The sequence below is a fragment of the Citrus sinensis genome, chromosome 3 (genome assembly GCF_022201045.2).
Source record: "Citrus sinensis cultivar Valencia sweet orange chromosome 3, DVS_A1.0, whole genome shotgun sequence".
NCBI lineage: Eukaryota > Viridiplantae > Streptophyta > Magnoliopsida > Sapindales > Rutaceae > Citrus > Citrus sinensis.
The window spans coordinates 6206375-6344269 of NC_068558.1; the positions used below are offsets into that span (position 1 = coordinate 6206375).

Below are 137895 nucleotides of genomic sequence, written 5' to 3' on the forward strand. Positions count from 1 at the left end.
AATGATCGAGTTTACTGTATCCAAGGTGTTATTGTATCTGAAGTGTAAGGAATATCATCCATAATAATCATCAGGAGTAAATTTTTAATATTTTTCACCAACGTGACTTAATATTTTTGTTGAATGCTGAAACTTTTCACATGTTAACATGCTATACAACATAATAAATAAAATTGTTGAAATTAATTTAATACACTCAATTAAAATTGAATTGAATATTCTCATCTATCAATATTTGATGATTTTTAAAATTATTATAATTTAGTGTTGAATTAAATTTTTACTGAGTACTAAATTTATGATCAAAATTATTTTTTTAATTTTTTTACATTTATATTATTATATCAACCATTAATCCAATAATCGATAAAAATGTAACTCAATGTTATATTTTTATTCTTTAAAAGAATCATAAATGTAAAAAATTTACAAAAATCAATCGATTAAATAATAAGCAATTCTCTTGACATTACTTCAGAACAATCACTTCCATATCATGTTGATCAAATAACAATGTTATAGTCTTTTTTTTTCCTCTCCCTCGCTCTCTCGAAATAAGCATGTTGGAGATAATAAAACCAAATATAATAAAATTAGAGATTGTTATTTTACATGATAATGTAACAGATATGATTATATAACAGTCGATTGAATAAAAATTCAACAGATATAAAAGTATAAGATAATAAAATTATGTTATTTTTACGACTGCTACATAATCACATATGTTACATGATTATATAATATAACAAAAGCCATAAAATTATTGTATGTTCTGTGTTCGCAAAGACCCCTCAGAACAGGTGAAAAAGTCGAATTTAGACAAAATATTCCAACAAAATTCTCTTAAGGGGTCGCCCATGTTACGACGTTAACGCTGACGGACAGTTGAAGAGGGTTCCGTTAAGTGACTGTTAACAGAAAGGCACGTGGTCCATCTCGTCTAATCCCCAAATAAAAATTAAATTTAAAACAAAATGGAAATAACAGCCAATACAAACAATAATCAAGTGAGAGGAAGAGGGGAAAAAAAAATAAAGCGTGTTAATTTTTCTTTCAGTGATTGAATGATTGATCAATCTTTTATAAGATTGGAATAATCGATTTTTATTTTTTTTTGAAAAGGGAATAATCGAATTTGAATGCATGTGTAGGCTCAAAAGTCGACAATGAAAGGCGTCTTCTCGGCGCCCGGAGATTTTGTCCACTTCAAGTCTCAGGTCCCTCTTTACAAGATCCCTGTAAGTTTCTCTTCATTTATATCTTTTCGGAACTTTTTTACCATCTTTTATTTATTTACCTTCATTTTTTTTTAACTGGGTATGTTTTTGTTTGAACTCTAGTTAATCAAGTAGTCGTCTTTATTTGTTCATTGTAACGTGTTAGGGGTTCTTATGGATTTTGCAAAATATTGATGTGAATATGTTTTCATATTTCTATGTTTGATTGTGGTTTTTGACTTGTTAGCTGGCCACTGTACTGGGCATGCGTTTGTTGGAGCTTTAATGCCTTATTGTAAGTTGATTAGTACTGAGGATTTGTTTCTGTTGACTGTTATGTTTAAATGTTTTCAATGCTTAGACCTCAATTTTCATAAATTTTGATGTGGTTCTGGTTGTTTGTTGTTTGATTATGGGTTTTACTTGTTAGTTTGCTATTGTTTATTGCTGATGATTTTGTTCAATTATGATATCTTCTTCTTGACCATGGTGGTTTATGAGTTTTTATCTGTATCTCTTTCCTTGTTTGATGCATTGGGTTACTATATTTGGATAATACTGCCAGTTTTGGTGGTAGTACATTTAATTTGTTTATGTTGTTTAGCCTTGACTTCAGAAAAGTCACTGAGTAGTGAGTATACAACTAGTTGCTTGTTGTTTTATGTGCTTGATTATTGAATCATAATCTTGATCACGCGAGTTTTGACTGTCGTGTTAAATACGTCTCCTCAGCTTCAATGAACTGTTTCATCACAAACTGCAGGCATTTGTTCTTAGATGTTAGTTGAGGGGTTGATGAGGGTACATTTGGGCTTTTCAAGTCAGCTTGTCTTTGTATTGAGAAAAAAAAAAATCAGCTTGTCATTCTGATTTTCTGATTTTAGTCTTGAAATGTCTGCGTTCTGCTTAAGGATGACATCTTTAGATTTTGATTCACTTTAATTTATTGACTTAGTGAGTTTACCATGTGAACGTGATGTGGAAGACTTAATTTCTTTTGGCATTTGATTTACTCATTGGCTCCATTTCTCAATGCTTTTAGAATGCATAATGTTGTGATGATGTCATGTCATGCAGCATAGCTTTTGGGCAGAGGCAGACTATTGCCTCTAGTGATCAAATTTGAATTCAAATGTTCTTTAAAATTCTGATTTCTTTTAATGTTAATGGATTTGTGATCAAGCTTGAATTTTATGATAAGTTTGTATCTCAATTGATTTATAGATTTTTGCTTGGTTGATGTCATTCCTGAAGTAGAAAGAAGCAGCTTGATATTTAAAACTTTACTGGGAGATTATGTCATATTTTAGCACTGCCCTCAAATTACTTGCTCCTTATAGTGGTACTTTTATCAAATAATGATGTGTCTTATATAGCAACTTCAATTCTTATTTCCCTCTCACTCTCAGATTGGCACAAAGCAGTGGCGATATTATGATTTTGGCCCAAAAGTAGTTCCTCCACTTATTTGTCTTCCTGGAACGGCAGGGACAGCAGAAGTCTACTACAAGCAGATCATGGCTTTGTCCATGAAGGTACTTAATTGGTTCTTATTCTGCTTGCTTTAACACATTTCAGATTGTCCATATCCTCTTTTTGTATTTATTTTCTAGGGAAATGCACATTATTTTTCTAAGGTCTAGGTTGCCTTAATTGCAGATGAATTTGTAACAAAACTATGAATACAGCTTAAAATTGTACTCTGTTACCATAGAAAACTTGTGGTTAGATGCACAACGGTATCTGATAGGTGCCATTTTGGGCAAATTTTCATTCTTGCATTTTTCATTTTTATTTTATTTCGGTAGCAATAAACAATTTGGATTAATATCATTTCTTTTACCTTTTTAGGTTTATAGCTTTTTTCTCTTTTGCAATTTTTCAGGGTTACCGGGTGATTTCTGTTGATATTCCACGTGTATGGAATCATCATGAGTGGATTCAAGCATTTGAAAAATTCCTTGATGCCATTGATGTTCATCATGTGAGAATTTAATTCACAGCATATGCTTCTACTGCATCTTTCTCTTTTTGTATCATTTTTCTTGTTTGCTGCAATAAATATCACATGATGCATGAAATGCCTACTTCGTAGCTTGAGAAAAGAGTTATCTAGATAAGTCAAATATGAAAGTACTCAAAGATTGCAAGTGAGGATTCTAAATGCATATCATGTTGTAATTTCTGCTAAAATAACTGGCATACAGAGGATCGAAAAATATGTAAAACCCCAAACCCAAAAATTGAAGTGAGATTCATCTGTAATTTCTGTTTTCTACTGCAGCAAATGAATGCACTGACTGATGGTATAGGAATTATAGCCTATATTCTGCTTGACATGATAATCTCAGTTTTGTTTTCTAAGTGTACAAGTATTTGCACGAATAGCACAATCTGCTTAATCTTTACTCTGTTTTCACATGCAACTGTACTAGAAGCCTAGGCTAATAAATCATATTAGTTGTTAATTTCATGAGGAAATTACTATATTAGGTCCATGAATGAAATATATATTGGTTTCACAATAACTTATTGCGAGCGTAAGGTTTCTCATTTTGTAAGTGTTTGCAATTACTAATCAATAATTAGATGCACCTTTAGTTATATTTACAACTTGATTCTATGTTTGGTGACTGATAAATCCATCTCCTACAGATACACCTTTACGGCACATCACTTGGAGGCTTCCTAGCACAACTTTTTGCTCAGCATCGCCCAAGACGAGTTAGATCATTAGTCTTATCAAATACATTTTTGGATACGCATAGTTTCGCAGCTGCAATGCCATGGGCTCCCATGTATGTTGTCATATTTCTTCATATTGACTGGGATTTGGAGTAATTGAATTCCTATAATTGTGGTTGTATAGATAAAAACATGTATTTGTATAATTTTCGTTCCCAAATGTTCCACCCCCCCCCCCCCCCCCCCCCCCTCCCCCCATTTTGGCGAGAATCTTGAATGTGGAAATTTTGATAAATTGTTTCTTTTCTAATAATTTTGTCAAATCACTGTTAGTAGACAATTCAAAACTCTTGCAAAAGTTGTATTTAGTAAAGGTTTGAAAGGATATACGTAAGTTTGATATGGAATTTCCTGTTTAGTTAATTAGCATTTGTCCTTATTATCTTCAGTGCAGTGGCATATTTGTTACAATTAGAGGGTTTCTTATCATTTGTATCTCTTAGGCATTCTTTTTCCTGATATGCCAAACTTGCCTAATGGTGGTATTGCCTCATGCAGTGTTAGTTGGACACCTTCTTTTTTGCTTAAACGATACGTCTTAACAGGAATTCATGATGGCCCTCATGAACCATTTATTGCAGATTCTGTGGACTTTGTTGTTTGCCAGGTAACTCTGTATTGCCAAAGTTACAAAAAGAACATCCAGAACCTTTCGTACATTGCAATTTCCTGTAAACAACATAGCAAGTTATAATAAGGTTGTTCTTTCTCAAGTAAAATCTTCAGTTTTCATCATTAAAGATGGGAAATAGGAGCATATCGGTTGCTTCTGTTTACAGATTTTTGCTGTGCCGTGGGCATTAAGGTTTTGGACTTGCATAATGGTTCTCTATGAAATACTGAGTAGCATTGTAGTAGAAAGTGCATATCATAGTTACAAAAGGTCTATGAACTTATATTTTGGGTCATTGTTAATTTGAAACTGGCATATATTCATATGGTTTATGAATACTTTTATTTTCTTGGAAATTGGAATCATCTTACTTTCTTTCACTTTTTCTTTTACTTGTTCTCTGGCCTAGTTTTGGTGTTACATATCCAAGGAAAGTTGTTCCTGTTATGTCCACATGCCAAATCATTTCTAGCTTGCCTCCTTCTCCTGTCACTTTCAGTGAAAAAGCTATATGATCTAGAAAAGAACTGCTGAACTCTTTTGACATTATCCAGGTAGAAACACTATCAAGAGAAGACTTGGCATCCAGGTTGACTTTGACAGCTGATGCTGCTTCGGTTGGAAATCTTCTGCTTTCAGATTCGCATATCACTATAATGGATGTATGTTATCTGAGACTTGTTTGTATTTGTGTGCATGAGACTTTTCAATAATTTCTTTAATTAACTTGCAGCAGGCATACCTTGAAATGAAGATTGCATAGTTTAGTTAAGTGGGTGAAACTTGAATTCTCTTTTGAAGAATTCTTATATCCATGAAACAATCTTGCTAAAAGTTTTGAGTTTTGCATGTGAAAGTTCATGCATATATTTTAAGAGGAAGGACTCTAGTGCATATGATGTGGGATTGTTTGGACATGACTACATGAACTTTAAAATTTTCTGTGGTTTAAGTTTTTTGGAGTTTTTAATGATCTGTTATTGCAACATTGGTACTGCTTAACTGGAACCATCTTCTGGAGCTGATGGTGGAAGAAAAGTTTAAGATTCTGCTGATAGCTTTGTGAATTTTTTTGCCATGGTTGCTTAAGACAAATGACTATTGTGCAACTTCTCAACAACTGAAAGATCAGCTGAGTGAGAGGTATTCTGGAGCAAGGCAAGCTTACATGAAAACTGGGGGCGAGTTCCCATTTCTTTCACGCCCAGATGAAGTCAATTTGCATCTTCAGGTTTATATAATTCTGTTTGTTTAGATTATCTTGATGCACAAGTTAGCTGTTCTAGATGCATTTGCTTATTTAAAAACCTGTGTTTTGACCAATATCCATATTGTGCAGCTGCACCTTAGACGGGTTGGGGTTGAAGCTCGGCCAGACTTGGTCAGAGGCATCTCAAGGGATGGTAGTGGTGGTGATCCTAGTGAAAGCAATGACAGAAAAGAAGATTCTGACAATCCTCCTCAAGATGATGGAGGAAACTTTGAAAGTCCATCTACAGAAAGTCAGTTACCAGCTCCAGAAAGCTCAGAGCCTCACAGTTTAAATGAGTTGCCTCTCAGCACTGCAAAATGTTGCTTTGCTGGTCAAGGAGATGCGGTAATCTTGCTGCCATTTCCATTGTTGAGAGAACAAATCACGGTCTCTGAAATCCTTTTGCAACTCACTCTAGTAACCTTGGTTCCTCTTTTGGTGGGATGGTTGTACATTACTTCAAAACATTGTTGGAAATCTAAACAATTGATGTAAGACACATTTGCAAATCGTTCTTACTGTAAGTTATACCAGCAATCTGCAAAACTGAGTCAATCTGGGTTTGTCACTGCTTTTTGGAGGAATTGGTGTTTTCATTGACCTTGTTGTACATTAATGTTTCATAGTTTTTTAAAAGTTATCGCAAGTTCTGTACATCCTGAATTTTTTAAAAGCATATCGGTTAGGAAATTTGTGGTGACTAAACCATGTAGCATATGTTTATAAAGTTATTGAACTCCTGTTGTTGAAAGCAGCTCGTTTGTGGAATCTTCTGGCGAATTAGGTTCGTAAAATTGCTGACCTTCAAATGAAGAACCTTAACAGGTTTGCGAATGCACATGATGTAAACTGCATCAGGATTGATGCTAATTATGAGAGCTACAAGAAGTCAAGCAGAGTTCTCAGAATTATCCGCGGAAAGGACGAGTGAAACCCTAACTTTAAAGTTGGAGATTAGTAAGTTTTTTTTAAAAAAAAAAATTATTATTATTATTATTTTCTTTTTTGGAGAAAAATTGCAAAATACCCCTTTCATTAATTTTTGCAAGACTACAACTTTTTTGGAGAGATAAAGTAACAATAAGTTTAATTTACTAGTAGAATTACAAGAAAAATCCACTCTCCATTGTAGCACTAGTAAAATCATAAATCTCATAAAAACTTATTGTAGTTCATTGAAACAAAGTTCAAACATTCATTTTGTTACTGGGTGAAGCCATATTTATTGTAGAATTATGATTCTTTTTTAGGATCATAGAAGCAGAATTGTTAAGCCGATAGACAATCCATTGGTTTGGCGAAGGGTGTGTAATGTGAGGCTTTAATTGTGGACTTTTGTTCGAGGAATTGGCTGCATAATTTTTAAATAACTTTATTTTATTAGTCACCTAAGTCCGAATATTGAAGTGGTAGAGGACTTTAAAAAAATGACCTGAACTTTATCAATGCCTCTAGTCTGTACCTTTTAAAATGAATTTTTTACAAAAAAGACAAAAAGAAGAGGAAAAGATAAGAATTGAATTTTGGTTGATAAAAATGTAATAAACTTCATCGAATATTTCACATTTAAGTTTGTAAATGGAACATATGGCAAGTTGTTATCATATTTAATGGAATCAATGATGAATGGTAAGGGTCTTTATAAGTTATATTTAATGTAATTTATAATGGGCGAATCACTACTCTCAAAGTTAAGTAGGACTATAAGGGTAGTGGTTCGAGTCTTCATAAACTCAACCTCCTATAATTAAACAAAAAAATTTGTAGACTTAATCTGTAAGTTTTTATTCCTTACGAAATGTGAGTGGAGTAAAGATATTTCTTGTTTGTGATGGTCATATGTATTGTAAATATCAGTGTAATGTGAATGTGAATGGAACAGAGACATCCCTCGCTTGTGAAGATACATCTCTCGTTTGTGAGGGTACATCCCTCGTCTATGAGGGTCATATGTCTAGGCATGTACTTCATAAAATTAATGTAATAATGTAAGTCTCACTAATATATCTGACTATAAATATCAGTGTAATGTCTGCTCTAATAACAGTTATAAATATCTATATAATAAAATAATTTAATGTGTAATCAGTATTAAAAAAATAATAATAATTTACAATCTACTAAAAATAAGCCAGACAAGATCCCCACGTACTAGATACTCATTTTTGCATGTTCCTAGTGGGATATAATTAGGCAAACCCAAATGATAGTATCAGCCACTCTGTCTGAAAAAACACCAGCACATATTTGTACATCAATCCACGTGAATGTATATTTTCTTTAATTGTCCGATTCCATCGTGCAGCTCAAGTTATGATTTCGAGTAACACACTTGAATATGGTCGACTTTTAACCATATAAAACCTTGCAAGTTGAAACAGCTATTAAATGTCGCAAAGCCTAAAGGAACACGACAAATGGTTCTGTAAAGTGCGATTCCAATTCTCAAAAACCAAAATGAAACCCATTTGCAGTTTTGAAAAAGATGCATTCAGTTTCAGCACTCTTCCAATGGATACTAAAAGAAAAATATGCAATATTTCCAACATTATTTCCGACGGCCACTTCAAATTTTAACGGGTAACCAAGTTTACTTGCTGCAATTCGAGTTTGGAAGGATGGTCGTCTCTCAGAAATCTTCTAATATAGTTAAGTAATAGGGGAAAAAGGAAAAAATTCCTTTCTTGGTAATAGTAGTACCTAGGTACCTCCGAAGAGCTGTTCACGAGAAGGTGCAATGAAAGATCAAAATTCTCACAGTTTAATAAACATGAGCATATGCTGAACAACCACCTAACCGCAGACATCTTTAAATCTTAACTAAACAGACCGACATCATTAGTGGGAAATTACACCAATCTCAAGCCATGAGACAACTATTCACACAAACTGCAATGATCAGACTCATTTCATTCCACAAATCATGATGCTATCCAAAACAGTAAGAAACAATAAACAAGCCTATGTCCATTAGTGGGAAATTACACCAATATCAAGCCATGAGACAACGATTCACACAAAATGCAATGATCAGACTCATTTCTTTCTACAAGTCATGATGCTATCCAAAACAGTAAGAAACAATAAACAAGCCTATGTCCATTAGTGGGAAATTACACCAGTCTCAAGCCATGAGACAACTATTCACACAAAATGCAATGATCAGACTCATTTCATTCCACAAATCATGATGCTATCCAAAACAGTAAGAAACAATAAACAAGCCTATGTCCATGCCCATGACAAGTTTGACCAGTTGCATCTTCAGATGAAGGGACATTGAGCCCGACATTGGCAGAAATCTAATTTTAGAAGCAAAAATGAGTTCAAAATCTAAATTACATTACTACTTAAGACTTAACCTTATATATAAAAAGAATTGAAATCAGACCACCTTATACACACTCAGACACAAAAGCCTCCACCAGTCCATAGCTAAGCAAATCTTGGCCTGAACAAACGATGCTATGTTTGAACTAGCTTGCTTTAATAAAGGATTCCTCATTTAATACTCACATATGGCTCACTTTTTCAGTGAGTGATTCCAGCTCAAGACTGTAGGAACAGACAATGAATTAGAAGATGACCTGCAGAATGTTTCACCCATATCATATGTTTTACAAGATCAATGGAAGCTGGTTCAAGGTACTTTTAGGACCACTTCATGAAGCATAGTGTTGAAGGATAGAGATGTTTTGTGCAGATCCAGAATAGTATTACTATACTGCTTGCGCCTCCATATCACTGGGGATCTCACCAAACAAAACAACTAAGCAGTGCAAACAATCCTTCAAAGTTTGAAGCTCACTTGTTACCAATAGCATAAAGAGGAGAATATTTAATTATCTTACGAAAAAAAGAGTAGGCCTTCATTTTATTGCCTTGAACACATTTAGTGCAAAAGAGAAAATACCGTAGGTAAATTCTAATTACATTTTACACAACTACATTATTTCACCTGTCATAAATTGACCAGAATTTATAAGCATGGAAGCTTCAAAATCTGAAAACCAAAGGAACCTTTATCCATCTATTACTTACAAAGAAAGAAAACAAAAAATCTCACCCCCCTCACGTCACATTATTATTATACAGAAATAATGAATTTCCAGGAGCATTCACAATCGAAACCAATCTAAAATAGCCCTCAAAATCCAAAGATTATGAGCCTATTACAAACGTGGACAGTAATACAATCTGGAACAAAAGCTTAGCATTAATAAACCAATTCATTTCAAGAAACATCTACACATTATATATTACACATAACATCAAAGTTCAGAATGTAAAAAAATACCTAACAAAAGGTCAGCATTACTTTCAACAATTCAAGAAATACCATCAAAATCCATCACATTAAAACAGAAAGGTACACAAAACTCAACATTAATTGCAGAAAACATTAAAAATAAACAGACACCCATTAATCATATCTTAAAGTTGAAGATCCAATCACTGGTCACTTGGCCACCATCCTGGCAATAAAATCCTCGTACTTGATCTTGCCGTCGGACCCGACATCCACTTCCCGGATCCACTCATCAAACTCGGAAGGCTCCAGCTTCTCCCCAATAGAAGTGAGAATGTGTCGTAGATCGGAGACGGAGACGAAGCCGGTGTTATCTTTATCCAGCACTTTGAAGGCGTCACGCAACTGGCGATCGAAGGGCTCAGGTTTCATGTGCTTGGCCATCAGGTCAAGGAACCGCGGGAAGTCAAAGGGTGCCGTTAGTTTTTCCTCGGAGATTATGGATTTGAGCTGGGCCTGGGTCGGGTTTCCCCCAAGTGACCTCATTAGGATCCCTAGCTCAGACGGCGCGATCTTTCCGTCACCGTCTGTGTCGAACAATGTGAAGGCTTCCTTCATTGACGAGACCTGGTCGTCGCTCAGATCCTTTCCCATTTCCTTTCTCTTTTTTCCTTTTTATTTATTTATTTATTTATTTATTCGGATTTTCACTTCTCTCTGTCTCTCTCTCTCTCTCTCTCTCTCTGCGTGTGAGTTCCGAGGGAATGAGAGAAATGAAATTGATTTTTGATTTTTGATATTTCAAGTGGTGAATGGCTAGAATTTGGGGGCGTTTCATTGGGATAGGAACGCCGTCGTTTCAAGTTAGAGAGGAGAGGAGAGGAAAGCGGCGTCGTTTCAGTTTTTATGATTTGAACTTTGAAATGGTCTCTTCTCGTCAATTGTGTCTTGTCCAATCAATTGTTCTGTCTGGGTGGGATGTGATATCGACGCATAAACCATAAAGCATTGGGAGTTTCACCGGTTGCAGTGGACGTTCACGTAAATGATCCACTTGGGACCCACAGTGGATTCTACTTGCAAATTTTAACATTACTGCTAGTGTAGTACTATTAAATGGATCCAATATGTTGGATCAAGTTCAATCAGTGTTGGGCTCAAAGTTTCGATTGCCAGGACCAGGCCCAAAAATGATTGGACCAAGTGCGCCACAACTAAAATTAGTTGTTGCTTGTGATCTCAGAGACTGTTAATGGTGAATGTTAAGCTCAAAACTTTTTATACATAGGGATACGGATCGATTTCCGAAGCCAGCCAGTACAGCAAGTTTATACTTGCAGGGTTACAGAAGAGAAGAGTGGCTGCGAGTTCATGCTATTGAAAATGCAAACGATTATTGCCGAGGCTACGAGTGTCAATGATTTTGATCTCCGTACGTGTTTGTTTATGCCTGTAGTTGAGTACAAATCTTTAGAGTCCAGCTAAAAAGAGTGCATTTTATCAATGAATGAAGACAGTGTGCACGGGACATCTGCAACATGCAAATGGTACACATAGCTTCACTAATAATAATCTTTTACTCTTTTTAACAATAACAACCTCTACCCCTAGTGTTGCCTCTACCAATTGATCTTACAACAAATTTCTTACAATTTTTCGCAAATTTAGACTTGGATGGAAACAAGACCATCACAAATCTAGATTGGGATGGAAATAAACTACTTGCACACGAAGAGATAGAAAAAAAAACTAAGACAAGGAAAAAGGATATTATTTTTCTTGAGAAGATGAAGACGAACAGTGAATGGGGATGGAGGGGTTGGGTTTTGGGGGGTGTTTTGTGGGGAGGGTTCTTTTTCGGTCTCAAAGTTGATCTTAGTAATGATAAATAATAATTAGGTTCCCAAAAGCCTTTTTATTATTATTATTATTATTATTTTTTGTTTTGGGGGGGGTGGGGGGTGGGAGACAAAGCTATCGTGGTGTATGATTCTGCCATATGTATGACTATTTACTAAGAAGCTGGAATTACCCTATGCTTTTAATGGAACATTATTGAAAGGAACAAAGACTAAACAAGCCTTTCCCCACAAATCCAGGAGAGAGGGGGAAAAAGAAAGGGAAAGATTAAATTGAAAGATGATCATAAAGCCAAGGCAGTGCATTTTATTAATTAATATAAAGCTGAAAATATTTTTTTTTATAACAACACTTACCGCATATGTTCAAACTTCGACTTGTATTTCATAGACATCTGCAATGTCTGAAATACCGTATAATGTTTTTCCTTGTTTTGTGACTTTTTGAAATAAATAAATAAATAAATAATGGTTAAAATCTATATAAATTACTTTTTATTTATGGCTTGTTTTGTAAAGTTGTAATATCTTTTTTTTAAAAAAACTGCCGCCCCATTTGAAATTTCAATTGCGTTCTTTAATTACCTCAAACAATCTTTTTCTTACGGTACATAGAATAGTACCTTCTTTTTCCATCTCAGTCACTCTTAACGAGAATGGAGGGGAGGCTTTTGTCTTTTGACGAAAAAAGTTTCAAGTGGCTTTATTTCTTTATCTTTGACTTTAATTATGCTTCAATCTTTTCTCTCCACAAACCCCTTTTCTCATTTAAATTACGTGGATCAGATATTGCTAAGTAGCTGGTATCATTTTAGAGTCATTGCAAAAGATAGCTCCCCCTGTTCAAAATGCAAAGGTGGCAGACTACTTTCTTGTGGACCATGATGGAGGATCTATATTGTCTGAACTTTTTTTTCTAAATTCACATCAGCTAGGTTTGTCTTAGAGCTGGTAAAACGGGTCATCGGGTCATGTTCGTATCGTGTCAGTTTCGTGTCATATTAAATTTAGATCGATCTAAATCTGACTCATTTAATAATCGTGCCAAAATATTGAAATCCAAACCCGACACAAAAAAATAATCGGGTTACCCAATAACCCGTTTAATATTTATATATTGAACAAAAGTTACATCAAATATTTACATAATATCATACATACGTACATACATACATACATACATAATTTCTCGATATTATAAAATATACATATCTACTAATATATTACACATTTACACTATTGAGGTTTTAATATTATATATATATATATATATATATATATATATAATATTATATATCAATATTATAAAATATACATATCTATCAATTTTTACACATTTACACTATTGAAGCTCTAAATATATTTAAAATTTTATAAATAAAACATTGTGTTTATATTCACCCTTTAAAAAAAAATCATCTCTAATATTTGAGTTTTAATGATAAGAATATGTAAATTATTTTAAAACAGAAAATATAATCGGGTCATTGATCGGGTAAATGGGTCAAGAATTTTCACCCTAACCCGACACGAAAAAAAATCGTGTTGACTCGGACCCGATCCATTTAATAATCATGTTAAATTTAACGACCCATACCCATTTATTTATGTCGTGTTCGCATCAAATAATCGGATCGCGTCAAATTTTACAAGCTCTAGTTTGCCCACTAAACTACTTTTGTTTAATGCTGCGGGACCAGTGGGTGTTGCCTTTGCTCTCAGTTGTTTTAGAGCAATTTACGAACTCCAACTACTTGGACTTTTGGGGAGCAGAAGTACATTTTGCCTTTAATCTCTCACAGGACCCGAAAGGTCAGCTCTGTATGTTCATATTAAATTTATGTCTACGAGTATTAAGGATAGCACCACCGCTTGATGAATAAGGGTTAAAGGAACTGAAGCCTCTAAATTTTTTATCCTTCAAAATATGGTAAAAAAGAAAAAGAGCCCTTTGATGGATAACTAAAGAACCCCAACTGAGATTAAACTAATCTCACGAGTCATTTCAATGTTTTATGAAGCATCTAATAAAGATTATGATGGTTTTAATTTATAAATTAAGGAATCCTAGGTTAAGGGAATAGTAACAGTTTTGTCCTAATCAAGTTGGTTGTATCTGCTCTGGGTCCAACTCGAATAATCATTTGTGAAAAGCTAACACATGGAGGATTTGGCTTGTTGTATGTAACAACCAAGAAGAATATGTGAGCAGAGCATCGTTCATATAATGAAATAAAATTTTAGAGCCATTCTTAACTTCTCTGTTCTGTATATTTGTATTGATGTGCGTACAAATATATTCTTTTCTTTTCTTTTTTTATTGGGATTGTGTAGAAATTATATTCTGAAGACATTGTAAATAAGCTCGGATTTCAGCTATTGAGAAAGATAAGTCAAAACCCCATGTGGGGTGCCATGATTTGTGTGCCAATCAGCCAATTTAGGTTTCCTACCTATTGACTTCAAGAACTCGGGGGGAGAAAAGAATGTCAGTGACATATATTATTAATCCAGGATATTTAAATCTTCTTCTTGTTAATCTGCTAAACTAAAATAAACGTCAATGTTGGCAATCCAAATGAGTTATTGTTTTATATAAATTAATGTTTCAAAATTTGAAATATGGAATGTATCTTAGCATTACATTGCATCACCAATCTGTAAGTCACCATTGTAATTAGTTACATGTTATTTTTCATGATCAATCAAAGCAATAGGTCAAAATCAAGTAGGACCCTAGCATCACTAACGATCATATTGTTCTTTCCCCTGATCTACGGTCAAGATTGTTTGCAGTGGTTGTAGTGATGTAGTCATCAAAGGCAAGTGTCCCTTATTCTGAAACCTTATCTCCCTGCTAACATTAAACTCCAAATGTGAACGTGCTAGTCTCCAAAAGTCGTTATTGTGCTGACTTCCAACTTTGAGATACAGTAATATTACGTCTCTCTCACTCAGCTCTCATTGTCTCTCTGGCCACTCTGTCAATTCCATAAACACATTCTAAATCTACAGCAATAATTCAATGCTCAGAAACTCGCAGAACAAAGAAGTACAGATATGGCTTCCTCATTATAATACTCTTGAAACACAGCTTCACCAGAAAGCTAACAATAACATGGGTATCTCTCATGTTCTTATACCTCTACTTGTCTTGATCACATCTTCTCTTACAGGCCTTGTTTGCGGAAACACAGAGCTGAGAGCCCTTTTGGACCTAAAGGCTTCTCTAGACCCAGAAAACAAGCTCCTTCAATCATGGACAGAAAATGGTGACCCGTGCAGCGGTTCATTTGAGGGAATAGCATGCAACGAGCATCGGAAAGTGGCTAACATTTCGTTACAGGGCAAGGGTTTGACCGGCAAGTTGTCGCCTTCTTTGAGCGGTCTCAAGTGCCTGTCTGGTCTGTACTTGCACTATAACAGTTTGTCAGGAGAAATTCCGAAAGAGATCAGGAACCTGACTGAGTTGACAGATTTGTATTTAGATGTGAATAACTTATCTGGGAATATTCCTCCTGAGATCGGCAGCATGGCTTCTTTACAAGGTCAGTTGTTCATTTTGGGGAAAAAAGTTTCATAGTCCTGTTGTTCGTTTGCTTTTTCTCTCCTTTCTTAGGAGTTGCCATTCTGCATCAAGGTTAGTTTAAATGTGATTAAAGTTATTTATTTCTCTAGAGCTATGTAATTGATTGGTGTAGAGAAAACCGCACGGACTTTGCTACAATTTTTTTTTTCTTGTTTTCTTTAATCTTCTGTTTACGATTTGAGATAATATCTCTGGATCACATTAAAAGGGTTTCTATTTGAATTTCATCTTGCAAATTGATAATTTGGTGGTAAAATTCCTCAGTTCACTCCAATGGCCAATGCCAAAAGTACGAGGACCTCAGATTGAAGTAGTTTATTTCTTTATTTTCCATCATTTTCTTACTCCTTAGCATATAAATAGTGCAACACCGAGTAACGTGGTTTTTCTGGACATCATTGGTTTCAAGGCCTATTGAATTACTGATGGAAGGTTTCTATTTTTTGGACGAATGCGGTATTCATGGCAAAATAATTGTTTTCAAAGAATTTTCAAATAAGATCTTCGTCATAATATTCCAAATTCAGCTAAAAGTGATATTGCTCTGTTTTGTAGTCCTACAGCTATGTTGTAATCAGCTGACTGGAAATATACCTGCCCAAATAGGATCCTTGAAGAGCCTAAGTGTTCTTACATTGCAACATAACAGACTAAATGGTGGAATTCCTGACAGCCTAGGCAACTTGGGAAAGTTAAAAAGGCTTGATTTGAGTTTCAATTCCCTCTTTGGTACAATCCCTGAAAGCTTAGCTAATAATGCAGAATTGCTGTTTCTTGATGTCCAAAACAACACTCTTTCTGGGATTGTTCCTTCTGGTAAGTCTTTCTGTTACCCTCCTTACTCGTTTTTATCGTTTGTTTGAACTTTGTTCTCCTCTGCAATCAAGACTTATTTCAGCTTTTTGATGATTGGAAACGAAGCTTTGAAGAGATTGAATGGAGGATTCCAGTTTCAGAACAACCCAGGGTTATGTGGAGATGGAATTGCTTCATTGAGAGCATGCACTGTTTATGATAATACGCAAATCAACCCAGTTAAACCTTTCGGATCACACTCGAACGATACCACTCCCATTGACATCTCCGAGCCCTCAGGTTTCAAGGAACATTGCAACCAATCCCAGTGCTCAAACTCATCAAAATTCCCACAAATTGCCGTTCTTGCCGCAGTTACTTCAGTCACTGTCATTCTAGCAGGTACTGGAATCTTAATCTTTTTTCGCTACCGGCGGCGCAAGCAAAAGATTGGGAATACATCGGAGTCTTCAGATTGGCAGCTTAGCACTGACCTGACTCTGGCTAAGGACTTCAACAGAAATGGTGCCTCTCCTCTTGTGAGCCTCGAATATTGTCATGGATGGGATCCATTGGGCGATTATCTCAATGGCACAGGATTCTCCCGGGAACATCTAAACAGCTTTAGGTTAAACCTGGAAGAGGTTGAGTCAGCAACCCAGTGCTTTTCTGAGGTGAACTTGTTGGGAAAGGGCAACTTCTCGTCTGTCTACAAAGGAACTCTCAGAGACGGTTCTCTTGTAGCGATTAGAAGCATTAACGTCACCAGTTGTAAATCTGAGGAAGCTGAGTTTGTAAAGGGACTGTACCTATTAACCTCATTAAGACACGAAAACATCATCAGGTTACGAGGATTTTGTTGCTCAAGGGGCAGAGGTGAATGTTTTCTCATCTATGACTTTGCTCCCAAGGGAAAGCTCTCAAAATATCTTGATCAAGAAGAAGGAAGCAGTAATGTACTTGATTGGTCTACAAGGGTTTCCATCATCATTGGGATTGCAAAAGGTCAGTTTTGCTTTGGTATCACTCATCATTCTCATGATTTTTTTTTTTAACTCTCCTATATCTACTGATATTTGATGCTTCTACAAAACCAGGCATTGGATATTTGCATAGCAGCGAAGTGAACAAGCCTGCCATAGTTCACCGGAACTTATCTGTTGAGAAGGTTTTAATTGACCAGCAGTTCAACCCATTGATTGCAGACTGTGGCCTTCATAAGCTTCTTGCAGATGACATTGTATTTTCAGTTCTCAAAACGAGTGCTGCAATGGGATACTTGGCTCCAGAGTATGTCACCACTGGCCGTTTCTCTGAGAGGAGTGACGTATTTGCATTTGGAGTGATCATCCTCCAGATTCTCTCCGGTTCTCTGGTGCTCACAAGCTCAATGCGATTGGCAGCCGAATCTGCAACATTTGAAAATTTCATTGACAGGAATCTCAAGGGAAAGTTCTCCGAGTCCGAGGCTGCTAAGCTGGGGAAAATGGCACTCGTTTGCACCCACGAAGATCCTGAAAACAGACCTACCATGGAGGCAGTTATCGAGGAACTAACAGTTGCAGCCCCAGTGATGGCAACATTTCTGTTTTCATAATTTTGGAAATTGCTATTTATGAATCAAGAAGATGGTCCTTTGCCAGACAAGCTTCCCCCAACACCATTTTTAATGGTGCCCGGAATGGTACGAAGGCTTACCCTGAGAAATGAAACTTGTAAATTAGAGCTCCTGCATAGGAATTCTCGGCGGCGTCACCTTGTGAATTGTGATCTCATGTAATAACTTCGTTTTCTAGACTTCACATATTGTTCCCAGAGTCCAGGAGTTTCCACGTCTTTGTACGGTTTATACATCAAACTATTTAACAATGAACTTGCAATAATAACAGAAGCTTTTGCATAGTTGGGTTTTCAAAATTTATGTACATATTCTAAGTGCTTTTTGGCATTCCCTCGAATAGGCTCGACTGCAACCACAAGCAACGCATCACAGAAAATGGAATTTCCTTAAAGAAATCCATTAACTTTTGGATTGACAGTTACATGGTGGAATTATTGATTTATGGATAACTATCGATAATAGCACAACTCAATTTTCCTGAGATCTATCCTCATTTTATTTGCTCCTGAGGGGGAAAAAAAAATACATATGAGGCAAAAAAGTGCATAATTGATCTGGTTCCAACAGTAGCCCTTACCCTCTAGATATAAAACTCTCTAAGCAGCGACACTATGCTGTTGATTCTCTTGAAGCCACTCAGCAGGCCACCAGTTTGGTCTGATGGCCTCAACTCTAACATCTTCCTGCCCTTGAATGGTCAATGCACCTGATTCTTTTAAGACTTCCTCCAACCGCAGGACACCAAGGCCACGACAGCCTAGAGCAGTTGTCACCTTTCCAGCCTTTTTGCCAGATTCAGCGTCAATCACTTCTGAGCCAGGAGCAACTTTCTGCTCCAGTTCTGCAAAGAGAAAGAAATTGCTTGCAAGTTGCAACACATAAATATAAAAAAGAATAGTATACTGAAACCAAATGGAAAGAAAATTACCATTTCCTCTATTATCAAGAAACCTCAGTGGAAGCAAACGCTTTCGAATAACCCCACGATGGTGTGTGCGAGCTATTAACTCTTGACCGACATAACAACCTTTGTCAAAGCTTATTGCATTTAGACCAGCAAGATTGTATTCTAGTGGCATTGCCTCCCCTGATTAGGAAACAAGTTCAGATTGAAAGGTCAGACAAAACAAGTTAACTCTCGTAGAAAAAATGGACAATGTCATGATAGAAGTAAAAAAGTGATAAACAAGATTACTAAACGCGCCACAAGTTACCAAATCAAAACATGAGCAGGGTGTTCATTGTTTAATTTCCAAGAGAAATTGAAAGAAAATGAATTTAATCAGTGTCACAGCTGAAACTTAACAGTAGCTTTATGAAAAGATGGACAATTCAAACTTTAAACAGGACTAAACCTACCGCCCCTTTCTTTTTCCACACACCAAAACATAAAAGTATGCTATTAAGGAGGAAATACCTTTTGGTATTTCAGTTGAGCCTTCGGCAACTCCCTGCTCTAATCTGCATAAAAGATAATTCATCTCATCGGTTTCTTTGTCAGCCTCAACGAGAGGTGCTGCACAGACAAACGGGAAAAAAATGAAAAAGGAAAAGGCAACTCAATCAACAAGTAGGGGTAATAGAGCACTTTCAAGCTTTTGAAATAGGTCGGTGTTGACAACTCACGTATTCCACTAGATTTGAAGATTCCCCTAAATCCAAGACAATCCAATCGAGGATCCTTAAACCATTGCCATCCAACATCATTACCATGTGAAGCCGACATGCCAGCACGATCAACGCCAGTACCCCAGCCAACTGCGGCAGCCTCTGGTTCTTCCGCAGTAGAAGAGTTCTCAGATAGCTTTCCGCCAAAACGCTGCCAGCAAGAAAAGTCTTCCGCAACATTCTCAATCTCAACCTTAGATCTCAACCGGTATCTACAAAAATGAAATAACATGTTGAAACTCCAGGCAATCATACCAAAAGAGCCTACTGGCTATGTAAGGCAAAAAAAAGTGCTTAATGCATGTGACAGAAAACAGGGGAAAATTTTGAAACTGCAAAAATCTCACTTGCCCATAAATGTATTAGAGGCAATAATGGGAAACAAAATGCCCATAAAGCTTTAAAAATAACCATTTTGTACAAAAGCGCACTTGCAGATTAGTATTTGTCATTAATTCATCAAATCATATTATATGAAATTTCAATCCGCAAAGCATAAGCACGAGTTACACGTTTCAGAACTACAACAGAATGAGCTAAAATACAAAAGCAAGTTATATACTAATCAGCAGAAATACGTTGCCAAAAGTTGCAAATAAAGCAAATACAGAATTTTGAAGGAAACATAAAGGAGCTTACTTCTTAAAAGTGTGCAGTAACTCATCCAACACCGACCCATCAACGTCAGCAAACACCTCGACCGACCGATCATGAGAGCCTGAGCTAGGTCCAGACCCCGTCCGGTCCAGCTTCTCCTCGGGCGGAGGCGGGGCATACAAGAACAAGTCGTACAAAAACTTCCCCTGAGGAGTCAACAACGCCGCGTAAACCGGCGAAGCAGACTCGTAAGGCAAATTTGGCGTCGTCAACGTTGACGTTTTTTCTCTCTTACCCGCGGGTTCACCGAACTTGCGCACATCGTTGGTTAACAGACCCTGTAGGTATTTTATAGTGTCTGGACCGCTGAACCGGACCACGGACCGGGATTTTAGCTGCGAGGCCAATGGACCGGCATTACTTCGATCGTTTTGATTGTGCAGGGCACGAAAGATGGAGGGAATACTCTTCGGGGAGCGCAGAGAAGGTTTGATACGACGCATATTTTTATGTCGTTTTAGCAATGTTTTTGAGTTGTTTTGATTGTAGAGAGTTTGGAGAGGGGGTTTGAAATTGGAGGAGAAGTGTGGCGAGGGTTGATGACACGTGGATCCTGGAGGGTCCTGGAGTGTGACACCTGGATTTGATAGATCGCAAAATGTTTTCGCTTTTCGGTTTGTCTGAGATTGTTGTGTTTATGCCTAGTGTTTGACGAAATGCTTCAAAGAGATTTTATCGTTTAGTCAGTGGTGAAGAACGGTTTAGCTGACCAGCCGTTTATGCCTAGTGTTTGACGAAATGCTTCAAAGAGATTTTATCGTTTAGTCAGTGGTGAAGAACGGTTTAGCTGACCAGCCGATGCTTTAGCTCTCTAGCCCTTTTCTCGAAGGCTTAATTTATTATTAATAATAACTGGGTTGGGATTTCACAGACTTCAAGCTTTCTAATTTTGAAGTGTGCTCGAGGATCGTTCCCTGTGAAGAGTCCGTAAAAGGCCCGGCTTTAACATTGACTCGTTAAAGAACCGCCCCAGAATGTTTGCTGGAACAATCAGCCAAGGCTTGATATCTTTGAAAGGAAAATTAAGGTTGGCAAATGATAATATTTTCAGATTCAGACTTGTGAAAGAAAGCCGCAAGGGGCCAAAAACAACGTACGGACGGGACACTCATTTTTATTATTCGTCAAACCGTACTCTTTTTTAATTGAATTTTCCAAAGGCTAACGACAACGTGGAAAAATTAAATTTGACTTGATCATGCTTCTCGATAATCTTTGGTGAATTCGTGATCGATATAGGTGATCTCAGCATCTCAGCATATGCCATTGGGAGAAGACAAGGACGATTAAAATTCCATTGCCCAATTCGACAAATTTAATTGTGGGCATATAAATTCAAGGATTATGATTCTCTTTTTATATGATCTTCTTTTGAGTAAATTTTATTAATATAATTAGTGATTAATAAATTAAAATTAAAAAATAATTAAATTATAATCATATACTAATACTAAAACACAGGTAACACGAGATCCGTAAAAAATCAAAAGTGTTCTGATTAAATGAGTATTCTAATCCTAAATTCAGATATTGGTGTCAACAGTTTGACAACGATAACTTAGTAATGTAAGTTGTTCACAGTAAACCACTTCTAAGTATTCGGAGCATCAATATGAAATTTAAGCTCTCTGCAATGATTATGTTAACCCAAGTTGTTAATCTTTGTGCCAAATGCTTACCTAATTTTGGTTATTGGCTGGACACGCCACTGCTTGCATCATAAACCTGAGATAAGCACTAATTAAAGTTAATGCAATTTGCTGCCCAAGTTTGATGATGAAAGTCACAACTCACAACAAAGACTAATGGCATTGATTTAGAATTGTTTAATATTAATGTATACTAATTAAAATAACTGCTAAGCAATATGTCAAAATCCATTTTGATGTGATAGCTGATCGTTTTCACCGGCTTGGAGGCGCATCCGCTTAGAGCCTCAAAGAAAACCCCATTTTAGACAAAAGGAGGCCCATTTTGAATATCTTTTTTTTTTGAATAAATAAAAGGGAATATCTGATTAATTATGTATAGAGACAGAATTAAGTACTAGATTAACAAAGTTAATGATAATAATTTCTAAACAAATTGATAGCTGTTCCACATAGAAGCATGACGTATATTGCAACCAAATTTCACAAAATATTTAAAATATAATGTAATCCATCCCAAATTTATCAAGTATATTTGAGTTATTAGGTAATTCCCAATTGGATTAATTGAAAATTTCAATTTAATCGTAATGATATTAAATTGAAGTTTAGAAGATTATTAATAAATTTAAAATCAACTTCTTATTATATTTGATAACTCTTTGATTATGTTGATCAACACCTTCTTCCCTTAGTTCTAAGGTGGAGGATTTGAGTCTCTTCAATGACTACGTAAGTGATTTTTGTTGGGCTTCAGTTGAATACTCTACTTCAGGTTTATGTTGGAATTGATTGTACTATATACAATACTTAAAAAAAAAAAAACCAGAATCAAAAATATTTTTAAAATATAAAAAAAGCCAATTGGCTATGACAATTGTGGCCGTCATTTCCAGATGTCCACGTCGGCACAATACTTGGTCCATAGTTGACGTGGGTTAAAGAAACGACCAATGTGGGTGTTTTGATAGAGGTCGATTTCAATCTGTAAGCGACTTCTTTTCGTACTTTGCTTGCAGCAGAAGATCGATCGCCTTCACACGGATGATAACCCCCATTTTTTTTTTTCCTTTTATTATTTTACCAAAACACGTCCAATTTGTAACTATATTACATTTTAATAATTTCATCATAAGCAAATATGTCAATGGAGAAATGTGTGGATAGCTATTATTCGTGAACGGTCTTCGATTTATATGTTCGATACAGTGCTGAAGAGGCAGATGGTAAGTTGAGCCTAAATTCAACGTTCTTAAATGCTTGAAGAAAATTGGCAAAAAGATGTTGTAAGAAGCTACACCCACTAGCACTACTCTCCCCCACTCAACCAACTAAAGCCTAAAGATTGGAAGGAAAACAAGAAGCATTTTTGGTGACCGCATCCAGTTTACTGGGGATTCAATTTACATAACGGACCACATAGGCATTAACGAGGTAATTGTTACATTAATGAATTATGGAGCTGGACTCATGCTGTAAAAAGGCAAGTAATGGGAAGATAAATTAACTGAAAACAGCTGGTTATTTAAGACCTAGTTCTTGCTCAAACAAGTACCACACGATGGTACATGCGATTCTCCAATTCACATTCACTAATGTGGGAAAAGAATCTATACCCTTTCCCTTTTAATGCAAAAATGACTCTTTAAAATCAGCGCTGGCTCGGGTATTTTCTTTTTCTGATACATGATGAATTGGGTAAACAAGTAATAAAGCACGTTGAAAACGACCTAAATTTATATATATTTTTACTGTATTTTGTTGTAATTTAACCATTATTGTATTTTTCAGAGTACAGGCTGGGTATTTGTATTAAATGGAATTTAATACTACAGAATGTATAGCCAACCTCGCAATTTTAAAATGGCTTCCAAATGATAAAAACCAGACGGGTCTCAGAAAAACAAGTCTGAAAAACAAATCCATAGTAATCCGAATCCGCCCCCCCACGTCGGATTTGAGCTGTGCAATGTCAACGGTCCACCAAAGCACTTTCTAGGACCCTTTCTGTCTTGAATAAGAAGCCAACACGAACAGCTCTTTCAAAATGCAATCCATTTTTCGCTTTTGGCTTGGCAACTAAGCAAAGCACAACTTCGAAACGAAGCACAAAGGAGAAGAAAATTACCCGCTTAGAAGAAGAAATATCATGAAGCTCGTTTGGTCTCCAGAGACAGCATCAAAAGCCTACATCGATACCGTTAAATCTGTAAGCAATTAATTGATAATCCAAGTGAAAAAGAAAAAAAAGGTTTTCATTTTCTTTGATAACCAACCCAGTTGTTAATTATTTGGTTTCTGGTTAATTTCGTCTGCAGTGCGAACTTTCTCATGAATCCGGGGTGGCGGAGCTGGTGTCAGCCATGGCAGCGGGCTGGGATGCCAGATTGATAGTGGAAACATGGTCACACGGGGGAGCCACAGCAACAAGCGTAGGCCTGGCTGTTGCAAGCCGACACACAGGTGGGAGACACGTGTGTTTAGTTCCCGATGAACGGTCAAGATCAGAGTACGTACATGCCCTCGGAGAGGCAGGTTTCTCACCACAAGTGATTACAGGTGAGGCTGATGATGAGGAGTTGATGGATGGGTTAGTTGATATAGATTTCTTGGTGGTGGATAGCCGCCGAAAGGACTTTGCCAGGGTGTTGAGGCTGGCCAACTTGAGCAGCAGAGGAGCAGTTTTGGTGTGCAAGAATGCTTACTCAAGAAATGATTCCACTTTCAGATGGAAGAATGTTCTTGATGGGAGGTCACGGCGGCTTGTTCGCTCCGTGTATCTTCCGGTGGGTAAAGGACTTGATATTGCACACGTCGCTACCAGTGGTGCTGTTTCCAGCTCAGCCAAGGGTGGGAGCCGGTGGATCAAGCATCTTGATCGACAATCTGGTGAAGAGCATGTCATCAGAAAGTAGGTTTTCTTATTTATTACTAATAGATAATTCTTGGGGGAGCTGCCGGAGCTTTAAACCTTTTTTATTCATTCATTCGTCATCATATATACATACGCAACGTGGTAAATATAATAATATCATGTGCGGATGGTGGATGGATGAGAAACAATACTCATTGAGTTAAGAGTTATCATGTTAGGTTATGTATATTTATCTATTTGTTCATATATGTTATTTTTTAAGCCTTTCTTTTTTCCTCTGACTGAATCATTACTTGTGAATACATTTCCTCATAAAAACAACTAGAAAACATTCAATTGATTTTTCTTTTTTTTCCCCCTTTTTAATTTGTTAATTACCTGATTGTCTATTCAAATTCGATTTACACAAGCTCTCTACTGGCCCTTCTTTATTTCCCGTTCATGAAACTTACTTAACACGTAACTCAAGACAAACACAGAAATAACGAGTATAGGCTGTACAAAATTATAAAATAAAATAAAATTGCCATCTAGTACAAGAGATATTGTATCTACTACGGAAGCTCTTTTAGTCTCTATGATATATTCCAATGTTCACTGTGTGTTCTACAAGGACCCTGATTTATAGTCTATACTGGAATGGCCATCTTAATTCTTACATCAAATAATAAATTTTGAAATTTCATCAAAGAATGCAGCCGAAAGCACATTTGATTGCTTTCCGGCAGTCCCTACCCTCCAGTGTCTCCGAATTGCAAGGGACGGCAGGAAACTACAAATTTGATCAATAAACTATGCAATAACGATCATTTGTCCCAACTGTCTCGACTTCTTCTAAATGCCTTCTTCTCGGAAACAGCCTTTTTACTTTTCAGGCGTTTCTGTTCCCCAATTGCAGCCCTTCAAAATACCAAAAACAATTATAAGAGTTAATTTAAAGCCTGTCAGAATCCATGAACCCTAACTTACAGGGTACAAAGTCGAAAAGCATGTGCAAATTTAAAATATAACCTGCAAACTATACAAAAACAATAATATAGATGTGGAGCAGCAGGCAGCAATGCTGAAAGAAAAATTCAATGAGAAAACATGGGTTGATTGAGCTCTTACAACTTAGTCATTTTCTTCTTCTTCTCTTCTGAAGGAGGTGGGGGAACATAAGAGGCAGCATCAATGATAGCCTGTTTTTTTGTTTAGTCCATCAAAAAAGAGGGGAAAAAAAAAACTAATTTTAAAAATATGATAGCAAATCCCTTCATGTCAACTTAGTTGTAATGACCGTACAACCAATCTGTCATTGAAGCACATACCAATCAATCTAGCTCTTTCAGGCAGTTTATACATCTTAAATTACAAATTCGGTACAGCCAGTTATAATTACACGATGAAAAAGTGACACAGCAAGCACAGAAAAGCAAACAGGTACCTGTAGTTTCCCCAATGCATCTTCAATATTACCCCTGAAGAAATATGGTGTATTAACAATTTGCTTTGGCAGCACATAAGCAAAATGCAGACAAAAAGGAGAAGACGGGGCGAGAGTTTACTTCTGCGTCCTAGTTTTTGTAGAAGAAATCACGATTTCACCATCTTTGTTGATCCGATTCTTCTCCTGTTGATATAGAAAGCAATTGTCAAATTCTTGAGGAAAATCAAGCAGATCAGACCATGAACAGATCTAGACAAGCAACGGCATACATAAGGCTCAAAATATATAAGATGCAGTCGTCATGCTTAGCAGATGCCTGCCCTCTCATGTACACATTCACACATGGAAGAGGACTAGGGGTAACAATGCTGGTTATCATGATGCAGGGACAAGACATGAAGGCCACCTCAGCTGGGTAAAATGTTATTATAGGAGAGTTAACATTTATTTGATCAAATATATATTTAGAATTTGCATTTACCCAATGGAAAGCAATTTTGTGATTTTAAATAGCAAAGAGCACCACACCAGTCCTCTTGTTTGACAAGGTTAAAGTTAAATTTATGGGTTAGGAAGAGGGAAAATTGACAACTATCTGTCAGTTCGGGGTTGGAAAAATTAGCAATTGGTAATCTTAACCTATACTGGTTCTATTTCTATCTTAATAATAATATTAACAATGTCCTAAATACACCTTAGGATGAATATTTCCTACCAGACAATCCCACTGTATCCTACTAGAGCACAAACTTGACAACCTTGCCTCGGTTTTATAAAATAAATTTGCTATGAAACAAATCCTTCTATGCATACAGTATAAATGAACGTAACGTACCATTTGCATAATCCTCTGCCTGACTCTGTCACTAAGCCAATATGCATTTTGAACATTGAAACGCATGTCCACCTTAGTGTTCACTGTAAAATTAAATAAAAGAAACCTCAGTAGAAGTCGCAAGGGCAGATTTGTAGGGGATGCAGAATAGAGGTGAAAATGAAAAAGTGAACAGCATACCTTTGTTCACATTCTGACCCCCAGGGCCACCACTTCTTGCAAAACTAACAGTGACATGGTCTGTAACATGTTAACATAGATCATGCTGACAGAAACCAAATTGAAGAAAGATACCTCATATTGAAATTAAGAATTAGTTCCAATATAAATTGCAAGAAGACAACAGATAACTAAAATTTACCACCAGAAACATTATGTTACTGTAAAATAAAAAAATTGATCTTCTACACTATTTTAAAAGTTTTTAAGCTGTGTCAAGGGGGTTCTATATTCTTGTGTAAGCCTCAATGGCACGATAGCAGATGGCAAGAGTTTGTAAAGATGAGATTGCATGATCATAGTTCCTACACGACAAGAGAAACAACAGAAGCTGTAATCAAAGCTCCACAAGTTCCACAAAAACATAATCGATTTCCTTAACATCGACAACAATCACACTGCCAAAGTCTTCACTCTCCGAGCAATCTTCTCTAACTAATTGCAGAAAGCAGTGGCATCCAACTGAACACATTAGAGGAATAAGGAAATAATCGTCTGGAAGAAATGACGTTCATGAATAGATGATAACCTCAGCTTGATCATATTAACCTAAATGAAAAAGAAAAGCTTGCTTAATTGGTTCACTTTGAATTAAATTGTCCCTTCGCGTCAATAAGTCACATAGGAATCAACTACGTTGGACTAACTGACTTGTTCTAGTTTAAAAAATCCTCTTATCAATGTAAAGGCAGGCATAAGCAACTTGGAAGTACCTAGAGTGATTTTGGGGATGGGCTCATTGCCGGCGGAGCTCGCCCGCTCTTCGGCTTCCCGTAAAAGCTGCTTAACTTGGGAGAAACGAGCAGATACCTTGTCGTCGGAGCCGGAGTCGGAAGCCGCGTAGCGAGTGCCGCCGAAGTTAATTCCACGGTGCTGTGTGAATCGGAGGGTCGTACTCCCACGAAAGCCAGGCAGCCTTGTTTGGATTGATGATAACGAAAGGGAAGAGCAAGAGGACGATAGTGGTCGATGATGCAGCATCAGAATTTCGTTGCGGATCATGTTTGCTGTGGTTCTAATTGCCGCCATTTTTCACCTTTTTAATTTTTATTCGAGTGAAAATGAAATGAAAACCCTAGTTAAATAAATCACAGCCAGAAGGGCAATCGGTGGTTCCCGCTGATTTGATGAATTTATCGAATCGGCGGTTGAACATACGTGTCGTGTCATTCATTCTTATGATTTAATAACTGGTCTGAAACACCACTGACCTTTGGCTTAGTGAAAAGGTTTTTGAGTGCGAGCGCTCAGGTTTTTATAAAAGTATTCTCTCAATATAAATTGTATATGGCTCCTAATTATATAATCTATTTATAATCATTAAAAATTAATGTAGATAAAGTCTCAATTGTATAATCAGACTGAATGTAAATATCAAAGATGAATATACATGAGGTCCCAATTGTATATTTAGGTAATACTCTAATCTCTCGAATATTAGAGTGAGTTTAAAAAATTCAAGTAATGTACACGAGGAAATTTGGGCAATAGATATGAGTTCCCAATTGTATTTGAAAAATCTAATTATAAATACTAAAGATCAATGTACGAGTTCCCAAGGTCCAAATTAAAAATTTTGATAGTAAATACCAAAGATCAATGTATATAAGGTTTCAATAAATAATCTAATTGTAAATATCAATATTTAAGCAGTACTTCAAAAGATTAATGTATTAAGGTTGTATTAAGATCAATGTACAAAAGATATTGTAAGATCAATACGTTAAGATTGTATTAAGATTAGTGTACACGAGATGTTGTATTAAGATTAATGTGCATGAGGTTCCTCCCAATTGTATGAGTCCTGTATATCAATATTTTTTTTAAAAAAAAAAACTTCTCTTGAACAGAAAACCCAATAAACACATATTTATATTAGTTAATATTATGAACTCACTCTTAATCCTCTCAATAGCAGCCGCCTGACAGTTGCACCGGCTTTTAACTGGATAATTATATGATCCTTTACTAAATTAGAATGGAAATAAGTTAGAAAAATAATGAAGAATGTAAATTAGAATAAATCATTTACTTTTTTTTTTTTAAAAGGAAGTAAACCTATCCATTGATTAACATGAAATCCGGTACAAGATATCTACTAGAAATTCATCCAGCCACATTACAGATTCTTTCTTTTGCAATGCCAACTTAGCTAAAGAGTGAGATATGCCATTACATAATCTAGGAGTGTGCTGAGCTTTGAAATTTTGGAAATTATTCTTTTTTTCCAGAATTTCAAGGATCACCCAAACAATTTCTGACATGCTGCTAATTCTGTTATTTACAAGCTCAACTAATTCATGGGAATCCGATTCTATCAGTACAGATTTTCCTCCAACTCTAGCAGCAACCTGCATTCCCCATTCCATGGCTGCTGCTTCTACCATTGATACACTTCTGAAAAATCTACTTGTCTTTATAGCAGCCGCTATGCAGTTGCTCTTCCAGTCTCTAACCATTACCCCCAAGCCAGCTACCTGTCTTTTTTCATCCACTGCTGCATCAACATTAACTTTCAGCCAGCCTTTTAGGGGAGGACACCATTGGTTTGCCTTATCATCCTCTTTCCTTGCTTGGAAGTTCTCGAGAGGTTTTCTGGAGTTTCTGAAAGCTTCCACTATTGACTCAGCCCTTGCCACCAGACTTATTGGATCATCTTTTCTCCCCTCAAATAACCACTTGTTTCTTGCAGTCCAGATTATCCATAGAAGTGCTGCAACAGTCTCCATCTTGCTAATATGTTGCTTTTTGGTCAGACCTTGGAACATCCCGCTTATATCATGAGATTTGCTCTTTACCAGCATCTCTGGGAATTGAGAGCTTCTCCAGAATTTCTTAGCCATTTTACAATCTAGCAGAGCATGAGATATAGTTTCCACATTGCTGCTACAAATTTGACATATTAGCTCCTGCATTACTCTCCTCTTCCAAAGATTTTCCGATGTAGGGAGTATGTTATTGATAGCTCGCCATAAGAAAATCTTTATCTTCTCAAGCACGACCAGCTTCCAAAGGGCACCCCAAAGGTCTGAATTCTGAGATGAGCAGCAAGGTTGATCTGGAAATTTTAATCTCATCGCCACTTGGTATCCACTTTTCACTAAATACTTCCCTCTTCTGTCTTAATGTCAAATGAGTTGGTCCTCTTTTGGTCTCTTAGGGAGGGGAATTTTTAGATGGCTTCCGCATCCTCCCTTGTGAAGGAGTCATGGATCAGCCTCTCCTTTCATCTTTGCTGACCATCAATCAACTCTGCCACTGTAAAGTCTACCCTTATTGCTGGAGCTAAGACATGCTTGAAAGTTGAAAGTCAGGGCAGCCAATTGCTGGAATACACCTTAACTTTTTGGCCATTCCCAACTTTCCATCTAGCTCCATTTTGAATCACTTGCCTCCCCCACATGATGCTCCTCCAAATAAATGAAGGCTTTGACCCCAGCCCCGCCTCCATGAAGTCCACATGCTTGAAGTATCTCGCTTTCATGACTCTAGATACCAGGGAGTTTGGGTTATGGATGATTCTCCACCCTTGCTTGGCCACAAGAGCTTGGTTGAAACTTGATAGGTCTCGGAACCCCATGCCTCCCCTTATCTTTGCTTTGCTCAGCTTCTCCCAGCTCCTCCAGTGAATGCCCTTCTTTTTTCCATCTGTTCCCCACCAAAACTTAGCCACTTCCTTTTGGATCTCCTCACACAGCCCCAACAGAATTTTGAACACACTCATAGCAAATGTTGGGACTGCTTGTGCAACAACCTTAATGAGCACCTCTTTGCCTCCACTCGAGAAAAACTTGTGCTGCCAGCCTTGAATTTTATTTAACACTCTGAGCTTTACATCATTGAAAAAGCTTTTAGATTTCCTTCCTATCATAGACGGCAAGCCTAGATATTTTTCATGGCGAGAAACCACCTGCAGCTGAAAAATATCCTTTATAGCAGTAGCTATAAAATAAATCATTTACTTTAAACAATAGGAATTGGAATCGAAATGAGTTACATTATCATTAATGTGTTTATTTTATCTTGGAATTAAAACCGCAATGAGTTCGATTGCAACAAGTTACTAAAAGATACTTAATGAACAATTATCATAATTATTATTTTATATTTTAATTATAGTGATTATTTATCCAAAGGTTAGTATTATTAATAATTATTGTTAATAATATACTAATATATTAATTAGTTGTAAAAAAATTTATTAATTAATTGTCAATAATATATTAAAATATCAATTAATAATATTAATATTAATATTAATTAATCAATTATAATAATATATTATTTAATTAACTATAATAATTAATAACAATATCGTATTAATTCATTATAACTAATGGATAAAATGAATATTTTTATTTTTGTGAAGGTACCATAGTCACTCTTATAAGTAAAAGGCTCATTCGCATCTTTCTCTTAAAAATCAATCTCCTATCCCGCATTCTCAATTGGGTTGACTCCACCATTCCAATTCTTACTTTTATTTTATAAGATAACTACTATTAATGATTTTAATTTTATAAGATAACTACTATTAATGATTTTGATTTTCTAATTCAAAAAGCAAATACACTATTAAATTAATGAAAGAAAGTAGACGTACCATTAATTTAATCTGAGCCGACGTCGTCGGTTTTCTATTGAAGATTTGTACATAACTATCATCAATTTGCCAATTATTATTTTCTCCCTGTTTCTTACAGAAATAGATTCATCATCGCATACTTAACGAAAAATTGTTGAATATTTAGGGCCCGTTTGGTATTGTTTTTGGGTTAGTGTTTTCATTTTCATTTTCGGAGTACTGATGTAATACATGTTTGGTGGGCTGAATCTAAAAACAAATTACAAAATAAGAAATCCAAATCTACTTTTTATAACTAGCAAAGCAAAAACATGTTTAACATGTTCTCTACTTATTACAAAGCCAAACTCAAAAACAAATCAAAAAACAAAAGCCAACAAAAAATTTCGTTCACGAATTTCCTAATCTACTCACAACGAAGCTGACTCACGGTGCTCTCTCTACCTCTTTTCTTGATCTGCTCACAACGAAACTCTCCCTCTCCCTCTCCTTATCTTCGCCGATCTACACACAACAGCAAGCTTTCTGTCCTTTTCTCTCCAGATCTGCTCTCTCTCTATGTGCCCATCTCGGTTGATGCACTTCATCTCCGGTGCCGTTGCTGCTTCATCTCGATCGACGTCGCTGCTGCTTCATCTCCGTCGCCGCTAGTGCGCCATCTCGCCGCAACCACTGCTGCTCCATCCAACTACCTCGACTGCTTTTGCCCTCTCGGCCCCATCTTTGTTATGTGAGTTGCTGATATTTTTCTTTTTTAAGGCTTGCATACAATCAAATTTGCTATCCATTGGGTTTTAATTTGCTTGGGAAAATGGTGAATGTTGAGAATCTTTGTGTTTGCTAGTAATTTTTTGTATCATTCCCCTTCTTTCTTATATTTAATAATTATTTTCTATTTGGGAAATATGATTTTGTTGGCATGAGATTGATTAAGTTGGTGTTAGTATAAGAACATTGTCCAGTTTAATTGGATGTTGGCAAACTGCTACCGTGAATTATATTCGATGGGTAGTTATTTTTTAAAATGTGAATTAATTTTTTTTAAATGTGGTTTGTTGTTTTGTTGCCGATACACCTGTTCCGTTTGTTCTGTCACTCCATAAATATCATTTTGACATGAATTTGTGTTATTAAAAAAAGAAAATGATTTAGGTGTGTTAGCTTTTTTTCTCAGCCAAGTTGGAAAGATCAATATGTTGGCCTGAGAATTGCCATCAGAAATCATAAGGGAGAATTTGCAGCTGCTGCTGTAAAGAAATCCAGTTTTAATGGCAATGTAGCAATCTGCAGAAGCTGAGACAGTTAATTGGGGTCTGGAAATTGCAAAAAATGCAGCATGTACACACGTAATGCATAATGTCTACCATGTAATTTTTTATAATTATTTTGTTTAAATTATGTGTTGTAATATATATCTTAATTATAATGTAAAAACAATGACAATGTAATTTTTTTTTATTAATGCTAAAACTAAAATTTATCATCATGTAATTTTTTATAATAATTTTGTTTAAATTATTATGGTATATTTGTGTATGTATTAGTTAAACAATTATTTTGTAACAATAAACATGACTTAAATGCTTAGTCGAAATTATTTTTGATTTATCTCCGGCAAGTGTCGCAGCGATGAATGCTACAAGAGATGGAATTGCAGCTTTTATGTGGCATGATTACATACGTAATGTATAATGTGTATCATGTAGTTTTTTTATAATTATTTTGTTTAAATCATGTGTTGTAAGATCTTAATTATATAGTGTAAAAACAATGACAATGTCAAACTTCTTTTTAATTAATGTTAATTCTTAATCTTTATTATCATGTAATTTTTTATATTAAATTTGGTTAAATTATTTTATGACTATAAATATAATGTAAATGATTAGTAAAAACTGTTTTTAAAAAAAACATTACCAAACGCATATTCTCTGTTTTTATCATTTTCAACTGTGTCTACCAAACGCATATTATTGTTTTCAGTTTTAAAATATAGGATACAAAAAATGATACCAGACACATATTTAAATTCGAAATACAGTAACTACAAAACACCATTTTCATTTTCATTTTTATTCTCAGAAAATACAGATTCAAAAACAATACCAAACAGGGCCTTAGCTTCTGATAACGTTTTGCGAATTATCTGGCAGCAACAAATACGCACCACCGCAACGTTATGTATGGTCCACTGAAAACAACATCATATTATCTCAAGACTAGGGAGCTTGAATCAAGAACCATAGGACCGCCACTCTTCCCAGCCACTACTAGTTTAGATATAAGATACAGCACGCAGGAAACTAAGGACTTAAAAAGAAGACACTCAATGCCATTTAATAAAATATACAGAGTACCATTGAGATATTATTGACCATATGGTTCAAAAGTAACCCAATGGGTTCATACACGATGATAGTTACAACTGCCTCAACAATCGCGGTGGCCATAAAATTGACCCAAAAGGCAAGTCGGCTATAATCAGTTTAGATTCAGACGTAGCATAATTAGAGGAACTAATAAAGAAAGGCTGCTACTAATCTCAAGCAAACAGAAGAGAGAACAAATGATCCACCATTCCTTCCAACTTATTCAACTTATTCTCCTAATCTCCGCCGTGTTGTCCTCTCCTTGACATTGGATGCATTTTTCATCCGCCCCGCATGATGTTTCTGTGAAGATCCAGATCCATCCAATGCCACTCTCCCTGAGTTCTGTGATTGCTCCACTGAAGGAAGTGCCCAACCTCCACGACCTGCCTGATGATTCTGTCCACCACTAACGGATCCTGAGATCCCAAAAAAAAATTATCAACTTACATATCCCAGATCAAGCCCCAATATATACTATTGGCTTGCCATAAAGAATTGCTGAATGCATCAAATGTTACTTCACATATTACATTATCCAAACTATATTAAAAGCACTAACGAATCCCTAGACGAACAAATGAATATTTTTATGAGACAAATAAAATGACCAACCTTAAAAAAAAAAGCTAAGTCAGAACTCAACCTCCCACATTCATAGGTTAAATCCAAGTGTTTCAACCTAAATTTTCTAGTCCTGCATAACATGACATGTATTCATCACATGGAGATTTTGCCATCAGAAATGTCCGTATCAACAAAATTTTCACTTCAACTGAGAAAAGCAACCCAAGGATTGCCAAATGCAAGTACCATAATTGCAAAGCTATATTCATATCAAGGACTTAGAACTACATTCACAAGAAATAACTGGATCACAAAATGCAATCGCATTTCCAGATCATTTCCTAGAATAGCTATCACCATTCAATCATTTAAGGTGACTCACGATTTATTATAAACACATTTACTTGTTATCTCATTGAAAACAAGCACACTAAATATTTCAACAATCACAGAGAACACTTGCATATTTCTCATGAAGAATCACACTCTAATTCCAAGACAACCCAAAAGATCTCTCATATGGCCAACAGTAGCCGACAAAATTAAAATAGCGTATTCTAGGCCACAAAAACGTACCCATTTCATTATGGCCAATAAAACTACCAGTCCAACCAGGCAGGACCTTTCTGGCATTTCCATTCCAAGCTTCTTCAAAACCATCAAGCTCATCTGCAGGTTCAACCATTAAAATCTTATTTAGTCAATGATGTTAAAAATCCAAAAATACAAGCGGACGGCCAACCAGAGCATAAATAAGCATATCAGATATCCACTGCTGCAGATAAGGTCTACACCCGCAAATTGCAACACAGGAAATACAAACCATAAATATAATCGTACATACCTTCATCTAGATTGTGCAAAGTCTGCATTGTATCCACCTTACCATCAGAATTTAGGTTCCTTGCAACAGAATGGCCCTATGAAATATATTTCCAGAATAGAATCAATAATCATACATCATGCATAAATTGAACACAAAATAGCTCAAATTACCCATAAATACAACAGCAAGAACCCAAAACAGGACCACTGAAAAGACTATCCAAAACATTATCCAACATATACCTTGTTGTGGAGCCCCCTTGAAACTCGGTGTGATGCTTGCCTTGTAGAAGTATCAGCTTCTTTGCTTTCTTCAAAAGTTACCTGTTACACACATCATCAAATTTTTTTAATTAAAAAAGAATTGACAGAAAGTAATCCACTTCATCATCATCCTTTAAGGTAACTTACACCATCACTTCCCGTCCTCCTTGTCTTTGAGGAAGTATAATAAGCACCATTAGCACCACCGTAACTGACAGTAGAGCTAGAAAAGGTGTAACTGTGAGTTTGGGGTTGATGCTGTGCAACATTGTATCGGCTATAGTCATTCCTGTGTTGTAGATGTTTGTTCTTCCTCTCTGGAGAAAAAGGAAAAAAGATATTATCCCTCCAGACTGAAAACAATAATCAGTGCACCCCTTAAATTTTTTTTTTTTTTTTTAAAAAAAAAGCCATAACGCCAAAACAAAGGACACACTTCACCTTCAGCCTCATCCTCAGGACGCTCAACAACAGGCCCGTTGCTAGACCTACCATGCTTCCTAGAATTATCATTTTTCTCTTCAGCTGCTTGTTCTTTTTCATCATCCGAGTTCAATTCTTCAATAATTGGCCCCCTTGACCTTTTAGGCTGCGGAGGTTGATTCTCAATAAAAGCATTTTGATGCATATTGGCAAAAGGACTTCCATTAGGAGGACCGAAAAAGCTTGACTCAAACATGCCCCCGCCGAAAGGGCGTGTGAAGAAAGGGTCATCAAACGGGTCCCTTCCGCCAAAGAAACTAGACATTAAACTCCTGCCACCACCAAAGCCCCCAAAACCAGCAAAAGGGTCACCAAAATCAGAGAAAGGATCCCTGCCTCCTCTTCCTCTCTGCATCTGGCCAAAGCTAAAACCCTAGAAACTAACAAAACCCCAAAAAACTAGGATCAGCACACCATGAAGATCATTCACAAAAATGTATAAATCTACTAAAAATCAGCATAACATGTATCAATAGAAACACAATAGCCAGAAACGGTAAAATCTGACATGCCTACTCATGAGAAACATACCAAAAGAAACAAGCCCACATCTACGTGATCCTTACTAAAAGAAACATAAACATTTACCAGAAACAAACAAACGTCTACAATAATACCACAATTCACAATTAATTATTCTCGTTAAGCTCCCAAACCCTACACCAGAAACCCTAATGCCACCACAGCAAGACACAAAACTAACAATAACATGATCCAAAAGGCATACAAACGAAAAATCAAAGAAAAAACCTCTTCAATATCATACTTTTTAAGTGGAAACAATCATAATTTTGAACCACTTATTCAAACAATCACAACATAAGACTCAAGGACCCCCCACAAAAAAAAAAAAAAAACCGATGCGTTAAAGAGAGAGACTTTGCCTGAAAGTAATCGAGAGACGGCAAGAATACCAACAGAAACTCGAATTGCCACGAAAATGGAATGAGATGATTGTTATTCTAATGGGTGTCTTTTTATTTATCGTTTGCAAAGGTGAGTCGGTTTCCGTGGTTGGGTCAGGAATGTAAATTACCGATGTGGTTTTTGCGTAAATTCGAACAGTAAGGGAGAGCATCGAAGATTCTAGTACTCGCAAGACACGCATCCAGTCACATATGGACACGTGTCGTCATGCCGCTGATAAAGGAATAGATATTTACCCATAATGTAAATAGATATTTACATAGCAAACGACTCAACTCTCTCGTTATTCATTACTAAGAGTGAGTGTCTGTTCAAGTCCCTGCATTTCATTCAATATGTAAAACGTACTGTAACGCCCACCACTTGATGAACATTTGGACACAGGTAAAATGCTTGGGAAGACAATGTTAATCGTCATAAAATGAGTATTATCATCCGTTAAAATGATTACCCTGCTTCTCATAATTTATTGAAAACGTGTTGCATCCTGCGTGGTAAATTCCGTAATATTATTTAGAATAATATTCGTTGTGTACTTTTCTCCTAATTAGTAATCAAGGGAACTATGATTAACTTTAAAGAAAAATCATTCAAGGGATTATTTTATTTAGGTTTAAGACATCTAATTGACTGTCCAAAATCGCAAACTATTATTGCCCTGAACAAAAACATCGCCCTTTCATATAAATAAAAAGAAAAAAGAAAAAAAGGGACAAAGACATATTGCATACTCATTCCGAAATTCGATAACACAAGCTATTTTCATATCTCAGATGTATATTCCACAGAGCTGGTGTACAAAATACAAGCTTCAACCATAAAGCTAGCAGAGGGTTGAATAGTCGTTTGATAAATCTCTCCATTAACTGCTTGCAACAGAAAGGATGTTGCGTGAACAAAGATGTCATATACGCAAGTAAGCTCATGGCTTTCATTCACTGTATGCCGACTCACCCGTTTAATATCTCCGTTCGTATCTGTAACTGGAAATGCTACAGCCTACAGATCATCTGAATCAGGCCTCGTAGGATATTCCACACATTGAAACGACGGCAGCCATTCCAAATCGTCTTTTGAATATGCAGGGATCAACCAGTATTTCTTGTTCTTTCCAAACACCTGGAACAAAAAGGAGTGGAAGTTGGTAAATCAGCTATCAAGATCAGCACTATTCTTGATACACAGATTCTAAATGATTAATTTTTATTTGACCTGTAACTAGATCACTCAAGTCTATGTCCACCAGGTTAACTGGAAGCATGTTTAAGATTTGAAACATTCAGATTGGAAGTTAAAATATCAAAGACACTGGTTTTGTTTAGCTAATTCTGAAAACTAAAATGGTAGCAATAGTATGCTTATTATATGGCTGCATCAAGCAAACTTCCAAAGACGTTAAAGGCATTGTCATCTCATCCCAAGGTAAAGTGATGTAGTAGTTTGATGCAGGGCATGCAGCTACTGTTGTGGCAATCTGGTAGTTTCAGGTATTAAAAAATAATAGAAAATAAAAAATAAAAGAAAAACTTCCAGGTCAAGATATGGGAACGATATCTACCACAAACTACCTGCATGCAACGATTTTGAAGCTCAATAAATGAAGGGACAGATAGACCTAACAAGAATAATTCTGAGTTGGGTTGGAAAAGACAGCAAGTGCATATCACATGCATCATTGAACCACAAACCTTGAGGAACAATCGTGAAACCAGAATTTTGGTTCAGCAGGGTAAGGAAATAAGCAGCTTGAAAGGGCCATAACACAAAAACAAAGAAGTCCAGAGAGCAAGATAATAGATTATAATAGGTTTTCTAAAAATTTTTCCGGACAGGGGCTACCCAAACGCAAAGCCCCCCATAGCTCCACCTATGTTCAGGAAGCAAAAGACCAAAACACAAATTGGAGAATTTATTTTTCTGTTATCTATGAGCTCAATCATTTTGGACATGGAAGCAAAATCAGGTAAAAAAACATTAATTTGGACACTCGAGCTGCAATAATCTATTTTCATAAAAGAAAAAACCGTTTTTATGAAATAAAAAAATCCAGCGAGTTTTAAAATGAGGCTATTTTTCCACTTTAGCAGCAGTAGCAATTATATTTTAGATTTTGAAGTACTTTTCTAAGGCAGCCATCTAATGAAACAGATGGTCCATCCTCAAAAGCATGCATGCATAAGAAATTGAGAAGGAATAACCTGTTCAAAGTTTATCTTCCAACCAAGATCATAACGCCATTTAGGAGAGGTTTTCTTCTCAAATGCCTGAAACAAGAAAGCAAGAACATTACGCAAAACATACACCAGCATGAAGTTTTTGATAAGTAAATGGGAAACAATGGGAAGACTGAAGAACTTAAAGCATTACCTCAATAGTGGTAGTATTGCCTGCCACCAAAGATATGTGCATAATCAGAAAGCCCAGAATACTCAATGCAAATGCTAAGTTAAGAACTGCAAACAGTAGATACCAAAAATTATGATAATGTAATAATAAAAGCAGCACAGTCGATGAAAAAAAAGTCCGATTCTGAAATTTACCAAATGTGATAAAAGAGGCAGCAAGGTTTCCTGGTGATTCAGGTATCTCATCATCAGTAAACAATGCAATAAAAATCGGCAGTAATGATACAGTGACAAGAGTTGTCTCAAGAAACGTATAAAACTGCAGAGAAGTTCAGCACCAAAGATACCACTCAGCATTTTCGTATTTGATAAATAACACTCAGTCATGCCACACACTTGGCAGTTAGTTTTTGAAAGCAAAGATGGATGCTAAGGCATAAGGACTGCATTCAACTAATGCAATACACATTAACATATGTCTCAATATAAGAAGTGAAACTACCACCAGAAGATCAAAGTGGAAAACTAAACAGCTTTTTGGTGTTTATAAGAACCTTAGAAGGAGCGCATGAACAGTCAATCAATCAGTTGCCTTCATAATCAGTAGCCCTACAAGTTTATAGTAAGAATACCAATTGAAAGAACTTGCGAGTACAATTCTTAAATTATTTTCTTTAGATAAATAAATAAGCTTCAGGACATGTAGTCCTTGTAAAAAATAAACTTGCTGTGAATAAGGCTTAATGATTTTATTAGCATTGCTACCACTTATACACAGTGTGAGAAAGCTATTTACAGAAAGTACAAAATAATAGCCTAAATTATGGTAATTGATTACAACTGACAAATACAATCAGCCAGCCATTCCGTAATCTTTGATTGACTTGATTTGTTGCTTGATCCAAGGAACTATAGTCCACTCTAATGGTGTTGAGCTGTGATACCATCCAAAGACGTACTTTAAAAATTCCACATTTCACAATGTAGGAAAGTGTTTTCTTATTTTGGCCTCTTAACAACAATTGAAAAGGCAAAGAACAGATAGTTTGAGAATATTTCAGGCAGATGAAATGCTCATATAAAAATGAGGATGATCATACAATTTATCTCAAATTAGCCCTCATCAGCAATTGTATCACACATTCAATAATTATGGGCAAATAAACAGAGTGGAGAGCCAATCCATTATGAAATCATTGATTTCCATCATGTATTAGTACCTTTACCACTTATCTTCAACCAAATAAGGACCTATTTTGAGACTTAAGCCAACAAGTCAGATAGTTAACATACCAAGAAAAGAAGGAAATACTTGTAGTTGAATGCCCCAACACAATTCACAACCCATACACAGTGATGATCCATTTTCAATATGCATCTCCGACCTTGAAAGAATTAACAGCCAAAGCTTTCATTGTTTGGTAAAATAAGACATCAACGAAGGCACTAGAACAAGAAATGGAGCTGAGAACTCACAAACAGAGCAGTGATGGCAACGAGGAGGCTTGAACTGATTACATTTTTGACAGAAGCGTACTCCTTGATGTTTTGGTTCAATAAGCATAGCTGATTGGTTTGCACCTAAATCTACACCATCATTGTCTGATCCTGCCCATTGACCAGCACCACCACTCTCCTCATCTAGGTTGGGAATCCAGTTAGGCGGAACACCGCCTGGATCTGTTATCACGACAGAAAAGTAGCTCCATACTAACATCACCAACTGCATTACGAAATTTAACACCAACATTTACAACCAAATTAAACTGATTTAAGTTTTACAGTTACTGTGTTTTTATTGGTTTTGCAGAGCACCACCCTATTGATCTAAAATGCTAAATATGAGTGTGAAAGTTCTACTTGCACATATTTCACACAAACGAAAATTACCCGAAAAAACAACAATCAATATCTAACTCTCCATTTTCAAGCTGAAAAAAAATAAGAATGATACCGAAATTAATTGTTCCTAGTTCAGTGAATCACTGGGAACAAACTGACAACTCCATCTCAGCTCAATCAATATAATTCCAAATTTAAAGCCATCCCTGCCTTAGATTCAATCACAAAATCAAAGAGACTTAAAAGTGAATAAGAAACAGGCAATACAGACCAGCTGAACCAAATAACAAAGATGATCACTGGAATCTCGTCCTACATAAGTACTAAAAAGTAAACAAAACGTAATGCAAATAAATAAATTCTCAAAAACAAAAACGTAAAGGGTTTTGCTTACCAAAGAATGAAACAAAAACAAAACAAACAGGGCGGTGATTGAATCAAGACCGCCGAGAAAGAGAGCGGGGCCATATTTGGCCACAACAACAGCATAATAAGAGACACCGATTATTCCGAGGACAACTAGTATCATTACAGAACCAAGCGCTCGTAACACCGTGCAGTATTTGAACACATTCCACGCCATGTCCAAATTTGAACTTGTCTTCATTTTTGTTATTTCCGTTGTTAAAATGATCGTATCAATGCAATCGAAGTGATGATTTATGACGTGTATTCTTTGTTGACCGTGCAGGCTCTTCTTGGAATTCCATTTTTCCCGTTTTTGGATTTTTGTCGGATTTTGTGAAATTCCAGAAAAAAGGTTGTTGACGATTGAAGAATAAAACTTTTTCAAGAATAAAAATGGCAATAAAATACATAGAGTGTGATGTTGTGCTAAATGCACCTCGCGGTACCCTGATTACACACCCTTTTCTTATTAAGGGTTCATTTAATAAAATGGGAGCGTTGAGAAACAAGGGGAGTACATTTAGATTTTCCCCAAAATATGTGAGTTTTGTTTTACATCAGCCCATTCCATGCCTTACTGCAAGCCCAAAAACAGTATGAACAGAAGAATCCAAAGTTCATTGAGAATTTTTTTTTTTGAGAGGCTGGCATTTTGTTTAAGACAAGGCTTAGAAATTCGATAGGATTGAGATTTGAAAAACCTATTGAGTTTATGTTTGGTTTAGGTGAAAATCAAACCGAACATCAAAGGTAATCAGCTACTTTTAAAAAAAAAATTTTGAATCTAATTAAAAAATTCGATTATGCTCAAGTCTCAAACCCATTCCCTTAATTGCAACTGAACCCGAATTTTGACCTAACATTATATCCTAAACCAAAATTGAAGTGGGTTGAATTGTCAAACTACTAGATCCCATAAAAATCAAATCGAAACCCAAAGCACCCACCTCTAATTATATTTATGACACTGCTAGGTAGTGGAGGAACAGGGATTTTAATTTGACAAGGACCATAACAAAAAACTTATAAACTTTAGTAGGCTATAATAAAGAGAGTAGTTTTTTTGTTAGGGATTTTAAAGTGCGGGAAAATTCAAGAAAGCTTTAAAATTATACGGCTTTAAAGACTTACAATTTTAACTCTTTAAAACCATTTGGTTTTAAAGGTTTCCTGCACTTTTCCGCACATTAAAATTCATGACTGGAACATTTCTCTAATAAATAATCTTTAAAATTAAAGAGGCTAACTGTGGAATTATAATGAATAAACCATAAATCTAGTAGGTTATAACAAACTTGTGCAAATGGTAAGGGCTTGATCATAAAAATTCACAAAAAATAGAACTTACAGATTAAAAAATAAAAAACTATGTACATGGTTTGCTGCTGACTAGAGGTGGTAATTATATATATATATATATATATATATATTGTATTGATTTGCTTTACTTAGGTCCAGCTTGGTAATGTTATAACTTTTAAAATAATTACAGTTAATTGTACTATAAGTAATCAGTAATGAAAATAATCAGTTAAATATTTTGTAAAATTTATTTTTAAAAGTGTTGTGAGTTTTAAAAGTAATTGTATGTATCTGATAAATTTTATTGTTAAACTACTGTAAGAATATGAATAACTAAATTTAACATAATGTTCAATAAAATTTATTTGCACATTTATACACATGTATATAAATATCTTTTTATTGTATATATAGTAATTGATAATTAAAATAAATATTTTATTTTTTGTTTTTTATCTCAATATAATAATAATAATAATAATAATAATAATAATAATAATAATAATAATAATAATATCTTTATAGTAAATAAATTTATTTCCTAATTAATAAGGATGATTTTGGATTTTTATAAAATACATGAGGATATTTATGAAATTGTATTAAGTATAAAATTGAATCTCAAAATCAAATTTTAAAATTTGCTATAGAATGAGCCTCTCAAAAGTAATCCCAAGCAAGATTTTATAATTGTGACAAGAATTTCAAACACTAATATGGTAAATAAAAAAAAGTTAAGCATACATTTATCATTATACACGTTTAACATTTTTTTTCTAATTATTTCATTATATAAAATAGTTTTATATACTCAAAATCTAAATATTTCGGTCCATATATATCTACACAAATATTAGAATATATATATAAAAAAAAAAAACTAAGTACCGTGTAATAAAAATGAGTGAACATAACTTGATTAGGAGTTTGAAATCAGTAATCAACTTGTTGATCGTGTCATAAACACATTACAACTAGTGTTAGAGAATTTTAAACTCAAACTCGACACAATTGTTAAACACGTGACATATTTAACTCAATTAATAATTTGTATCCGTTTTATGTCAATTAAAACTCGCAAACTTTGTATTGTATTGATACCAAGTTGATGGGTCGCATTACAAATTGTCAACCCCTAATTACATAATATAAATGTCTTACTGTGTTATTTTATTAAGAAGGACATCGCTATCTACACTTTTTTGAATGGGAGGACACAATTTTGGTCATCATTTATGAGGACTTGGACTCTTCTACCCGAACGTTGGGCAGAGGTGCCTTTATGAAGCCGCCATGGAGCAGTATAATGTATGTGACTGATGCATTTTTTTGTTCAATAACTTTATACTTGTAGAATTAATTATACGTAAAGTCTGCATAATAATAATAATCCACGCAACAGCTATAAATAAATTAACCATGAGTCCATTCCATCGTTGACTATTCAATGATTCTATTATTAAAAAGGATAATTCCGTTGGACTGGTAGGTTACGGCACTCGGATAATTTAGAAATTATAAATTATATTTATTAATTTTTTAAATTATATTATACATAAAATTATTATTAATATTTCATCAGATATTATAATTAATATTTATATTAGATTATATAATTAAAATGTATGTTTTAAAATATTATCTAAATTTTTTAAATTCTCTTTAATATTTGAAAGGATAATTATTTTATTTATATTTTATAAAAAATAATCCGTCGCTATTTAATTATTTAGTAATCGAAGAAGAGCCGGAACTACTCTCATAAAGATTTTATGAACTCTTCTTCTCGTTATTTGTAATTGCAAGGCTGGATAGGTATCAATCACTTGTTATGACGTGGGAACCTTTGCAGTTTACACGCGACCCTACAATAGGGCTATAATTGACAATTACACGTAGGACACATTTTTTGGTCTTTCTTTTTATTTGAGAAAGTCAGCACCTAGAATTTGCTGGAACTGCCACATAATAATACTATACATTATTAGAGCCTCAGAGGGACCACGTCAACTTTCGTTAGTGTGTGTGTGTCTATCGAATCATTTATTAACCTCACATGTACGCAGACTTAGGTTTTGGTGCCTTTGTTTGGAGATCCACCGCAGGCTGGCTCCACACTTTCTCTGCGGATTGTTAATGTGGTTGTTGAAGAATTAAATTTGGTCATAATTAGTTTTAACCAACGGGACAACGACCCCCGCTCTCATCTGCCTAGCATAAATGACGCCACTACTGTTTCGACAACCATGAGAAAGTGATCCGGTCAGGAAGATTTAAAACTCGCATTCCCACTCTCCACTTCCTTAATTTCAAGTCCAAGTGCATCGCCCTTAAAATCGAATTCATCTTTACGGCTCATATCACTATTATTGTGTGACTTGTAGCAGTTGCTTGGCTGGAAGCAGCAGGCAACTTAATCCCTGCTGCTTCTTCGTTTTTCATTTGAATAAATTAAGCACGGAGCAGAGGCCAACAACCAATTTACAACGCAGTCCAAAAAAGTTTAGTCAAGACTGTGATTTAATGGTAATGACGTTGATCGATGATGCTTCCCGTCCTGTCAAAGCTGAACCCCACCCGTAAATTTTGAATATTCACTTTTAAAATGTGATGCCACGTGCGTGCGTATGTGGATTGGACTGACCAATACTTTGACGTTCATATTGGTTTAGGACCATTCATAATTCTGACTTAAATCGTTTCCATTAATATCGATTTTTCTAGAGGAATAATCAGCCACTTAAAGCAAAGGAATAATTGCCTTTCTTGCACGGAAGCACGGATATTCCAGGATTAAAATCCTAGCCTAACTCCGACGCCAGGGATTGGCATCTATTCCTAAGAAAAATTAACTAATCACAACCGCTTATATAATAATTATAATAATAATAATATATTATTGCTGAGATGATGCGCTGGCAAATCAGACAGGTGTACGTCCTTACCAATATGCTACGTTTCCCCACATTATTTATAATAAATTTTTAAAAGTTTATAACTCGTACTAAAATGACGAATGTCAAAACATTTTCCTTTTTTATTGGGGGATTGGGGGTGGTAGTTACGGATTATCGATAAAACTAATTAAAATAAAGGGATGTTATTATTTGTCTACTTGAATTTTTTTTTTGATATGTTAAGTTTGTACCAAAACTTAATAAAAATTATATTTTACGATATAATATTTATATTATTATCACTTTACAATCATTTTATTAAAAATAAGTTAATATTTATCTGGATATGAGTTAAAAATTGATTTTACTCCTAGAGCATGAAAGTCAATTTTTACTTCAAAAAAAATAAAAAAAGAGAAATTTATTATTTGCATAGCAAAATTTTTTTTTGACATATCAATTCAGTATTAAGGTTTCCTGAAATTTATATTTTACCACCTAATATTTAAGTTATCATCATTTTACTACCAAGATGTTAAAAATAACTAAATACTTAACTTAGAGTCTAAAAGACTATTTTTTCATTTAAAAAGAAAGAAATTACAAAAGAGAAATTACTCTAGAAAAGTAGCCGTTATATTTAAAAAATAACTACTTATGTATTATATAAACATATTGTTATACATTCAAATATCAAATTCCAAGTAATACAAGCCAAATATCATCCAACACCAGCAACCCTAAGTCATTTCAAAGACTGTAATGGCAAGCCAAATACTTCAAATTTAACATTTCATCGTTCAACAACTGTGTTAATATTTTGGCTTGAATGTGAAATTCTTTAAATGTTGCTATGGCAACAATACATTTTTAATTGTGTTAATGTTTTGATGGTAAAGTGATAACAACTTAAATATTAGGTGATAAAATATAGGTTTCAAGAAACCTTAGTACTGAGTTGATATATCGGAAAGCTTCTGACAGACAAATAATAATATCTCTTTCACAATTGAATGATACATTTTGACTTTAATGAGATATTCCTTAAATACCCTTATAACATCAGCATATTTTTAATTACATTAATATTTTGGTGGTGAATGTGAAATTCTTAAAATGTTGCTATGGCAGCAATACATTTTTAATTGTGTTAATGTTTTGGTAGGAAAGTGATAACAGTTTAAATATTAGGTGATAAAATATAGGTTTCAAGAAACCTTAGTACTGAGTTGATATATCAGAAATCTTCTGGCAGACAAATAATAATATCTCTTTCATAATTTGAATGATGCGTTTTGACTTTAATGAGATATTTCTTAAATACCCTTATAATATCAACATATTTCTAATTACGTTAATATTTTAGTGGTGAAGTGATAACAATGTAAATATTTAGTAATAAAATGTAATCTATACTAAATTTTAATATTGATTTTATGTGTAGAAAAACTTAAATACACACGTGAAAATATCCTACTTGGGTGCACAAATAAAAATATCCTTAAAATAAAAAAATAATTCTGTGTAAACAGGTTGTTGGAATTATCAAAGTCGTACTTGGAAATTAGATTTGTGGACCCGTTTTAATTTAATTTATTCAGATCCCGATTAATTCTAATTACCAATTAACAAACATACCATCAATGGAGTTGTGACTGAATGCTAATTAGAATTGCGACAATTGAATTGCCCTTGTTATATATAATGCAAATAAAATAAATGAAAATAATCCAGCCATTTACAGAGACGCGGCAGAGTCTTCTTCACCATCGAGTGCGTGGTACCCTATTATTTAACCAAATCGTCTCTCAAAACTGAAACTCAGTCCTTGATTACAAGACGACGAAAACACAACCTAAGAAAACGATAAGACATTAAAACCGAAAATACAGTAGCGGCCTCAGACTCACAGGCCCGGTAGCTTATATTGAGACAAAACCCCCATCCCCACGTACCCGGAGATATAGGTACAACCCCCCTGTAAAAATAAACCCAAAAACCAAATGATCAGATAACAAAAACAAGCTTATTAACCGCTAGCGCTAGCATGGCTCCTTCGTCTTCTTCTTCTTCCAAGTCCCCTCCCCCTCAGCAGTCCCCGCGTTTCGGTTTCACCCCGGTAAGTTCTCTATAGTTAGGCCTTTGTTTGTTTCCAGGGAAATTAAATAACTAAATACAAACAAAAAGCTGCAAGCTTTTATTTATATGCTTGTGTATATCCTTCGTTTTGCAGATTCAAGAATGTGAACGGGAAGGGCAACAGTCAGAGCACAGTGTGTCTGCGGATCACAATGGAGTTGTTTACGAGCACCAGCCAACGCCTCTCCATGACAAAAACGGCATACCCAAAAACAAGAAACGACAAGATCGGTGGTCTGGTGAAGGAGATGGTTCGGTTTCTTGCAACAAGTGCAGGCCGAACTCTCGGGAGAAGATCTCTGTTGTTCCTTTGGATAATAGCAACAACAATGGTGCCAACAAAATTTCATCTTTCATGCCCAGCCCAAATGGGATTTTCAAGTCAATTTTTCATTCTTTAGCAAGGAAGCAGAGTCCGAAATCGACGGATGTATCAAGTGCGAGAGAGGAACAATGGAAGATCGCTGTCGCTGAGCTTACGCATAAGCTGATGCAAGCTACAAGAAAGAGAGACGAAGCACTGTCAGAAGCTTCCAGGCTGAAGTACTCAATGGCTGAGCTGGAGAAGAAACTTAACAAGCTTGAAGTTTATTGCCACAATTTGAAGTCGGGGCTTGAAGAGTGTAGCAGCAATTCCCCCTACAGAGCCGAAAAGAACTACAAAAATATTCGTCAAATAAACAATAAAGATTTCATGGTTGGTAACGACAAAGCGATAGAACAGTTCTTAATTTCTGTATCTGAAGCTCGCTCCTCTGTTCGGCTTCTAAGCAGATCGCTCGCTACGCTACTCAGGCACATGGGTACCAAAATTCATGAGAGAATATCAGTTCTTCTTCAACCTTATGACATAAAAATCTCATCTTCCAAGAACCCCAAGAGCCTGCTTCATTATCTTGAAGCTTTGTTGAATAAGGCCTTCTTTGAGGATTTTGAATCAGTTGAGTTTCAAAAGAACGCTGCTAATCAAATCTTGAACCCAATAGATCGCTGTGAAGCAAATTTTGCATCGTTTAATGTCCTAAAAGAGTTGACTTGGGAGGAGGTTTTGAGTAAGGGGACAAGGCATTTCAGTGAGGAATTTAGCCGGTTTTGTGATAGGAAAATGAGCGAGATTGTGGCCATGTTGGGGTGGAATAGGGCTTGGCCTGAGCCGCTGTTACAGGCCTTCTTTAACGCATCAAAAAGTGTGTGGTTAGTGCACCTTCTGGCCAATTCGGTGCACCCAAGCTTGCCCATTTTCAGGGTGGATAAGGGATCAAGGTTTGATTCTGTTTACATGGAGGATATGGGTGGAGACACGGCTTGGAATTTGGTTCCAGCCATGGTTCGGATCATGGTCGCACCTGGGTTCTATGTATATGGCAACGTGGTCAAGTGCAAGGTACTATGCAGGTACTACAGCAATAATAACAATAGTTTTAGTAGTGACAAGGGCTTAACCCCGTCACCGCCTTGAATTAGGGTTTTGATTTATCTTGAGCTGAAAGTTGATGAACATTAAATTAGTTTGTTTTTGAGTTGTGTACTCTTGCCCCTAGCTAGTGGGAGATTTTTGGGTCAAATTAAAAATTGGCATTTTCTTCTTCTGGATTGTTTTATTCTCTGCTCGGTCTATTTTGATAATTATCATTTTCTGGTGCTGGGGCTTGTGCAAATTGGAGGAGGTCGGATTCGCCAACTAGATATAGAGTATGTTTTGTTCATGGGACCAAACTTTTGTGGATAGAATTATCACAAGAAAAGACAGAGATAAAAGCCCATGTGGGTTGGGTAGAGCTGATTATCTTATGCATCTTTTTTTGGATTTTCAATGTTAGCCATCATGTGTGAACATCAATCTTGTTATGGAGCTCCCTCTGTGTATATATTGGATGGGCACTGCCAGCGTAACGTGCTACTCCTCCACCATATTGGCGTTGTAAGTTCGGTACCAATCTCAAATATTACGACATTTTGCCTAAAATCTGCTGTTCTCTTATGATATGCTCTGTGCGGGGATTATAGAACTCAATGGTCTAGCTAATCGTACTGGTATTGAGATATTATAACTGATACGTTAAAAAAAAAAATTGTAAATATTAAATAAAAGTTAATAACATATAATAATATATTTTTTAAATAATATTTTTAAAAAAATAATAAAAATATTATAAGTTTTTTAATATATAAGTGTAAGATAATTTATAATGTTTATCAAATATTTTAGTATCATAATTTTTAAATTATAATTATTCAAACTCAATACTAAATAGGCCTTAATAATTAAATTGAACATTTAGTGAAAGCATGGCCATTGTTGATTTCTGTGTTCGAAGTCTTTGGTCAATATTTGTTTTTTATTAAGATATTCTAAGGTAGCAATCGGGGATGACCCTCTATTACGCATATTACTTTCATGATTAAACCAAGCATGGAGTAAACGTTAAAGGATTCATTCAAATCCTCTTGGTTGAAAAATTAAATTGAGACCAAGCTTATTGAGTTCAATTTCAGAAAGCGACTTACGACAGCCATGCTTTTTTTTGGTAGAATTTGACATCTTTGTTGGGTATTAAACGATGCGTTAATGAAAGCGCTTATCTGAATGAAGCTAAACAACCGCTCTAAATAATAATTCTTCACACTATGCAAGGCACCATGTGTACCCAATTCACCATAAGTGGTCAATCAATTATCATCTGATTTATGTTATAATCACAAGAGATTCAAAACGGAAACAAATAAATGAGAATGCTCCGCATGCCACTGTATCACTCGAGCAACTTAGGTTAGAAAGGAGGTTTTCAAATCGTTCAGTTCTTTTACTCTGTTGGTTGTAGATTGGAAATGAGGTTTTCTAATTCGTTCAATTCTTTTATTCAAGCAGCTTATGTACATGTGGGTTCGTTGCAATTTAAATGAATTTCCTGAACGCAAAGCTTCGCACCAATTTGAAATGATGAAATTAGTCACTGTGGGTCAAACAGCTCACCGACTGTACTCAAATGAACAAGATGTAGGCACAAGCTCATTGAGTTTTAAGTTCTAATATTTAGATCTTTTTTGAAATTGAGATTTGAACGGCTGTTACTTATAAGTTATGATATTAAAGTATTTGATAAACACTAATTACTGTAGCTTGAAAAATAAGTTAATTTAATTTTATATTTATATGATTAAAAATTTACAATATCTTTATAATTTTATCAAAATTATTCTTTGAAATTATATTATTATTTACTTTTTTTTCATAATTATAATTTTTTTTTTCAACAGTTGTAAATAAAAAACAATATTACCTCAATACCGAACAAGACCTTAACCAAGTCTCTCAAACAGCTTAAACTGCAGTACAAATTTGTTTTTAGATGCAAGTCCATTCAATGCAAGAAAGATAAAAGGTATGACAATGGAGCATTCTCTGTATGACGGCCATGGCACTTACAGTGCATCATGTCCATCTTAAAACTATTGTTGGGAGGAAAAGTAGAAGTGCACCCGTTGTCCAAAATCAAAATCTATGCCTTCTAGATCATTAAACTTGTGTTAAGCTTAAAAATATGTACAAGTAGGAATCTTTTGACTTACTGTTATCTCATTAGTCTTTTAACTTCAAGAATCTGAAGCATTAACCACAGAGTTCCTTTTCCTTTCCACTGACCAGACTGTCCGCTCTTCTCTTCTTGGTTCCACCCACTATCCTCTTGACATAAGCAATATATCCATCAACATCGAATTTCCTTTTGCACCCTGAGTAGTTCATGTAACGTATTTTCCCAAAAACTGGCCGCTCTTTCCAGCCCTGAAATTAATTATGCTGGTGATATCTGTAGAAATAAATACTGATTCCACCCAGGAAAAAGTATAAAAAAGGAAAAGAGAGCAAAATGATAAAGAGAGACCTGATCGTGAACGCCACATATTGACCACATGCAACCAACATATCCATTAGGATCCCTCCCATCTATTTCGTACTGCAAGTCAAGTTTCAGTTAACCAAGCAGAATCAAACCTTTAGAATCAAAGACCATGGAAGAACAGAAAGTTAATTAGATTACCTTGTCATTCAGATATATGGCTATTGCAAGGGCTTCTTCAGGTCCTGTTGTCCACTCAAGTATCTTCTTTGCCCAATACATCCTGCATGTGATTTTCTAATTTCAACAGTGGAAAATGAACAGTGATAATTATGCTGTTTCATATAAAATGACTCTCAAAACAACAGAGCTAATGTCAATGTTCAGCTATTAACAAAATGTTTCAAGCAAAGATCCAATCTCCAATACACCAAAAGAAATACACTTTTAACTCCTGTAAGTTGATTTCTGTGACTATAAGCATGAAGAAGAATGATACAGGGTTTTAACTGATTTGTTTTTTATTTCATCAGGAACTTGATTATCATATTGGCAGAGCCTACTCAACTTGAATTCAGCACAAGCCCTAAAACCTCAAGAAAGAACTGTAACTTATTATTTCCAAGATAAAGGCATAATGTTCTTACAAGAGGAGGGGGGGGGGGGGGGGGGGACAAAATATCATATCATCATGAATAGAAGAATACAATAAAAATAAAATAAGTCTATCAAGATGTTAGTTACCGCATAAAACCGTGCATCTTCCCATTGTAGACCATCTCCATCTGAGAAGCATTCCAGAGCTGAAAATCACAGCAGAGAGTAGGAAGACTGAGTTAGCAGAACAGGACAACAGAAAACCAGCCCAAGTAAAAAAACAAGGACCAAGTTAATGATAAACTAAATCAATATCTTCATAAAACCAAAACCATTCTCCCTGGGTATCAGTCAGAAAAATAGAACTTGGGCCGTTCAATCCAGAATAAACATCCACAAGTATATGCTTACAGGGTCAGCTGTCTGTGCCTTCTCAAATTGCTCCTTCCTGCAAACTCCCAAAATTCCATTTGAAACTCATTTAGCAACCCCAATCGGTAAGCAAAAATCAGATGCCAGTAATGAAGAATCATTTCAATCCTAGTTAACCAAATTAAAGAGTGATATGTGACTTACGTGTAAATATGTTCTCTTTTATCAGAGGCATGATCCTTCAAGCTCTTACGAGCCCATTCCCAGGCCCCCTTTAAAGAATCATAATTAGGCTGGTAGAAGCAAAAGTTATCTGCAAGTTCTCTACGCACGATCAACTCTTCCAAAAATGTATCAATTGCCTTCAGAGTTGCAGGTAGATACAAAAGCTATACATCAGAATATAATATTTAATCAATGCAAAGCAGGGATAAAATAAAATCAATTAGAAAATTGGCAGGGACAAAATAAAATCAATTAGAAAAGTGAACTGCAGCTATTAATGCATTGGGAGGAAATTCTAACAAGAAAAGTCATATTCCTAGAGACACAATTATGCTTTATTTTACACACAAATATATAAAAGCTAAACAATCAAATCTAAAAGGTTTGAAACAACTAACCTCAGGACATAGTTTCCTTGCCTTACGTGCCTCCAGGGCACACCTCTGAGCCGATATCTGCCCAAAATGCAGATATGGTGAGAGACCAGAAAGTGCTCGGGGTTTCAATGGGTTATTTCGATCTGTAGGATAATTCTTCAACCTTTTTGTTAGGAACCCATCTTTACTTCCCTTCAACACTTCCATTGCTGCATCTTCTCCGGATTCACACCATCCGATTTCAGGAACTTCGGCACCTTTCCTAATCATACAAAACAACGAGATGAATATTCCACACCCAATTAATTTCATATCGTTCAAATTATTTCATATCTACCTCAAGACAGCAGCAATAATGCTATCCCAATCAATTGACTGCCTAGTGCCAGTCCATTTTTCAATTGGTTGCTCCAACATAGGGTAATCAATGAGGTACTCAGGAAGCAGTTTATTGATCTTTCCCCTTAGAGTCTTAGCACTGTACTCCAACTTCTCAGACGCCACCCAAACTGGTACTACATTGTGCGCATCAACTTCATGAATGGTCACTGAATCACTCACCCTGTTGCAAATCTTATCTTTACATCTCCGAATTTCACGCAAAGGAGAGAAATCAGTAACTAACAATGAAGCTCCACATTCTCTCACAAAGTTGGGTATGTTGTCTTCAGCTTCTCCCTATGTAATTCACACAGAATTCAATGAAGTCCCGAACTTTAATCTTTCATTCAGTTTCTTAGCAAATGAAAGAAAAACAATGAAATAACATTCAGCTTAGCTAATTTTCTAACCGAAACATCATTAAAGAAGGATAAGCATTCAAATAACAAATGCAAGATGTTTCATAGCCTACATGTGGGTATTCTTGAAATGTAAAAAAACCTTTACCTGAAACAAGAAAAAAAGGATTTGAAACGTTTCTTCTATGTTTCTCTGAAGAAGACGCAAGCCCCTTAACATAAATCCTAGCTGTCTGGCTTTAGCACCCAAGAACTGATCAAAAAGATTAAAAGCCACAGCTACGGGAACATTGTTCTTGTTTGCCTGATCAACAGCGTGGATCAAAGCCCAGTTATCCCTCACCCGTTGATCCCTGAACATCCAGTAAACGACCGGGCCCCTTTTTTTATCCAATGATCCTTGTTTCAAAACCCGAATCCTGCCCGGCTGAACGGCGGTTGATGGTGGAGTCAGAGATGCCATTGATTTGCAAAGAGCGGTGAGTGTGGCCGTGTGGGATAGTGGATGTGTCTACTAACATGCGCCAGGAGTGCCTAAGTTACGAGAGAGGAGGAGAGACGATACTCGCGTGATTCGTGAATGTGTTTTATGGTGAATGAGAAAATGGAGGGAAATGAGATCAGTTAAAGATGTGGCTTTGAAATGTGCACGTGGGCGAGTTAGAAGCTTGACACGTAAGGGTATTTATTTAATGACAGTTGGTTGCAAGTCTGTGATCTGAGGAGGCTTGGACCAGGTTACTTCTCTGTTTCTTTCTGGTTATTGGCTAGGACTAACTGAGGTCAACATAAATTTTTATTTTGATATTTTTTTAAAATATTGGTTTAATTAACATTTTTAAAAGTGATATAATGAAAACAAGTTGGGAATGTGATTATTTTATTTTACTTTTGTTCTCAACAAAATTTTAATTATTAAATTCGCATTAATTAGTATTGGTATGTTAATGATGATTTAACCATGTATCTTATTAAATATTTTTAAACAAATATATCATAAAAGTATAGTTTCTAGTTTTGAATACATTAGAAAATGTCTTATTAAAAATATTTTTAAGTAAATACATCAAGCCACCAACTAACATAGACATTAGAAAATGTGATTGCTAGTTTCTAGTTTTGAAGACCAGAAACAAGAGTTTGTTGAGATGGATGGTCCAAAATTATTCTCTAACAAAACCCAGATGGTGCTGCGCTGCACCATAAAGTATTCTCGTGGTTGGTCCCACAAGTGCATACAATAATAACACAGATGAAAATTAACTGCCACGTGTTTGGTATCCCGCATCGTCTCTTTCGCTGCAGCTGCACTCTTTGTATCAACTTTCGGAGACGTACGATGGAGAGATAGGCGCAAAGGTATATATAATTCCTGTTATTTTACTTGTTTTGTTGATTTAGTGACCTTATTGTCCAAATATTTAATCAAATCTGTGATTTCTGTGATTCAGACAAATGGGTTTCCTCTGTCTTATGTGTTCAATTATCAGCTGTAATTTTTTTTTTTAGTTAATTGAGGTTTTGATGCTACTGTTAACTTGCTGTAAATCAATGTAATAGGAAAATGTTGGTGAAAGATGTGTTCAGTTTACATATTCTGTTCCTAACTCTTTAACTACAGAACTCTGTGCTGCTCTTTGAACTTATATGGTGCAGTTTTGCTATGCTTATACCAGTATTTTTAATACTGACATTTTAGTGGATAAATTATTATAAATATCATCTGTATTGTTTTTTAGATTTATTTAATGTAAATTTTATTGAGGGCTTTGATAGAAATTTGTAACTTGAAATCAAAAAAATATCTCTTCGAATTCTTTTGGAACAAATGTTTGGGCCAATTGTTTAAGAAATGCAGAATTTTGATTATATGCTTATTGATTATTAGATATTCCTGCATTGTTGTCTGGTATTTGACATGTAGGCAACTCCCTGTTCAACATTTTTAGTAACTCAATTTATCCTAGTGGGCTTGGCAATTCTGTATGTTATCTTCTACTGAGAAATTGATAAACCTAATTTCCATTGCTTGATCTGAGTGCACTTGCTTATGCATCTTCAGTGGGAAACATGCTCTTGTTCATAATACAGGCAAGTGATATTATTGTTCTATAACTTCCTTGGGAACAACTGATGTTTATTTGCTTCTAGTTGATCATCAAAGATATTGCTGTTTTATGTGCATCATCCAAGTAATTGCAGCTTTTAGTTTACTCTTTTTACATTTGAGGATTTGGCTGTTTGTGAAAAGTCATCAAAGCCATTTGTTTATTATTTACTTCTTGGGGATATATGCAAATATTTTCTGGAATTAAAACTTGGAGCAGCTAACTCCTTATAATGGTGAGATTATATTATAGCATACTTTGGGATGGTTTCAAATCCTGTTTAATAGCAGCACTGCTGCTGCACTAATAAAAGATTTTTGTTGTTGTCATGAAAAGGGCCCCACAACCACAAAAGCATTTGGACCATTAAAAAGATGCAGAAAGCTTAGATTAGAAGAGGGAACCAAAATCCCACATCACTTATTCGTGGGAAAATCACTCTTTAAAAGATGCAGGAAGCTTAGGTCGTCTCTTCGGAGATACCCAATAAAATTGGAACAACACATAGAAGATTAGCATGGCCCCTACTCAAGGATGATGCACAAATCGAGAAATGGTCCATCTCTTCTTCTTCTTTTTTTCTAATCCTTTCCTTCAATCAAAATTTGATTTCTCTTTTTATCCATTTTGTATTGTATTCTCATGCTGTTATTTTCTAGAAGTGCTGACCTTTATGTTGTTCACTGGTTAATGCTGTAAGGTTTTATATTTCAGAGACAAAATACTTGGTTTTGGGCATTGATAATACAGTAACTTAAGAAATTGCCATGAATATCGTATCCCCAGGACGGATTAATAATCTTTGTTTAAGTGAATTACATTTTTGGTCTATACTGTGTTGTATATTGAGGTCGGTGAGGTTTACAAGAATTAGTTTTCGTTGGTTTCAGTATTTGAACCACGAAGCGTAATCTCGGCTAGGAAGCCTAATAATGTGATAAACAATTGCTCCAGAAAGCAGTTTATCACCCTATCTTAATTGCTATATTTAAGTTAACAACCGACTCTGGTATGCTTGGCAGTTATGTATAATATCATCTGCCGGGAAATTGACAATCTTGACTTTGATTGCTCCATCTGATATGAGGTGGCTTGAAGCTTGATTAGACAACCTCAGAGGCAATCATGTACTTGTTCATATTTTAATTGTCGTCATCTGTTAAAAAGAATATAGGCAAGTGATGTTGTACTACTACCATGGGAAGTGGGAACAACAGATCTTCTCCATCATTTGTTACAGGCAAGTGATATTGTACTATTACTCCCATGGGAACAACAAATCTTTCTCCTATTAATTAGTATGAATATTCTTGCTTTATGTGCATCTTTCCTTATTTCAGTACATTTGGTATGTTGTTCATTGTCTCTCAGCCAGCCAAAACTGTTGGGAAGGGGAGACAATTCAAGATATTTAATCATTTTACATTTGAGGTTTCTCAGCTTTTGTGAACTCTATGAGCGGTGATAAGCCATATTGATGGTATTTACCTCTTGGAGAAGTATAAGAAACATTTTATGGGATTAAAACTTGGTGTGGCTGATATGCTTATAACTAGAGCTGGCAAAACGGGTCATCGGGTCGTGTCAAATTTAGGTCGACCCAAACCCGATCCATTTATATTACACACACTATTGAGGTTTTAATTATATATATGTAAATAATATTATATATCAATATTATAAAATATACATGTCTACTAATATTTTATACATTTACACTATTAAAGCTCTAAATGTATTTAAAATTTTATAAATAAAAATATTGTGTCTATATTCATCCTTTTAAAGAATAAAAAAATCATCTCTAATATTTAAGTTTTGATGACAAGAATCTGTAAATTATTTTAAAATAGAAAATATAATCGGGTCATTGATCGGATAAATGGGTCAAGAATTTTAATCCTAACCCGACATGAAAAAAAATCGTGTTGACCCGGACCCTACTCATTTAATAATCGCGTTAAATTCGACGACCCATATTTATTTATTAGTGTCGTATTTATGTCAAATAATTGAGTCGTGTTAAATTTTACCAGCTCTACTTATAACTGTGAGATAATGTTAAAGCATGATTGGATGGTCCCAAATATTTTAATAGCTGCATTGCCCCATAATTAGATCTTTTTGTTGCGCATGAAAAAGGGTCCCACAACCAGAAAAGCACTTAGAGTGACTGGAGATGGAACCTAATCCCACATCGCTTGTTTATGGAAAAGTTTGCGTCTTTAAATAAAACATGCAGGGCGGGTGGGCTGTCTTTTCGGAGACATCCGATAAAATTGGAACGATAAAGAGAAGATTAGCATGGCCCCTGCGCAAGGATGACACGCACAAATCGAAAAATGGTCCAAATTTATTTTTCTCCTTCTTTACCTTCCTAGTCCAATTCCACTCCCTGCTTTTTTTTTTTTTTTTTTACCTCCTTAACATTCATCGTCCAAATATCTTTGTCTTCCTTGACTTCTTACTATTTGAAGAACTCCTTCTTTACCTTCATACTCCAATTCCTTTTTTCATCCTTGTCTTATTATTTCAAGCACTCCTAAACCCCCCACCCCCCCCCCCCCCCCCCGTGTTACCTTCGTCGTCCAAATTTTTTTTTCCTTCCTTGCCTTCTTATTATTTAAAGCACTCAATTAATGCTTGCTATTTCTGTAAGTTATGAGGTTTATTTTGTTGTATGGTTTATGGTATGCTAATAATTGTTTCAGAGCCAAAATGCTTGATTTTGGGCGTTGATACTAATAAAATGAAAAATCGCATTTACTTTTACAGTGAATATGGTGTCAGTCTGTTATATAACTCTGTCCAAGCAGGATTATAAGATGGACATGGACTATTGGTTGGAGAGACCAGAGAGCTTAATGTTGAAGTATACTGTTGCTGCAGAAAGCAGTTGATCACCCTATCTTAAGTTCAACATTCCAGTTAAGATGGAATAGAACATGATTACATTAGAGGCAATTAGATCATAATGGTTCATCGTTGATTAATATCGTATAATCAAAATATTATCAACCTGACATGCACCCTAGGTAAAGTAGAAGCGTGTGATCTTTTCAAGCTGGTTACTAAATTAAAATTGCCGCTGCTTCTTATTTATGTGAAATCTTTCTTGAGCTTTTCCATCGCAATCACTTTTATTTGTGTAATTTTCTAGTTGTTGCAGGAGGTTAGAGCTCTGATCATCCATATCTAGCCAGTGGATCACTTGCAAACGAAGATGCGTCAAGATGTGATTAAGAACTTGGGGACATAACAATCTTCACAAACCTGAAGTTGGCAAAGATATGCTGTTATTTCAGCAATTAAGGTGGGTTTTATGGGACTCTCAGTCTGTATTTACACGCCAATGCTTGAGATTAACCAAACGTAGTTTACATAAAAGACATGAATCCATTATCCTTTTGTAATTTGGAACTACATGAGCTATTCATCATCTTTTGGAAGGCTGCTTAAATTATAAAAAGGAAATCCAATTGACGAATATGTGTACTGTTGGATTAATATTTTCTTCCTCAAAACATTTTATCCTCTTAGAAATTAAGATGTAGCAAGCATGCCGCTGCACAGACAGAACTCTAAAGAAGTACATAATGATGTTCCTCTTTATGCAATAATAAAACAAATAATGCGTGGTTATAATGAGATCTAAATCAAATAATGCAACGTTAATGAATCGAAGATCTCATTTTTATTACTTTGAAACATTGTGCTTAGCACAATGTCTCCAAACAACTTACGCTTGACAATCTCTGAATAACGTTTACGAGAGAAATGTTTAACACACCTCTGATCACCTCTTCGAATGAAAGCCACATTTCAAGTAAACTTGTCTATCGCAGGTATGCTGTAAATAGTTTAATTCATCAGGCAACAAGTCCCAGAGATAACGTTTTTCAGGATGAGATTCCATGCTATTCCACAACATTGAATCATCACAAGGAAAATCTTGATGGCCGATGCTACGATCCAATGATTTCTTGGATGGTTGGCAATCGTCAGTATCAGAAAATAACTCCTCTACGGCTAGCAAATCTCCTTGATCATATTTCTTATCAAAAGTAAATGAGAAAAATTGTGTAGAGAAGGAAGTCTAAAGCTAACCGAAATGCTGTGTAGTCTTCCTATTCGGACTCCGTACTCCATACAACTCGTAGCAAAAATTTCTTCTCGAGCACCATACCACTAAATTCTTGCCATAGATATAGTTCTGTTAGTTATAAAATGAAATGGTAAATATACATTGGGCATGTTTCCTGTTAGCGCTATTTTATTTCAAATGGTAGAATCCTACTCAATATTGATGTTGGACAAACGAGGGAACAAGAATTAGAAATGCCGTTATTCAAAGATTTTATTGTTTAAGGGCATTTTTCGGTCCATCATAAAACATAACAAAAATCTTTTCAGCCGGATTTAGCTTGCTGATCAGCTAGCTACTCAAGAGAAGGGTGACATGCAAATGGGTGGATTGAGCCTGAAAACAGAGAGGGTTGCAGATGCAATAGACCAAATTCCATCCCCGCATATTAAACCTGAAACAACTGCCCCTGCATATTTCTCTGAACCCTTTTCGATTGATTCACTCCCATATGTATAAAATTACTGCCCCAACAAACATATCAACTGCGAAGAATGCTCAAATGTAAAATGGAATTGCCATACCCATCGGAATGGGAATAAACTGCGAGATTTTCTTTGGATTCACGTCTCTCAGAAGGTTTATCACCAAAGCAGCCACAAAAAACCGACAACATAAGGCATTAAGGCCAGACAGTGCCTGGGAAACTCAGAGAAACCTTGGATGCCCGGAATGGCTATTTCTCTATATATCACAGCGTATGGTGCTTTGCATGGACCATCAGGTGACCTAATGTCAAAAGCATTCGAATACAACCACAACGTGAGTGGGCCGATGACACAACCCATGGCTGCTCCTAGTACCTCGCTCACAAACACAGACTTGGCTGATGATCGAGTGAGGTAATCTGTCTTAAAATCCTGCATTAGATCAGCTGCAGTAGAGATAATGGACATCATAACCCCAGAACCTGCTAAGCCAGCAACTCCCCACCATTGGTTTTAGCGAGGGATGCGGTGATAAAAAGACCAATCTTCGCATAAGTTGTAGCAAAACTACAGAAGTCCGACACAATTAGGGTTGCAGAAGGCTAAGGCTGGAGCAATAAGATACGAGCACTTGGGATGGGAACTGTTGCTGTTGATATAGCTGCCGGCCCCACACCCACATATCCAGCAGCGGCAAAGCAGGTGGGTATCTTTTCTTTTAGAAACACATAATCTTTTTCGGCCTGCACTCGAATCTCATTGACAATTACAAGTTTGGTGCTTTTGTTGCACATTTCATTGATAGTTATAGCTATATATAATCTTTCATATTGTAAAAACCTTCACGGATAAAAGTACCTTATACACATAAAGACCTTTAAAATCATGGGTACCAAGGTCAGCTGGATACCAGTCAGTGACCAGCATGTTGGGAGATGAAGGACCAGAGAATGCCCCATGATATGATGGCCCCGAGAAGAATCATTATATGTAACAGCCATAAATATAATACAATTTAATCCTATCCAATCCAACCCGGTAGATGATCAAAACCGCAAGAGTTCCCTTCACTGAAGAACCACTTGAAGCAGATCCAAAGTAAACTAGCACTCAAATAATTTCCAAGGCACCTGAGGCTGACTTGCTTCTCTGCAAGCTCTTTTCGCGAGTTAGTGTGAAAGCTATTAATCAACAATGCGTGGCCGTTCCACTAGGATACGCAAGTTTACAATTCAACAGCATAACATTACGGAGAACAACACTGAATAGCCTCGCGAAACTCACCACAAATAAAAAAGCCAATCATCCATCCCAGCCCCGGATTCTTTACATCGTCTGATCGTCAGCGGCGATTATTCGATACGTTCTCCCATGCGAACCGAATCCCCGGTAACGGCTACCCCATGGCAGGCCATAGCAAATGGTTGGATGGCAGTGTTCTCTTGTCTAGTAAAAGGCTTTACATTCGGAAACCCTAACTTTGACAGCGACAACGACCACGGCTTCACTAAGAAGAATTCTAAGACTGAACTTGTGCGTGATGATGCAGATAAATGTCCCGACAATTGTGCTCACCGACACCACTCTTATTGTTATCTGATCTTTTCATTCCGGAATCCACTTATCGTTATCCTCTTCCTCATCCGTGCCTCTGATGATTCCGCCTCGCTTCCCATGAAGGAGTACCAAATGCTGGGAAGTGGAACACAACGTAACGACTCTTTAAAAATCTGCGACTGAAAATAATAATAACAATAAAATGTTACTTTCTTCTTTTCTTTTCTTGTTTTTATAATCTAATGACACGTGGAATACACAAAATTCAGTGTTACATATTTATGCAGTATTTAATATTTTAATAATTATGAAACTTTTTTTTTTTTGGTTAGGAATTATGAAACTTATTATTTAATCCCTATTGTTTTTAGTAAATTTACGGAATTAATGTTTCTCTCTGATCGCAATTGATTGATTACCTCTCCGTTTATTGATGCTTTGGATGTTATCGGGCACAAAGAAGATTCTCCCTCCACCTCCAACGATGGATCCTCAAACTTTAAAGGGTCTTCCCAGAATTGTTAAAAGAGATACAACGAAGAAGACATTGTATAAGAAGAACTGAGAAGAGATGGAAACCTGAAGATTGAAAAATAATAATGATGATAATAATTAAAGATACAGTTTAAATGGGAAAGTTTAGAAGTTAATATTGCATTTAGGAGCGGCTATTTTAACTTGGGAATTTGATTTATAAATATTAAAAGGGTAGGGTTAATTAAACCCACCAAATTACTTGGTAAACTTATTTTTAAAAATAATTTTTATGATTAAGATATCTTTAAATTAAATTACAATTATGAAAATTAAAATATAGTTAAAAAAAACAGAATTTTTACTTTTTGAACCCACCTTTACATTTAACGTATTTTGTCAAACTCTAATTATATTTTCATTAAACCCTGATCATATTCTGTCAAAATTTCTGTAATGTAATGAGAATTTGAGTTCTTTCGGTGCCACATTGTCTGAAACTGAGAATGTCTCAACTTTGAATGAAATTGAAGTTGAGTCACCATTTTTGGGTGGCAAGGTGTTAACATCAGCATTCGATTTATACAATGGGCATCGCTTTTGAGGTTTGGTCTTATTTAGAAATTAATGAATTTAAGATTATGATTCATCATACAAGCCTTAGAATGTTTATTGTCATGGAATACGATTGCGAGTATTTTGCTCTATCATAAACAAGTCTCGGCCTTAGGTTGGGAATATTCTTTTGCCATTCTAATTAACTTAGCTCATGTTTGAAATTGAGGTGTTGTAACTTTTTTTAAGTTAATAAGATGTAGTAAATATAAATTTTAAATAATAATTTTAGTAAAATTATTAAAGATATAATAGATTTTACAGAGTACAAGTAAAAAATCATATCGTATTAGCTTCTAAACTACAGCAGCCAGTGTTTACCAAACACTTTAGTGCCATGATTTTTAAGCTATAACTGTCTAATATCCATCTCAAATAGACCCTTAATTGGGAACTATTCTATCTGGTAGCTTGGAGTTTGGGTTCTATAACTTATTATCATCATCTTCTGATAAATGTAAAAGGCAAAAACTTTCTTCAAAAAAAAAAAAAATCAATGAAACATTTATTAAGGATTTATAATTGAATTTAACGGATTTGATGAGAAAAATGCTATTATTATAAAATTTGGGTTTAGTAAGGGTATATTGAGTAATTAAGTGGGTTTATCAAGTAAAATTTAAAATTTTAAAATTTTGAGAGTGGGTTAATTTAGTAAATAAGTTTAATGAGTAGTTTGGTGAGTTTAAAATCTAACCATTTATTTAGTTTAATAAGTTAAGATTATTGCTTATTTGGTATTAACATTCTATTAAATATAAGATTGAAAAAATAAAATTTGAAATGGCATAATAAAACTTAAAAATGAAAGAGAGAGAATTCTAACATAATTTCAAGCTGCTATAGAATGATGTTAAATATTTAGTATTTGTTACCATTGTAGAATATATTTGTATGCTAGCTATTACTTTATGGGTTTTTAGTATTTATATAATTATATAGAATGATGTTAACACAAACGTCAAAGGTTAAAAGGTTATAAATGTTGAGAATGGTTTCAGACAAAAAGAATGGGTAATATGAAGTAGCTTAAAATTTTACTTTCACACATATTAGTAGTTTGTGAAGAATTTATCACAATTAATTGATTTTGAATTTAGTGAGGTTAGTATTTGAGAAAGATATTCCCGACACTTAAGTTATTGTTTGTTTAAGATTAAGAAAATAAGGTTTTCTTCTTCTAAGGGTGAATAGTATGTTTAAAGACCCAAAACCTCTTTTCCTAAAGATGGGACTCTATTTATAAAAAAAATAAAATGGGTGACATTAAATTAGGATTTTGTATTAAATCCTAGTTCTAAAGACAAGTGTCACCATTTCAGATTAATACATGTGTATGTGGATTAATGTTGGAAATTTGTTCACTATTATGCGTATATCCTTATTTTCCTTTTTCCTATGCTGATAATCATGGTTTCCTTAGCTGATAGGTCTAGAATCACATTGAACATAATTCCTCTTTCTATTCTTATGTTCCTTCATAATTTATATAGGAGGTCTATTCAAAATATCATCTTATCTAGAAGAAAAACGCTAAGTGTAGAGAAATATGAGAAAAAAATGAGAGAGATAAAAAATAAAAGGGAAGAGTTAGTGTGGGTGGGTAGAGAGAGAAGGCACATTTCTCTCATCTTTTTCTATACCAAGCACAACTTTATCTAGAATGGTCCTCTCGGAGCTATTTAAGGGGAACACATGACAATGTGTTCACTTGAGAATCAGCTACCTATATTATATATTATAGAATTTTATTATTTTCTGTTTTATATGATCTCTATGTGTGGTGATGACAGAACTAATATTAAATAACTAAAGAGCAATAACCCTATGGAATAGCTAACTTAATTAGTTATATGAATCACAGTGGCATATATCTCCCAGATTCTTTCAGCAATGCAACTTGTTAATTATACAAAGTCTTGCATTCTTAATTTAGAAGCTCCCCAAGTTACAAAAGTAGCTAGCTAGCTTTTGTTTGGATTGGAGATGCTCAACATCAATCGATTCACCAAATAAAGACTTTTATGCATATGTACATACGTACATACATACATACACTTTATATTTATATAGGGTAGATCAAGAGCCCTCTAAAATTACTCTTATTTTTACATTAGATTTATGGTTAATCAATTATTGAGATCTATTATCACTAATATATACATAGGAAGTATTAGTGAACTAGTGCTATTAGCCCCCTAAATGTGACTGATTCGAGCTTTTACAAGAGCTCTTTATTTTTCTTTTTTCTATAAAATATGCAATAAGGATGCATATATCTCCCCAATTAGCAAGAGGACATTTTAAAGTTAGTCTCAATTGTTTTTTAGGTTGTACAATAAATATACGTATCTAAATTCTTAATAAATATATCAAACTGTAGTATATATATACATACTATAAAATATGTCTCATTTTTCAGTAATGATTTGTATATACTAAATAAGTATATTTTTATAGGTTTTTCTTATTTAGTAATTTTCTTATTTAGAAGTATTATTATTTAAGAAGTAAGTAGTTTTCTTTTAGGATTTAACTTATTTAAAGAAGAATAGAACTTCTACAAGGAAAAGGATTGTGGCTTAGAGGAATACAACTTCTACAAAGAAAGAAACTTTACTTGCACTATAAATAATCACTATGTATAGTGAGGTTGGGTTCATTTGTTAATCAATCAGTTTTGATAGGTCTATTGAGATATTGAGTGTTATTGAGCTTTTGGGTGTAAGAAAAATACTATAGTGATTATAATAATTTTTCACATAATTGATTTTTCTCTCGTTGTCCTTGGTGCCCACTCAATGCCTATGTTGTGTGATTGATTTTATTCTTCACCTATACTTTCAATTTATTATTTATTTGATACTTTTCCTTGTAGGATCTTGAGTGGGATTAAAAATCCCTAATAACGCATATTGTAACAATTTAAAAAAAAAGTAAATATTATCATCTTCACAAGTCCAATGTTATTTTTTAAAAAAATAAAACTCAAAAGACATCCTAAAGTGGCTTATTTATTTATTTATAGTTCACATATATTACAATTTAAGGTCTATTGGGAGTCTGAGTTTATACACTAATAATATAAGTCAAAGGTCTAATAAGCAAAGCTTAGACATCTATATATTCATAGTCTACATATACTACTCCCATATACTTTAACGAAATATCAACTCTTTTAGTCATATTTGTGGTATTACTTTGTCCTTGGGGATTGGAACTAGTGCCTTCAACTTTTGAGGCACCAGACACCAACCCACCATTAGGCTTGGCAAAACTCGGGTTTGGTCCAGGTTTTGGTGTTGCTCGGGACCGAACTGGATGAGTGAAATGCAAGACCGGACCCGGGTTAAAACCCGATTTTTTTAGGTGCGGGCCGGGCTCAAGCCCGGCACCTCGGGCCTAGGTTTTTTATCCGGGTTTCTAAGCCCGCATGTGATAACTTCAAATTTTTTCCTTCAATTTTTTCTTTCATTTCTCTAATAATGCAAATTTTAAAAAAGAAAATAGTCAAATACAAATATATAACATACTAACAATGCAAATTTTACACAAATAATAAATAAATATTGTTTCAATCTACTTTCTAATACCTAAATTCATCTAATTTCTAACCTAAACTCATTCAATCTATAGAAAAAAAAATAAATTCAACAACACAATAATCACACAAAAAATTAAATAACATCCAACATATCATAAATTCATAATTATATATATATATATATATATATATATATATATATATATATATATATTTTAATTTATTAAGAAACCGGGTCTGGATTTTTGGTGTTGAGCCCGGACCAGGGTTGGAAATGTCCGGGTTTGAGAATTTCAAACACAGGTCTGGATTTTTTTTTGTGTATGCGGTTTGGGTTTTGCCCGGGTCCAATCCGGGTGGGCTTTTTTGACACCCCTACCCACCATCCAAGGCCTTAGTGACAAATGACCAATAGCTGGCACAAAAAATGGAAGAAAAATAAAAATGTACACGATAATATACTTCTTATCACATAGCAGTACTCTACATACTATGCAATTGAGCTGAAAGTAGAATACATAATAATAAAGGATGAACTCTGTCTTTTTTTTTTTAATAATAAAAAAACCTCTATCTTCTATAATTTATTTTCTATTGACTTAGGCTGCGTGTGTGTGAATAAGGGATCTGTTAAGTTATTTAACATTTAGGAGGTTCAAAATAAATAAACAAATTGAATTCGATTCGAATCTCAAACGAATTGGGTCAAAACTTTGTTAATTCAAATTCAATTCATTTATTAAACGAATCAAAATCTCAAGATTTAAATTCAATTCGTTTATTAAACAAAACAAACTTTGTTTTGTTTAACCTATTTAGTAAAATTAATAAATGAATCGAATTGAATCTAGATTTATTTGCTATTCATTAATTATATAATAAACAAATATATTTTGAATCAGATTGAATATGAATTCATTTACAAAAATAAATTAATAAAAAAATAAAATAAAATATAAAAGATAAAAGATAAAAAATTTAACATCCTACAAAATATAAACAGTTCAAACTATAATATAAGATTAAGATGTATAGTCATCCACACACCAAATTACAAATTCTTTAAATACAAATAAAAATAATTAAAGCGTGTTCATCTCTTTGATCGACAAAAATTAAACGATAACAAACTCAAAATCTATTTCAAATTCTTACAAAAGCTTTGAACCAATTCATTGCTAATTGGAAGAAAATGACAAGGGATCAAACAAAACCCATCTTGGTGACGACCAGTTCAAGAACTTGAGCTGAGAGATTTTCGGCTATTGAATATCAGATGCGACCAATAAAGCATTCATTTGTATTTGAGTAGCGACTTAGGCTAGTGGAAACTGGAAAGTCTTGAGGCACCAAGAAGACAAGGATTAGAGAAGAGATTGTTTGGGCACCCAGAATCTAAGAGGAGAGACTTTAGGCTCGATGACTTAAAAAATCTAAGGCCGTTATTCCCTAATTTTTGTTTTCACTAATATATTTTGTCTTATTATCATTGCTGATTAATAAATTAGTCTTCAAACTTTAAATGTTTTTCATAAAATTTAAGGATAAAAAATAATTTAATTAAATGAATAATAAACAAATTTTAAATGAATAGATTGTGGTTGATTCCTTTATGACCCATTTATTAAATGAATTCTAAATGAATAATATCCTCAAATCTAGATTCAATTTGTTTATTTTCATCCACTTATTAAATGAATCAGTTTTTTCAAACTAAAACCCATTTAATTTGCATTGAATTGATTTGAATGAATGAATCTTAACCTAAATTGCCACTTAAAGTTATTAAAATAAGAGATAAACTAAAAGATAAGCAAAACTCACACTCTAGTGCATTGTTTTGAAATATATGTTTGTCATATCTTTTAACTTATCCATACGTACTTTAATAACTTAATGGATCCCTCATTAGAAAATTGTTGTTGTTGTTATTATTGTTATTCAATTAGAGATTCCTTAATTTATTAAGTAATGGACAAGCTAAAAGAAAGAAAAACACACACTTAAATAGTACCAATAAGCTACTTATCGATACTATTGAAGTGTGTGTTTTATTTGTCTTTTAGTTTATCTCTTATTTTAAGAACTTAGGAATTTCTTATTAGATAACAACTACACACACAAATAATAATTCTCAGGTGAAGATGCTTAAATGCGAATTCCATGCAGATTTACTCTGTATTTTCTTGTCCGTATAAGAGAAAAACTATATGTGCGTGCGTGCGCGCACGCACGCACGTACGTGTTAAGAATATTTTCACTTTAACAAAATGAAGATGTTATTAAAATTTAAAAAATATACATATATATTTTTAACTATTAAATATTGTATTTTTTATCTATTAATATATAAAAAAATTTATATATTTTTTAATTAGTGACATCCTCATTTTTTTTAAAATGAGAATGTTATTATTATTGTTAGTAGTAGTAGTGTGATATAAGTTTCTAATGGAGAATGTGGTAAGCCCATCTTAAAATGTGCCGTAAGTATAGGGACGGTACATTGCACAGCTCTTATTAACGGATAAATATAATGGGTTATGGGTCACCAACAAGGGTTTGAATAGTGGGTTGCGTATGTCCTTGTTGGACTTGAATTAAACGTCCTTCCCTCCACTTCCGGTGCTGTGAAACCCATCTCATCTCAGGAGGCCAACCCAAATTACATTATATGGAACAACACCTGTCAAATTGAAATTTCAGTTGACATTTTTTTTTTAGACATGCTCTTAGAAACAAAGGTGTGAGGATGGGAGCCTAATTGGTTATTTTACTTTCAAAAGTGCACTCATGATTGAGGAATTTGGACCATATGATGCACATTTTGTCCAGATTCCAAATTCATCATTCAAAATCTGATGTATGATAGAAACCAGAAAATTTCACTTTTCTTTTATCCTTTCCCTCTTTTAATGCACAAACAACCATTATCATGTTCTTGACTCCAATTCTTTGTCCCTTGCTTTATTTGATCTCCCCTTTAAATCACTTGTCCCATACTTTATTTGTTTCCCCACATACCAACTAAATTCTTGTGTATCTGCCTTCAAAAGAGAAATCTTGAGAAGCCAAATTAGTCCCCAATCAACGGCGTATTTTTCATATCATTATTATTTTTTAATTAACAAGATTTTTAAACTCATACTGAAAAAAGATACACTGTATAATATTCCCAAAAAATAAAAAAAATAAAGACATTTGAAATCAACAAATGCAATAATTATCATTATTTTAAAACTCATTCGAATTATTCTTTCATTATTAGATATTCAATAGAATTTTCATATAAATGTTGTCGTTTCATGTTGCTTGTACTCTAATCTTTCTTTTTAACATTTCTTATAATATAATATGAAAAAAAAAAAAGCAATGAATGATGAAGAGTTTTAAAGTATCTAATGTTGGTTAACTAAATACATCACTTCTAACAACAACAATAATACTTTTTCTCATTTAAAATCCCCCCAATACTCATACCTTTTTCCATGGTTATGTCTTGTCATTTGCAACACGCTCCTAAATGAGACAGCATGGAAGAAAATTAGGAAAATTAGATTATGTAATTATTTGAATGGAATGATTAAAAAAACGCTTAGCCAATGCAATTAAAAACCTTCTGCCATAAGCAATTCAATGAACTTGGGTACATACCCACCAAATCCCATTTGGTAGATTTTATACAGTAATTATACAGTGATTAAAAGCAATACTTTAGGGATATGGGACAGCCACACTATAAAATGACAATTATAATCTCTCAATCATCTTGTTCATCAAAGTCTTTGGTGCCCATATTAAAGTATAATATTACAAGTATACCTAAGCACCATTGCACCAATACAAGTAATTATACTCATGAAAGAAACGAATAATTAAATCAAAGCTCTATTGACTACTTGAAAAGGTTGAGGAAGAAAAAAAAAAAGAAATAAAGAAAAGGCGTTGCTCAATCACAATACGCTAATTGGAGAACTGCAATTGCTCCACAGGGCCAGAAAAGGCAAGACCGACCACATTTTTCAAACATTGCCCCTTAAAAAAATTCATAAACCACTACTGACCCTAACATTAAATAAACTTTTTTGCTATTGAAATGTTGTGGACCGTTACCAACAATCAAGCGTAGGAAAATGTAAATTATTGGTCTTGTTTAATATAAATTATGTTGCAAGATTAAGTAATTATGGACCACGAGCAGATGATTAAGAATTAATTTATAGTGTGACTAATCAGACGAAGTTAATAAGTGGAGAAAATGGCAGCAATGATTCCATTCGTTGTCTGTGACAGCTCTGTTTTAACTGAAGCTCTTTAATTATTTAAAAAAAAAAAATTAAATGACTGAGAGAGAGAGAGAAAAGAGAAAAGAGAAAAAGAAAAGAAAGCTGCCAATAACTAACTCCCACATTGTGCTATCAGTAGTGTCGTCGCAGGAGATCCCAGCTGCTGCCTTTGTCTAGTCCTGGCACGTGCCTCAGACTGTTCGATCACGTGAATTATCATTGCATAATGCAAAATGCTCCTCCACGCTGTCACTATCATAACAATTGTTTAAGGGACTGCCCAGTTAAATCCCGAGATGAGAAAATTACCAAAAGATTTATCAATAAGAAAAAAGGGGAGAAAAGATTCAAAATTTGATTTAACTCTGATATTATTAAAGATACCAAGATGATTTTAAGAAAATGAGTAATGCTATACATTCTAAATTTTTTATCTTAAAAAGCTATCCCAAATAATGTGTCATTTATCAATTAGTTGATGAGATAATATAATTAATTCACTTGGATCTTATAAAGAATTATCAATCACTCAATTAATGACACATCATTTGGGATAATTTTTTAGGATAAAAAATTTGAGATGTGTAGCACTACTATAAAAAAATTACAAAAAAGAGAAAAAAAAATAGACCTAATTTTGTGTCAAACCTTTCTGTTTTTTTTTTTAAGTTTATTGCTTAAAAGAAAGAAGATAAAGAAGATATTGATATGGAGTTAACTTTGATTAGATAGTAGTTTCTAGAAATTTTAAAATTAAAAGAAAATTATAGATAAAGTAAATCTCAGCCTTAAAATTTCTTAAATCAAAATCATATATATATATATATGGATCAGGCTACGGTGCAACTGTGGTACCGTACCATAGTTACATCCAGCTGCTAGATGCACTTAAATTGGTGGAGTCTATTGATATTCAACAGTTGGATGCAACTGTGATACAGTACCACAGTTGAAATACAGGTTTCTCCCATATATATATATATTAGAAAAATTACAGTCAGGAGATGAATTTTTTTTTTTTTTTTTTGGAGAGAGTCAGGAGATGATCTAAAGATTAGGAAAAGTTATGGATTATTATTGTTATTTTTCACTGGGTTGGTGGCGTCCCCCCATGATTTATAAAGCTACGGGGAGGGAGGGAGGGGAGTCAGTACTAGGGTGGATTGAAAAATGAACTAAAAGGGAACAGGGATACTGAGGTGACGTCAGATGACAAGAAAGTGACAGGCCGTCGGTACGGACATTGACCAATCAGATCCCATCCCATGAAATATGAATCCTCATTATAAACTAGAAGTTGCACAGTAGGCTGACCACGTGACCAGAAGAATATCGCGCAGTCCCAGTCGCCTACAGCTTACTCGCCTGGCCTGTGACTGGATCTGGATTGGAACATTGGTTAACGATAAAGGCATGACGTTGATGCCAACCCCAAGCGAAGAATTTTTATTCGGCTCGGGGACAACAAGGACAAAAAAGTCAAACCAAACGGTGTCGTCTTCTCTCCCGTATTTTCTGCCTCGCGTTTCATACGATGCCCTCTGCCGACAGTGGAGTTCTTGTACATTACATCTGGACCGTACGCGTTGTCGTTTTCGGGATAGAGCCTGTCGGTCTGATTCGTTGGGCGGCCTTGATTATATGACAATGACCAATCGATCTGTATATCATATGGTTTCAAAATATGTGATGGGCCTGGCTACCGTACGTATGAATCACACAGAGACCATGAGTCTGACACGTGCTCGATTATTCGGTACCGTAATTTGTGCAGTACCATTGTTGTTGTTGTTGTTGTCCATCGGTCCCTCAGCCACCTGCTTCTTTCGATTTATCTTAATCTTTCATTCCATTTTACGTTTTTCTTACCTAACTGTGTTTTTCAAAATTAGCTTGTATGATTGAAATTGGACACGACTCTATGCTAATGGCTTCAAAATAGAAACCGAGTAAAGTGGCTTTTAGTGTAAGGTATTAAAACAAGTCATTTGACATTCCGACAACAAATTTTTCCTGCAAATATTGTAGAAGCGATGCATGAGTGTTTGACCTTCTTCTTCAAATTTTTGGGGGTATTTTGATTGATAGGAGCTTTCTAAAGTGTTATGATGGCTAACTTGAATATGGACTCATCTCATCTTTAACCTTTTCAAAGAAAAATACAGCTATATATATTTATATATTTTTACTTTTTCAAATTCAAGTAACATGTGTGTCTACGTTTGGTTATATAACTATTGATAATGTTGCAGTCTAAATGTTTAGACTCGTTTTGAGTCATGTCTATATATAATTTAAGATTAATGTGTACTAACAATTAAGAGAAAAGTATTCATAAAGTTTCATATCCTAGCGATTCAGCTTTACCCTATCAATGACTTAATGACATGTATATGCAAGAAAAAGAAATTGATAGAGAGAGAAAGGCGATGAATAAAAAGTGCAAAAGAAAATCCGATTAAAGTAAAATGTGAAGTAACGGAAAACAACCATAAATTTATTATATAGTAAGGACTACAAATAAATATATATAAATAATGTCATAAGGATATCTAAATAAATAAACCAAGCCGGGGCTTAGAGCTAAAAGTTGGCGGGGAAAAAAAATCATAAAGAAGGGGGACTTTTTGGCAGCATTCCGAAATTACTCTAAATAAGACACGGTGAGAAGAATAGTGAAAATTGATTAAAGTAGAGCGTATCTTTCCTTCTTCTTTTTTTTTCGAAATAAAGGTATTTTAGAGGTACCTTTGTGAGCGTAACTCCAAGAAGCTGAGACAACTCTTTAACAAAAGTTATTTGGTGGTCCATGATTCATCATAGTCATAAAGTAAAATAGTTTATTGATGAAGGTTAATTTTTTTCTATAACACAAAAGGCCGGTTTCGTCTGTAACTTTTAAAATAATTATTATAAATTATATTGTAAAAACAATTAACTTAAAAATAATCAGTTAAATGTTTGATAAAAGTTATTTTTAAAAGCACTAAGTTTTAAAAATATTCGATTGTGTTTGATAAATGTTACTGTTAAATTATTATAACAAATTAACAATATAAATGACTGGATTTGATATAATGTTAGAATAAATTTTATTTAAATATTTATAAATTGATAACTAAAATAAATATTTTTTATTTTTTTATCTCAATATAATTAGTAGTAATAATAATAATAATTTCTTTAAAGTTAGTGATTTTATTTGCTAATTAATAAGGATAATTTTATATTTTCATAATATATATGAGGATATATACAAAATTGTTAAGTATAAAAGTGATGTTGAAAATCAGATTTTGAAATGTCTTGTAGAATTGGGTGATTTTGCCAAAAGTAATTTTAAAAAAAAATAATCAAATACCAAAATTAATTTTTAATTTTTCAAACTCACTTTTCACTCTCCCAAAAGCAATCTCAACCAAGCCTTAAGAGGTTTTGCAAGATTTTAAATCCTTCTATACAATAGAAGTTGATTCTGATTGAAATATTTAGATACATGTGTATCCAATTTAGTATGTGCTCACATATACAATAAGCCATTACAATTTGATTTGGTAGGTTTAGGTGTTGTTTGGGATTGAAATTAGATTCTGATTGAAATATTTGAATACATGTGTATCCAATTTAGTATGTGCTCACATATATAAAATAAACCATTACAATTTGATTTGGTAGGTTTAAGTGCTGTTTGAGATTAAGATTGGACAGCTGTAGTTTAAAAGTTACAGCACTAAAGTGTTTGATAAACATTAGCTGCTGTATTTAAAATCTATGTTGATATAATTTTTTACTTGTATGATGAAAAATTTATTATATATTTAATAATTTTATCAAAATTATTATTTAAAAATTGTGTTTACTATATACTATTAACTTTTATTTTATAGTTATAATTTTTTTCCACAATACATGTATTTTAAAAGTTATAACACCTCAATCTCAAACAAGACTCTAGTAGATTTTTAATTGTAGATATTATTATTCATTAATGAATTTATTAATTAAGAAGATAACACCAGTAATTTTCGAGAATGAGTGTGTGTATATATATATTGGTTTCAAGTATATACAATATGATTCTATTCAAGAAGTTAATTAGATCTAGTTCTTATAATAGCGAGTAGCCTTCTCAGAGCATAAGTTTTGGGTTCGAACGTTAATGAATGCGATGAGTTAATAATTAAAAAACATAAAAACTTGCCAATAAAATTACCCTATCCAAATTTGGCATAATCTATGGACCTAACATTTTTCAAAGGATGCTACCCGATTCACTCACTAGGGAAGCATGCAATTTGAGAATTTAAAATCCTGAAATTGTTATACTTGGCCCACAGTCATCACTACTAAAGTCTAAAAATGTGAATCATTATAATATACAGATTCAAAATATTGACATTTCATAAAGATGTGGAGGCAATAAGCTCATAATGTTAATTTAGGTCAGAACATGATAGGTGCTATCTATTTAGTGCAAAGCCTTCAATCTTGTAAATTTTGCAGAGTCAACACCCAGAGAAATTTTTCACCTTCTCTGATTTTGCATTGTCAATATCATTTCAATGTACCATTGGTAACTTCTTCTTTTTTTTCAAGGTTTTGGAAGTTCATAAAAATAAACTATCATGTTCGTAGATGGCACACTACAAGATATCCAAGCAAGAAATACATTGAATTTATTTTTAAATATTTGCAAAAAAAAATCAATATCTCTTGATCACCCAAAAACTGGGATAAATAAACGCTTAAAAAGAGAAATGAAATGGAAATGGAATAATGAGATTTGCATCGGAAGGGGGAAAGATTCTTGTATAAAGAGACAGTGTCGTCCTATACTCATGATTATATATATCCTTTCCCTTTAACCGAAAAGAAATGAGTGGAGCGAGTGAAGCATCAAGTTTAAGCATACCATATGATACGAGTAAAAGAGCTTCTTTAAGTTTGTTGAGAAGTCATTGTTTGTGAGCATTGCCGACAAGAGTTTCTGTCTCTCCACTAAATGAGTCATTACAAGACCCCTCCCCAATGTGCCAAAATAATACTGTACTCATTTCACCACTCACCAAAAAGTTAAAAAAAAGCCTGCATCATTTCTTCAGTTTTCACCTTTAAAGAGTTTGTGGAGGTGGGTGGGTGATTGGGTAAAAATTATATGGGTTTGGAACTTTAGATAGTTTTTGTTGACAAATCCGCAATTAATTTACCATGAAAAGATGCCGAAAAGAAGAAGAAGAAGAAGAAAATGTAATTCAATTGGTTTCCTCAATTGGAGGGCTTCCAGTAAATGGGTTGATGACCGGCCATTGTCAAATGACTCCTTTTAGACTCTTTTGCCTTCAACTCAGGCGGTAGCAACGTCCTGTCCGGTTTTATTTTTCCTTTTCTTTTCCCCTCTTTTTACTCAATCTGTGTAATCTTTCCCTTGTTTATCAATGAGTAAGTTCATGAAAATCATGCAAGGAATGGGTCATTATGTTGCACTAATTACCATTGACATTCAATACTAGCAGTTTGCACCCATACCATTTTCAAAGTCTTGTAACTTATCAGAATTGGGATGTTTGTACAGCAAAGGGGAATGGGTTGCTTACAATAAAGTTAAATAAAGATTGTAGTATGAATGCAATGCTAAAAATGGTGAAATATGTGGAAAAGTTTCAAGCATCTACCATTCAAAAGTTTTGGGGTACAATTGATACCAAATTCAATTGAAAATTAATGCATATTGTCAACTAAAACACCTACTTCCTATTGTTGGGTTTATGCTTGCAGAAATTCAAACATAATAAAAATATTTAAGCTGTGGTCCTTTATTTCAATCTACCAAGTGCAGAACAGCTAATGTTTGAAGGCCAGTTCAAGGGAATGATTCTTATCGGGACAAGCCAGAAAGATGTATGACAAAGTTCAAAACAAACTGATGTACGTTCACAATATTTTAACCGTGTATGCATTAAAAAATTTGTATTCTCAAAACATAGTAACAGATACGTTACAATTTACAACAAAGCTTCATACGAATGTTAGTTAACAAATACCAACATGCGAGTAACCAACGGCAAGGTTATTATTGGAGAGTTACATAAATGTCAAATAGAAAAATCTGTCAGTTGCAGGATCACTCCCGAGCATTTTATGTGCTGCTTCATGCCGACAAAATTGCTTAATTTGGGACCTCTTGAGACCCTTTCTCACAATCATGGGGGGCATCAATCCAATGACTCTGCATGAACGTCATGAGCTTTGGAATGTTTAAAAGAGAAGTTACCACCACAAAAATGATTTGATATCTCCCCTTGACAAACCACCAAAGCTTGGAAAAAGACTTGCACTTGCATCATGTGGTGGGGCTCCACTCTCTCAAAGGCACAAAAACCAGCAGATATGGATTGAAAAACTCAAAAACATACTGTTAGAAGTGCATCTCAGCTTCCTCTAAGGTTGTTGACCCGTAAAGCCAAACACAGCTTGCCATCCATCCAACTGGCTCAAGCAAGCAACCTGTGGCATCTTGCAAAAAGACACCTCACTGCCATTAAATCTTTCAAGTCCTAGGATCCTTTTTGCAAACTCCTCTTTAATCATGCTCCAACAATGCCAAACAATTGACCATGTTATGGTGGCCTTCCTGAGCCAACAATATCATTGTCATATCTTTCTGTCATAGAAAAGATTAAATAGAGTAATTATATATATTCATCTCATTCCTCAACTTCACTGACCATAATTGATTTTAAGCCACATCTAGACCAAGATCTTAGTCAAACACAAATTTATCTTCTTTTAGGGAACTAAAAGTTTGAGGTCAAACACAAAACTCCAGCGTGAAAACTGAAATATCGATTTAACTATAGATCATGCAAAGTAATAAATAATTAAACACTAAAAAGGGGAAGGTTCACTTTGAGTTTGGTTTGGTTCCTAACTTAGAAGAGAGTTTAAAGGATAATCATTGATAAAACATGAAACTAAAGTACACACACAAGGGACAAAACACTTAACCTGGTTTTGCTAGAAGCAGAGACAGCAAAGTTCATGGAAGCTTTACTTGTTCTGGAATGGAGAACACAGAATCTATAATTGGAACTGAATGATACTTTAGCAGCTCAGATCCTCTAAATAGGAATATGAACTAGCATAAGACATCAAATTCTAGTAGAAAAGAAAATCTTGAGCATGATTTTCCAGCAAACACCTCTCGTCATTCTCTTGAAGGGGCTGCATACGATCCAAACAACACACATATAAACTTCTACAAGCTTGTTTTGGGGAATTATCAGCTGATTCAGAATAACTATGCAGACAGAAAGCTAAATGCCTTTCAGAATGAACTCAATCGTCAGTCATGACTATAATGGCCAAGCTTAGCAGCACATAAACCAAATTAAATAAAACTCTTAGATTGCCTAAGAATGCAAATATTGCCTGCAAAAGCCCACTGGAAGTCCAAGCAAGAAGAATAATGAATAGAAGTTAAAACATAGCCACGTTAACTGACACAAGTATTTGGACTCTCTTGAAGATAAATGACAAACATTTTTTGTGTTCAGAGACATGAAAAGATGAAGGGTATCATCTAAAACCCAGCAGAGAAATCATAAAACTTTCCCCTTTGTAAATACTATTAATTTTCCAAATTACTTGAGAAACAAAAATTGTACAACGTTCTTCCTGTTCTGTAAATTCTGTTCATGCACCACTTTCTATCTTTACAAACAAGAAGATTTTCTTTTCAGCATATCGAGAAGCTCCAAAAATCATGCTAGGATGAAGGATGACTAATTGCTCAAGAGATGACCACGAGCAGTGGCAGGAATACAAATTCAATTCCCTAACCATGTCCCTCTTTCTCCGACCTGACTGCCCCAAAATCTTCTAAAGAGTAAGTAAAAGAAGTACAAAAATGAAAGAAAAAATAGTGAAAAGAATTAAATAAATCCTACAAATTTTAATTTCTAAATGATTGAATTAAAACAGAAGTTACACTGAGGATGTATCAACAAGAACCTCATTTAGCACATCATCCTCACCATTTGCCAAGGCAAAAAGCTCTGCGTCCTTCTCTTCATCACTGGAAAAATCCCGCCTCTCAAGTTTGGAATGAGCTGCAATGAATATTACCTTCTGAGCCCTCTCCATGCCTAGTCTCGACTGCCCATGGGCACATACCCATCTCAACAAAGACCAGTTGCATTTAAAACCACATGACGATGCATGAAGAAAAATAAGCCTAACTGCAACTTTCCCTAGGGACTTAAACTCAGTAAGATAAGTTTCCCACACAAGCCTACTACTTTGGGGATTTGCAATTCTCATTTTTCCAGTGACGGGGTCCCTTTCTTTCATTTGGACTGCTCGAGCATATACCGGATCAAGCCCTTCTGTTCTCCATTTCATGAGCTCCATTAGTGCAATATGAGCCTCCTCCCTTGAAACAAGCCGGGTAATTAGCTTGTCAACATCCTTCTCTTGCTCAGATGTCAAGCACTTGAATGGTGGAAGGTACTTCCCGCTAGTGTCTCTAATCAAATAAAGTGGATCAAGTATGTATGCAGCCGCCCAAGCCGGGTGATAGTTCTTCTTGAACCGCTTTTCAATCACTTTCTCCACCGGTCCTTCCACAATGTGGAATTTTGAACACCAATCTTTCACTTTTGTTCTAAGCTCATCCCAGAGTGGGAGGCATTGCCCAACTAGTGGCCTTTCTGTCTCAATCTCCTGAGCCATTTCTTTGATCAATTTAACCAGTGAGTGCACTGCCTCCAACTCATTCCAAAACTGTGCTTCTCGCGACATGTCTGCAACTTCTCTTGCAAGAGGATCTTCCATTAATATCATCTTATAAGATTCGTCTAATACAACCAACTGAAGTGCTCGAGCCGAGTTCAATATATCATCTATCAATGTATAATAAGGTTCAAAGTTATTCAACTTCTCATAATCCCTCAAAGGCACCCTCAAAAATCCGCCATGCCCATACTCTTGCAAATGATACTTATTAAAGCTATTTCGAATTTGATTCGTGTTATTCACGAAATTTGCCAACTTGAGACAATTATCTGCTACAGTATTGAACAAAGGAAGCTCCTTGCTGAAGTCCTTGATCAAAGTAGTGAAGCCTTGGAACTGACAAGAAAGATTGACCATCCAATGATTCTGATTCTCCAAATTCCTCAATGCTTTAGCCTTAAACTTGTCTGCAACTATCCCTACACATTGTTGCACGGCATTCCCACAAATGCCTGTTATTGTCTCCCACAAAATCTCCTCAGCATACTTAGAAGGCACAGCACCACTAAAAAACACAGCCCTCCTGTACAAACTAGTACCATTAGGCAAATTCACAGTCAAATTCACCAAATTATCTTCACCAAAACCCTTGGCTTTCCAACCATCAGAAGATACTTGAAAAAACATAGCATCTCTAATCCTTGCCTCAGACTCGGCTCTCACTTCCTCAAACTTTAAATCCAATCTTGAACCAACAAACTCCCTTCTTGAAAACGCTGGCAACCCAACTTGATTTAAAAAAGCTCTAAACTTTGGATGCTCCAAGCTTGAAAAAGAAACAGACCCACATGACTCATACACCCAATCAGCAAGAAAATCAAGAGCAGAATCAATCTGGCTCTTGCTCAAAGCTGGTCCAGGCGAAGTTTTTGGACTCTTTAACCTTTTAACACTATCTTCCAACATAGCCAAAGCTCCTAAATCTTCTTTCCCTCCAGATAAAACCAAATGCTGCTGGCCTGGCAAATAAGAACCCGCAACACTCGCTGAGACAGCTGTAGTCGCCAGTTCTTGAAATCTTGACGGATCCACTATAGCCAGCGGGGTTGCTTGATAAGAAGTCGACGATGAGCCAACACCAACACCAGCTTTGCTCACTTCAAGAACTGAAGACGAGCTGCTGCGTTTGCGGTTATGACTCGACGGTGACGGAAGACTAGCCGACGACGGAGAGATGGACGAAATGGGTTTGGCTAAAGAATTGAAGTTCGGGCAGGTGCCTCGCTTGAGATGCTCGGAGGCAGTGCGGGACGGGTTTGAAGCTGAGAAGACGGCGTCGCATAAGGAACATCTTAGCTTCACTGCTTTTGGGAGACCAGTGTCAGCGTTGTGAATCAGCATGGGTTCGAGGTGAGCCCAGTACCAGGCTCCTTTGCCTTTTATGGCCTTCGTTCGAACCATCACTAGCCCTTCGTATCTCTTGTGCACAGCCTTCGCTGTCAGCTCGTCCGAAGACAGTGAGTCCACCGCTTGTGTTTGAGTAGTGTTGGCGGTTGCCATTGTTAGGGGGGGTAAATGCAAGGAAATAAAAAACTTTGACTCGCTCACAAAATTAGTGCTTTTTCAGGGAGTTCAAGGTCAGTTTTTTGTTTCCGTAGTCATGAGTGAGTGAAATGAAACGACGACGTCTGAGTAGTTTCATTCGGCCGGAATTTCATTTTCCGGCGAATACCCATGACCCAAGTTGTAATTTTTTAGTTGGGTGAGGGTGTAGTTTTGGTCTCAGTGATGAGTTGAATGGCCTGAGATAAAATTTCAAAGAGAGAAAAAATGAGTGAGAGAGAGAGAGAGAGAGAGAGAGAGAGAGAGAGACAAAGAGAAAAATAGAACACTGAGTGCTGTTACTGGCAAACTGGTGATTGTTTCAGTTCAAAGTAGTTGGAACACGCTCCAGTTATGTGCGCGTGGGGAACATAGAGGGCGACTGTGGATGGAAACAAATACAGTATGGCAAACACCACAGTCCCACGTACGAAAACACCAACATGAGATTGGCTGTCACTGGCAGGCGATTGGGGAGTGAGGCGCACGCGCTTCAAAAGTTAGTTCTAGTTTTGGTATCACTTTCATGTTCCTGCCCCTTCTTTTTTTCTCTTTTGTGCTGTTGGGGTCTTTGTTGTGGGGAAGGGCTTCTCTTGTCTGTAGCTTCCCCTTTTTTTTAATTTTTTAATAATTTTTTCTGTTTATGTTTTCTATTATTTTATTATTAGAGGGGGGCTCTTTTCTTTTCATTCTACTTTTTATAATTATTTTCTCTCACTCCGACTGTGCAAGTATACAAATACAATACATTAAATTGAGGTTTCCAATTGTGACTTGTTCTTCATGTGGGTTTATTAAGAATGTGGACATAAAAGGGCAACCTAGGAATTTAATGTATTCCCACAAGAAGTTCTGTTCTGGGTCTGTGAGATATGTGTTGACCAAGACATGCAGGAGAATTGCCTTGAAAAAGTTCACCAATTGCCATTTTCATTCAATCAAAGCCTTTCTGATTTTTTTCTCTTTTCTTTTTTTTTTTTTTTTTGGCCTTTCTCTATTTTGTATTATTTACAATTTATTTTTCCATGTTTTAAATAAAAATTAAAAAAGAAGATTTTATTTCCTTTTAGAAAGAGCCTCAAGAGTAGGTGGCATAGGCAGAGGTAAATAAAACCAAGAGTCAAACTGTTTGTCTTCCGATCCATATTTTCCGCTCCATTTTACTTTTACAGCAGTCAATTTCATTACTTTAACCCGTCTGCGGTCCCCCCCGGACTTTGGAGGTAAAATAATTATAAAAGAGGAACTTCCATAAGAAATTAAATAATGGCAATTTTACGAATCCCTTAAATAATCAACTGTCAAAAAGTACATATATTCAAAAAATCAAAGCATCAAAATTTTGAATATTATCTTGTGAGTCTATTGATAGCGTTATCAGACGCTTGTCACAACTTATTTTGATGTGGACTTTAGTTCAATCGAAATTTAATAATGAATAAGAGGTTTATTTTTAAATGAGGAGAAAATCTAATCCCAAATGTACAAGGGAAACAATTGTTAAAATGTTGCTATATATGTTTTGAAAGGGATGCAAATATATATGAGATTAGAGGCAATTATCTTTTTCTTGACTACAAATAATACATAATTGCAGACCTAATTATGACCCTACTAATATGCGTCATATGTTCATGTGCAAATATGAATTGTATATATATATATGAGTAATGATACAGCCACAAACTCTTGTACAAACTTTTCTTGTACAAACTGACGTGGCATTAATTCATTGGTTGAATTAAATATCTCTTGGCCCACATAATTTATTCTTGTTATTTTGTATTGTCATTCAACCAATGAATTAATGCCACATCAATTTGTACAAGATAAGTTTGTACAAGAGTTTGTGGCTCTATCATCACTCTATATATATATGTTAATTACTTTTGAGTGACACATATTTTGATAAATTTAAAAAAGGTGATACATTTTTTAAAAATACTCGAGTAAGTGACAATCCGTTAATTTTGCCGTTAACTTTAACTAGAAGAGTAAATTAATTACAAAATAACACTTTGCCCTTAAAATTAATTATAGAATAACTTTTGTGCCCCTAGAGTAGCTCTAAAATGACATTTCTATCCGTGAAATTAGTTACAAAATATATTTTTGTCCCTTCTTAATTATTTTTTATTTTTTAAATAGAAAAATTATTAAAAAATTACATCTAAGTTAATTAACAATTTTTTTGTTAAATCAAACAAATCTTTTTTTTTAAAAAAAATTCTTGTAGAATCAAACTTTGCAGTTAAATTTAATAAGAAAATTTTGTTTGATTCAACAAGATTTTTTTTAAATGTATGATTTAACAAAAAAAAGGCCCATTAATTGCACTTAGATGCAATTTTTTATAATTTTTTTATTTAAAAATAGAAATTAATTGAGTATGGGCAAAATTATATTTTGCAACTAATTGTAAGAATAGAAATATCATTTTCTAGCTATTATAGGGGCAAAAAAGTTATTTTATAATTAATTTGTTGTTCTCGTTAAAATTAACGATAAAGTTAACAGACTATCATCTGTTCGAGTATTTTTTAAAAATGTGTCACTTTTTTAAAATTTATCAAAATATGTGTCACTATATATATATATATAAGGGTATTGAAAGCGAAGCGGATTATCACGAAATTAGTGTATGGTTCCCAAAATTAGATGATAGTTATATTTTGCAATTCAATAAATCTTGATAGATGATAGTTAGTTATGCTTTATGATTTAATAAATCTTGTCAAAAATCATTATAAATAATTCAAAAAAAATAATTTAAATTGAGCCGATCCATTTGAAGAATCCTAATTCAAAATCTAAAAACTGCCTCAATTTTCAGTTTCAGCATGCTTGGCTGCTTGCTTTAAGATATGTCATCTTTAGTCAATCCATTGTAGTCAATTGCTTGATTGAGAAGATTCATGAGTTAAAACTTCACACTGATCGAACATTAGGGGGGCAAAAAAAGTGGTGGGAGAGGAAAATGGTGTGAAGATTCAGAAATTGCTGTGGCTTGGTTTTTTGAAAATGTACTGTCCTTTTCCACCGAGGGTTAAGCATCTAAAATTGAGGATATGATTATTAAAATATTAATTGGAGGTTAGTGGTCGATTTTGATGTCTGATGAGTCAATCGTCTTGTGAGGCAATAGCCACAACGCAAAGTCACAACTGTCATCCACTTTATACTGTTAACTGTACGCATAATTTGAACTCTTGGGACAGTTGGACTAACAAAAATACTAAGAGGCTTTTTTTTCGCTCTTATTGACATTCAAATTTGGATTATTAAAAGGTTAAATGAAAGTGGTTAGACTCGTGATTTATTTCCATTAATTCATAAGATTCCACGGAGCATCTTAATTTGGAATTTCAATTAAGTAAAATCTAATTCTCCAATAATGTATGAGTTATAAAACTAAATCTCTGTACTGAAAGTTTTAGTTAAAGTCCTAATTAGACTCTTTCTTTTGTTTTGGGTGTTAGTCGTGGCACGATACCAATAAAAATAAAAATGCTTGTGATGGCTCAAAAATGGCCAACACGGAGCAATAGGTCAATAGCGATTAAGAGTCTTTTAATAAAATTCCCCTCTCGGTCAATGGAGAAAAATATCAATTCTTTTGTAGTGCTAAGTGACTGGGTTCAATTTTAACGAAGAAAAGCTTCATAGCTTGTCATTTCCGAACTTCAATGCTTACTAAAAATCTGGCTTTCTTTACGAAGCTTTTGCTTGAAGCTCGATGTCCTTTTTTCCATCTTAATATGCAATTCATGCTTTTTTTCCCCCCTACTTGATCGGATATATTAAGGACAATTTGATCAGTTGGTAAGAATTAATTTACAGGAATTTATTATAAGGTAAAGAAACCAGTAATAACTGATGGGGCATCATGATGAATTAAAAAAAAAAAAAGAGCCACGTAATTTGTATTTTATATAAGTGAAAATACAATATAACGAGAACCTCTCAAAAAGTAGGTCATTAAAATCATTGAAATAAATTTAAATATAATTAAAAAAAATTTAAGTGGGAAACCAAATCTATCAAATTTACACACTTTATTTCAAATAGTGATAATGATGTATGAAATAGGTTATTTCAAATTTTGAGATCAAATTAAATTTAGGCCGATTAGGTTAGAGTTTGACTATGATACCTTAAAAGTATTGTGTCCTCCAATTTGGGGGCCATATTTTAGTCAAAAAGTCAACAAAAATTAATGAAATGTGATTATCTAATGATGCCTACATTGTAAGGTATCATAATCACAGTTTATCATGTTGGAGTCGTTCTAAATTTTATTTAACACTCCTCCATTCATATTTAAAACATTTTTCACTCTGATTGGAATCAAATGAATATTTAATTTTTCTCTTCAATACGTAAGTCATGAAACTAAATTTTGTTAAAAATTAAAATAATAATGGATGATTTAAAACAAAGAATGTGAAGTAGATGTAGGAAAAAATAGGTCTCGAACTAAAGGCGTGCAAAACATTATTGTTTTGAAGTCCACTTGTGATTTTCTTTGATCTTATGCAAGATTGAGATGAATTAAGGTGGGTAATTACACGTTTAATAAGTGAGTTTGTTGAGGAGTCCATTTTTTTTTTTTTTATGTCAAATTAATGATTCTCGAGCTTCCCTTTAATGGTTTCGGATGTAATCGTTTTGTCACGAAGTATCACTTAAATCACTTGAGTTTACATATATATTTTTTCCTCCCTCTATAACTTTTTCGTGATTAATCCTTTGCTTTTAAAAAACATTATAAATATTACAAATAATTTCAATTTTACCGGCAGTATACTCATGATTCATCAGCCCCCGAATAACTTTTTTTTTTTTTTTTTTGGTGAATTATATATTGAATATCTAAAAAGGTTGTTGACGCACACATGGTGCATGATTTTGTTACACACGCACACACAGAGCGAAAGAGAGATGCCAACTTCGATTGATACTAACAGGAGCTAGAGGCATGTTAAGTAATGAGTGCCCATTTTTGCCAAATAAAATTACACTTAATAAATGGCTTATTTTCATTTGTTAGATTAGTATAATTCCACAGTTGCATTTATTATTATTATTATTATTTTTTAACCTTTTTATCGCGTCAACTTTTAATGATGCCTTTCCTCAGTGAAATTAATAGGGTCTTTCGCGACCTCAGTCAATATACCATATGCATGCTCTCATTTTCAATCAAAATGTAATACGCACCTTGTTGCGTTTCCTCCTTAAGAGGGTTTTTATTCAATAACTTTATCAAATGCTCTTATATATATATATATATATATATATATATAAACATAAACAAGCAGTCACAAACATACCTTTGGACCGTCTCATTCAACTTGGAATCCATAAAAATGATTCATTGAAAACATAAAATGTTAGCACATCTACTTAAAAACTTAAAAACTGAGTGAGTTGTGTACAAATAAAGAGTAATTTGCAATTAGGCAGTATTTGGACATTGTATATTAATTGTCTAGACTACTTTCTTATGATTGAAAATCAACTTGATATCATTCATACAACACTTATAAATTTATGTGTGGGAGGTTAAAAACAAAAAAGATTTATAATTATGACTTACGAGCAACATAATGACAATTTCACGTGTAGTTCACCAAATGGGAATAATATTACAGACTCACAGAGCTCTCTCTTTCTTTCTTTCTTTCGCCTGGACATCTGTTTATGCCTATCCAACAACATAGCTTAAAGCTTTTAGAGAGGCCAAGTATGGCTCAAATTAAGCAATGTTTCCATGTTCTCAAGTGGTCCAAAATAATAATAATAATTAATAATATAATGCGGGTTTGTGAACGGGGGCCCCTATGATTACAAGTGTGATTATGCCACGTGGATGGCATGGCATGGATTAGAGAAGGAGGAGGGTGACATTGGGCAATTATGTCCTAAAAAAGAAGGCCATAAAGTCCAAGAAATAATGAGAAAGCTCATTAGCAATTTCCCCTCCTTTATGAAAAGTGAAAAAGAGGTTGGGCCAACCGGCCGAGCCACTGCCAATGAGCCTCTCTATAAGCGTTCAAAGCTGAAACTTGTTTTTGCAATTACACCACCAGCTTCCTGGTCCTGGCTTTCGATCAATCACATGATGGCTGGACCCACATTTTTGGTGAATTTCTGGTGTCATTTTTCCTCCCTTTTTTTCCCCTTGTTTCAAATTTTCCACCTGGAAATCACTTGTTAAAAAATAGATTGGATAATCAATGCCCATGATTCAAATCGTCTTTTACTCACAGTTGAATGTAATGGTCTTTCTATATTCTGATGGTTACTTTTTTGGGCCTTTTGAATGCCCCATGAGCATCACAATGGGCCCAATTTCCCTTGAACTGGGCCAGTGAAAATGATGGCCTATTTGAATCAGTAGATAAGAGTGCTTGATAAAAAAAAAAAAAAAAGTACTGGTACTCATTCCTTAGATTAATCTAAACCCCTTCTTCTGATCAGAGAACCTCTTAAGTTTTATGCAAAATGATTAACAGCCTTATCCGTGACATAACGGTGTAAAAATGACGGTAAAATCATATGGTGTGATAGTATTTATTGAAAAATAATACTAATTTCTTGTAATAGAAGGATGGTACCTTACTCGGTGATAATGAGGCTATTATTTTTTAGGGGCTTCTCGGTTCACTCTATATGAATTGATTTGGTCTAATTACAGACCCCAACTGTAATTATCCTCAATAGAAATTAAAAAAAAAAAAACTAAAACAAATTCTTTTTTTTTTTCCTGATTTGCACCCTTTATCACGGTAGCCACCACCACTTATCTTTCGTTACCACAACTCTATTATCAGCAATCATCACCAATTTAGAGCTGGCAAAATTTGACACACTCAATTATTCGATATGAACATGATATGAATAAACAGTATGAATCGTTAAATTTGACATAATTATTAAATGGGTCAGGTTCAGTCGACACGATTTTTTACCGTGTCGGGTTAGGGTTAAAGTTATTGACCCATTTACTTGTTTAATAACACAATTACATTTTTTATTCTAACATAATTTGTAAGTTCATGTCATTAAAACTCAAATATTGAATATAATTCTTTTTTTTTGTAAGGATAAAAATATATACAGTGTTTCATTTAGAAAATTTTACTTAGATTTAGAACTTCAATAGTATAAATGTGTAAAATGTTGATAAAAATGTATGTTTTATAATATTGATATATATAATATTATTTATATGTATATAATTAAAATTTCAATAGTGTGAATGTGTATTATTTTAGTAAAAATATATATTTTATGTTATCAATAAATTATATCTGTGTGTGTGTCTACACACGCGTGTAAATATTTTATATAAATTTTATTAAATATATAAATATTAAGTGAGGTATTGATTAATCCTTTATTTTTTTGTGTTTGGATCTCAATGTTATCACGATTATTGGATCGTATTTAGGTCATCTAAATTTAATACTGACACGAAATTGACATGACACAAACATCACATGGCGACCGGTTTTACCGGATCTAATCAGTAATCAGCGTGATCACAGCCACCACTCTTTCAAAGACGATAAAGAAACCTTGAAAATGCCAGTCAAAAAAAAAAAAAAAAAAATCCCGAATTCATCTTCGTTATTCCTCGCACTTGCTTCCCTTTGTTTTGCGCCTTGCTTTTTTACATAAGCCATTTTCCACCGCGCCTTGATCGAATCAGTCAAATCCCAATCTCATGATCCTACTCCCCATCACGAGCTGATAATCATGTACATGGCTTCTTGGTCGTCAATGGAGGTCTTCGAAAAACGAACTGTAGACTTTGTTTCCCCAAGACTTATCATGCAAAGAGTCTCATGTTCTCCGCAATAACGACTATCTCCTTGACCTACTTAACCCTATCTTCACTTCAATATTGCTTCAGACTTCAGTCATTTTATGCAGAACCAACGGAAAAGTTGACTTCATCTTCATCATCATCATCATCATAATAATAATAATAATAATAACAACAACCAACCAACCAAACCAGTCGCACAAACAATATTTGTATTTTTTATTTTTTTTAACGAGGACAATTCTGAAAATTTATGGAGTTAATTATAAAGTGAGGGCTGAGCTGACTGCTGATAGAAATAAATTGAGGGGTTAAATATACTCTTCCGTAAATAATTTAGTCCTAGGCAAGATTGGAGGAATTTAAGAATATATTAAAGATAATATCATTAACTAATATATATATATATATATATAATTACCACTTTTATGATAATTTAAAAAAATAAATATATATATTATAATATCATTTACTTATTATATAATTGATATAATACTACTCACGTGATTTAAAATTTTTCGCTTGAAAACAGCTCTTCTGCTAAAAAAACGAAATGTTTGAAATAAATTGTACAGGGATACCTTCTAAGTCCCAGCACTCAATGCGGTCATGGATCTCATCAAGAGTTGGACCATTGGCCCAACCCCTTCTCAGGCCTTTTAAAATCCCTTTGAAATTATTAGCCTCACTCTAAACAACTCTTAAAACCCTTTTCTCAGTTAACCCATTAAAGTACTTCAGCAAATAAGTAATCCAAGGATTCAGTTCGCAAGGCAGCCACGCCAATCGATGGATGATGGCATTGATTATTGGGCAATGCTTGCATAATTTTATGATGTTCATTGTTCAGTGTCGCAAACTGCCACACTATCTTTAGTTTATGCTATTATTTGAAGTATCCAAATACAATCAAGAGATCTGAATTTCATAGTCATTTTCCTTCTCATTAGGATTTGTTCTTTTTAAATTCAACTTGCTAGTTATCTTGTAGCACTGCTAGCCTTTTAATCTAAGTATGAAATAGCTCTCTCTCTCTCTCTGTGTTCGGTTTAATTTTTAATAAAGGTTAGAATTATAAAATAGGTAAAAGGGGTTAAAATAGATTTTGAAGGGCAGCCGATGGTCCAACTCTGTTATAAGTAATGTTTGAAATCCATCACTTCTCAAAGTCAGGAAAATAAAAATCACGCCCACCGTGGGGCTCGAACCCACGACCACAAGGTTAAGAGCCTTGCGCTCTACCGACTGAGCTAGACGGGCTGGTTGTTGCCGTTAACTGGCCAATATTTAGATCTTTATTCTGCTGGCATCCCATATCTCCCCCCAACAAAAAGATAAGTTTGTCATTTCATTGAAATCATCAAATCATTGATCAAAACATATAAGAAATTATAAAAACATATGGATCACAAGTTACAGCATTCTGAAATCATCCGTGGAAGTAGACGTTGACCATAAGGTTACCTAGCAAGAATTAATAACCTGCCGATTGATTAAACCAGTGCCAATGATACTTTTTGAGTTTTGAATGAAAACGTCATCAAGAAATGCCACTTAACTATTCTGATGCTAAAGAAAATGCTAGAACTCAGAAGATCATTACTGATCTAATAATATAAAGACAAGCCATAGTTCCAAATCACATACTCTTTGTAGACCTGGACATAATTTCAAAGACACGAGTTCTTAACACTGTTGAAACCCCTTCTAAAGCTACACGAAAACATTTGCTTAAGAACCTTAAGTTGAAACCTTCTACTTTACCAAAACAGCACGTTGTTGTCAACTTGAAATTAGATGTTTCCAGGACTTGTCACCGGTAGAAATATACCAGATGCATATTGTTCTGAGCAACACGTGTCCAGTCAGACGGTTACTCAGACTTAAGATTTTGGTACGAACCTCCATTTTGCTCACCACTACCTCTTAATTCCTCTTGCATCTGAATTGGATTACACAGGAGCAATTACACTCAGCTTTAATGCTCGAGAACAGAACTAAATTGTGAAGATGTGACTGAATACTTAAAAAAAAAGAAAAGGTAAAATACAGAGTGCAAGAGATTACCTTTCTAAGGAGCTTCTTTTGATAGCGATAGCCCTAATTGCGAAAAATTAAAAAGGCAAAAATAAGTTATCCCTGAATCATTATGTGCATTAAAATTTAAAACTCAATGAGTACATAATAAAATAACAAAGAGTTGGAAAAAAACCTTGTCAGTTCCATAAAGAAAATCACAATAGGTAAAGACAGAAGCAAAGTTGCTGTGGCTTTGCTCCCCAACATAATGGTGGTAATCATGATAATCTGCACCGCCGTAAAATGGAATATACTTTGTGAAACCCCAGGGGAAGTCATACCTGCAAAAGGAGAAACTAACTAGCACATGCTTTACATCTACAAAAATCAGCACGTAAAGACAAAAAAATATGGCTCTTTAATACTAAAACTGCCAGCTGTGAGAAGCCATCAAAGATAAAAACAGAAATCAGAGAAAATTTCCAAAAAAATACATAATTTCTCATTGCGATTCCACTCTCAACCATACAGTCAAACTAATAAAATCCAACGACTCAGAGCAATTATCAAATACAAATAGGTCATTCATATAAAAAATATGAATGCAGAAAATGTTGCTGTGAACATGCAACACCGTGCCTTCAGGCATTTTACCATATCCTCGAAAGTTTATCATCAATAATAACTCTCAACTTCCCCCTCTCCATGACGCTCATAACTACAATTTAAAGCAATCTTGTTCCTCGTCATTCTCTTCCCTATATTTCTTTAACTTGAAAATTTGGTGGTTGAAACTTAGAGTCCATCCATAACAGTTGCAATCTCAACTTCTCATCTACTCAAATATATAAATACTACAAAGTTTTGTCCTCGTTGTGAAAATATAAAAGCAATGCCATCAAAGTTTAAAGAAATTATTTTAATAGTAGTCTTAAATGAAAAACAAAAAATCCTCAAAAAGAATTATATCTACCCAGGCTAATTGCTTTCACCCGTACCAATTCCAGATTAAAATAAGATACCATCCATGCAATGCAATCTTCGTGGTTAGAATCTCTCAGATACCTTTATACATTTCAGTTTTATTCTATGCTCGACCAAAGGCCACGTAATTACTGAAGATTTCACTATGCACCATTAGCCTCTATTAAGTAACCTCTGATTATCTATTAAAAATAACTTCCTTTATTAAGTCATTCTGGCCAATAGTTTTGCCATATTTATAGGGTCATTGCCCATTCATTGGTGATTGGAACAACTTAGCCATGGAGCAGAAAACAATGCAGTAGAGGACTATTATTAAAGGGCATCAAACTAAACATGATACCCAAGAATCAAAATGTTAACGCACTTCAACAGAAAAAAGCATCCAACAAGCAACATACTACAGTAATAGCTTACAGTGTCTTGAAAATAATTCTTATGCAACAATTCATATATCGATGAATAAGCGGCGGATGCACCATGTGACCAGTACAACCCCCACTAGCTAAAAACAAAAAATTCTAAGAATAAAAGAAAAAATATTTAAGATTTCTAATTAGCCCCCATTAAATCTATTAAAATTGACTCTATAAATTTATAAATTCACAAAATTTAAACTTTAACATTTAGAATTATAAAAGCCCACACTATAATTAAAAATAATGACAGGTCATCACCGCAAACATTTTTCTATTCTTGAAAATACGTCGACAACAGTCATAAATGTATTAACAAGTATTTTATACATTCAAAGTTCTAGTTTTAAAATTTTACTAATATGTAATCTAGCCCCCGGTAAATTATTTTTCTAAATCCGCCACTGTCGATGATGCATAAAAGCCATGAGTTATATATATATGAGAAGGAAATCTTAGAAAGTACATTCATAAATAGAAGATACTAAATGGTATGCATGCCCGAGCCAAACAAAAAGAAAAAAAGGAAAAAGACATACATCTGTTTCGCTAATTTAAGAACTTGGAAACTGACTTAGGGATAGAAAAAGACAGAGCAGAATTGCAATAGTTACCAGATTCCCAAAAATTTCAGGATTTGGTCATATAGAAATGATAGATTGGAGCAATTTTGTATACTAATTAATGGTAACTTACTGCCAAAGCAAAATACAATTAAGAGAATAACAAGAAGATGACAGTAATGTTGAAAAGGAAAAGGCACAAAGTCTACAAACGAAAGGTAAGCCACTGTAAAAGATCTTTGAACCCCCCTACTTTTACAATGAATTCCACCAGAAAGGATAAATGGAGTGAAAGAAATTCTAAAGTTGACATCATTTAGTAAAAAATAAACTAAAGCAGAAAAGGACAGTGATAATTTCTTTCTTTTTTTTTTATTTAGAAAAAAGGACAGCATGCATACCCGCTGTGAGTATCAATTGCCTCAATCTGCCGCAAAGCAATCCACAACCAGAATGTGATCATGTGCCCAGGAGCCATTGCAGGACCAAGAAAGGATGGAATCCCAAGGATCAAAATCTCAGCCCAATGTGCATATGGTGCAGCAAATCCAATGGGAGCGGTGTATTCATGATGAACGCGGTGAATTTTCTCATAACCCCATTTACAATGGAGAAATCTGTGAATCCAGTAATTGGTATAGTCCTCTACCATGAAATAAACTACCAATTGTGCAAGAATCTCCCACCCTGACGGCAGCGGCAACCCAGTCCGAATCCCAACCATCTGGGATCATCAAAGCAAACCCATATTACATTTTGTACAAACTCCTAAAAAAGTAGTAAAATGATAGCAATAATTTAACTATTTAACCGCGAATAAGCTAGAAGACATCAAATACCCAGAAACGCAAAATAAAGGAAGCACCATCTTAGAAATTCAAAATATGAAATTCCAATAAGTTACAGAAACCAGAAATCTGATTACTAAAAATCAACATTTGAGTATCATAACAATTTCAGCTGCTTCAATTGCAGAAAAACAGAACCATGCATGTATCCTTACAGAACTCATCAAATCGCATCAATTAAGCAATTCAATAAATTAACCGGATATGCAAAGCTAAAAAGCCGAAAACACCCTCCACAATGCAAATGTAAAAACCAAAAAACACATTCCACAATCTTGGAGAATTTGAGTGAAAAATGAAAAGACCTGAACGGAAGGGAAAGAAACGAGTTGAAGAGGGCCCACAACGAGAAAGAACATGCGCATAACATCCTTGTAGCAGCGAACCATCTCGGAGAAAGAGAGCCTAACTTTCGGCTGAATCTTGTACTTATCGAAACTATCAGATCGCAGCGATTCAATAACGACAAAGGGCAGCGGCGCAACAGAAAACACCAAAAACAGAAACAGAATGTTGTGGCAGTACAGGAAGTAATCCGATTTGTTCGCCGAGTAATTGTACCATAACGTCTCCGCGAACGTCAGGTTCCGTCCAAGCGCTGCGGCCGCGTCTTCGATGGTAGAGTACGGCAGCATTTTAGTCCGAGCAGCGAAGATCGGAGTCTGGTGGCGCGTCGAGGAGAGCGAGAATTGATTAGGATGGGGGCTGGGGGAGGGTGAGGAGGAGGAGCTGCGGCCTTTTTTTTTTTGTTTGTGTGCGGTTTTGCGATGCGCTGGCAGAGGGGGGGTCTGTAGTTTGTGTTTGTTAAAATTATGCGGGAATTTTGAAACCACGCCCCCGTTTTAGTATTGTGGCACCCTGCCGTGAACTGTGTCGTTTGTTGTTGCTCTCTTCCTGCCGTTATTTATATCTTGAATTTTCGTTTAACATTTGTTTTTTCTTTTTTTATATAAATTGCAGCCCACTCATTAAAATTAAAATGAAAAAAAAAAAGTGTTTTATTTAGTATGAATAACTTTTCAAGTTATACATGGTTCGGCCCTTGTATGAGTGGTTAGAACTGTTACTCTCCAAGTTGGAGGACAATAGTTTAAATCTCCACAAACTTAATGTATATTTTCTTCCTTAATTATAATGTATAATTGAGTGAAGATAATATTTTTTTTTACCCAAATATGAGTGGAGTATGTATTTTTTGAATATTAATAAAGATTAAAAATCTGGACAAAGCTCCATAAGTATAGTGAGGGTTGAAAAATCTGGATATAAGTTGGTCTCAGTAATAACTTAATTTATAAATATCAGTTATAATATCATCTAATATGAGTTATATTTGAGTAATAGTATCACGTAATAAAAAAAATTCAATACATACTAATACTAATATATAATATAAATTGAAGATTTCAGAATTTCACATGCCATCGTCACGTGACGGGTCACGCATTGTTGATTTTCATTTTTTTTAAATATGGATAGTTAAATTTAAGAGCATGTAAAATAAAAGAGTAATGATACAGCCACAAACTCTTGTACAAACTTATTTTGTACAAACTGATGTGGCATGATAAGATTGGTTGAATTAAATATCACTTGACCCACATGATTTGTTTTTATTAATTTATATTTTCATTCAACCAATGAATTAATGCCACGTCAGTTTGTACAAAATAAATTTATACAAGAGTTTGTGGCTGTATCATTACTCAAAATAAAATGTTGATAAACACTAGATTCACTGTCAGTGTATGGGAGTGAGACTGTGCTTAGTTAGATGTAGTCAAAGAGTCAAAGGAGCGGGCCGCAAACGTGGTCGTCCAGTGACGCGAGTGGGTTTGCCTGCTGGCTAAGAGAGCAGCGCGTGCATTACACATGCTGATTTTTGGCATCCCCATTTGTAGACGTGGAATCAATTTCGTCCTGTTCTTCCGCGCGTCAGGACATGCATGTCGACTACATCTGCTTGTGACTTGTGCGCGATATTCATATCATCAAATACTCCCCAAACACGTTAAATATTAAAATACGGTAATTATTAGATCATTAACGTATTTATGTAATTTATTTTTATTTTATTATTATTATTTATTGGGTTGCAGTTTTAAATTCTGGCATGGAGAGAGATAAGGTGGGGCTTGGATTTCAATAATTGTGGACACGGCAGCGAGCGGAGAACGAAAAATATGTAAAATGTAATTCACACGACGTTTGCCTTCAGTTGGTTTAGTGCCACAAACTCTTCTTTCAATAAATATAAGAGCTAAGTATCTGACTCCATGTATTCAAAAAAGGCCAAAAAAAAAAAAAAGTAACCGACTAAGCCTTATTTTTGAGATTGAATAGGGATAATAAATATAGAACGTTTCAGATTGAGGTATTGTAATTTTTAAGTTATAGTTGTTATGAAAAAAAAATAATTATGAAATAAAAGTTAATAATATATATCAAATGTAAATTTTAAATAATAATTTTAATAAAATTATTAAAGATATAATAAATTTTTTTATTATATAAATAAAAAATTATATTAATATAATTTTTAAAATATAACCGTTAATATTTATCAAATAATTTAATTTAATCTCAATTTCAAACGCACCCATAATTCCATCAGAAATTGAAATACAACGTAAAACATCAATGTGAAAATTGGAGAAAAATAAAGCGTAGTGTCGTAGTGATGATTGAGCATGAAGTGAAAAGCATTTTATGTGGGATTTGGATTTGGGACTGGAAACGAGCAAAGGCGGAAGGCATCAACTTTTGAAAAGCCCCATCATTATCATTACTGCTGCGGACAAAATGTGACAAAAAGAGATATTGCGTACAGTGGCCTATGGCCCACGGACAGGGAGGATCAAAGTACTATCAAGGTCTTAGTGTTTATTTAGTATGACTTATTTAAGAGTTACAAGGACTTATTTAATGTATAAATATTTTTAAAAAATTTTTATAGTGTTTGGTTATTTTTTTAGTAGAATTTTTTTAGCTTAAATAAATTAATTTATCTCTACTAACAAAAGTCTAAAATTTAAATTTTTGAGAGTAGAGATTATAAAACTTTTCTAAAAATATATAATATAAAAAATATCACATAGTTTAATGGTTTAAAAGTGTATTTTTTATTAATAATCAAATACCCAATAACTTTTTATCTAAAAATTTTATTGGTATAAATTCTACTATTATAAATTTTATTGTTATAAATTTTATTCAATAAATTGTAACAAACGGAGTCTTAGACTTGGTTGATGATGGGGTTGATTTTTAATAATTGTGACATGCATCATGTCACATGATTAAAGTGAATGGGTTATGACTCAAAAAGAGAAGATTTTTTTGTTTGTACCAGGGATTTGATTTATCCTGTACATATGCTGACCAATGAGGTTTCTTCTTTTCCGCTGCATTCTGTGTTTCCTTTTTGAGTACTCAAAAGATCCACATATATCGATGCTGTTTGATATATGTGTTCCGCATCATAGGAAATGCATATCATAAAAAGCTTACTTTTAGTTTTTTTTTTTTAAATACCAGAAATTCATCAAAAATACTTTTACATATGTTTGATGCCAAAGCATATATATATATATATAGGGTCTAGTTATATTAGAACTGTTTTAAGATATTATACTGTTTTATAACCATACGATTAAAATTATAACGAATCTTTTATTATTTATCACTTTATGTGTGTGGTTATAATTTATGTTCCACTTTACAACAACTCCAAGATGTATATATATATAATTTTTCTTTAAATAAGATATCATCACTTTATTAAAATAAGAATGTCATTAAAATATAGAAAAAGACAAATTTCACATTTTATGAATTCATTTTCAAAATGAATACATCTTGAAAATACAAAAGATTTCAAAATTCATTACATGTGTATTCACCTCATTTTCAACCAACAAACTACATAGTGATATCCGTTTAAAAGGTAATAAAAATTGTCAAATCAAGAAAAACTAGCAAAATCATTTTTTCTATTTAAGACATATGCTATTCATTCACAATTTTTGATAACAATACGAGACTCTCATCTCTGGCTTTCTTTATTTTCTTAATAAATTTTATCACTAGTCTAACATCTAACTTGCGTGTCCAAATAATTATTACATTGACGTCTCGGATCAAAAAGATGGAAAGAGACATGGAGAATCCAAAGATAAGTGAATACACTTGATGGAAGGCTGAGCTCCATTCACTGTGTATTTAATTCATTCATCTAAAATTCATGAAATTGTCTTTACTTAATCTAATCAGTCAATGACTTTTTTTGTAAAAGAGAAAATCCAATTGTGAAGAAGAAAAAGGGCAAGAGAGATTTTACGATGCGATGTGATGTGATGTGATGTGTTAAAAGAGATAAGTCACAGCAGCAAAAAGGAAACCAGAAGCATGACAAGTTAATTATCATTTGGCCCTTGTTAATTTCTTTTCATCATTGTCCATTTCGCCTTGTTACTTTCACTTTGACTCATCAACTCAATCATTGTTTCGAAGTAAAATTAATAGCCACCAGTATATGCTCTCGTACTAATCTTGAGCACATCATGTTACATGGATCCACTAATCACCGAACATTATTTGCATTAATCCGACGTCTTTCTCTTCTTATTTTATTAGTTAATAATAATAATAATAATTACAAGTTCTTTTGATTCCTACAATATCTAAACCAATGCCCCATTGGCTTAGTGAAAGCATTCTTGCACTCATAGGTCATGTTTGGTTTAAAGAAAGGGAAGGAGAGGAAAAGAGTGGAATGGATGGGAAGAGAGAAGAAAAGAATGAAGGAGAATAGTGAAATTAAATTTCATTATTTGGTTAAACAAAAAATCTGATTGGGAAATAAATTACAAATTTATCATTGGCCTTAATTACCTATATTAGTAATGAAATATAATTTAATATTAATACCAAACTTTTTTAATGTCAAAAAGTCCTAAAACAATTCAAGATTTACATTTAATATAAAATATAAAATAATTTAATATACTAAACTATTTAATATAATTTAATATAAATAAAAGGCGGTCAACAGCTGTGGTCAACAGAAGTCAATGGCGGTCAACGGTGGTCGGTGACTTTCCGGAGAAATTCCATCAGCTTCTAGCGATGGTCTGAGGGTCCGGCGAATTTCTAGCGAAGGCCTGACAGGTTTCTGGCGACGATCCAGTGATGATTCGGCGGGGTTCTGGCGACAGTTAATTTATATTTCTATATTTTCAAAATAAATAAATAAATAAGTTTGTTTATTTTATTAAGTTTCTTAAATCATTCATTAAATTTAATTAATATAAAATTATTTATAATATCAAATTGATAAAATAAAATTATAAATAATAATGATTAATGGCATTAAACAAGTTAAATGTTGAAGGGCAATTTTGAAAATTTTAGTTTTTAACATAAGAAGAATTTAAATTATTTACTTCTTGGTGTGGAATTCAAATTATATATTATAATGGATATTAAATTCTTATATATTTTGTGTAATCAAACAATGAAAATAAAAATAGAATTTGAATTACTTTTCTCTCTTCCAATCTCTCCTCCTAAGTTCTAACTAAACATTATCATAATATATGAAAGTAAGGATTCGAATCTTCATAAAAATATTATAAAAATTAGTTGAGTAGACACTTTTTGATTGTCGAGGAGAAAAATCTGAATAGATTTTCAGAAGATTAATGTACATGAGTTTCAATAATATATAATCTAATTACAAATATTAATTGTTACAGTTATAATCCAACAAAAAGCAGATGCTTCAAAGACGTGGCATGCGCTTATTTTAATCTGGTAAAAGGACTGAATGGACTTACGGTGGAAGTGAAAATTGATACGTATCAAAAATTTAATCATATGGTGGACCAGCGAAAGCTATATTGCATCAGACTTTTGAACTTTGAGGCTGACTGGCCGATGATTGGCCCCCACCAAAATTCATAAGCCTGATCAGTGGTAATGACGATGATGTTATGAGTACAAATGATTTGATGCGTGGTTTACGGTGTAGAAAAAAGTAGCCCACCTTATCTTGTGTTTGTCGTATAATTACTGGACATCATATGAATGAAAGTGTGAGTTGGCTGTCACCGGCATGCGTAGTGAAAGATTGAAATTGCAATTGAAGCGAATCAATTGCTATGGCCTCCCATTGCAGGTTAAAGAAGTTGGATTCAGAGTTGAAGAAAATGAGAGCACTTGATTCAATGTTTTTTAAAAACCAAATTCAGGCTAGGTAAAATGGTAAATTGTTGAATGTAAGGCTAAGGTGATTATTCATCATTACAATGTATGATGAGCAATGAGTATTATCTGCGGTTTACATTTGAGAGTGTGATACACTAATCAAATGATAATTAATTCATATTTCAATGAACGGTTGTCGCGATACCTATATTAAGAGAAATTAGTTATTATTTATAAAGTAATGCACGTAACTCTCATGTGTAATGGATAAGACAATGAGAATCTTATTTCATTTTCTTTGTCAATTATCCTATAATTATGTGGAGGAAAAAAGAAGAAGAAGAAATGAAGCATATCATTCTTTGGTCAAGTGGTGGGCACCTCTTTACATAATTCCTGAAGCATGAGTGTTTAAGTTATATTATGTGCTTTGTGAACGTTGATTTTCTTTGAAATATTTAAAACTCTATTTTACAGTTAAATGTTTAGATTTTACTAACACAGAGATACTTTTGGAGATTTCAAAAAAATTTCTAATTGTATGTAAGTAAAATGAGTGGTTATGTGGCTTCCTTCTCGCCCTTTTGTGTAAACACACCCGACCTAAAAAAAAACATAAAAAAATTCACAATATTTATTGGAAAAACAAATCAAAAGTGGAAAAGAAGAAGGGCAACAATACAAATGCGGTTGGTGGATTTATTATTATCATCATCACCCACAACATAAATATCGAATTCTAAAAGCCATCCATATGTATTAATAGCATAAATAGAGTGTTAAGTAGGGTGGGCTAAAAGAGTCAATCCAGTCCCACAGAATTTTGGTAAGCCCTTTACATAACGGCCTTGATAAGGGCTTAAGCAAAATTTATAAATTAGAATTAAAAAAAAAAACTTAAACTCTTAATTCATAAATTAATAATAATTCAAGAAATATAAAATTAGAATACTAAACTTTTTTTAAGCGTTAATTAGTTAAGAGGTTACTTAAATAAGAGATTCAAGTATTAAAAAAAAATTAAATCCCTAAGTTTTTGTTCGCATCATTTTCTTTATTTATTATTTTATTTTAAGGTATTTATTTTTTTCAATTCATTATTGATTACAACAACTTATTGATCATTAATTTATTTTAAGTTTATAATAATTTTTTTAAAAAATGAAAGCTCAAGCCCCACGAGGCCCGCAGTGGCCCAGCCCAGGCTCGGCCTTATGCTTCCTCTACCCCTATATTGCCATCCCCGGTGCCAAGCCCGGCAGGAAGCATGACGGGCCAAGTTATTTGCAGGCCCATGTTCCAGGTTATTTGGTTCCCGCCAAATCGTGCGCAACGGTTAATGCAAGGCACATAGAGCTTAGCTGATAGTTCATGATTGGAACACTGCAAGAACCATCCAAAATCACCAACCAGAATCCATATGCTGGCCGGAAAATTGACATCCTTATGGAACAATACCCTAACTATCAACCCAGCAAAATAAATTCATGCTTGAACCCCTCTTGATTCGTCAAATTATTGTCTCAACTAACAGCTTTTCCACGGCTATTGCTCAATACGTCCTACAAATCCTTTACCATTTGCGCCAAACTGATGCCTTCCCATGGAGCTGCACGATTGGATTCTTTTCTCTACACGGCCAGTTCAATAAAGCATTTTCTCTTTGTATTCAACAGCAAAGACTCGGACTTTGTCCCCGCAACTTTGCTGTTTCTTCTGCCCTCCATGCGTGTGCTCGGGGTTTGTATAAAATATGTGGAGTTTTAATTCATTCCCAGGTTTAATAAGTAGGGATTTTTTGGGTGTGTTTATGTAAAAGCTGCTATTGTGGATTTGTATTCCTAGTTGGATGATGTGAAGACTGCCCGAAATGTATTTGATAAAACAATGGAGAAAAATGCGGTTTCTTGGAATTCAACAGGGCGTTTGACATCTGGGAACCTAGCTGAGGGATGGAAGGTGTTCAGTGAAACGCCGAGGAAGGACGTTATATCTTGGAATTCGATTCTATCGGGGTATACTAAAATGGAAATGTAGAGGAGGCATTGTCTTTGTTTAACTGGATGCCCGAGAGAAACTTTGCCTCTTGAAATGCCATGATTAGTGGCTATGTGGATAATGGGGACTTGGCATCAACAAGAAAGATTTTTGATGTGATGCCCTAGAAAAACAGTGTTTCTTGGATTACAGTGATTGGTGGGTACTCAAAATGTGGAGATGTTGCAGCAGCTCGTGAATTGTTTGATCAATTGGGTGATAAGGATTTGCTTTTTTTAATGCTATGATAACTTGTTATGCTCAGAGTAGCTGAACTCTTAGAGGCCCCTCAATTGTTTAAAGCAGAAATAAAAGTTCAGCCGGATAAGTTGACTTTGGTGAGTGTTATATCTGCTTGTTCACAGCAAGGGGATATAAGATTTGGGTCATGGATTGAGTCATATATGGATAAACTTGGAATTGAAATCGACAATCATCTGGCTACACCTTTCATTGATTTGTACGCCAAATGTGGGGCTATTGACGAGGCATATGAGCAGTTTCACAGTTTGAGAAAGAAGTATTTTGTTGCTTATACTGCAATGATATAGGATGTGGCATAAACGGCAAGGCCGTTGATGCTGTCAAGTTGTTTGAAGCAATGGTGGATAGCCAAATTCACACTAATCCGGCGACATATATTGAGCTATTAACGGCTTTTAACCGTGCTGGTGTGGTTGAAGAGGGTTACAAGTGCTTTAGCTCCGTGAAGGACCATGGTCTTTTTCCTTCATCCTATCAGTATGGAATCATGGTTGATCTTTTGGGCAGGGCAGGAAGATTAGAAGAAGCTTACAAACAAATAAAGAGCATGCCAATGCAGTCACATGTTGAGAAGTGGGGAGCTCTGCTTCCCGCCTCCAGGTTACATAACAATATTGAGTACGGTGATATTGCCGATCATCATTGCTTTATGTTGGAGACTGATGCAACTGCTTACCGTTCCCTGCTTGCCAACATTTATGCTTCAGCAGAGAGGTGGGAAGGGATGATGCTTGGAGATTGAGAAAGCACATGGAAGAGAATAAATTGGTCAAGATACCAGGATGTAGTTGGATGGAACTCACTTGAATCTTCCATTAATCAGACATTTCCTATAAAGTTTAGAGACCACAGAAGTCTCTACATTGGGGTTGACAACTCAGATATTGCTCATCCTGGATTCTCCCTTGGTTTTATATGGAGAGTTTGTCATGCTCGTTTGTTTCAATTTTTAATCCTCTGTCAAGGAGGATAATTCTAACAACTTGGAGGACTGTTGAGTGAATACACATTTCCTCTTTTCCTGTGGACTCTGGTGGTTGTATCATTCATGAAATCTGGTGAGGAAGGAAATACCATTTGGACCATCTTCCGCATGGAAGCACAGTGCCATTTGAAGATCTGTCTCAAGCATGGAGGTTCTTCATAATGACCCCAGTACAACTATTCTTGAAAAGAATTGTTTTTTTTTTTTAATTTCCTTGATTCATTGTCTACACAAGGTGCATGTACATCTGCTTTGTTCAACAAATAATTCGTTTTAACTGAGTACTTTGTTCCATTCCAAGATGTCTTCTTCTGGAAACTTGTCAGCTCCCAAGATTAAAGTTTAGAGGTATTTGGTGACTTAATTGTGAGAATGACTATTGCTCGCTCCTACCGTACTAATGTAAAACTCGGAGGTGTCAGCAACAGAAAAGGGGGAGTTAAATATTTTCAATGTGGAGGATTCTACCAAATAACACTACGTTGTATACACACACACACACACACACACACACTTTACTTGTATTCTTTTTAAATAAACCCTTTGCTTGTATTCAGATTGCCTAACAATACATCTTCCACCGGTCTGACTGTCACAGTTGGTGCCAATCAATTTTAATTTCTTCCATTTTTATATTTATTTTATTTCTTCCTCTCGTTTGCTTTCTTGTGTTTGACTATAACTCTATGAGGGCCATTGGTTGCTTTGCTTCTCAAATCAAATGTGCCTGCCACCTGCAAGAATTAGTAAGTGAAAGCTTTCGAGTTTCAACTTTCAACGCACGTGAAATTGATATACGCATCACCTCGTGTATGTCTATTCAATTAGAGCATGCTTAGTGATTTAAGTTCGAGAATGACTTTGCTCAACCTCAGATATATTATTGCTTTCAAAAGAATCATGACGATCATAATTCTTATTTATTATTTTAAATGACACCCGCTTTGTATTTAAGGGAAAAATCATTGACTTGCTAGCAATTTTATCTTGCTATTTAAAAACTTCCATATTTTCAATCAAAGATGGATACAGCTATGGTGAATTTATGAGGAACCAATGAGACGATTCCACGTAGAAATCGATTAGATTCGCACGTATATATGAAAATGAAAGGTAATTTATGCTGCGTTTACTTTTTGGATTGGATTGAGAATCCTGAAGAGTGGAAATCCTTGGATTAGGAGTGTGGAGTGGGAAAAATGGATAGTTTTGTGCTACCTCCCGACACCAACCTTCCTTAACAATGTCAATGAGGTCGCAATCAAGTTTATAATTGTAAAATGCAAAAATGGGGGTCCTAACGAACGATCGGGCGTAAAATCATTTTGTGAAAACGAAAACTCACAATCACTAATTGATGATACGTTGTCTCAGACACAAAGTTTTTTAAGCATATTATTTTTACTCTGGTCAAAATCTTAAATGCACTTGTTACTCTATTAAGAGTTTTGATACATTAACAAATTATTAGCTGTGGAGGTAAAAATATTAATAAAAACTTAATTCTAAACATTTTTTTAAAGGTATAACGTAACCGTAACTCTTAAAAATAAGTTATCTATCTATAACTTAGAAAAGTAAACTAAAACAATTTAATCATAAAAATTAAAGGTGTTTATTCAACTTGAAAGACTAAATTGAGACTTCAAATTTCCTTTAAGAATCAAATTTAAGATTTTCCCCGTAACTAAAGAAATTAAATCTCTCCTGTCGACAAATTCACTCACGCGACACATCACACAATATGAACTTAATTAGGCAACATATACAAGCACACATACCTTGGTTTGGTTGGTTTCAATCTTTCCTTTTTTTTTTTAAACTATAATCAGGTTATAATTGAAAATATAGTATTTACCGTTCATCAAACAAACATTTGACACGTGGAGGGTTCCTTTGAAATTGAAGGATCGCTGGGACCCATTTTCCAAATTACTTTACTGGTTTGCCCGTGTCTACGCTGCTATATAAGAATAAATGCTTACGATAATAAATAAAATACTAAAATAATTGTCACAATTAATAGTACGTCAGGAACCTTCCGACGCTACTTTCAAACCAAATAAATAAATATTTTTTTTAAATATAAAAATTATTAATAAATTTTTAAGGAAAAAATGAAGTGACGCAACACAACGACACACAGCAGTTGCTTAACGCATATAAATTGCCCGACTTTGAAGCAAAACAAAAGAATCAACTAACTTTCCAACTTCCAATTGCTTCCTTTTTTTTTTCCTCTTCTCTTGAACTCGAAGTCCTATTTCTTGTTTGTACCCTCAAAACACCAAATCGAACGGCGCCGTACTTTGAAAATAAGAACACACTCGGGCACATAAACCGTCACATGCCGCAGAGCAAACTTCGGCGAGGCGTGCCGGCCAGGGGCAGCCGGAGATCAAGGCCGCTGCATGCGCACCAGTCTCCGTCACCGAGACGGCGGGGACCTTTGAAGAAGTCCAGGCCTACTAAGATGTTAAAGCGATGCTCTTCAGAGCCGAGTCTTTGGATTGGTAAAAGCCACCGAGGTGACGCTGACGGAGACGATCACAACAGAACGATCAGCTTTGGGAATGAAACTGAGGAAGTTTTGTTCAGACCACAGACTTGTACATCGTCTCCGTCCCTAATGGCTCTCTCTCCCCCGAGTGGCCCTGAGGTACAGAGCCAGTCAACTTTAAAGTTATCAATTTTTGACGTTTCAAAATTTGGTCTTTCTGATTTAATGATTAATATCCATGGGTTTGATACAAGTGTGTAATGTTGAAAGACCCAATTGGCAAAAATTGCTCTGCTTAGTGTTTAAATTGGTGGGTGGGCGCATGCAGATGCAGGGATATAAGAAGGATGCAAAAGTGGTGGTTAATGTGACAGTTGAAGGAAGTCCAGGTCCTATAAGGACGATGGTCAAATTGGGTTCAAGTGTTGATGATACAATTAAGATTGTTGTAGATAAGTATAATGAAGAAGGCAGGACCCCTAAGCTTCGCAAGCATCCAGCGTCATCATTTGAGTTGCATCACTCTCATTTCAGCCTTCAAAGTAAGCAATATTGATTCGTGCACATTACCAAATTGAGTTTTGAGTTTGAAGTTTAGCTAGTATGTTGAATGATAAATTTTATTTTGGTTGGATACGTAGGCTTAGATAAGTCGGAGTTAATTGGAGATGCCGGTAGCAGAAGCTTCTATCTTCGAAGGAGCGGCAGTAATTGCAGTAGCAATGGATCTCTGTTTTCAACCAATTCAGAAATTGTTCCTGCAAACATGGGCTCACCTCCCCCATCTCCATTTTTACTCTCAACTTTCATTGCCAGGAAATTCGGTAAAATTGTTAGAAGAGTGCACAAGCTTTGGAAGGTCGTGATTTGTATGCGATGATGGTTGATGGTGATCCAAACACCACCATTATTCTTTAATGGTTTCCTTCTTGGAGTAACAGAACTATTTTTTTTTTTCTTTCATGTTACTGCTACAAAAAGAATCCCCATTTCTCTCCGTCAATTGTTTGTAAAGTACATCTGTCTTGTATAAGTTGTAAATCCTACCTCATAAATTCTTGATTCTTCTTTACAATTACCATTTTGAAACATTAATGGATGCCTTCATTTCTTACCCCTTTACTTGGTAAGGTGAAGGTGTGTTTGTAACTAGCGCTTGCCAATTTTTATTATACAACCTGTTATATCTATCTTGTGTCATATGTTGTTTAATTCCTGTTACTTCATTGTTCCTGTAAAGCATTTAATTTGTGTAACTGAATCAAATAACTCGAGGTATAACCAGTCGGTGATTGCATCAAATGTTGGATGTTATGCTAATAATAAGTTCAATATCATCAAAGAGGATGGGGTGGCCAGGGGCGTCTAATATTGCGGAGAAATTAAAAATAAAAGGCCGTTTTGAATATGTTAAAATGATTTTTAAAACCTTAAGAAAATTATACATCCCCATAATAGTGAGACATCAGCTACACAGCGCAACCGCTATGTTTTTTAGTTATTGATGACAATGTTTTCGTTATTGATAATAACTTTTTCGCTGTGTATACAATTTATATATATTCTTTTAGAACATATGTTGTAGAAATTTATTACATATAATGATATTATAATTAGGTCAGTGCTACGTTACGTTAATCGTAACGTACGTCACACACAGCAACAGTAGTGGGTCTCACCACGGGTACTGTTACTGTGTGTGGATGTACGTTACGATTAACGTAACGTAGAGGGCTCCTTATAATTATTATTATCATGAAAAAATTGTTGTGTTACCATTAATAAAAAATTTGTCAAGACAACATTAAATTAGTGGCGGATACACGGTGTCTCTAATGCACAGTTGCATAAGACCTTGTACTTGAAACATTAAAATTTTTAAAATACATCAGAAATATCATGTCATTCGTATAATAAGTAAATACATGTTCATTTATTTTAAAAATCAATATATAAGTCATTAAAATCAACTGTGGATATCAATTACCCCTAATTTACCATAGAATTTCTCCCCAAACACATTCCTGTTGTGTCCAACTTCTAGGGACAGATCTTACGAGAGTGCTTTGACAAATGTGAAATGGAATTAGTTATTTTGTTAGAAACAAATTAAGAATATTCTCCTTTCATACTGGGTCGGCAAGTTTTACGCGGAAAGATGGTCGGTTTGCAGAAAATCAAGTCAAAAGCTTTTTGGAGGGTCTTTTTTACAAAGCAGAAAGAGTTAGGAGCTTCCAATGTCTTTCATACATCTGTGTGGGTGGGCTTCCTAACACATTTTAACAGCTCTCGCTCTCGTGCAGAGACGAGTGCAGCCAACACAACACCACCTTTTAGAGCCGCCGCACTCACATGATGCTGAAAGGGGAAAGCACTATCCCTCCTCTAACTAGATGCTTTTTTTTTTCCTTATATATGGAGCATGGACGGACACATAAGCAATTCTTTTGGCAATATTCTAATAATTGTACCCATCACCGATCAAACATCAAACATTGCCTATACATGGAAGTTTTTAGACAGCAGCCCATTAACTTCGTCCTTAGCCTTTTGAGTTGGCCTACAATACATTGACTGACATTGTATTGGCTGTATTGCATTATGTTGGGTCACATTGCATTGCATCAAATTTTAATGCAATCCACAATGTTATGTTCCACAATGTTATGTTTGGTATGGTATGAATTATATTTTATATAAAAATAATTTTTATTTTAATATTTGAATTAATATTATCTAAATTTATTTATATTTCATCATTACTTATATAATTTTTATTAGATCAATAATCTATATTTATTAATTAAAATAAATGTTTCTCGTCACAACATGCCATCACAAGTGACCATATACATTTTGGTGTCTTTTGAACTGTATTGTTATACTATTAGAATTCTTGTCATCAGAGCGATGCAATGGTATAGTCACGACTCACGGTAGATCTACGGTCAAAGTTTTAGTTTTACAATATTTTAAAACTATTACCACGTATATGTAATATTGTCTCATGTTATACGGTTGCAAAATGCACCCATTTAAGTTAATGGAGTTTGTAATTTTTTTAATTTTATCTTAATTCTCATTTTTTTTTCACAAATGAGAATTATAATTAATAACTCACACACTCATTTAAGCTCAAACCCAAGACCCAAGACCTTAGCAAGGCGGCTTCTAGCCATGGGAGCTAAACTTGGCTTTATATATATATATATATATTTTCCTTTGGACCGACTATGTTTCTATTTTCTGCCGCTAGAATTGGAAAAAACGCTGCCGTACTCTAAAGCAATATGCGTAAACCCTCATGAAAAGGCAACGAGGGGCGTGAATCCATTGGCCTTCTGACAACGCAGCATGAATTCCGCAGATTACTTTCACGTTTAAGACTTTAGTTTATATCAAAACCAAATATTCCAATAAACTTTTCATTATTAATTCCATACGTGCGTCTTAATTTCTCCGCGCAGGTGCTTTTTGTTTCTTTACGTGCAGTCGACTCTTTTTATTTTTAGTTTTAGAAGGTTTAAATTAAATAAGTGTCTGGAGACATTTGTTTTCATGTCCTTCAAAGTCACTTTAGTATGCCTTAAAAGTCAAGTTCTCATGTTCAATTTTTTTTTTTTTTGGGGGGGGTAAAGAAAACTTTCAATTTCAAGTTTTTAGCTTAGCTCTTATTTCTCAAACTCATTTACAAGCTCTAGTCTCAATTCACATTTTACTGTGGGATCATGTTGCGACTGGTCTTTTAACAGTATTATTTAGACTTTAACTATGAGCTTAAGCAGTTTTATTTTGCAACGAAGAATTAATTCTCTATATTTGATGACAACTTTGCAATGTAAAATGAGTGAGATTTTTAACAAATTATCCATCTCCATCTCCTTTTGGCGGAAAAGAAAGGTAGATGATTCTAAAATAGGCACAAGAACTTTTGAAACTCAGTACAAGACTTATCAAAACTTAATTATTGAAATACAAAACATTTAATTAATATTTATGTGACAGAGATGGGAGTTCGGAAAATAACACAACCGCAAAGCCAAAATAATTGATTCGAAAATTTAAACCGACTGTCCAATAGAAACGGAAAGATGTCATGCAATTTCCCGGCCCCTTCATATGTTTTTACGTCGTCTTAGAAAAAGTCTAGTGTTAGAATAATGTAAAATTTTTATCTCAAGTGACGTTAGACGTATATATCATTGATTGACATGTATTATGTGTTTAATTTATTGATTTTTATTAGCTATTATTAATGTGTCAAATTTATAATATTTAATAATAATTAAATAACCCATCAAATAATATGTCACTTGATTGTCGAATATGTATCCCCATTATATATAAGTGCAATACTACTACTCACTTTCTCATCATCAGTGTAAAATTTGTTAAATGCATTAATCTAAATTCAGTTAACAATAAGTTCACGATATCCGGAACATCATTGTTAATTATTAGCAATTATGAACCTGGTATATCTAGAGTAAATTCGCACGTATAATTTGTTTACATTAATTATTCCACGTTTGGTTCTATCAAACAGTCGTGCATCTAATAAATTACTTTAAAACTCTTTTATTTTGTATTGATATTACAATTATTTTTTTTAATTAAAGGAGGAATTGAGTTCTCATATTGCAATATGAGAGCAGCAGCTCACCGTTCGGACGTTTGGCCGACTGGCAATTGCCCCACAACTGTAATTGAACTTGAAAGGAGTATCAGTATCCACATTGAACCAATAAAGTGTTGGTTCTACTGGCAATGGAGTCCCCTTAAGTGGTTTAATTGGCTTTGCTCCCGAGTTCGAGTCGCAGGAAAGTCGCATTTGTTGGGAGAACATGTGCCTTTCGGTTCGAACGGAAACTTCTAATCTAAATTTTAGTACGGAATTAAAGGTGTCTCCCACAGTTGGGGCCCTCCCCAAGATACCTCGTGGTTAAGACAAAAAAAAAAAGAAAAAAGTATCCACATTGAATAGACATTCATGCATATGCAATTAATCCAAAATCCCAAGGGCAATTGCATTCGCTGCCTCTTTCCTAGAAATTTCGTGCTACCTTCCCATCATGAAAAAAGGTCCAAAACCATTGCAATCATAGCATAACGTATCCTCAACTTACCCAAATATTATGTCGCCTCTCCACTCTCTCCTACATATATGTCGTCTCTTAGCTTCTTTTATATTTTAAACCCCTAAAAAAAAAAGGAAAAACTACAATGAATTCTCTGATGCAGATTAAGCAGAGACGGAATTACAATACGGCCGGCAAGGTTTCTACCGGCAGCGAGAGGTCTTCACAGACTTATCCACCAGAAAGACACACTAATCTAGTTCGCCGACGAGGAGGCATTCTCTCGGTCCCCGGCAAATTGAAGCCACTGGGGAGGATTAATGGTGCAACAAGTGCCACTGCCGCCACCCAGAAGCTCACAAAGCTATTGCTGAATGTGAATATTGAGAGAAGCTTAGGGCCTGTGAAGGTGGTGATTAAGCCGGATAACACAGTGAGTGATTTGATCGAGGCGGCGGTTGAGATTTACGTAAAGGAGAAACGAAGGCCATTTTTGAAAGAGACTGATCCTAGGTTCTTTGCTCTTCATTACTCGCAGTTCAGTCTGAAGAGTAAGTTTTTTCAATCTATATATTATGCATAATTATGCGCCCACGCGCGCACACGTATGTGACACATGTAGAAATGCCTCTTATTTATTTATAAAGATACTAATTAGTCTATTTAATAATTAACAGTAAAGTTTTAGACTTTAGTTATACGCTTGATTCTCCTTTGTCTCAGTCCTCACTAATTAATCACTTAGTTATTATATTAATATTATTATAAATTTTATTTGTGGTGGTGGGTGCAGGTTTGAAGGCAGATGAAAAGTTGATTAACTTGGGGTCTAGAAATTTCTTTATGTGTTCAAAGCCTTGCACCTCTGTTAATTCTTCATGCTCCGAAAAGGCAATTACGCCATTTCCATTAATAAAGTTCATGGAATTCTTACTATAATCCCTTGCCATTAACTCCGTCTGCATAGCTAGCTAGTTTCTATGAAGTATTCTCTATGTGCTGCCTTCAATTAACCAACAATCATTTTTCTTCGGTTCATTACACATGCAGTTGGTGTTAAATATTGTCTACAGTTTTGGGATGTTATTGGATAATATGAACAGAGTAATATTACTCTTGGACTTGGCATTAACTAATCTAATAATCTGTCACGCGTTTAGTGATGTTTGATTTAGTTTTAATTAAGTCATGATTTAGTTTAATTATCTACAATTCACATAAGATAACTAAGCCATAGAGTGATTGTAGAATAAGAGAATCCTTTAATTTAAGAATGTAAGAGACAAATTAAAAGATTAATGAAAAAAAAAGACGCAAAATTCAGTTTTACACCAGATTTAAGTGACAAGTAATTGAACCCGGTCATGAAAGTAAGTAACAGGTCTAATTATTCACCCAATGGATAAATATCCAGTTTAGATTAAAATCTTCCCTTAATTTGAGCTCTTTTAAAATTTTTAAAAATCTTTCGTCATGTATCTCGATTTTTTTTTATTTTTTATATTTATTAACTACCAATCATTACTTAAATTTTTGTTAAATATAAGATCAGATCATGAGAGAATTGAGAATAAAATTATAATTGTTTATGCCTGCCAAACAAAATAGAAATAACTTGCAATTATTTATAGAATTTAATTTTAAGCAGGTTCAAATCTTCAAAAGAAAGGGAGATAAAAAAATGATTTTTAATTTTGCCCACCCCTATATTCTTGAAATAAAAAAATATGTAATATTTATAGAATGATTAGATTATTTTTTTTTTTGAGCAATTTAAAATATCTAAGTAAATTAATTATATTCTTTCACTGATTGATGAGTGATGCATCATTTGAAATAAGAACTAATATTATGTTTATTACTGGAGTGAAAGTGAGAAGTGTGAATTTATTTTACTCCAGTATTTACTTACATATTTTAAGAGAGTAAAAATTCCACTATGTGAGCTCCACCCATTTTGGGAGTGAAAAATGAGATTTCCACTTCCATCCCACTCCCACAGCTTCCTCTCTTACGCTTCTTTTTATTAAATTTAATATAATTATTTTTTAAAAAATAAAAAAATAAAATCATATTTATTTGAATAATATTACTACATTCTTTTATAAATTACATTTATTAAAAATAATAATTTTAAACTTATTTAAATATAATATTATTATATTTATTTAAATATAATATTATTATATTTATTTAATATTAATAATTAAAAATAACAAATAATATCATATTTATTTGAATAATATTACCACATTATTTTATAAATTACATTGATTTAAAATAATAATAAAATTATTTAAATATAATAAAAATATATTTATTTAAAAATAATAGTATTATATTTATTTAATATTAATAATTAAAAATAAAAAATAATTTATTCCAAGAAAATATTAATTTTGTACTATATTATTAGTAATAATATTTGATTTGTGTTGCTCTTATCAATAATTTTTAATTTACATAATTAAGGATATTAATATTTATTATTAATTTATAAATATAATAAAATAAATAATTTATTTTTAAATATATTTTTATTAATTTTATAATTAAAACTATAATTATTTAAATAAAGATAAAACTGTAATTTAAAATTATTTACTTCTAATCTAAGACAAAGTAAATATATAAATTAGATTGTGATTGTGATTCTATACTCTTGTTTCAATATAAGTAAATAATTTACTTACATTCCACACTCTTAATTTCAAGATTCTCACTCTTCAAGATTATCACTCAAATTTAAAATATAAACGCTATATAAGTAAATTAATTATATTATCTTAACAATCAATTGATGAATACCACCTAATGTAAAATAAAGTTTTCAATTAAAAATTTTAGTACGTACAGCCTTATTCATTTTTTTAAAGTAATTATTCTTCTCCTCAAATAAATATAGAAGAAATAATTAATGCGACTTATTTTTCTCTTGTACAAATTCTAACGTGTGTAAATAAATAAACCCCAAATACAAAAGCCCATCGGAACTTAATAAGACCCTTCAACTTTGTCCCTCTCTCAAATCTCCGCCAGTCCGAGCCATCTCCCGATCCTGTACTTCCCGTGCGCACCATTTCAAGGCGCGCGTTAGTCAGAAACATCGCCGTTAATTGCTACTGTGCGCACTTCTGCTCTTCCAGCAATTATTTATTTATTTATTTGGGAAAAGGCTGAAGAAAGTGAAGGAAGGGGAGGAGCATGGGGGATCTGTTCATATGGCTGGCCTCTTTCTTCATTCTGATAGCACTCCTCGTTCTCGTCGTTTACCAGGTCAATTCTCAAATTAACCCTTTAATTTTTACTTTAAAAAAAATCGTTAGCAATTATTTGAAATTTATTACATTAGGGTTACTTGTCTGTTAAACAATGTTGAAATTCAATTAATAAATTGTCTTTTCACGCCTTCGGAAATTCTGGTTGCTGTATTGGCATTCATGGGTGTTTTCTTTCACGGTGCATTTTTGTGTTCTATAAATTGTTTCTCTTTGTTATGGTAATGTGATAATGTAAATGCTATTATATTAACTATTTCCAATAATTTGGTTGCAGCTCATGTGCTTAGCGGATCTAGAGTTTGATTATATCAACCCTTATGACTCCTCCTCTCGAATTAACAAAGTCGTTTTGCCAGAATTTATCACGGAAGGGGTTCTTTGTGTCTTCTTTCTGATAACAGGGCATTGGTTTATGTCACTCTTGTGTGTTCCGTACCTCTACTACAATGTCAGACTGTAAGTTCTATTTGACTCTGACACATGGCTACTGTTTTAAGTAGTAAGCTTCCCATGAGGCACACCCAATGGAGTTCCAAGTTTTATTTGTGTTCTACAGCTTCTGTATAATGGAGTCACGTTTGTTAATGTACACTGCAATTCTCCAAACTCATTGGCATACCTAATTTCAGTCATCAGGATGATGAAATAATCAGTCAAATAATTTTTTTTAGGAGTAGAAAGTAGAGATGTGTATGTGTTGAGGAACTATGTGATGGAGGACAGTTTTAAGAATTTTAATTGTTTTTAGTCTTTTTGTTATTTTCCATTTTATTTAGAGTCAAATTAGGTATGTTTTTAGGTTTTTGATTTTAAGTTTAATTATGATTCACTTTTTTCATTTAAGCTTACTTAGGGAAATGGGTTAACCTTATTAAAATTAGAGAGATCTTGTTATTGTTTTAGTTAATAGTTGAATTAATAAAATTTGTCTTTGTGTTACCCTGATATGTTTGTTATTAAGTTTTAACCTCACATGTTGGGTGTTTTGCCAAAATCTCATGGTGTTGAGTTGTCTAGATTAGAATCATATCTAGTTCTCACTGTGTTTAGAATTTCCGGGCTACTCTTCCCTGGGTTCAACAAAGTGATTTATGATGTTCACCTCGTCAAGAACTGCTGGGCTCCATCTTCCCAGACAACATGATTTAACTTGCATTCATGAATCCTGCTGCGTCACTATGGTTGTTTAAACTTGTATCTAGGAATGAAACATTGTGGAACATACATAAATCATGATGTAGCTGGATATTTGAAAGTATACTTAGTTTCTCCTCATCTCCTGTTCATGTCTTATGAGATGCGCTGTGTGTCTGTATCCGTGATACTGTATATTGCAATTGTGTTCTTCAAAAATGACTTTTCATTGCCATGATGCAAATAGAAATAGCTAACTCATCCCGGCAACGGTAAACTGGAGCACCGGTTATGTAATTTTGCTGTTGCATTTGATGTAAACTGGCAACTTTTATATTTCAATTTCTCCCTTGTTATTAGTTACACACAGAGACAACACCTGGTAGATGTAACTGAGATATTCAACCAGCTTCATTGGGAAAAGAAGCAACGGCTTTTCAAACTTGCGTATCTCATATTTCTCCTCTTCCTCAGCATATTCTGGTTCGTGATATTCTAACATTGCTAGCTTTTAAGAGTTGTTGTTTCAGTTCAATAAACTAATTAATCGCAATTGTTTGCACGCAATCGTACGACTTTGCAGGATGATTTGGTGCGCTTTGGAAGACCACGATGAATGATTGGCGATGAATGCTTACTTCACTGGACTTCACTGGACTTCACTGGTCTTTAAATGAAAGTGTTATTGAGTAGCAGAAGCTGCTCTTGTATTATTGTTTCAGGGTTCATGCCAGTACGCAGCCTTGTTTCAGAATGGAGCTTTTTGTAACCACATATATTATTAGTTTGGAATTGTTGATTAACGGAATTATAGTTTCAGGCATCATACACGGTCTTTGATCTTAGATTTGAGTTCTCTCGGTTTGTTACTAAGTTTTTTCCTTTAGCCAGTTTGCAATATCTGGCCTTGAGACCAAATGCTGCTGTTATAATTTATTCATGCTTTTTGAGGCTCACATGATATAAATTCTTTTGGATAATTCAGTCAGAAGAGAAAAGATAATTAATCCACCAAGAGAGATAAACAGGAGTACCATTAGTACTTCCTGGTGTTGCTCAAGCAAATAGTGAAGGGAAGATAATATTAGTCGCAAACTACTGTTATCCTGTCGGGTGACTTTGTCCTGGTTCCTTTTGTTGTTCCTTAGCGATTTGATTTTCGACCTCTCGGAAGGATTTTGTTTCCAGTCAATAAAATTTTCCCTTTTCGCCGGAGTTCCTGGAGTTCGTTGAAAAGAGGAGAGAAGAGGAAAAATGAATAATAAAAAGGAAACAAAATTTGGTTTAACTTCTCTTTGTACTCTCTTGATTTTGGGTAATTTTATAAATGGCTGCCACGGCACGGTAAAAGCATGTTTAGGCGGGGCTTGTGGCACAACATGACATGCAAGAGGATTGAGACGGACGTAGAATTTTAGGCACCCACATACTTAGAATTTTAGGCACGCAGACATTTAAAATATGACATAATTAGAAATAACATGTCATAACTACGTTTTACTTTTTAATGAAAGTAAATTTAAAATTTTATTCTTTTATAAATAGCTTTAAGTTAAATCTTTTAATATTTTTTATTAGCGTAAGTTTTTTAAATTCATTTAATTCTCAGTTTAAAAAAAATACTCTAATTATTTTATGTTTATAATTTATTAAATTAATAATGAATATCATAATTTTAATAAATAAACTTATAAATATGTATTAATGTTATTATGGACTATAATCTATGACTTTATATAAGTCCAAGTTAATAATTAAATTAATTCTTAAGAAAAATTTATTATTGTTGTTGTTGTTAAGTATTAAAAAAATTCTAATACCGTAGGATCTAACTAAGTAATTAGTATTATATTCTCTTATTATTATTAATTTATCATTATTGAATATGGACTTGAGTTTTAAACTTTTTATTCTATTGATTTTGACTAAAGGAATATGGATCCAAAAAAATACATAAACTTAAAAAGAATACGCTAACAACTTAGTATACCCTCTTAATTTCTTTTTTAAAAACTAATTATGTTTTTTTTAAGCACGACATGACATGGCTAACGGTACAATACGGGCACGACATGTGTACGGGTCAGGCTTAAGAAAAAAGAAGAATGAAACGACACAACACAACATGATACAAAGAGCATGTTGGGCACGGTACAGCACGAGTATGAGCAGATAACGAGCTTTCATTGGATGGGCCGACCGGCACGGCCCGTTGGCCATTTGAACCAGATGTCTGTAATACCTGGGGTGTAATTATAGGGCATTTTGGTAACTCGACTTCATTCCGGGTTGTCTGTGTTATGTAGCTATCTTGATCCCTCAAATAATAAAAAATTAAAAATAATGAGTTTTCGGAGCAATCCTTGATTCTCACCATCTTTCTCGGAACGACGGTCTCCCCCTCTGTTTTCAGGTTCTTCCTCTATTTCTTTTCGAGTAGCCGCCACAGCCTGAACGCCGTAGACTGTAGCCACGGCTGCTCGCACCGTGCTACACTGCCACCGTCGCACCAGTTAGTTCGAATTTTTGCTGGCATCAAGCTCTTTTTTTTTTTTTTTTTAAATTTTTGGGTATATTTCGAATTATTTGTTGTTAACTTGTTCCGTATGATTGTATTAATACGGTTTTCGTTTATGTTGAATGGGATTGAAAAGATAACAAATTTGTGAATTCTTGATAATTAATATCTGCTGATTTTTTCCGGATCCGGAGCGAGAATGCATCCGGATTTCGCCATCACTATTTAAAATTATGAAGCATAACCTTTGTCTGTTTGGCAAGCTGTTGTCGAAGATCCTTGTTTTCTATTACTGTTATATGTTCTTTTCAAGTGTTTACCGATTAGTGTTTTTTGTATGATTAAATTTAAATTAAAAAAAGTATGCGTTACATATATACATCATTTAGATACATGTACCAGAATCTAAATATTGTTTTACATGTCAAATCTTTCCGAGTCTGATTGGGTGGACTGTTCATGCATTCGATCAGTAACTATGCTCTGATTTGCAATTGCATTTGCCTTTGCAGTTCAGGCTCCTAAGCTTGCTGATTCATTATGGTGAACGCCATTAAAGGACTGTTTATTTCCTGGTGAGTATCATAAGGATTGATAATTGATGGTAAATTTGTTGCATTTTGCCAATTTTTCTTGGGAGTTCTAGCTTTAAGAGTTAATAACCCCCGTTTTCGGTTCTTGTTTTTTTGGGGGGGGGGGGGGGGGGTTTCTGACTTTCTGCCATGGGTGCGATTGGTGTACTGTTCTTAGTAGCTGCTTAAAAATGACTAGTAGGATGATTTTTGACACCCACCCAAAGCTCAGAAACACTTCTACACTAAAGATGTGAATGTGCAAACGGTAATGAAAGTCTTGTTTTCTTTCGTGGATTTGCTTGGATATTAATAACAGCATTTTAGTATCCTCTAGGCAAAATGTGATGTTGATGCATATTATACTCAGTATATTTCATGAACTTCCATAGCAGCTAAAAAATAAGCACCGGTCAAAAAATTTGGAGAGATGCACAGCAATTTACCTCTAACTTTTAATTATGGGCTGCTTTATGACTTGTATATACTAATAGGTGCAAAGGGTGGTCTGTACATTTTATATATGTGGATGTTTTGCTTTATGATTACCCTCCTCCATTTCCTGTTTGTTGCTGAAAGACTTTGATCATGTTTGAATCGCAGTGACATACCCATGGCACAATTCATCATCAATATGAATGCTTCAATGCCACAATCACAGAAGTTCATAATACATATTCTGGATAGTACTCACCTCTTTGTGCAACCGAATATGGCTGAAATGATACGGAGTGCAATTGCTGAGTTTAGAGACCAGAATTCTTATGAGAAGCCTGCATGACTCCATTTTTTTTTTCCCCCTCTTATTTCTATTCGCAGTCTTACGTGAAAGATGTAATGGTGTTGAAAACTGTCTCATCTTTGATGGTTAGTTCTACAGGGCAATCAGTTTACTTCTCTGTAAAACGAACCAGACTCTCCAACAACATACTTGGAAAGTTATTCGCTGATTAATACTGGCCTGCAAATTGGACTATGATGAGCTGCTAATGTTGAGCTGCAATTATTTTAGGCTTTTGCCTTTTAGCATCCACCGTACGCTATTTTCTGCATTTTCAACACTTTTACAGCTGTCGTGCAAGCGTTTGTTTTCGTATCGAGTAATGCTATTCGTTACATCATATTTCTTTCGTTTTATTTATTCCAATGATCATATTTTTATGCAATATTGAAAACTAGTTTCAAAAGTGATTCCTTTTTAATTTTCAAGGGTTTGGATGGGATAATGGAGATAATGACCTCGCTTACTAAATACTTTTAATATTACTCGAATTCGATGAACTCTCAAGGGCGATGTGAATTTACAGCTAAATAATATTAATGATTCACTTAGAATTACATACTTTTTCGTTTACAAAAAATAAGTAAATCATAAACGACGTAAGAATAACATAATTATAGAGGTTTATATTTGTAAACAAAAATTTGAAAAACTTAATTTATATCTACAGTCGGGCATTATAGTCTTTTGGATACTGTTAAGTGTTAATATCGCGCCGCTCATCCACCTGTCATTTTGGGCAGTTCAACGGTGCAGATCATTACTGAATGAGCGCACAGTATTATCGGCAGCATCCAATTTAATCCTGGATATAATCCCCAAAGACTTGTTCTTCACCGACCGGGCAAACCAGTTGCAGTTCACTCTCTCGCGCTAAACATGTCCGTTTCTCTTAACGCAAACTTATATCAACCTTCTCTGAGGTTTCCCTCTTTGTTACAATTTTTTTTTTTTAATGAATAACATTATAAGAAAGATGTAATTAATGTTGCTTAGTAATTAATTTGCGGTTTATCTTTTTTTGGCAGCTGTAACCTCAAGCTTTATTCTGGATTAAAGATTCAATCACCAAGTTTGTTTGTTCTTTTACTGTCCTTCTTTGTTTAATTTTATTCTCTCACTGAGCTTTCTCTGTGTAACGGTTGTTGGTTCCCCCCTTCCCCCCCGGCGGAATGCTTTTGTAGGTGTTTTTGGAACTGGGAAACCTAATTTGAGTGCTGAATTCTATGGCAGAGTTCATAAGAGCCTCTACTCCGGGTAATTAGCTTAATCGGTTCATTTAAACCCCTTCAATTTCATTGGTAGAGCTCGAAGATTAGATATTAGTATGTAATTGATATTTGGATAAAGCCCGCTTAAATTGCAACTCTAAAGTGTATTTGTTATTTATTTATTCAAAATTTCTAGTGACAGATTTAATGTGTTTTGATTTGGTTTGATTAAAAATTTAATCTGGATGCAAAGCATATTTTATTGATTGGAGATCTTTTGCTTGTGTTGGTTGGAATTCTTTGGTGTTGTTAGTTGCTGCTAGCTTATTCTTTCATTTTGTCCTTCCCTCCCTTCGCTCCCCCCCCCGGCGCCCGCCCCTCCTTTCTCTTCTCAGATATTTTGTCTCAAGTAAAGGTTGAACTCCAAAGTGGTTTCTCTATTAGCTGTATCAATATAGTATTGTGTGCATGATACATTTCTACTGCAGGATTCGTAATGATAAACCAATAAGGGGACGAATTGCAATGATGCCAATTGGGACACCAAAAGTGCTTTATAGGACGCCTGGTGAGGGATCTTGGCAATGGGTTGATCTATGGAATGCCCTAGTAAGTTATCACAACACATTTTGCTTTTAAGATAATGGTTAGTGTTAGTTTCTGACTTGAAAGGTTTCATGACTTTAATGTTAATATGCATGTAACAAACATCATGGGGTGAACCATCCACCTTATCTTGCCAGAATGGAGCCTCCAAGGCTATTGACTTGATTAGATGATTCTAACTTCCTTATGAGCCTGCTCTTGCTTGTTCAAATGGATGCTGCCAGTTTTCACGTGTTTTCCTTCTCCATTATTTGTCCTTGAGCCTTATTTATGAGCTAGTTTAAGATGTGCATGGATAACCCAGTATGCATTCTAGGTCTTTACATTTACTAGATATTGAGTTTTCTTATTATCTTTTCGATCTTGAAGAAACTATCGTAATTCTTGTTTGCAGTATCGAGAACGTGTTATTTTCATTGGGCAAAATATAGATGAAGAATTTAGCAACCAAATATTGGCAACGATGTTGTATCTAGACAGTGTTGATGATTCCAAAAGGGTTTATATGTACATCAACGGTCCTGGTGGGGATGTAAGTTCTAATAAATCAAGATTTTGCAGTTGACTTCCTAATTCTTTCTTATTTTCCTGTTGCTTATATCATGGTACTATGCTGCTGAAAACTGGCTCTGGTTCCAGGTTACTCCCACCTTGGCAATTTACGACACTATGCAGAGCTTGAAGAGTCCTGTTGGCACTCACTGTGTGGGCTTTGCCTATCATTTAGCAGGGTTTCTTCTAGCAGGTGGAGAAAAGGTAATGGCTATTTTTCTTCTCCATGGGAATCAGAGTTGACAAAAATTTTGTGGTTCCATCTCTCATAAGAGAGATGTGGGGTTAAGGAAACTAAAATGATGCGGCATGGTTTCGTAAAGTTGTCCCCCCTAAATAGGAAATTTGATTGATTCGATTAGTGATGGCTACAGCCTACAGTAAATGGTGCCTTGATCTATGAACAGCTTTTACCAACATCTTGTGATCTTCTCTAGACTCTAGCAAAGGAACCTTTTGCTCAGATGAGATATTTATTTAGTTTGTAATGCTTTCATGGTGCTTTGTACATGTGGCCAGTTGTATATCAGAAGCAAAATACTTTATGGATGGTCATTTTTGTCTTTTATGTTCACCATCTTAATTTCATTGCAATATAAGATAGGTGAAATCTGATGTTCCACATTGATGTTTACTTTATGATATTCTGCTGAAGGGTAATCGGTCTGCAATGCCTCTTTCGAGAATTGCTTTAGACTCTCCAGCTGGTGCAGCTCGCGGTCAGGTAGGATTGCCATCATATTAAGCACAGCTATCCTGGATACTTCCTGAAGCCGGTTTTTATGTTTTCCTTATGATAATCATGATTTAAAAAAAAGAGGAAATCTTTTTTGCCAGGCTGATGACATTCGTAATGAAGCAGATGAGCTTCTTAGAGTCAGAGATTACATTTTCAAGGAGTTGTCTAGGAAAACAGGTCAGCCCTTTGAGAAGGTGAGTGTGCCAAAAGCTGATTTTTATAATGTTTCATGGGTTACTGAATGATGAGCAAGCACATCAGTTACCGTTTTAATTGCAGGCTGTCAGTAAGTTCCATTTTTTCTCATGTTGAACTATGATGAACTTTTTGGCACAATTTTGACAAAGATTTGTGTGTGACTTTCTTGTCTTTGATATATTTTTAACACTATGCAAAACATCATTTTTATTCACTTCATATTTTTATTCAATTATGGAAATCTGTGTATGCAGATTACGAAGGATTTAAGTAGGATTAAACGCTTTGGTTCCCAGGAGGCTCTTGAATATGGGCTGATAGATCGTATAATCAGGCCACCTCGTATTAAGGAAGATATGCCTCGTAAAGATGCTGGAACAGGTCTTGGTTAGTGTATTCATTGATTCTCCACTGAGTAGACTGAAGTCATCAAATATTTTATCTTTCGTAATTTCATTCATCTACTTGTAAAATTAACTACTCAATCGAATTATTCTTGTAGAAGTTTGCTCTGAAATGTGTAATTTACATCTAATAAAACCTACAAAGAATTTGATGGTTGCCTGTTTTGAGAGGCATTACATTTTCTCTTTGTTCAGTTCCACAATTCATTGATTTTTTTAGCTTGTTCAGTGGAGGATTTCCTATCTCACTGTCCTTGTGCGCAAAGCATTAGGGGAAAGTTCAAATACTTCATCTGCTGCCCTATCGGAAGGGTCACCTCAGCAGCTTTCTGACGGCCTTGCTCACTGGTAATAAAGGGTCGATAATAATAACTAGTGAGAGAGCTTTTCAATTATATAAAAAGAGAAGCATGTATGCCGTTTTGCCGATTGAATCGGAGGAGTGCGTAAGTGTCCCATGATTTTGAAATCTATTATTCAAAGTCATGCAAAAGTATCATCACAAAGATTTTGTTTCATTATCAACAAAATTTTACTTTAAAATAAACCAGAGCCAAAGGAGTTATACAAAAATGATAGTACAGTGAATTATCCCCAGTGGGGGAAAAAAAGAGAGAGAGAGAGATAGGAAACAAATCCAGGGGCAACATGAACACAAACTGAAACATATTTACAAGTGACTTCAGAGTTCAGGAATGTATGCATGGTACGTGTTCAGCTAGGCCTGAGCTTGTCCCTTAACTTCTCTTCCTTCCATCTATTGTAGGCCTCAGCAATGAAGTCCTCAATTCTTTTCTGCAAATTATCATCACATCCTTCATCATCCCTACTGTTGTCATCATCCTCCCAACCAACTTCATCATCGCTACCGTTGTCATCATCATCTTCATCATAACCATCAGAACCATGATATTCATGATCATAGTCATCCTCATCATCACTGTATTCCATGATATTCTCATGCATATCTACTACCTCAAGTTCGTCAGAACTGCAAAAAAAATGCAAGATCTCGTCAAAGTCATAAGTACACGGCCTGAAGCTTCCAACCATGATAGCCAAAACGATAGTGTTAAACAGCGAAAACAGCAAAAGAGGATTCGAGAATAACGAGTGTTTCAGGAACAGAAAGGCAGCTGCAAACATAATTAGGATGACAGATACCGGTGTCCCACCAAGCTTCATGCACACGCATACAAATGGAATCTATTGATTCTCTGTGTTGTACTTATACTCTAGCAAGGAGGTTTCTTATATATATTCCAGTTCAAGTCTGCATACGTTCGCCGAAGGTAATTTTCTCAGAATATATAGTGGACGTAGAGTGTATTTTTGGTATTATAATCACCGTGACAGGGAAATTGTGTAAGTTCATTTAATCAAGTAATGAAAACTTCCAAGCGTAGAATTAATACTGGGAAGTTTCTTGCGTTACTATCGTTTAATATTGTGCGGAAACACTTAGGATCTTTCCAAATGAACAGGTCCAATTTTGCCGTTTCCCAAGGAGATCTAGTTGACAAACACGTTGATACAAAATTTTTACTGTACATTGCTGTATACTTGAAAGGCAAGTAATCGGATCTCTCCGTACAGCGGCTGCCAATACGCTTGTGTTAAGTTCAAGTGCAGTCCAAGCCAATAGCAATCGCCCTGATAACATACTTGGCTGGTAATTAAATTAATTGAGACTGCTTTCTTTTCTTAAACTACTAAATGACAAACTATTACGTACGGGCTATCTGCAACTCAGCATGATTTTCCTCTTCTCCAGCCTCCAGGCTCCAATGATTAGTAAGATTTTTTTAATTCTAAACGCGGCATCTGCTAAATGAATGTTCAGACTTCATACTTACTTCTCTTCATTGGGACTGGAAAATATTTTACCATTCTTTTTTTTTTTGGAAAGAAATTTTACCAATCTTTTAATCAAGCGTGGAAAAATTGTCATGGTTGGAATATTCTCCCGACTTGTTTACTTGTTGCTTGGTACAATTTCGCCTCAGTTTTCAACTCAACCACTTTTGAATTTTCTTTTCAGCCGAAAAAAAAATGATTTTTGAGGTATGATGTAACCCTTTGATGACAAAACATCCGTTGATTTAGGGATAATTTGAAGTTAACAGGTCATTAAAATATTTCAACTCATATTACCAATCATATGTTTTCTGTAACATTGACCTTTGTTTAATTTTCTACTAAAATAGAAAACTTGAACAGGATTTGTTGGCAGATCAAGCTCGAACTTTATTAAACAAACAATTTCTCTGCGCAGCTTGGATGCTTCATATCATAATTATCATAATTTTTTTTAATTATGGTTCTGTGAAGAAACATAAACAAGTGCCTCGAAAGTGAAGAATGGGAGACGGATGACAAAACACAACAATGGTGAAATCATCATTATCATCACTCGGAAGAAAAGGCAACTCTAAATTTGAAAATGTTACATTGAAATATTCTACATGACACAACAGCGGCAGAAGCCTACCTAATCAGCTAACTAAAATACTACCTAAGAGGAAGAAGGGTAAAACCTCCGGATGAAAAATCATTATGCCAGCACCAATAATTCCATAAGTTTACAGACAAAACAAACAAGAGGAGGTGAGATATCAATTAATGGAGCAGTGTTGTCAGTGACAATCCTTACAATGCACAATGAGGTGAAGCTCTTTACATTACCCTACAGGCAATGATGCATTAATGTCAGTTGGCTTATTCCTTGAATCTGATGGCAACGAAGACCAACCATCTCCGCGGAAGGTGGAAGTTGTAAGACTTCCTTTTGGATCAGCACTAGAAATAGGAATGGCTGCAGTTGGGGTGGCGATTGATATGGGTTCATTTTTCTGTTTCTTGTGCTTTTGCTCATGCTGGTTCCCAGCCAAAAAACTGCCAACCACGACCTGATACCAAGGAAAATAAAGGCCTTTCAGAAATTATGGCTCTCCAATGCTTCACAGAATTGGAACTTCCAAAGAAATTACAATTGAAATATAAAAGCCAAACCTGCACAGGACTTGCCGCTACTAATAGACCAGCAACCCCACCACCCACAACACGACCATCGGGACTTGCTAACGACACACTCATCCCACCAGATCTGCTCCTTGTTCCTCCACTGTCACTGGGCATGAATGATCCAGACAAGGAAAGAATCTCAAATCTACCCTGCAAGAATAACAGAGGGAACGGATGATTTTCTGCAGGCTACCAATGAAATGGGAACTGAACTGGGAACAGGTTGACAAACAGATTGACAATAGGAACATAAGAAGAGATGAAAGCATGCATGAAAACTTGGATGGTTGCATAATAGGTGAAAGATGGTGAAAATTGTGAATATTGTTGAGTCAACAAAAACCAATAACTGCACTACACAAGGGAAATATGACACAAGATCAGGTAGACATGTGACGAATAAAAGCCTAGACAAAACAGCACAGCAGAAAAGGATTGTGCAATAATCCTAATTAGTTTTACAAGGCAAATCATCAACGACCACCATCCATCATTGGGCTATCCCAAATGCACTGCTCTGGTATCCTTCTGATCTAAGGACAAATGCACAATCATAACTAAAGCACTAAGCAATCAACAACTACTGATCCTTTCTGACTGCACCTCACCACTTTGGAAGCTTACACCTACATTGAAGGCATTTCTATTGGCCCTACATGTAACAAAATCATCAAGTACCATTACAATTACAAAGACGCATATAATCATAGCAACTTAGTATGATAAGATGTACCCAGTGATGATATCTCTGATTAATTTTTTTCACTAAACAACCAAACAAGCAGATGAATCGTGGCTTATCCAACGAAGTCATTATAATTAATTCTAATACCAAGGTGCTACAGTACTCATCTCGGTAATTACATTCAGACGCATTTGAAGTGAATTATATCAAATTAACTACTTTATCATAAGTTCAAACTTTATAATAAGGAACAAGAATAAGGTCTCATGGAATTGAAGAGGAAGAGCACATCTATCTCCTGACAAACAATATAGAAATGGATTTCAGGTTGCATCTTCGGAAGCACCATATTTAAAATCTCATCTTTAGATATGCATCTCAAGTCTTATGCATAGATATGGAAGATTTATATTCAAAAGGAGGTTACAAAACATCTCAGAAGCATCAAGCAGAGACTAGCTGGGGGCATATTGCAGCTTAAGACATAATGCACGCATTAAAATCTCATGAGTGATGGAAATAAGAAATCTTCAAAACATAAGAATTCAGATGGAAATAGTAAGAGGAGAATACTTTTTTCAATAGTTTTAGACGAGAATTATAGATCCCAAGGAAACTCAAAAATAATAAGAAGCAAAACAAATATTACTGTAAAATTGGGAGAGAAGAAGAGAGAGGGATTTTGAGATGTTATTTTTTGTATTTTACAAAAGACAAGGGAAGTAGAGGAGTGCTTTCTGAGAGAAATATGTCAATAGAATATAATAATGTATGTCTGTTAACATCGCTAAAATTTTGATGAAAATTAGATCTTCATTTAACTACAGTATATTCATAAGAATATGAAAATATGAGGATCGTCATTCAATAGGTGAAATCTGAATAAGAAAAAACAACTATACAAAATATAACATGAGTCTGTAAAATGAACAGCACCATATTCCCATCTCCTTAAAAAACAGCCATCAAATAGAACAGGGATAAAAGAAAAGCACCTCATTCAATGACAAAATCCCTTACCTCGTATGTTAATGTACCCCCAGAAGAATCAGGCTGGCGGAGTGTAACACTTGAAATCACACCATTTGCAGAAAGAATGCATATAGCCCGTGGTCCTTGTTGAGAAAAAGATATGATCTTCATTGTAACATCCTAAGAAATCATGATCATAGCAGGTTAGTAGATGACCTATTCTAAACCTACAAATGGAGATACCGTTTTAGAAACACTAGTGGAAAAACTAATTTGCAATACTTTCTCATTTTGCTGATTGCCCTTCATCAGATATGACTAACGCATTTAACTTTTAAACATAACATATCTGCACAAAAGTAAAAAGATATACAGTCCTGCTATTTCACTTTTCACCCCTTTCCCAGGTCAAATGTGATGTCAGGAAAGACCAAAACCCAGAATGATATCCAATCTTTCAATCCTCTTTCCCAGTGATGAACACATAAAATCCAATTAAAATACAGACGAAACATCTCGCAAACAACAGCACACGACACCTGCTATGATCAACATTTACCTCGCCTGTATTAACAGTGATGATATGCGGTGTAAAATTAGCACCAACAGAGCATGCGACCCATTCTCCTACAAAAAAGCAAATTCCTACAAGATCAGTAACCATGGCAAGGAAGCAGCAACAATGCAACATATTTTTTATACACACACACACACACACAAAGATAATGCATAGACCATCAAGCAAACAATAAATTCTTTTGTACATGATACAATCAAGTTACATTCAAGTGCTTTTCACAGCTACCAAATTCTTTTGCATAAGACAGTCAAGTTTGGCAAGTTTTATTTTGGGATTAACCCCTTGCTATTTTAGAATATATTCAATATAACATATATTGTGGGTGCCATCTAGTTGAGATGATAAAATCTCTTATGTTGAAAACTGAGGGTTCAACACCCCCACCCCCCCCCCCCCAAAAAAAAAAAAGGAACACATCAGTATGGGGGGGGGGGGGGATTGGGTTGCCGTTAGGCTAGATAATTTTTTTAAAAAAAATTATCAAACAATGCCATGATATGCTGTCAATTTCCACCAAAACCCTTAAAATTAGACTAATGGAGTGAAAATCAATATCATGTCTTTTCTCAAGCTTTATCGTGCTTGAAAGTTATACAGTGAAGATCCTATGATAACTAAAGTAGCCAATGAAATGACAAGCAGGACAGCTATATTAGTAATGATGTTTAACCCCATGTTATTCACTTCAGCTTCAGAAAACATCAACACCCCAAGCCCAACCACATAAAAGGTGGCACATATGAGAAGTCAAAACCATAACTTCCCAGGCTCACCCAGACCCACTTGACAGATAAAATCACACCAGGTAGGACACAATACTTCAAAAAGGAACAAACACCTCTCAAATACCTCAGTTTAATGACACTCTAACACCAACACCAGAACTAAATAACAAGTAACGACTCCTTTCTGTTCAACACAGGCAATAGATGGGTCAGTAAGTTAAAAAGTATTACAGGTGTCCAGTTGAAAGACTAAAGAGAACTGGTTGGCAGAGTTGAACATAGCAGGTTGCCAAAAATAGAACCTTCCTTTTAAGTACCCAAATGACACCACATAACAAGAAGATTCCATAATTCTCAAACTAACCCAAAAAAAAAAAAAAAACTACTAAGCGATCCTTTTGAAACCAACACCACACACAAACCAAAATCCCTCAATACGAGCATCTAATCAGAGGTCCCACTTCTACCCAACAACGTAACAGCACATAAATCCCAGTTCACATACGCAAAACTGAACCACCAAGCCCAATAAAAACCTTTAAAAATCGAAACTTTAACAGCACAACGAGCACAAAAGCACACAAGGGTATTCATAAAAATCAATTTTTTTCTTTTCTTTGAAATTTACCTATATTTTCCACCTCATACTTTGACTTGCTGAACGAACTAGCCGGCTTGACTTTCCTCGGTTTCTCGGCCGAGAAGTCAATCACCGGAGGTGACGGCGCCGCCGAGGATATCGGCTTGGGTGAGAGAGCCATGGTGACTGTCCCATCCGGTCCGTACTTTCTGGGCCTGCCCCGTTTTTTCTTCAGAGGCAACGCCGGCGGCGGCGCTGGTGCCGGAGGTTGCGTCGCCGGCGGAGGAGGGGCGGATGTCAGAGTCGGGTTTTCGGATCTTGGAGCTATGTGGAACTCAGACGGAGCATCGGATCCAACAACAGTGACTCCAGTAGTTGCTGAAGTTACTGCTTCTCTTGTTGCTGTTGCTTCCATTGATAAACCCTAAAGTTCCTATTTTTATTTTTAGTTTTTTTTTTAAGGGTTTTAGAGAAAATCCATTTGGAGTATTAAGCTCAGTAAACTAAAAATCAAAGCTAAAACTAAAAAAAAAAAAAATTAAACTTGAAAAACCAGAAATTAAAAAAAAAAAAATCCTTAAACTTGGTGAAGCGTGAGCTTACAACAAGCTGATGAGCAAGAACAAGAGTGTTTTTCAGTGATTATATTGTTTGTGAAAAAGTAGTGTTTTTGAGTTGATTTTTTACGTTAAAAATCTGAGTTTAAGCTGAAACTGAGCTTGAAAATGGTGTGGTTTTTCTTATTTTCTGATTTTTTTTTTTTTTGGGGGGGAAAATTTTGGTTTTGGTTTGTGGGAATTTTGAAGAAAAAAAAGGTGAATTTTAAGCGAAGTGATTTTCTGGATTTTGAAGTTTTGAAATGAAAATGATGAGATAATAAGAAAAGTTTGATTTTTATTGTTGAACTAATTTGGGTTTGCTAAAACTCCTCTCAGTTTGTCTGAAATAGAGTTAAAAATGAAAATGAAAAAGAAAATGTTTAATAATAATATTATTATTCTAATGGTTAATATTTTATGTTGAATTTGCTGATAATTAATTATGTGTTTTGGTTGGAATCCGGTGGGGAAATAAATTAAATTAAATATGAAAGTGGGTAGATGAATTTCTTTTTAAGGGCAGAGAAAGTGGACAAATTAATATAATAATTATTATATATTTAATTAATTAAATGTTATTGAGTGAATGTCAAGTAAATATAGGTTGCAAAAGCATTAAGAAATTATGTAGAAAAGGTAAAAAGAGGAGTGGCATAAGGCAAGCATGAAACTTTATGGTCCCAGCCAGCATTACTTGTAGAAACAAAAAGTATAAATAAAATAATAAATGACGATATTTAAGAAAAATTAAAAATAAAACGTTAATTATTATTTCTGCTTCTTTCCACTCTCGTTACGTTTCAAATTTCTGCTTTTGTCCATGGCGTTCAGATTAATAAAACAAGCCGCAAAAGCTCTGGGCAGATTGGTTGTGGAGAAAAGGGCCCCAAAAAAATTTTTTTTAAAAAAAAAGTTGAAAGAAATAAAATTAAGAGACGAAACAGGAAATGAAATGAAAGTAAAACAGAGTGATGCAATCTGAGAATGGCATTGGCTTTTCTTCTATTCCTAGTCTCTGTTTTTGTATAAAATATTTAACGTATTATTATGTTGGTGGTAACATCACTTTTCGCTTAGCAAGTGGCAGGAAATAATTCTTCTACGAAACCGTTTCATTTCAGAAGAATCTGGTTCCTGGATTGGTGCAAAATTAAGACAAAATGATTTATACCCAGCACAACACCTGTTTTAAATTATTTTCTCTTTTTTATTATGATTGGTCAATTTTAAAAAAAATTACCATTTTATGGTACCCAAATGACAACTGCGTGTTTATTTCATCCTCACGTGAGTTCTTTTTTAAAATTTAAAAATTCTCTTACGTACAATCTTAATACGTGTACGTCAAACAATTTTATTTAATTGACCTCTCAAATTCAAATTATGAAGTGAAAGATGACGAAAGAATTGATATGAGTTGTGTATATGTTGAAGTTGCTCTAAGGTAAAGCACCATTTCATAACCACACGATCAAAGTTATAATAAGTTTTTTACTATTTATTAATTTGCGTGTGTGGCTGAGATTCGTGCTCCACCGTAAATCTACTCCAACATAGTCATAACCTTTAAATTATTTTCTCTTTTTATTATGATTGGTCGATTTCAAAACATGAGTATATATTTATCAAAATTACGATTGTATGGTACCCAAATGACAACGGCGTGTTTATTTCACTCTCACGTGAGTTCTTTTTTAAAATTTAAAAATTCTCGTACGTACAATCTTAATACGTGTACGTCAAACAATTTTATTTAATTGATCTCTCCAATTCAAATTATGAAGTGAAAGATGACGAAAGAATTGATATGAGTTGTGTATATATTAAAGTTGCTCTAAAGTAAAACACCCTTTCATAACCACACGATCAAAGTTATAATAAGTTTTTTACTATTTATTAATTTGCGTGTGTGGCTGAGATTCGTGCTCCACCGTAAATCTACTCCAACATAGCCATAACCTTTAAATTATTTTCTCTTTTTATTATGATTGGTCGATTTCAAAACATGAGTATATATTTATCAAAATTACGATTGTATGGTACCCAAATGACAACGGCGTGTTTATTTCACTCTCACGTGAGTTCTTTTTTAAAATTTAAAAATTCTCTTACGTACAATCTTAATACGTGTACGTCAAACAATTTTATTTAATTGACCTCTCCAATTCAAATTATGAAGTGAAAGATGACGAAAGAATTGATATGAGTTGTGTATATATTAAAGTTGCTCTAAGGTAAAACACCCTTTCATAACCACACGATCAAAGTTATAATAAGTTTTTTACTATTTATTAATTTGCGTGTGTGGCTGAGATTCGTGCTCCACCGTAAATCTACTCCAACATAGCCATAACCTTTAAATTATTTTCTCTTTTTATTATGATTGGTCGATTTCAAAACATGAGTATATATTTATCAAAATTACGATTGTATGGTACCCAAATGACAACGGCGTGTTTATTTCACTCTCACGTGAGTTCTTTTTTAAAATTTAAAAATTCTCGTACGTACAATCTTAATACATGTACATCAAACAATTTTATTTAATTGATCTCTCCAATTCAAATTATGAAGTGAAAGATGACGAAAGAATTGATATGAGTTGTGTATATATATAAAGTTGCTCTAAGGTAAAACACTCTTTCATAACCACAAGATCAAAGTTATAATAAGTTTTTTACTATTTATTAATTTGCGTGTGTGGCTGAGATTCGTGCTCCACCGTAAATCTACTCCAACATAGCCATAACCTTTAAATTATTTTCTCTTTTTATTATGATTGGTCGATTTCAAAACATGAGTATATATTTATCAAAATTACAATTGTATGGTACCCAAATGACAACGGCGTGTTTATTTCACTCTCACGTGAGTTCTTTTTTAAAATTTAAAAATTCTCGTACGTACAATCTTAATACATGTACATCAAACAATTTTATTTAATTGATCTCTCCAATTCAAATTATGAAGTGAAAGATGACGAAAGAATTGATATGAGTTGTGTATATATTAAAGTTGCTCTAAGGTAAAACACTCTTTCATAACCACACGATCAAAGTTATAATAAGTTTTTTACTATTTATTAATTTGCGTGTGTGGCTGAGATTCGTGCTCCACCGTAAATCTACTCCAACATAGCCATAACCTTTAAATTATTTTCTCTTTTTATTATGATTGGTCGATTTCAAAACATGAGTATATATTTATCAAAATTACGATTGTATGGTACCCAAATGACAACGGCGTGTTTATTTCACTCTCACGTGAGTTCTTTTTTAAAATTTAAAAATTCTCGTACGTACAATCTTAATACATGTACATCAAACAATTTTATTTAATTGATCTCTCCAATTCAAATTATGAAGTGAAAGATGACGAAAGAATTGATATGAGTTGTGTATATATTAAAGTTGCTCTAAGGTAAAACACCCTTTCATAACCACACGATCAAAGTTATAATAAGTTTTTTACTATTTATTAATTTGCGTGTGTGGCTGAGATTCGTGCTCCACCGTAAATCTACTCCAACATAGCCATAACCTTTAAATTATTTTCTCTTTTTATTATGATTGGTCGATTTCAAAACATGAGTATATATTTATCAAAATTACGATTGTATGGTACCCAAATGACAACGGCGTGTTTATTTCACTCTCACGTGAGTTCTTTTTTAAATTTTAAAAATTCTCTTACGTACAATCTTAATACATGTACATCAAACAATTTTATTTAATTGATCTCTCCAATTCAAATTATGAAGTGAAAGATGACGAAAGAATTGATATGAGTTGTGTATATATATAAAGTTGCTCTAAGGTAAAACACTCTTTCATAACCACAAGATCAAAGTTATAATAAGTTTTTTACTATTTATTAATTTGCGTGTGTGGCTGAGATTCATGCTCCACCGTAAATCTACTCCAACATAGCCATAACCTTTAAATTATTTTCTCTTTTTATTATGATTGGTCGATTTCAAAACATGAGTATATATTTATCAAAATTACAATTGTATGGTACCCAAATGAAGTGATATTTAATTGACCTCTCGAATTCAAATTATGAAGTGAAGATGATGAAAGAATTTATATGAGTTGTGTCTACTCCTATTATTTTATAAATTAAAAAAAAAACTTTTGTTACTTTACGTTTCACCAACAAACTTTCAATTTTTAAAATTAAAAAAAGGAAAAGGAAAAATTCTGAAGCACTCTATTACATTCTAAAATATTTCATTATACATGTCTCGGAGATCAGAGCTCTAAGGGCTTTGAGAGATTGAAGTGTAGAATTTTGAAAAGTGTAACAAAATTTTGTGCATTATGGTCGCACAGTGTATCTTACTTCAAAATTTCGTTAACAACATTGGAAAGAGTTTAAAATTTAAACTGAAACTATTTTATTTGGCCCATTTAAATTCATTGTTTTTGTGTTACGCTCCACCTTAAGTTTATAATTTTTATATTATAGCCCATATCAAACTCAAATTTTTTTTTTAAAATTTTATTAATAAAACACATGCGCACATGATATAAGATTTAAAATTCGAAACTTAAATCTTGGTAAAGCTGTCCATTAACTAATAGGGTACATAAAATTTGAAAATTCATCTATTAACTAATTCAAAAATATTAATCTATATGTCTACATAAAAGGGTGGGATACTAGAATTTTTTGTAGAATGATAGCATCGAATAATTCTTTGTATGTCTTTAAAAGATAGCTTTTCAAAAAAAAACAAAGATTGAGAATAAGTAGTCCTTAATTTAACTTAAGTCACCTTTTTTTATTTATTTTTAATCTATTCATAGACATACATAGTTGGATTCATTATCTCATTCCCACATATCAAGAAGCATAATCTGTTTATATTGAAATCAAAGGAGTTAGCTTGAGATTTGTTTGACCTTTAAACATGTGGATGTTTACCTAATAAGTTGCCAAGTCAATAGCCCTCATAATTTATATATTCACAACCATTTAAAAAAATATCTCCCTCTTTTTTTTTGTATTAGGTAATACATGTGAATTAAGTTTTAAACAATTTTGAGAATATGCCGAAAGCAAGTCTATTTTGATAAGACTTGACCCTTAATTTGGTGGATCTGAAATGTTTTTCACAAATAAGCAAACAAATTTGAGCAGTTTTATTTTAATTTTGCTGCCAAAAGTTGAATATTTATGTCGATTTCCTGTTAAATATTATATAAATATGAGAGTTTTGGGAGTAATCATGTCACAAAAAATTGTAATTTAATTCGCCCATAAAGGGACCACACAGCATTGACCAAGATCAAATTGCAATTGATACAATTATACATTGCACAAAACCAAAAGGAACCATTGGGCATCTTTTTCTGAACAAGGTTAGATTAAATTACCCCCAAAAAAAAACAAAAAATATATATTAAAAAATTAAGGTTTAGATAAGAACGAGCCAAAACTATTCAATTATTATATTAATTTTTTTTAATATTGGAAAAATGGTGATGAACTCGATGTACATTATTATCCTCCACAACTTTTCTTTTTTTGTTCTTTTCTACGTTTTTTTTTCCCCTTTCCTTTCTGCTGTTGTTTTAATAAATACAGGCACGCAAATGGGCTTAAAAATTATATTCTTATTTTAATTTTGGTCGGTTATGAGACATAATTTAATAAAATAAAATAGAAATGAAAATGAAAAGCTCCAAATGTTCTCAATAAGAAAATTACCACTTGAGCTGTGAAGCAAGTGGTGATCATATGGGAGGTCCATGTCAGAAAATGGAATCTCATATATAATTAATTGTTTAAGAGCAATTTTTAATTATTATGATTAATTGCTTTACCAGTTATCAAGAAGATGAGTGTGAGCTCCAAAATGGTTATGAATTTAATTTATAAATAATAAAATAGAGACATGCTTGCCTTGCCGGCGCTGCTTTAATTTTATTTATTTTTTTTTAAAAAAAAAGGTAAAGATTAGGTATATCATCACAATACGGTGATTTAATTTTTCTTTAATTAGCCATCTGCTGGGTTTCATTATGAATCTCGGCTTTTGCATAATTAAAATATATAGGCGAATTAGATCGTAACTTGAACAACACACATAAAAATTATCTCTAATTATATTATTAAAAAAAATTTAAGTACGACTGCGCATGCGTAAGCAAGAAAAAGAAAGAAAAGCTTGCAAAAAAGTTAATCGCAGGGTAAGAATTTGCAAGAGATGTTAATAATCCTCAGCGCATACAAACAACTACAGGTTAAAAAAAAAAAGTTACAGCAGAGTATAGGTTGGTATGTAATTAGTTAATATATACATCTGCTTGTGTTCTTCAATAAAATAAATTTTACAGGCTCTGCGTTTCAACGTTTCTTCAACTGGAAAAGAAAGATCGTCTTCACAAGTCAAGGCTCCCAGAAAATCTGATTCTAATCAAACAGAGTTTCATTCAATGGGCCAAGGAAAATGGGCTTAAGTGTCCCTCTGTCTTGTCTGAGACTGTACTACCTCTTCGGATCAGCTCGTTTACCATATTCCACTAAACAAAAGGACCCATAATTCTTGGAACAGCACCATTGCGGCAGGCCTAGTCTTAGCCAGTCGGCCATCTTCTCAGCAGACCTCCCCTCCGGCCCGCAACGAGATCGTTCTGGGAGTCTAACTTCTTTCTTCTAGTCTTCACTAGGGGAATGGCATCAGGGCAGGGATCATGATCCTGAAACCTGTCCTCCAAATTGGAAGCAATCTTCGAACCCAATCCTATGCCTGAAGATTCCTGTTTAGTGATTGTTTGGGAATATCCCTCATCATTTTAGAATGGGGCGGGAATTAAAATCATGGCCCGATCCTATTTATTTAAATTTATAGAAGCATGATAACTTTGCCATTATTGGCTCTTTCCATAAATTTTGTAGATAGGAGCCAAACAAAAAGTTTGTTAATTTACTCAGCCAGACAATTTCCAACCAGTTTGTCACCCCAAAATTCTGTAAAACAATCCTGTTAGGATTAAAATTATAAATAATCGAACATGCTTTCAGGTTTACAAGATCATTGAAATAATTCTTCAAGCCTTCAACACAAACCTTGGAACCATCACCATTCATCCACATTCTAGAGAGAATTGCTTGGGATATAA

At 34.4% G+C, this 137895-nt stretch overlaps 21 protein-coding genes, 2 long non-coding RNA genes, 3 other non-coding genes and 1 pseudogene across 46 annotated transcripts; 14 read left to right on the forward strand and 13 right to left on the reverse strand.

Annotated features, from left to right (window-relative positions):
* The first annotated feature begins 957 nt into the window (after window positions 1–957).
* Window positions 958–6484, forward strand: LOC102629095 (uncharacterized). 2 transcript variants are annotated; one of them, XM_006477209.4, is made up of 9 exons: window positions 958–1093; window positions 1126–1241; window positions 2630–2755; window positions 3106–3204; window positions 3876–4018; window positions 4464–4572; window positions 5133–5240; window positions 5669–5809; window positions 5918–6484. In XM_006477209.4, the coding sequence occupies exons 2-9, from the start codon at window positions 1170–1172 to the stop codon at window positions 6323–6325; spliced, it is 1206 nt and encodes a 401-aa protein (XP_006477272.2). In that variant the 5' UTR covers window positions 958–1093; window positions 1126–1169; the 3' UTR covers window positions 6326–6484. The 2 variants fall into 2 exon arrangements, with proteins under 2 accessions (XP_006477272.2, XP_006477273.2); XM_006477210.4 differs by adding an exon at window positions 1468–1515 and having other exon boundaries at window positions 983–1241.
* Window positions 6485–10028: 3544 nt separating this feature from the next.
* On the reverse strand, window positions 10029–10866 carry LOC102629574 (probable calcium-binding protein CML13). Its single transcript, XM_006477211.4, has one exon. The coding sequence runs from the start codon at window positions 10731–10733 to the stop codon at window positions 10290–10292; it is 444 nt and encodes a 147-aa protein (XP_006477274.1). The 5' UTR covers window positions 10734–10866; the 3' UTR covers window positions 10029–10289.
* Window positions 10867–14831: 3965 nt separating this feature from the next.
* LOC102629855 (somatic embryogenesis receptor kinase 4) lies at window positions 14832–18224 on the forward strand. The gene is made up of 4 exons (XM_006477212.4): window positions 14832–15486; window positions 16083–16343; window positions 16449–17327; window positions 17420–18224. The coding sequence occupies exons 1-4, from the start codon at window positions 14964–14966 to the stop codon at window positions 17917–17919; spliced, it is 2163 nt and encodes a 720-aa protein (XP_006477275.2). The 5' UTR covers window positions 14832–14963; the 3' UTR covers window positions 17920–18224.
* Window positions 18225–18309: 85 nt separating this feature from the next.
* On the reverse strand, window positions 18310–21369 carry LOC102630145 (putative transferase At4g12130, mitochondrial). The gene is made up of 5 exons (XM_006477213.4): window positions 20251–21369; window positions 19570–19823; window positions 19361–19459; window positions 18872–19030; window positions 18310–18784 (listed from the first exon to the last, which is right to left on the reverse strand). Exons 1-5 carry the CDS (start codon window positions 20709–20711, stop codon window positions 18540–18542), a joined length of 1218 nt encoding a protein of 405 aa, XP_006477276.2. The 5' UTR covers window positions 20712–21369; the 3' UTR covers window positions 18310–18539.
* A 2381-nt stretch (window positions 21370–23750) lies between these two features.
* On the forward strand, window positions 23751–25064 carry LOC102630443 (uncharacterized). Its single transcript, XM_006477214.4, has 2 exons — window positions 23751–24126; window positions 24236–25064. The coding sequence occupies exons 1-2, from the start codon at window positions 24067–24069 to the stop codon at window positions 24830–24832; spliced, it is 657 nt and encodes a 218-aa protein (XP_006477277.2). The 5' UTR covers window positions 23751–24066; the 3' UTR covers window positions 24833–25064.
* A 219-nt stretch (window positions 25065–25283) lies between these two features.
* Window positions 25284–28532, reverse strand: LOC102630755 (uncharacterized). Its single transcript, XM_006477215.3, has 7 exons — window positions 27989–28532; window positions 27237–27296; window positions 27057–27139; window positions 26340–26404; window positions 26219–26252; window positions 25903–25973; window positions 25284–25692 (listed from the first exon to the last, which is right to left on the reverse strand). Exons 1-7 carry the CDS (start codon window positions 28302–28304, stop codon window positions 25599–25601), a joined length of 723 nt encoding a protein of 240 aa, XP_006477278.2. The 5' UTR covers window positions 28305–28532; the 3' UTR covers window positions 25284–25598.
* Window positions 28533–30585: 2053 nt separating this feature from the next.
* LOC127901392 (uncharacterized mitochondrial protein AtMg00310-like) lies at window positions 30586–31146 on the reverse strand. The gene has a single exon (XM_052438576.1). It carries the CDS (start codon window positions 31144–31146, stop codon window positions 30586–30588), a length of 561 nt encoding a protein of 186 aa, XP_052294536.1.
* Window positions 31147–32028: 882 nt separating this feature from the next.
* Window positions 32029–33346, forward strand: LOC127900938 (uncharacterized). Of its 2 annotated transcripts, none has more exons than XR_008052845.1 (2): window positions 32029–32590; window positions 33022–33346. It is a non-coding gene; the product is annotated as an uncharacterized LOC127900938 (long non-coding RNA). The 2 variants fall into 2 exon arrangements; XR_008052846.1 differs by having other exon boundaries at window positions 33035–33346.
* Window positions 33347–34195: 849 nt separating this feature from the next.
* On the reverse strand, window positions 34196–37415 carry LOC102631053 (hypothetical protein). 3 transcript variants are annotated; one of them, XM_025098695.2, is made up of 7 exons: window positions 37253–37415; window positions 36327–36748; window positions 36033–36202; window positions 35865–35945; window positions 35641–35716; window positions 35373–35465; window positions 34196–34648 (listed from the first exon to the last, which is right to left on the reverse strand). In XM_025098695.2, exons 2-7 carry the CDS (start codon window positions 36721–36723, stop codon window positions 34458–34460), a joined length of 1008 nt encoding a protein of 335 aa, XP_024954463.2. In that variant the 5' UTR covers window positions 36724–36748; window positions 37253–37415; the 3' UTR covers window positions 34196–34457. The 3 variants fall into 3 exon arrangements, with proteins under 3 accessions (XP_024954463.2, XP_006477280.4, XP_052292382.1); XM_006477217.4 differs by having other exon boundaries at window positions 36327–36741; window positions 37253–37410; XM_052436422.1 differs by having other exon boundaries at window positions 37248–37393.
* Window positions 37416–38004: 589 nt separating this feature from the next.
* On the reverse strand, window positions 38005–42264 carry LOC102606865 (probable protein S-acyltransferase 14). 2 transcript variants are annotated; one of them, XM_006477220.4, is made up of 8 exons: window positions 41877–42264; window positions 41117–41363; window positions 40934–41025; window positions 39836–39959; window positions 39663–39748; window positions 39494–39559; window positions 38250–38414; window positions 38005–38161 (listed from the first exon to the last, which is right to left on the reverse strand). In XM_006477220.4, exons 1-7 carry the CDS (start codon window positions 42087–42089, stop codon window positions 38295–38297), a joined length of 948 nt encoding a protein of 315 aa, XP_006477283.2. In that variant the 5' UTR covers window positions 42090–42264; the 3' UTR covers window positions 38005–38161; window positions 38250–38294. The 2 variants fall into 2 exon arrangements, with proteins under 2 accessions (XP_006477283.2, XP_006477282.2); XM_006477219.4 differs by having other exon boundaries at window positions 38005–38414.
* Window positions 42265–47775: 5511 nt separating this feature from the next.
* LOC102607351 (IRK-interacting protein) lies at window positions 47776–49817 on the forward strand. Its single transcript, XM_006477221.4, has 2 exons — window positions 47776–48208; window positions 48323–49817. Exons 1-2 carry the CDS (start codon window positions 48137–48139, stop codon window positions 49685–49687), a joined length of 1437 nt encoding a protein of 478 aa, XP_006477284.2. The 5' UTR covers window positions 47776–48136; the 3' UTR covers window positions 49688–49817.
* Window positions 49818–51523: 1706 nt separating this feature from the next.
* Window positions 51524–54970, reverse strand: LOC102607644 (deoxyribodipyrimidine photo-lyase). 2 transcript variants are annotated; one of them, XM_025099467.2, is made up of 9 exons: window positions 54527–54970; window positions 53976–54316; window positions 53660–53900; window positions 53241–53398; window positions 53076–53112; window positions 52812–52870; window positions 52269–52350; window positions 52113–52184; window positions 51524–52012 (listed from the first exon to the last, which is right to left on the reverse strand). In XM_025099467.2, exons 1-9 carry the CDS (start codon window positions 54839–54841, stop codon window positions 51839–51841), a joined length of 1479 nt encoding a protein of 492 aa, XP_024955235.2. In that variant the 5' UTR covers window positions 54842–54970; the 3' UTR covers window positions 51524–51838. The 2 variants fall into 2 exon arrangements, with proteins under 2 accessions (XP_024955235.2, XP_006477285.2); XM_006477222.4 differs by having other exon boundaries at window positions 53241–53425.
* Window positions 54971–55443: 473 nt separating this feature from the next.
* On the forward strand, window positions 55444–57840 carry LOC112498358 (uncharacterized). The gene is made up of 2 exons (XR_003065644.2): window positions 55444–55737; window positions 56823–57840. It is a non-coding gene; the product is annotated as an uncharacterized LOC112498358 (long non-coding RNA).
* Window positions 56954–57054, forward strand: LOC112498457 (U6 spliceosomal RNA). Its single transcript, XR_003065768.2, has one exon. It is a non-coding gene; the product is annotated as a U6 spliceosomal RNA (small nuclear RNA).
* A 900-nt stretch (window positions 57841–58740) lies between the features above and the next one.
* On the forward strand, window positions 58741–58843 carry LOC112498456 (U6 spliceosomal RNA). The gene has a single exon (XR_003065767.2). It is a non-coding gene; the product is annotated as a U6 spliceosomal RNA (small nuclear RNA).
* Window positions 58844–60361: 1518 nt separating this feature from the next.
* On the reverse strand, window positions 60362–62727 carry LOC102620639 (probable metal-nicotianamine transporter YSL6; annotated as a pseudogene).
* A 14759-nt stretch (window positions 62728–77486) lies between these two features.
* LOC102608326 (uncharacterized) lies at window positions 77487–82159 on the reverse strand. Of its 12 annotated transcripts, none has more exons than XR_003065615.2 (3): window positions 79568–82159; window positions 78540–78755; window positions 77487–78195 (listed from the first exon to the last, which is right to left on the reverse strand). XR_003065615.2 is itself a non-coding variant. In XM_025099221.2 (2 exons), the coding sequence occupies exons 1-2, from the start codon at window positions 81825–81827 to the stop codon at window positions 78115–78117; spliced, it is 2307 nt and encodes a 768-aa protein (XP_024954989.2). In that variant the 5' UTR covers window positions 81828–82159; the 3' UTR covers window positions 77487–78114. The 12 variants fall into 12 exon arrangements, 8 of the variants coding, with proteins under 8 accessions (XP_024954989.2, XP_006477293.2, XP_006477289.2 ...); XR_008053510.1 differs by having other exon boundaries at window positions 77487–78161; window positions 79545–82159; XR_008053509.1 differs by having other exon boundaries at window positions 77487–78165; window positions 79545–82159.
* Window positions 82160–90890: 8731 nt separating this feature from the next.
* On the reverse strand, window positions 90891–90963 carry TRNAK-CUU (transfer RNA lysine (anticodon CUU)). Its single transcript has one exon. It is a non-coding gene; the product is annotated as a tRNA-Lys (tRNA).
* A 319-nt stretch (window positions 90964–91282) lies between these two features.
* On the reverse strand, window positions 91283–95420 carry LOC102610279 (methylsterol monooxygenase 1-2-like). 2 transcript variants are annotated; one of them, XM_025099315.2, is made up of 5 exons: window positions 94839–95420; window positions 94087–94409; window positions 91916–92078; window positions 91771–91803; window positions 91283–91645 (listed from the first exon to the last, which is right to left on the reverse strand). In XM_025099315.2, exons 1-5 carry the CDS (start codon window positions 95166–95168, stop codon window positions 91577–91579), a joined length of 918 nt encoding a protein of 305 aa, XP_024955083.2. In that variant the 5' UTR covers window positions 95169–95420; the 3' UTR covers window positions 91283–91576. The 2 variants fall into 2 exon arrangements, with proteins under 2 accessions (XP_024955083.2, XP_006477296.2); XM_006477233.4 differs by having other exon boundaries at window positions 91916–92063; window positions 94839–95418.
* Window positions 95421–102097: 6677 nt separating this feature from the next.
* On the forward strand, window positions 102098–104644 carry LOC102610894 (pentatricopeptide repeat-containing protein At4g22760). Its single transcript, XM_052436504.1, is given in 4 exon segments — window positions 102098–102763; window positions 102766–103323; window positions 103326–103759; window positions 103762–104644. Coding segments are annotated over 4 exon segments (1215 nt in total). The 5' UTR covers window positions 102098–102627; the 3' UTR covers window positions 103849–104644.
* Window positions 104645–106220: 1576 nt separating this feature from the next.
* LOC102611198 (uncharacterized protein At4g22758) lies at window positions 106221–107714 on the forward strand. Its single transcript, XM_015529689.3, has 3 exons — window positions 106221–106685; window positions 106855–107068; window positions 107168–107714. Exons 1-3 carry the CDS (start codon window positions 106374–106376, stop codon window positions 107404–107406), a joined length of 765 nt encoding a protein of 254 aa, XP_015385175.2. The 5' UTR covers window positions 106221–106373; the 3' UTR covers window positions 107407–107714.
* Window positions 107715–111640: 3926 nt separating this feature from the next.
* LOC102611481 (uncharacterized) lies at window positions 111641–113019 on the forward strand. The gene is made up of 2 exons (XM_006477237.4): window positions 111641–112155; window positions 112398–113019. The coding sequence occupies exons 1-2, from the start codon at window positions 111750–111752 to the stop codon at window positions 112541–112543; spliced, it is 552 nt and encodes a 183-aa protein (XP_006477300.2). The 5' UTR covers window positions 111641–111749; the 3' UTR covers window positions 112544–113019.
* A 1546-nt stretch (window positions 113020–114565) lies between these two features.
* Window positions 114566–116975, forward strand: LOC102611772 (protein cornichon homolog 4). The gene is made up of 4 exons (XM_006477238.4): window positions 114566–114880; window positions 115160–115341; window positions 116380–116502; window positions 116603–116975. Exons 1-4 carry the CDS (start codon window positions 114809–114811, stop codon window positions 116637–116639), a joined length of 414 nt encoding a protein of 137 aa, XP_006477301.1. The 5' UTR covers window positions 114566–114808; the 3' UTR covers window positions 116640–116975.
* A 1296-nt stretch (window positions 116976–118271) lies between these two features.
* LOC102612060 (general transcription and DNA repair factor IIH subunit TFB5) lies at window positions 118272–120140 on the forward strand. Of its 3 annotated transcripts, none has more exons than XM_006477241.4 (3): window positions 118272–118531; window positions 119055–119112; window positions 119713–120140. In XM_006477241.4, exons 2-3 carry the CDS (start codon window positions 119078–119080, stop codon window positions 119888–119890), a joined length of 213 nt encoding a protein of 70 aa, XP_006477304.1. In that variant the 5' UTR covers window positions 118272–118531; window positions 119055–119077; the 3' UTR covers window positions 119891–120140. The 3 variants fall into 3 exon arrangements, with proteins under 3 accessions (XP_006477304.1, XP_006477303.1, XP_006477302.1); XM_006477240.4 differs by having other exon boundaries at window positions 118273–118589; window positions 119050–119112; XM_006477239.4 differs by having other exon boundaries at window positions 118280–118531; window positions 119050–119112.
* A 524-nt stretch (window positions 120141–120664) lies between these two features.
* LOC102612769 (ATP-dependent Clp protease proteolytic subunit-related protein 2, chloroplastic) lies at window positions 120665–123788 on the forward strand. Its single transcript, XM_006477242.4, has 9 exons — window positions 120665–120813; window positions 120919–120962; window positions 121075–121147; window positions 121590–121710; window positions 122102–122239; window positions 122347–122463; window positions 122915–122983; window positions 123097–123192; window positions 123451–123788. Exons 1-9 carry the CDS (start codon window positions 120770–120772, stop codon window positions 123586–123588), a joined length of 840 nt encoding a protein of 279 aa, XP_006477305.2. The 5' UTR covers window positions 120665–120769; the 3' UTR covers window positions 123589–123788.
* Window positions 123789–124099: 311 nt separating this feature from the next.
* Window positions 124100–124980, reverse strand: LOC102613076 (uncharacterized). Its single transcript, XM_052437909.1, has one exon. The coding sequence runs from the start codon at window positions 124783–124785 to the stop codon at window positions 124315–124317; it is 471 nt and encodes a 156-aa protein (XP_052293869.1). The 5' UTR covers window positions 124786–124980; the 3' UTR covers window positions 124100–124314.
* Window positions 124981–125978: 998 nt separating this feature from the next.
* LOC102613375 (AT-hook motif nuclear-localized protein 1) lies at window positions 125979–131300 on the reverse strand. Its single transcript, XM_006477244.4, has 5 exons — window positions 130215–131300; window positions 128841–128908; window positions 128330–128461; window positions 126613–126774; window positions 125979–126509 (listed from the first exon to the last, which is right to left on the reverse strand). Exons 1-5 carry the CDS (start codon window positions 130579–130581, stop codon window positions 126282–126284), a joined length of 957 nt encoding a protein of 318 aa, XP_006477307.2. The 5' UTR covers window positions 130582–131300; the 3' UTR covers window positions 125979–126281.
* Between the last annotated feature and the right edge of the window lie 6595 nt (window positions 131301–137895).

Excerpts from the sequence above, each read along its gene's own strand:
- LOC102629095 (XM_006477209.4), top strand. The coding sequence starts at position 1,170 with ATGAAAGGCGTCTTCTCGGCGCCCGGAGATTTTGTCCACTTCAAGTCT. Across the intron at positions 3,205-3,875 it reads ATGCCATTGATGTTCATCAT|ATACACCTTTACGGCACATC; the intron begins GTGAGAATTTAA and ends CATCTCCTACAG. Across the intron at positions 4,019-4,463 it reads GCAATGCCATGGGCTCCCAT|TGTTAGTTGGACACCTTCTT; the intron begins GTATGTTGTCAT and ends TGCCTCATGCAG.
- LOC102629574 (XM_006477211.4), bottom strand. The coding sequence starts at position 10,733 with ATGGGAAAGGATCTGAGCGACGACCAGGTCTCGTCAATGAAGGAAGCC.
- LOC102629855 (XM_006477212.4), top strand. The coding sequence starts at position 14,964 with ATGCTCAGAAACTCGCAGAACAAAGAAGTACAGATATGGCTTCCTCAT. Across the intron at positions 16,344-16,448 it reads TTCTGGGATTGTTCCTTCTG|CTTTGAAGAGATTGAATGGA; the intron begins GTAAGTCTTTCT and ends TTGGAAACGAAG. Across the intron at positions 17,328-17,419 it reads CATCATTGGGATTGCAAAAG|GCATTGGATATTTGCATAGC; the intron begins GTCAGTTTTGCT and ends CTACAAAACCAG.
- LOC102630145 (XM_006477213.4), bottom strand. The coding sequence starts at position 20,711 with ATGCGTCGTATCAAACCTTCTCTGCGCTCCCCGAAGAGTATTCCCTCC. Across the intron at positions 19,824-20,250 it reads TTACTGCACACTTTTAAGAA|ATACCGGTTGAGATCTAAGG; the intron begins GTAAGCTCCTTT and ends TCATTTTTGTAG. Across the intron at positions 19,460-19,569 it reads CTTCAAATCTAGTGGAATAC|CACCTCTCGTTGAGGCTGAC; the intron begins GTGAGTTGTCAA and ends TTGTCTGTGCAG.
- LOC102630443 (XM_006477214.4), top strand. The coding sequence starts at position 24,067 with ATGAAGCTCGTTTGGTCTCCAGAGACAGCATCAAAAGCCTACATCGAT. Across the intron at positions 24,127-24,235 it reads ACATCGATACCGTTAAATCT|TGCGAACTTTCTCATGAATC; the intron begins GTAAGCAATTAA and ends TTTCGTCTGCAG.
- LOC102630755 (XM_006477215.3), bottom strand. The coding sequence starts at position 28,304 with ATGGCGGCAATTAGAACCACAGCAAACATGATCCGCAACGAAATTCTG. Across the intron at positions 27,140-27,236 it reads GGGTCAGAATGTGAACAAAG|TGAACACTAAGGTGGACATG; the intron begins GTATGCTGTTCA and ends TTAATTTTACAG. Across the intron at positions 25,693-25,902 it reads AAGAAGAAAATGACTAAGTT|GGCTGCAATTGGGGAACAGA; the intron begins GTAAGAGCTCAA and ends GGTATTTTGAAG.
- LOC127901392 (XM_052438576.1), bottom strand. The coding sequence starts at position 31,146 with ATGATAGGAAGGAAATCTAAAAGCTTTTTCAATGATGTAAAGCTCAGA.
- LOC102631053 (XM_025098695.2), bottom strand. The coding sequence starts at position 36,723 with ATGCAGAGAGGAAGAGGAGGCAGGGATCCTTTCTCTGATTTTGGTGAC. Across the intron at positions 35,466-35,640 it reads TTTGCACAATCTAGATGAAG|ATGAGCTTGATGGTTTTGAA; the intron begins GTATGTACGATT and ends TTGAACCTGCAG. Across the intron at positions 34,649-35,372 it reads TATTGGCCATAATGAAATGG|GATCCGTTAGTGGTGGACAG; the intron begins GTACGTTTTTGT and ends TTGGGATCTCAG.
- LOC102606865 (XM_006477220.4), bottom strand. The coding sequence starts at position 42,089 with ATGAAGACAAGTTCAAATTTGGACATGGCGTGGAATGTGTTCAAATAC. Across the intron at positions 39,560-39,662 it reads GCAATACTACCACTATTGAG|GCATTTGAGAAGAAAACCTC; the intron begins GTAATGCTTTAA and ends TTCTTGTTTCAG. Across the intron at positions 38,415-39,493 it reads GGAAGATAAACTTTGAACAG|GTGTTTGGAAAGAACAAGAA; the intron begins GTTATTCCTTCT and ends TTTTTGTTCCAG.
- LOC102607351 (XM_006477221.4), top strand. The coding sequence starts at position 48,137 with ATGGCTCCTTCGTCTTCTTCTTCTTCCAAGTCCCCTCCCCCTCAGCAG. Across the intron at positions 48,209-48,322 it reads CGCGTTTCGGTTTCACCCCG|ATTCAAGAATGTGAACGGGA; the intron begins GTAAGTTCTCTA and ends TTCGTTTTGCAG.
- LOC102607644 (XM_006477222.4), bottom strand. The coding sequence starts at position 54,841 with ATGGCATCTCTGACTCCACCATCAACCGCCGTTCAGCCGGGCAGGATT. Across the intron at positions 54,317-54,526 it reads TCCTTTTTTTCTTGTTTCAG|GGAGAAGCTGAAGACAACAT; the intron begins GTAAAGGTTTTT and ends TGAATTACATAG. Across the intron at positions 52,351-52,811 it reads AAGATGCACGGTTTTATGCG|GATGTATTGGGCAAAGAAGA; the intron begins GTAACTAACATC and ends AATCACATGCAG.
- LOC102608326 (XM_025099218.2), bottom strand. The coding sequence starts at position 81,827 with ATGGCAACCGCCAACACTACTCAAACACAAGCGGTGGACTCACTGTCT. Across the intron at positions 79,394-79,567 it reads GCTTTTTGCCTTGGCAAATG|GTCGGAGAAAGAGGGACATG; the intron begins GTGAGGATGATG and ends TGGGGCAGTCAG.
- LOC102610279 (XM_025099315.2), bottom strand. The coding sequence starts at position 95,168 with ATGCTGCCGTACTCTACCATCGAAGACGCGGCCGCAGCGCTTGGACGG. Across the intron at positions 91,804-91,915 it reads TTCTTTATGGAACTGACAAG|GGCTATCGCTATCAAAAGAA; the intron begins GTTTTTTTCCAA and ends TTTCGCAATTAG. Across the intron at positions 91,646-91,770 it reads AAAAGAAGCTCCTTAGAAAG|ATGCAAGAGGAATTAAGAGG; the intron begins GTAATCTCTTGC and ends AATCCAATTCAG.
- LOC102611198 (XM_015529689.3), top strand. The coding sequence starts at position 106,374 with ATGCCGCAGAGCAAACTTCGGCGAGGCGTGCCGGCCAGGGGCAGCCGG. Across the intron at positions 106,686-106,854 it reads CTCCCCCGAGTGGCCCTGAG|ATGCAGGGATATAAGAAGGA; the intron begins GTACAGAGCCAG and ends GGGCGCATGCAG. Across the intron at positions 107,069-107,167 it reads CTCTCATTTCAGCCTTCAAA|GCTTAGATAAGTCGGAGTTA; the intron begins GTAAGCAATATT and ends TTGGATACGTAG.
- LOC102611481 (XM_006477237.4), top strand. The coding sequence starts at position 111,750 with ATGAATTCTCTGATGCAGATTAAGCAGAGACGGAATTACAATACGGCC. Across the intron at positions 112,156-112,397 it reads CTCGCAGTTCAGTCTGAAGA|GTTTGAAGGCAGATGAAAAG; the intron begins GTAAGTTTTTTC and ends TGGTGGGTGCAG.
- LOC102611772 (XM_006477238.4), top strand. The coding sequence starts at position 114,809 with ATGGGGGATCTGTTCATATGGCTGGCCTCTTTCTTCATTCTGATAGCA. Across the intron at positions 115,342-116,379 it reads CTCTACTACAATGTCAGACT|TTACACACAGAGACAACACC; the intron begins GTAAGTTCTATT and ends CCTTGTTATTAG. Across the intron at positions 116,503-116,602 it reads CTCTTCCTCAGCATATTCTG|GATGATTTGGTGCGCTTTGG; the intron begins GTTCGTGATATT and ends ACGACTTTGCAG.
- LOC102612060 (XM_006477241.4), top strand. The coding sequence starts at position 119,078 with ATGGTGAACGCCATTAAAGGACTGTTTATTTCCTG. Across the intron at positions 119,113-119,712 it reads AAAGGACTGTTTATTTCCTG|TGACATACCCATGGCACAAT; the intron begins GTGAGTATCATA and ends TTTGAATCGCAG.
- LOC102612769 (XM_006477242.4), top strand. The coding sequence starts at position 120,770 with ATGTCCGTTTCTCTTAACGCAAACTTATATCAACCTTCTCTGAG. Across the intron at positions 120,814-120,918 it reads TTATATCAACCTTCTCTGAG|CTGTAACCTCAAGCTTTATT; the intron begins GTTTCCCTCTTT and ends TTTTTTTGGCAG. Across the intron at positions 121,148-121,589 it reads CATAAGAGCCTCTACTCCGG|GATTCGTAATGATAAACCAA; the intron begins GTAATTAGCTTA and ends TTTCTACTGCAG.
- LOC102613076 (XM_052437909.1), bottom strand. The coding sequence starts at position 124,785 with ATGAAGCTTGGTGGGACACCGGTATCTGTCATCCTAATTATGTTTGCA.
- LOC102613375 (XM_006477244.4), bottom strand. The coding sequence starts at position 130,581 with ATGGAAGCAACAGCAACAAGAGAAGCAGTAACTTCAGCAACTACTGGA. Across the intron at positions 128,462-128,840 it reads TCACTGTTAATACAGGCGAG|GATGTTACAATGAAGATCAT; the intron begins GTAAATGTTGAT and ends ATGATTTCTTAG. Across the intron at positions 126,775-128,329 it reads GGGGTACATTAACATACGAG|GGTAGATTTGAGATTCTTTC; the intron begins GTAAGGGATTTT and ends TTATTCTTGCAG.